At 46.1% G+C, this 141,150-nt stretch overlaps 4 protein-coding genes and 1 long non-coding RNA gene across 20 annotated transcripts; 3 read left to right on the top strand and 2 right to left on the bottom strand.

The window, feature by feature from the left end:
• Window positions 1-3,000: 3,000 nt before the first annotated feature.
• TOB2 (transducer of ERBB2, 2) lies at window positions 3,001-12,537 on the top strand. Of its 2 annotated transcripts, XM_041481471.1 has the most exons (3): window positions 3,001-4,002; window positions 8,076-8,246; window positions 8,343-12,537. In XM_041481471.1, exons 2-3 carry the CDS (start codon window positions 8,162-8,164, stop codon window positions 9,182-9,184), a joined length of 927 nt encoding a protein of 308 aa, XP_041337405.1. In that variant the 5' UTR covers window positions 3,001-4,002; window positions 8,076-8,161; the 3' UTR covers window positions 9,185-12,537. The 2 variants fall into 2 exon arrangements, with proteins under 2 accessions (XP_041337405.1, XP_041337404.1); XM_041481470.1 differs by having other exon boundaries at window positions 3,004-4,002; window positions 8,076-12,537.
• A 15,934-nt stretch (window positions 12,538-28,471) lies between these two features.
• Window positions 28,472-51,151, bottom strand: TEF (TEF transcription factor, PAR bZIP family member). Of its 3 annotated transcripts, none has more exons than XM_041481385.1 (5): window positions 50,846-51,151; window positions 40,099-40,425; window positions 38,402-38,622; window positions 37,550-37,761; window positions 28,472-35,614 (listed from the first exon to the last, which is right to left on the bottom strand). In XM_041481385.1, the coding sequence occupies exons 1-5, from the start codon at window positions 50,946-50,948 to the stop codon at window positions 35,593-35,595; spliced, it is 885 nt and encodes a 294-aa protein (XP_041337319.1). In that variant the 5' UTR covers window positions 50,949-51,151; the 3' UTR covers window positions 28,472-35,592. The 3 variants fall into 3 exon arrangements, with proteins under 3 accessions (XP_041337319.1, XP_041337317.1, XP_041337318.1); XM_041481383.1 differs by lacking the exon at window positions 50,846-51,151 and adding an exon at window positions 46,038-46,364; XM_041481384.1 differs by lacking the exons at window positions 28,472-35,614; window positions 50,846-51,151 and adding an exon at window positions 46,038-46,357 and having other exon boundaries at window positions 35,634-37,761.
• Window positions 51,152-59,271: 8,120 nt separating this feature from the next.
• On the bottom strand, window positions 59,272-106,349 carry ZC3H7B (zinc finger CCCH-type containing 7B). 10 transcript variants are annotated; one of them, XM_041481374.1, is made up of 24 exons: window positions 105,918-106,349; window positions 100,215-100,532; window positions 99,685-99,745; window positions 97,718-97,751; window positions 97,138-97,335; window positions 96,135-96,293; window positions 93,438-93,518; window positions 91,903-91,962; window positions 90,469-90,511; window positions 86,235-86,494; window positions 84,408-84,756; window positions 83,318-83,427; window positions 82,316-82,478; window positions 82,069-82,230; window positions 81,243-81,448; window positions 79,818-79,918; window positions 78,961-79,142; window positions 75,367-75,452; window positions 69,839-69,972; window positions 68,157-68,262; window positions 66,977-67,085; window positions 65,191-65,324; window positions 64,238-64,401; window positions 59,272-63,478 (listed from the first exon to the last, which is right to left on the bottom strand). In XM_041481374.1, the coding sequence occupies exons 3-24, from the start codon at window positions 99,735-99,737 to the stop codon at window positions 63,286-63,288; spliced, it is 3,087 nt and encodes a 1,028-aa protein (XP_041337308.1). In that variant the 5' UTR covers window positions 99,738-99,745; window positions 100,215-100,532; window positions 105,918-106,349; the 3' UTR covers window positions 59,272-63,285. The 10 variants fall into 10 exon arrangements, with proteins under 10 accessions (XP_041337308.1, XP_041337307.1, XP_041337312.1 ...); XM_041481373.1 differs by lacking the exon at window positions 105,918-106,349 and adding an exon at window positions 101,773-105,174; XM_041481378.1 differs by lacking the exon at window positions 100,215-100,532 and having other exon boundaries at window positions 83,369-83,427.
• LOC121361065 lies at window positions 106,329-108,966 on the top strand. The gene is made up of 4 exons (XR_005956295.1): window positions 106,329-106,457; window positions 107,194-107,365; window positions 108,237-108,305; window positions 108,801-108,966. It is a non-coding gene; the product is annotated as an uncharacterized LOC121361065 (long non-coding RNA).
• A 2,298-nt stretch (window positions 108,967-111,264) lies between these two features.
• Window positions 111,265-133,789, top strand: RANGAP1 (Ran GTPase activating protein 1). Of its 4 annotated transcripts, none has more exons than XM_041481560.1 (17): window positions 111,266-111,418; window positions 111,952-111,989; window positions 113,941-114,080; window positions 115,278-115,405; window positions 116,331-116,390; window positions 117,055-117,234; window positions 118,066-118,200; window positions 119,376-119,534; window positions 119,708-119,821; window positions 121,314-121,413; window positions 122,136-122,220; window positions 122,613-122,757; window positions 123,232-123,345; window positions 123,665-123,767; window positions 125,436-125,524; window positions 127,341-127,462; window positions 132,706-133,789. In XM_041481560.1, the coding sequence occupies exons 3-17, from the start codon at window positions 113,969-113,971 to the stop codon at window positions 132,773-132,775; spliced, it is 1,716 nt and encodes a 571-aa protein (XP_041337494.1). In that variant the 5' UTR covers window positions 111,266-111,418; window positions 111,952-111,989; window positions 113,941-113,968; the 3' UTR covers window positions 132,776-133,789. The 4 variants fall into 4 exon arrangements, with proteins under 4 accessions (XP_041337498.1, XP_041337494.1, XP_041337497.1 ...); XM_041481561.1 differs by lacking the exon at window positions 111,266-111,418 and adding an exon at window positions 111,622-111,748; XM_041481564.1 differs by lacking the exon at window positions 127,341-127,462 and having other exon boundaries at window positions 111,265-111,418.
• Window positions 133,790-141,150: the final 7,361 nt, after the last annotated feature.

Raw genomic sequence — 141,150 nt, 5'->3', positions numbered from 1 at the left:
TTATTTTTTGTCTCAGAACCAATACACCCTGGTGAGCTAATTTTAGAGCACCCCTTGTTCCTGATCATTTAGCGGCTCAGCCAGGCAGGGCTTGCTGTGGAGGTACGAGTGTCCCCATCCCTTCCCCCATCCCCAAAAACAGCTGAACATACTCACTTTCTTGGCACTCCCGATGCCCTCACGCTGACTGCTGGATATATTGGTCTGTATTCTGAGAGTTAAGCTGCCATTTCTAGTTGTTCTGAGTCACTGGGCAGGTGGAGAGAGGGAGGGACAGGCTTTTTCCCCTTTGCCTTGTTTGCTCAGACAGCTCTGGGGAGCATGCCAAATGCTGCTGGTGCTCGGATCAGTTCAGTGCCACTGCCTTTCTGGTACTTTCAGAGCATGGATGGGACATTGCCCTGAAGCTGCTAATTCAGACAAGGGTAATGGACACATTTGTGTAGCCCAGAAAAACATGACCTTGCTTGGTAATGATTTCTGTGCACCAGTAGAAGATACCTAGGCAGGGCCTCTAGAAAAGTGTATTATTTTTCACCTAAATAGATTTTAAAGTACTTGTCCAGGAGAAGGAGATCAGAACACATGCTAAAAGGGCGAGCTTCCCCGTAGGGAGAAAATGAGACAAGACACGTCCTGCTGCTGTGTGCAGGCCAGGCTTTGGAAGGGCTTCATCCATCCATGGAGTTTTATGCAGCCAGATTCAGGGGCTCCCTGGCTGCCAGCTGCCAGGGAGTGTGGCAACAGCAGGAAAGGGTGGGAGAGACAGGGACAGCTTTGTCAAGGTGGCAGCTGAAACCCCGTGGTGCTGTCTTCAAATCCTAATGCATGGAGCTAAATGTATCTTCCTGCCGTTACTTTTCTAGGTAGTGTCATTTTTTTTCTTTTTTTATTAAAATGTTGCATAAGAAGTGAAAAAAAGAAAACCCTCCTTCAATTTTAAATATTTACATTGAAGGAGAGAACGTAGGACCTCTTGGCCTGTTAAGAAATGAGGCTCTGTTGCCAGTACTAACAAGGCATTGCTGTGTTCTGAAATGTAGGTGTTCCCTGTTACACACCCCTTCAGACCAGCTGCCAGCCACAGCTACAGCTGAGCTCAGCAAATAGCTCTGTAACATAGATCCACTTCCTTGAGCCACCTAGACCTCCTCTTGACAAAGCCCTTGAGCCCCAAGCATTGCTTCTCTTTAAAAAGAGACAAAACAAAAAGAAAAGGTAGGCGGAGGTTTGGAATCTGCCTGCGAGCTTTTCCTGGGAGCTGCATGGACAAAATCTCACTTCTGAAACCTTATCTGCACAGAAGCTGTTATTTTCTCATTACAGACATCAGCTGGAGATGTTTGCCTCTTTCAATAGCAGGAAAGAATTTTTCATTTCCTTGGGGTTGTCATGTGAATTGAATGTACAGAGGATTCAGGGTATGGCGATATTAATTATGTCCAATTATAACCTGACTCCCCTTCCTTGGCATTAAATAACCCAACCAAACGAGCTCTGTCCCAGTGGCTTGGCAATGGCTCCCCTCCCCAGGCACACGTGACACGGGAGCTTTGCTTTGACTTAATAGCCAAATGGCTGAGAATGCAGGAGCAGATAGTGTGACAGAATTCCTCTGCCTGCATGTGTACAAGGACCACGCCGTAATTAAAGGAGCACGGTCAAGGCACAGGTATTTTAAAGAGCCCTAATACCTGACACCCTCTTACTAACACCTTATTAAAACAATAATAGAATTTTAGAAATGTAATTGCCTTTTTTTGCTTAATGATGCTAAAAATAGCTCAGTCATTTTAATTTCCTGATCTCTGGCTGACAGTATGATTTTGCTTCCAGCAAAGCAAGGGAATAATTGAAAAAAAAAAAAAAAAGATACAACAAGAAAAAAAAGGTGTTCTTTTGTAAGTAAATTCCTTTTAAAATAGGAGTGACAAAAATAAGGCTGCTCATAATAGCTCTCATAAATCTTCCTCTTCTCTTTCCCTGCAGAAAATAAAACAACTTCAAAAGTTATTGGTTGTTTTGTTTTTTTTTCCTGTAATCGGTGGGAAAATGAGCAAGGCTGGCTGCTGTGGTTGGGAAGGAACATTAATGGATTTCTTAACACATGGCGTTGGCTGGCCTCAAAAGAAATGCTCTTCTGTGGCAAAGGCAGTACTGAGGTAAAGTGTTCCTGAATGAGAGAGGAGGACAAACCAAACCCAGAAGAAGGCTGAGGGCTATTGTGGAAATAGGGCAAGAGATGAACTTTGTATTTTTGCACTTTAGAGATGGTTGCCAGGCCAGCTATCCCTGCTGCAACAGGGACTGTGGTAATGCCTGTGTCACCCTCTGCTTGTGTCAGCACTGAGGAAGATGCAGAACACGTGGCTGGGAGAGCCTGGAAACACCTTTCTGGGTGTCCCTGCCACTAGTTCGGGGTGTTGCTTGGGTCAAAAGTTGCTTTAAGTGTGGACAGCAAACAGCCTTTGCAAGTGGTGTGTGTGAAAGGTGGTGTGACCTTGGACTGTAGCACACGCGGCCTGGGGATGCCTATAGGCAATTTCATTTTCCTGGAACTAGTAATGGGTCTGCTTTGAAATAAAGGGTGCGGGTCCGTTTGTGCGCTGGCTGAGAGTGCCTTCAGCTTGCCGGTTGGTGGTGCAGCTCAGCCTTTGGCGGTGGAGGTGCCGCCATCGGCCCATGGCCCCGGGGATGGCTGTGACCGTGGTTGTCCTTCCCCAGGGCAGCCTGTGACCCCGAGCCCTGCCCGAACCCGCGAACGCCCCGCGGTGCGGGGGGAGCACCCGGCACGGGGGCAGGCCGCGGCCGCCCCGGTGACTACATCTCCCGGCAGCGCCCGCGGCGCACACCCCCTTCCGCTCACTGGCTGAGGCAGCGCTCCAATCCAAAGGCGCCGCCGGGGCTGGCCAGCCAATGGGAAGGCTGTTGCTAACACGCCGAAGTTATTTTTAGCACGGCCGGCGCTCGCGCACCTTGCGGGTCTCTCGTCTCCGCCGCGGCGGGGCTGGCCCTGCTCTGTTGGAGGCGGAGGGACACAGGCGTGCGGAGACAAAATAGTCCGGGAGGCGGGAGCGTGTGCCGGGGGCGGGGTCTCCGTCCCCGTCTCGGGGCCGCGGAGGTGGCCGTGCCGCTCCTGTTCTCCCCGTGGTGACACCAGCCCGCCCGGTTTGGCCTTGCCCCGTTGCTCCCCGGGGAGATGCGCTCGCAGTTCCCCGGGCTCCCCGCCCGTATCGGGGACCGGGGATCCCGAGGGGTTCGCCAAGATGGAGGGAGACGGGATTGCCCGTGGGCACGTCTCCCCGAGCTCCTCCACTGTAGCGGGGCGGGGGGCTCCACCACGGGGTCTTCGCAGACGTGCTTGGGGTGTGCAGAGAACTGTCCCTTGGGGAGTCCCGGGGCTGGCCTAGCCGCTGAGCCGGGGCTCCACCGTCCCCATGGTGCGCGGGGGCGGGGACCACGCCGGCCGGTCCCGTCTCTCCCCGCTCCGTTCGATTCCACTCCATCCCCCCGTCGCCTCAGGCTAAACCGCTTGGGGAAGTCCTCAGGTCAATCCCCGCTAAGGCCGCGGCCCCGTCCCTCCTTCCCTTGAGCTCGGATCCGGGATACTCCCAGTGTCCGGGCGGCAGCAGCGGAAGCTCCGCCGGACCGGCCCCCCCCCCCGTCCATCCCGGGGCGCTGCGGACGGCGACGGGAGGGGGAAGTAGTCCCGGCCCGCCCCCCGCGGCCGCATCACGCGGGGCGGGAGCGGATCCGTGCGCCGAGAGGTTGCTAAGGGTGAAAGTTTGCCGTGAGTTGGCTCACTCGGGGCCAGGGCGCGGGCGGCTCTGGGGGCGCAGCAGCGGCATCCGCACCACAGCACCGGGCCCGCCCCGCGCCGTCGGGGACAAGGGAGGGAGGGGACGGACGAGACGGGGCAAAGCAGAGACGAGACCTGCCGGCAGCGCCCTCGGCCCCCGCGACAGCCGCCAGTCAGCCGCCGGCCCTGGATCCGAGAACGAAGTAAGTAGGGCCGGGGTTGCTTTTCTCCCCCACACCCCCTTTTGGGCTGGGACCCCTCCCGCGCGCGTCCTCTTTGTGAGCTCGGTCTGAGGGGGCTCATCGTCCCCCTCCCCACCAGGGACAGCGATTTGCCCGTCCGTGGAGTCACTGTGCGGCTATAGTCCCCTGGGGGATTAATAGGGCTTCAAGGGAGAAGAATGGAGGTGAAAGTCACTAGGTCGGGGACGCTTTGCAGTGCCCCAGTTCACCATTTTGTTCTCTAGAGCCTAGTTTGAGAGGAGGGGGGGGGTGGGCGGGAGAGGGATGCGGCTCAGCCCCAGCCCTAGCAGCCCCAAAAAAGGCAGGCTGGGCCCAAGGGCGGTGGTGGGTGCCCTGGGCTCCCGGGAAAGGGGGATGTCGCCGGCGTGTTCCCTTTCGTGCACGACGAGGTCCGAGGGGGAGAAGCCCGGCGACAACAAAGGCGCTGTCGGGGCTGGGCTGGGCTCCCCCCCCCCATCGCCTCCCCCCATTTCTCCCGGACACCCCGATCTGCGATGCCCCGCTGGGTGTGCGGGGCCGGGAGCTCGCCCTTGTTGACATAGCCCCATCCATCCGACCCGCTCTTTTGGGAACCTTGTTTGCCGACCTCGCGTGCCCCAGTGGGGCGAAGGGGACAAGCATCGAGGGGCGGGGGAGAGGGACAGAAGGTTACTGGGCTTCGGGCCTCCCGGACTCCGTCCCGCAGCCGTAGGGGAGAAACAGCTGTGGGGTGGGGACGCGCCCGCCCATCCCTGCCAAGAGGGAGGGAGGGGAAGGGAAGGGGAGAAGGGGGCGGCTGCCCGGCGGTCCCGGGCCGCGGGGCGTGTTCCCGGCCGTGGGCAGCGCCGGGAAGGGCGGGCGGGCCCCAGCGCGCATGTGCGCTGGAAAATTTTGTGCCCTGCCCCGCCGGGGGCCGCGCCGGGCCGGGCGCGGGGCGCGCCGGGAGCCGCAGTCCGGGGAGAAGTAGGTCGCGGGGCGGGGAGGGGGGGCGAGGACTACAGCTCCCGGCGTGCCGGGCCGGCCGGCGCCGGGAATGGCCGCGCTACCGGGGATGGAGGAGCGGCGGGGCCCGTCCCCGCGGGGCCGTTCGGCTGGTGGGGGCGAACCTCTCCGCCGCCCTTGGCGGGGTGCGGGGAAGGGCGCTCTCGTTCCAGACGGGTGTGTCCGGCTGTGGGACCGCAGGCCGCCGTGAAGCCGTCTAAGTCCCGAGGCGGCGGCCGGCCTGGGCTGGGCCCGGCCTCGTTCAGGAGTCGAAGGGGGATACCCGCAAGGTCATCCACCGTGTTGGTGTAGCCGGGAGGAGAGGGAATCGTTCCCGTGTTCGCTCTTCTCTGTTGTAAGTGATGGTCTGGCCTCACCCCTTCAGCATAGCGATAAACGGGGAGTCTGAGGGGGCTCTTGCCTTCCCTCGCAGAGCAGAGAAACAGCTCTTTGTTCCCTGCCAGCACCTCGATGTACAGTAAGCCTTTAGTTTGAAAATGCTGGCCTTTATGGAGGACTGCCGAGAATATCTCTTAAAATTGATTTTCAGTAGTTTCTTCTCTCAGAGCCATGCTTCTTCAGTTGGATTTCAGTGGGTTTGGGGGTTCTTAAATTTTTTTAAAAATTATTTTATCACATTTCAGTGCAGTAGCTTGAGGGGATCCTACTGGAGCTCATCTTGCCATGTCAACAACCTGAGAAGCCAGTGACTTTTTTGTGCCTTCGGCAGGTATCAGTTGAATGTCTTTACCTTGGCAGCTGTTGGTGTTATTAGGCTAATTAACTTAGCTTTTTCATAACCAAGGTACAGAGTATTCTCTTTTTAGGAAAACTGGAGAAAAGAAAAAAGGAGATAATGTATAATTGTACCTCCTCACAGCTTTCTGCAAAAAATTGATGAGGAGCTCAATGTATATTATATATAGGATGTTAACTCATTTTGGCCACTGTTCCTTTCCCAGTCTTATCTGATCTCTTAATAGATTTTGGTTCTGGATTAGAATTTATCACAAGATAAAAGACTTACAAACTGGCTGTTCTCTTCCTGCTTAACTTGCTGGGATCCCAAGGTGTCCTCTCTTTTGAACATCTCAAAGCCAAAGAAGTTAGAGAGCTCCATATAATCTTCCCTTGAGGTAGTATAGTCTGTACAGGCTCTTGTTAGGGTTTAGGTGTGCTCTTTAGGGGTTTGCTTCATACTTAATTTTTGTTGAAAAGGCTCTGTCATTGTGCCAAGACTTTTGCCTTCTGGAAACAACTTCTTCTTAACTGTTCCTAGAAAAACTGTGGTTGCTTATTTCTTTGGTGTTCTTACTTGGATTTGGTCAGGTTGCAGTGATCTACCAAAGTTTGTTACATTACAGTAATTCCTTAAAGCTGGTTTTAAAGGAAAGACTTCTTTTCTAGTCCCTTGTTCCTGTGTGTTTTTATGTTGCTGAGTCAAACCCAAAGGGGATTCCTTCCAGAACCGACCTCCTTGTTGGTAGATCAGAGGTGGGGGATCTGCTTCTGGTTATCGTCTTCCTAAAGCTAAGCCTCTCTGAACGTGGAGTAGTACAGAAAAAGCATAGAATCTGCATCCCTTTTTTTGCAGTAAAGCTTTAAAATATTTGAGGGCTTCTTCAAAATTATTTGATCCTTCCTGTCCACTAAACTAGACCAAGCAAACAAGTCTGGTCAGTTTTTTAACTCCTGCTGACTCAGGCCAGCATGGATACCTGGTTGTGCTGCTGGGATTTTTCAGGGGAATGCTAACTATGTATGTTTGTACTTCATCCCCACCCCCAAATAATTGTCATCATAAACATTGGCTTGAGTGCTGTAAAAGAATATCCCTAAAGCCCATTTTAGGAAGACGGTTGAACACAGTGTGTCTCTTTGAGCAAGGTGAGGGCAGCTGAAGACAGAGCAGCCTCTGACTAAGCTGCCAATTAAAAACTGGATATTCTTCTTTCCCCTGGAGAGGTGTGGAGGCTACTGGAAGTGTGCTACCTCTTAAAATATCTGTGAGATTCATCTTCCTTCGATGAGTGACCGAGTGTATGCTGACATACCTGGTTTTGGGTTTTTTGTACCCAGACAAACATTGTTTGCAAATCTGTGTATAATGGGAGAGTTGAGTGTTGTGGTTTTGCATTGTGCTTTTGTGGGTTCTCTCCATTTTGGAGACTTCCTCACAAGGCAGAGAGAGAGAGGAGGGAGGATTACTTCAATCTTTGGCAAGCAATTTCAGTTTTTATTAAGTAGGTATCTGATCCTGGCAGAGCTCATCTTCTCTCTGTGCAGGGATAAACGATGTGAACTGTATTGGACAGGCTGTTGGCATCTTTGTATTTTGTGACCCTGTGCACATTTACTGCCTCACTGTCTCCACTCAGCAGACTTAAACTGAGATTTTATGCTTGTAGCTAGGCAGAGTCTCAACTTGGGTACACTTAATGAGATATGTGCCTGCTAGTCAAGGGGATAGTAAACATGGGCCGGCAGCTGGTGCCCCAGCACCCTCCCTCGCTCCTTCTCGTCCCTTGTGTGCTTGTGCCAGCAGGACGTGGCACCCGGCACAACCACCCAGCCTCCCGGAGGAGAGGCCGGCCCTGCTGTCCTGAGCACAAGCAGGTCTCTGCACAAAGCTGCTGAGCGAGTCACGAGGCTGTTCAGGTGCTGCTCTGGAGAGGCTGGTGCAGCTGAGCCGTGCTGGAAGCGGCTGAGTGCCAGGGCAGGAGAGGCGTGTTAGCTGTGCTGACAGAGCTCTGCCCGAGCAGACGGTGCCCTGCTGGGTTACAGCAGCCGCGCTTGGCAGTGAGGTGAGTGTGATGTACCTACTTGCGTGCGGGTAGTGGCTACACCCTTATTTTTTCTGAAAGAGGAGCAGGGAGAGTTCTTCTTATCAGCATCCCTCTGTTTTGAGGATCAGTAGATTTGTGATGACTCTCCTAGAGAGCATTACTTCTTGTTAGTATTTGTGCAAACTGCTCATTCTGCTTTGTTTATGAAAAGGCACAGTTATTTATCTCAACAGGGGGAGAGTTGTTGTGTTCTCTAGTCTTCATCCATCCTTTTCTCTCTTTCCCTAGGTCTCTTTGGAGTCAAAACTTGTCTATGTTTCTGTCATTTTGTCACTTTTAATATACTGCCCTGACTTGCTTGCTGGGAAGAGAGTATGCATCTGGAGATCAAAGTTGCTCTTAACTTCATCATCTCATACCTGTACAACAAGCTTCCTCGGAGGCGGGCAGACCTGTTTGGTGAGGAGCTAGAGCGCCTGCTGAAGAAGAAATATGAGGGTCACTGGTACCCAGAGAAACCTCTGAAGGGCTCTGGCTATCGCTGTGTTCATATAGGGGAGACGGTGGATCCCGTGGTGGAGCTGGCAGCCAAGCGGAGCGGGCTGGCTGTGGAGGATGTGCGTGCCAATGTGCCAGAAGAGCTGAGTGTCTGGATTGATCCTTTTGAGGTTTCCTACCAAATCGGTGAGAAGGGCTCTGTTAAGGTTCTCTACCTAGATGACAGTGAGGGCTGCAGTGCCACAGAGCTGGACAAAGAAATCAAGAGCAGCTTCAACCCTGATGCCCAGGTATTTGTCCCTATCGGGAGCCAGGACAACTCGCTGTCCAACTCTCCGTCCCCCTCCTTTGGCCAGTCACCCAGCCCCACCTTCATCCCTCGCTCTGCGCAGCCCATCACTTTCACCACTGCCACCTTTGCTGCCACCAAGTTCGGCTCGACCAAGATGAAGAAGGGTGGGGGAGCCGGAGGAGGGGGCAGTGGAGCAGGGGCTGTGCAGCAGCCCAGAATGGTCAGGTCTCCCACCACCAACCTGCTGAAGCACAAGGGCCTCTCCCTGTCGATGCACTCTCTGAACTTCGTCGGGAGCGCTGGGAGCCAAGCCCCGCAGTCACAGCTCTCCCCCAATGCCAAGGAGTTCGTTTACAGCGGCGCCTCGTCGGGAGCCAGCAGTCTCTTCTTCGATGGTGTTGCCAGTGAGAGCCAGGCCAGCAGCATCCCGCCAGCATCGCAGTTCAACGCCAGCACAGGTGGTACCTTTGATATGGCTCAGGTCTTCAGTGGCAGCACCAATAGCCTCTTTTTGGAGAAGTCTCCCTTTGTGGAAGGACTCAGCTACAACCTGAATGCCATGCAGTATCCTAGCCAGTCGTTCCAGCCCGTCGTCCTGGCCAACTGAATACAACGGAAGGAGAGTATTTTGGGGCAGGGAGGGAGGGGGGAAACAAGAACAAAACAAACAAACAAGAGGGAGAGAAAAGAAAAATAGAAATATACAGAAAATATTAAAACCTTACAAATATAGGTTCTTGGGAAAAGAGAGAGCTCAGTGTTGTTGCGCTGTGCTGGTAACGCTCCTGAAGCACTGAATTGTTTTTTAACTCAGTACCTGTGCTTTTTTCCTACTCACTTTTTTACTCCTTAAAATGAGTCTTGGGCTTATTTTTGGTTTGTGTGCCCCCTTCCCCCACCCCAGCCCAGGACTGGTGCAACTGTAGGTCACAATGCTCCTGATTCCCTGCACCACCCCCTGCCTCACACTGGACACAGGGTCCTTCTACCTGGGTGTAGGGATGTCATCTTCATACCACCGTGCTGGAGGAGGGACAAGAAGAGGATGAGTCAGTGTTGGTGGGGACACACACAGTCTTGTTGTGTGCTAGCCAGAATGGGTGGGTGAGCTTGCTTTTTCTGTGTATACAGAGAACATCGCCTGTGCCCACGGGCGCAGACCATTGTGCTGTTGTGGCTCTAGCCCAAGCTGGCATCAGCTGTTCTGTGTGCTGAAAAGCACTAACTCTTCTCCTTGACCGTCTCGCAGCACATCACAGTCAGGGCAGAGCATTACTGTGAAATGGCTTCTTCCTGCTCCCTTATTCGTCTGCACTTCCAGTTGTGGCTACAGGGGGACAGTGCTTAGAGCTTAGTGGCTCTGGTTATTGGACCTTTCTGTAGCTGAGCAAGAGGGCCTTTTTTGTGCTCTCTCAGGGCTGCCCAGTCAGTCTGGATAACAGCCCCTGTGGTGTAGAATCACCACCTGCCTCTCTCTGTGGTTTGGAGGAGGTGGCACTGAACCAGCTGGACCCCACTTGGATCCTTCCCCCACTTCCCAGATGTTCTCCCCAGCAGCAGGGGCCAGCATCCACTTGGGGTGGCCTCTGAGGTCCGAGTTCTCATTATCTGCTGTGAATTCATTGTCTTGTCTGAGAGAGGAAATTCCTTCCTTTTTAGTTAGCGAGGCAGCGTAACTTTTTAAGAAGATCAGGTGATGTTGTTGAAGCTGCTGTCTTGAGTGGTAGCATAAGGGTTTATGCTTTCAGCCAGGTATGCACTTGACTGAAGCCCTTCCCTTGCCTTTCTGGGGAAGCATGAGGAGGTGGTTGATGCAGTGAGAAAAGGCAGCACCTATCATAAATTCCTCATTCCAGCCTGATCACATCAGCATGGACAGCAGCAAGCTTAGCGCAGAGCTGGGATGGGCTCTCCAAAGGCAAGTGGTTGTCTCAGTCTCTGAATGTATGGTGCCTCTTCACAGCAGGGATGGGATATGGGACTCTGCACCTTTCTCCAGGATGATGTGTGGCAGTCAGGCAATAGTGACTGTTCAGCTTAATCCCTTCTGTGTCGAGGACTCCAAGACCCACCTTCACAGAAAGCCAAAGGAGGACTGCTTCATGCCCAGGAAGGATGGAGGCTTTTTTGGTGGGAAGGGAGGTTTCCTTGAAGGCTGCTGTGTGAGCATGGAAGTGTGCAAAGAGGAGAGAGGTGGAGATGATGAAACTGCAGTCTTTGAAGTTCTCAGTTGAAATGAAAAATAAGCTTTTGCTGCTTCCCAAACTTGAGGTTTGGTTTTCTTTTAATGATGCTTCTTGGGGCACAGTCTGAAATCCACTCCTCCTGCACTTGTGGAACCAATGTGCTCTTTCAAGAAATCTCTGTTTCAGGTGAGATGAGCTTGACCATGTGCTTTTCCTGCTTCCTTCCCTGAGATGGAGGCACTTCCAGCCCTTTTGTAGTTGTGTTGCCTCTGAACATTTGCAGAAGGTAATGGGCTGTCCCAGGGAGACTGTCTCTGCCCAGAGCTCTCCCAGGAGAGTTTCCAGTGTACCCTTCCCCTCGATGGGTGATGGGGTGCACGGTCCTGACCTTGTGCCCAGCATGGGTTCCCAAGCAGGCTGCTTGCTATTGAGCTATGACCAATGCAGCAGGTGGGTGAGGAGAGCAGAGCCCAGCCGGTTTCCCAAAGCTGGTGCCCACAACCTCAACCCTGCAGGTTTCCAGACTAGGACAAGTTGATGAGGAGTGGCCCAGCTGTTGTGTTCCCCTTTTTTCTTTCCTTTGAACCCACTGCTTTTAATGGATGCTACCACTGCCATGGAGTCCTTCTCCCCAACAGGGTGCTGCTGGGTGCCACCCCACATGTTGCACTGGACTCTGAGGGGTGTTCAGCCTCTGATGGCAGGACCCGGTCCAGTTGCCCCCGACTGTCCCCACATCTGGCAAAGCCACCTGCGAGCTGCTGCTGTGAGACAGTGTGCTCTCCTCCAGCACAAGGGAGGGAGGGAAGAAGTGGGGATGTCCCCTGTCCACTTGCTTATGTGTGTGTGAAACTTTGATGCTGCTTTGCCCTGCCACACGTATTATACCTGCTTTAAAAATAGTGGTGTGAGTGGAAGGAGGAAAAGAAGAGGGACCAACCTCTTTCTTTGCATCTTAAAAGGAAAAAAGTGTGCTTCAGAAATGTTCCTCCAGCATCAGGCAGCAATGGAAACTAATGGCCTTTTCAGGTCTTTTCTAGTCTTGGATGTAGGCGTTCAGCTTCAATTTTATTTTTTAAAAACCTGCACTAATTTACCTGGTTTCTTAGGAAGAGAAGAGAGAAGATTTTTTTTTAACTTTTATTTTTTATGGGTTTATGTTCTTTTTGTTGATGTCTGTTTGTATTGAATAATTTGCTACATTTGTAAAATGTAAGAGGTATATATAATATATGTATATTTCTAACGTAAAAAAATGTAATTTTTTTCTTTTCGAGATTTTTTCTTAAAAAAGAGGAGAGAAAAAAATATTTTTTCAGGAAAAAACTTTAAAAAAAAAAAGAAGTGGTGAAGATTCCTTTCTCCCCACTCAGCCTCCCTTTCCTCCTGCCCCTCTCCGAGGAGTGAATTGACAGTTGCCTTGTGGGAGAGGAGTGAAAGAGGACAGAAGTCTGTATGTCTCCGAGTGGAGGGTTTCTGCCTGTGCTCTGCTTGGGGTTTTTTTGGAGAAGGGGACTACTGAGATGGGGAACCAGGGGGTTGCTGTCTTTTTCTTTTTTTTTTTCCTTCTTTCTTTTTTTTTCTTTAGCGAAGGAGGAATACAATCAGAGTTTTGTATTCAGAATGTTGTGCAATATTTTGGAACGGGATATTGGTGTGTCTAGAGATTTAGTTAAAAACAAACAAAAAAAACCCACAAAAAGGTTGATCAAATCTGTACAGTTTCTATTGTTCCAGATTTTTTTAAGTTTGTATTAAAAGCATGATATAATAACTGTTTGTCGTGTGTTGTGTGCTAAGTGCAGAGAGAAGACCTCGGACATGCCTGATTTTGGGTAAGGAGGAATACAGCTGCCTTGGATGAAGTGGTGCTCAGTGTTAGCCTTGCAGGCAGGGTCCCGGTTTCACAGCATTAGGAATAGCTCAGTGGTGCCCAGGATTGTGCAACATGGCCAGGACAGCTGTCTCAGTGACCTCTCCTGCTGCCAAGAATAGCAGTACATAGGAAAAAGTGGCGATGTGCCTGGCCATCCCTGGTCCTGCCATGATTCAGCTCCCTGGAGTGGGGGGAGGAGCTGGCTCTCCTCTGCGGGAGAGGAGGGAGCCTTCAGTCAAGCGGCAGAGTTCCTAAAATACCCAAATTCTGTGTCAGCTGACTAGGACCATCACCTCTGAGGCTGGGTTAGGAGCCCTCTGCTGTCACTCATGGGGTAGATGAAGCTCCCCACGGCAGTGCTTCCTGCAGAGAGGTGCTGATTTTGGGTTGCTTTCTTTCCCCTCTGCACAAACCAGTTTGTGTTTATTCTGGGGTGGGTGGGGTACTTGATAAGCAAAGGGAGCATCAAGGTACATATGCAGGCTCTGTCCTCCCTGCTGTGAACGTTCATCCAAGGTAACTTCCCATAGTGGGGTGGGCTTGAGGCTGGATATGAGAGCACACAGTAATGATAGTGGTCTGATTTTGTTTTTCTTTATGAACTCACTGCTCAGTTTCAATCAGAATTTCTGTTCAAGAGAGCTTCTTTTTAGCAGAAGGAGATGAGATGGCTGAGGAAGGTGCTGAAATGCCTGTCATGCCCCATGTGTGCTGCTGGCTGTGTAACCCAGCTTCCCTAGCCCCACCACACTCCTGCTGCCTCCTGCTCGAGGGGTCCCTCAGATTCTCCATGCTGCCTCCTCAAAAAAGCTGTTGAAGGGAGCTGCTTTGAATGTCCTTGAGGAAACCAAACAAGGAACTGGAGCTGACTCCCACTAGCATCCCCCATGCCTCCTCAGCCCCTCTAGCCTAAATTTCTTCCTGGGAGAGCTCACTGTGCCCTTGGTTTTGCGAGCCCCAGGAGCTGGGCTGCTGCTCATGCCTACTGTGTGCCTCGTGACTGTCACATTGCACTAGGCAACAAAACTATTTTTTCCCCTTTGTGTCTCAAACCCCTTGTAATCATTTATCTAAAGCATGCACAACGCTTGCCCTTAGACATGTTTTTGGAAATGGAAAATCGAGAGCGACTATGTGCCTTCCTGATCCTTGCCCTGCATTTGCTCAGCTGTGACGCAGGGAGGCACGGAGCCTTTCCCTTTTTGGGCACAGGTAGGGCCTGGAGTTGGCTTACAGCTGATAGCTGCACAGCCTGAGCAGGGATTAGGGAAGAGGTTTAGTATGGGCTTGTTCCTCCCGAGATATTTGTCACTGTGCTGTCTCAGGGAGCAGGAGGAGTGTAGGGAGCTGAACCCCATGTAGTGCAGCGTGCAGGGAGAGGCTCTGCCTTCCATCAGCCTTCAGAGGGGAGCTGCTGGAGCACCGTGTTGGGCCAGTGTGGGGTAGTGCCTGGGTTTGGGAGTGTTTGCCGGATGTTTGGACAGTGACCGAGTCAGTCCCCGAGCAGCTTGCTCCAGCAAGGCATAGCAACAAGATGGGACTTGTCTCCTGAAACCTCCGAAGCAAGGGGCGTGGGGGTATTGTTTAGACACTCGTCACAGGGGACTCCGTTATTAAGAAGGAAACTTGAAACTTGAGTCACCGAGAAGGCGGGCTTCTGCCTGAAAGGAAGAGACAGCTCAGGTAGAAAATGCCACACTTCAGCCTGGGGCTTTTTGGTCTGTGACAGCAGCAGCAGCAGTGTCTGACTCGAACTCGGCTGTTTGGGGAGTAGGAAGGGGCTGGTGCCCAGAGGAAAGCCTTAGACAAGCGTGAAAAGCTTGGACTATGTTTAAAATACAGGTCCAGCAAAATAGCTTGAGTTTAGTTTAGCAGGAGAGGATCTCCTGCTACCCCAGAGCCTCCTGGAGTCTCGGGATTATTGGGATTGAATAACACATGGCATGGGCGCTGCCAATAGCCGGTGCCTCCCCGTGTCCCAGCGCTTGCTGACATGCCAGGACCGAGAGGTGGAAAAACACCACTAGTGGGGGGGCCAGGACCCGCTGAGTCCTTGGCATCCCCGAGGAGTTTTCCTGCCAATGCCACCTGCTCCATGCTCACATGGCTGCAGACGCAGCACTGCCCATGGCCCCAGCGGGTGCGAGGGGCAAGGTTGATGCCACGGTTGCAAAGGGCTAGACAGGTCTTTCCACCCCACATGTGTCCTCCACCAGAGCACAGGCACCAGCCCAGCTGCAGGCTGTGGCCAAGGTTAGCCACCTCCAAAACCTTGCGCTTTTTCCTTTAGTTTCTGTGGCAGGGCTCCAATTCAAACACAGCCGGGAGCATGTTCACTCCCAGCCTTGCAGAGCTGTTCTTCCAGTGTCCCCCCACTGCTGCCTGTGTTGTCACCTCCAGAAACATGATATTTTTATAAAGCTGATGAAGAATGAACCTTTCACCCTCCATCCCTAAGACACTTCAGGGAAGGATAAGCTCTATCTGGCACACATGGTGCTTTTGAGTTGTACAGGTTAGTGAAGTGACACATTTTGTGTGTGGCCATTGCCAGTGGCAAGTGACTCCAGCATGGTACATGCATATGTCAGGAAAGAATGTGCTCTTTTTTCTTCTCTAAGAAGCCCTCGGAAGGCACAGGAACGAGGTAAGAAAAGAGGGTCAGGACTGAATTTTGCCTCTTTGCCTTGATGAGAGGTAGGGAATAGTGCAGGTGAAAGTGTGTTCTCCCTCTTCACCGAATGCCAAGAAGGCAAGAGTAGTCCCATGTTATTCTGCAGCTGCTGAGTCCTAGCTGAGGAGGGGGCATTTGTGCTTATTTTTGTTGGCCTCACACTACTGGCACAGTTTGCATGCTGAAGGAAGCAGATCCTCAGGAGGGAGTGTGTCCCTCCCACTTGGCAGGGTGTTTCCACCAAGGACAAAGTTTTCCTTCAAGTGAATCAGCCAGAAACTGCTTGCAGAAGGTGCAGCTGGGGCTTTCATCAGACAAAAATGAACCTGAAATGACCCACACAAGGTGTAGGGAGGGCAATGGGCGATGTTGCTGCAGCAGGAAATGCTTCCTTCATGGGCCTTGGTTGCAGAGCTCAGCAAATTCACGCAAGGGCCAAGTCCGGCTTCCCTCAGCAACAGGCGTTCTTGCATTTCCTGATCTTCCTGTGGTTGGGTTCAGTGTCAACACTGCAGTGCTGCTGCAGGCTCCCTCAGAGGCATGAGTGGCGTCACAGCAGGCCTCGGGCACCTTTCCAAAATCTACCAAGGTCATCCTCTTCCCTACCTATGTCCAGCATTGCTGGGCTGCTGAGCTGCAGCTGGGAGGACACCCCGGATGTCCCCCACAACATCCAAAGTGGCAGCACTCGCACAATGCACTGGGCAAGTGAGGGGCACACAGAAAAACTGGGGGGAACCACAGAGACTTCATCTGCCAGGGGAGAACTGGGGTTGGCATCCTTGTGGGGACAGACTGGCAGCACAGTGGAGAACACAAGGAAAAGAGCAGCAGTGGTGTCTGGAAGACCACAAACGTGAGCCAAGGGAGGACTGAGGAGCAGAGGGAAGGAAGACAGCACCCCAGGGACATCTGAGGTGTTTACACACAGGTGCTGATGCCACAGAAAGGCAGGAACTCTCCCCATCACTACCTGGTGAAAAGGTGCATGTTCCCAGTGACCCAACATGGGCAGCAGCTGCATGAGCCTCCTTCTTTGAGAGCAAAGCCAAGCAGAGCTTCTTCATCCCCCACCTTCCTCCCTGCTTGTCAAACTCTCATACATGATCCTCCTCCAGCTCTCAGTCTGGGCTGGTCCTGGCACAGTGTTTCCCCTCTGGGGACCTGGCCAGATCTTACAGGGGAGCCATGAATCGCAGTGCTTTCGTTGCCTCCATCACAGATGTGGAGATGCCAAGGCTTGGGAGGAAGCCATGGCTGCACTGCACTCACAGGCAGTACGAGCACCGGGCTGACAACCATTGGTCTCTTCTGCTGCCTCACGTTGATCCTCCAGCGCTGGGAGCTGCTCTGAATGGGAAAGGAGGTGATGCAAAAGGATGGGAGGGAGACGTGCTGGGGAAGGGCAGCTTATGCCTTGCTGCCAGCTGCCACTGAGGAAGGGAAAGGGCTTGACAAATCCAGACAAAATAGGATCTAACAAAATAAGACCAGAAAGAGCACAGGTGGGCTGTGATGCTCCAAGGCAGAGCTGAAGGTGATCTGCACTGCTGAGGAGAGCAATGTAAGCTGTCACTGTTGGACAAGGCATTGGATGCTACAACCCACAGTCTAAGGGCTAACACATCAGCACAGGGAACCACAAATTGCTGGTTTTTAGAAACATAAACAAAAAAAATTTCTTATGGTCTGGATTATAAATCACACCACAGATCAACCATGCAAGAGAGACATCACTTGGTTCTTCAAATGAGAGACTTGACCATTAAGAATAACCACTCAAAGCCAGCTAAGAAAGATTATTTTAATTTGAAAAGGCTTTGTTTTTAATCTTGGAATTATTGTCTTCTCCAAAGGTACCGTGCTCTTTGAAAAATCCAATTTTCTTTCATGGAAATACTTGTTATGTAAATTTTTAGACCAGTCACAGAACTTAAGTAGAAACCATCCCAAAGTCAATGGTTATAGAGGCGACAGTGGGGGCTACAAGAGCTCCATCACCAGCAGAGAATAATACAGCATGTAACCAGCATGTACTCCATCAGTCCTATGAGGCAAATATTTATTGCAGGAGAAAGCCACATGACCACATCTTTATGTGAACACACAGACATCACAGCTGAAAAGATTTTGTTATCTTTTTAAAGAAATTACTCCAGGCTTCTCAGTGCACCTTAGAATGCTATGAAAGGACCCGAGTCCATCCAAACTTGACTCCAGTATTGTGGGGTGCCTTAGACTGGAGGCACTGTTGACTCCTCTGAGCACAAAGGGTGATTGCTAAGACCTGTGGGTTTTCCAGCAGCACCTGATTGATCTCCACCTGTGATGGAGCTTTCCTGGAAGGTGGAATGAACCGGTTGAATGAGGCCATCAGAGGGCCACAATAGCAGTCTTCAAAGCACGACTAGGAAGTGGAGGTCTCTGTTAGTAACTGTGTGCTGACCCTTACCTTGCCTGGCCAGTAGAGCTTCATAGTCCAGAACAGGTTTGAGCTGGATATCTTCCTTTAACATACCTGGAATGTGCTACAAAGTTGCACAAGTGTCTTCAGAGCTGCACTGCTCTCATAGGGCTGCAAGAGCTGTTGGGGGTGGGCCCCAAGAGGAAGCCACAAAAGCCAGACCACAGCAGTACACTGGAGGAGACCATGTCACCTCAGTGGTGTGACAAAGCTTCCCACAATTGGCTGGACGTGCCTTTTGGCTCCCACAGCTGGGAGGTAAAAGGGCAAAGGGAAGGGATTGTCACTGTGTTTGCCTGGATGACAAAACCCCAATGATTTTATCCAGTGACGCTTGTTAGCTTTGACAGAATTGGGTACAGGGCTGGCTCTGACCTCACGAAAACCCCCAACAAACCCTTCCCAAGTATTTTTCTGTGATACAAGTCTGTTGAGGAAGATACAATTAGCAACCCCCCCTCTCCCCCTCCCCTATTTATTTCACTGTCTTTAATGTTATCCTCTCTCCCTGCAAGGTCTGCAGACAGAAAGGGGTCTCCACTGCAGGCTGTGCTTCTCCCCTGCCAGCCAAATGCCCAGAGAGCTTTTCCTTTGCTCCCATGCCTAGTGAGACCACTCTCTTAACCTGCAGATATTGGTGGGGGAAGTGGTAGTTGTTCCTCCTAGGGTAATTGGCACTTGGCAGGATCTTACTCATCTTTGTGGTGACAGGGGCTGGCTTTCTAGGCTCTTCCACCACCAAAGCAGGCTGCAGGGCTGTGGCTCTCCACCCCGCAAATATTTAAAAGCCTCTAACCCAGGGGTGCAGCTGTCTTCACTCCTGCCTGGAGCCTGCCCTGCCAAAGGGTTCACTCTTGCTGGGTGAATGCTGGCCTCTTCACACCTTGCCAAGCAAAGCAGGTCTGACCTCAGAGAGCGAAACACTCAAACTGGCTCACAGATGAGTGTGTCTGCTCTGCTTTGTGGATCTGTTCAGCAGGCAGAGTAGAAAGGAAGGTGAACAGATGTGACTGCACCCCTGTAATGTTTGCTGTTACATGCACATGCTGCCAAAAGCTATAGGAAGATCCCAAGGGTACAGAAAGGCTTCCCAGCCCTCTAGATACGACACCAGCTAATGCCACTATGGGTGCTACATTCCCCAGGTAGGAGCTCATCCACCTGGGGAACTAGGGAAACATCCTTCTCCAAAGCCCTATCCTTCTCTTCTCCCTCACCTCTCTATCTTCCTTGCTCCAAGGGATTATTTTCCCTAAACGCTGGGGCCTGATCCTAGGAGCAAATAGCAGCCAGCAGTAGGGTGTAAGGGAGAGTTCTGCCACCAGTGAGCAGCTCTATCTCTCCCTTTGACTCCTGCTGTACCTATCCCTCTTGTGCCATTCACCTGTAAGCATCTGATTCCCCTTTTTCCCCCGTCTACAGCTCTTCCTGGTCTTCTCCACTTCCCACATATGCCTTGCCCGTCTGGCAAGAGCTGCCCTCCATGCAGCCAAAGAGCATTTCCAAAAGCATTGGCCTCAGCAGGCAGCTGTGGGAGCTGGGGCTGCGTTGCACAGTGGGAGCGCTGGCTGCACACTGGCCCATCCTGGAGCGGTTGGCTTGGCTGGCAGCCGCGTCCCTGCTCTGCTACCGCTGCTGCAATAGCCCAATTAGTAGCTCAGGTGTTGCCACAGTCTTTGGCTGCAGCCCAAGAGCTAATGATGGAGCAGGTGGCAGATGTGAGGATTGCAGAAGGTGGCTAGAGATGAGGGGAGCACATTTGGAGCGGCTTGTTAAGACCAGTCTTTGCGGACCAGCTGGGATGATGGGTTTTGCAAGGTGTGTTCTTGCTTTGCAGAAGTCCCCAAAACAACCTTCAATCTCTGAAGGACGCTGCAGCTGCATTTGGCTCTGCCACCCCTCCCAGGATGTCCAAAATTATTTTGGGATTACAGCAGTGACCATAGCTGTGGCCACTGGTTTACAGCAGGAGGAAAACTCATTAAACCCCAAAGGTGTTTAATCAGAAGCAAAGTGGCAACAGGGCATTTATATGTCACTCATGTTGATGCAACATGATGATAGAGGGGAATAAATGTCATTGTCTGATGAAAGAAGGTCTGTCTTACCAAATTCCTGCACTGTGTGTCTACCACAAATGGCCTGAGGCACTTGGGAATTACTGATCCCAAAGCAAAACTATAGAAGAAAGATGGGAGGAGAGGAGAGGAGAAGAGAGGAGAGGAGAGGAGAGGAGAGGAGAGGAGAGGAGAGGAACTGAAGAGTGGTGGTAGAAACTGTCTAGAAGTGTACAGTACAGCGAAGAACATGCCACTTGACACGCAGCAAGAGCTTGAGGAGCTTTCTCCAAGCAGGTTGAAGAACTGGTTAAAAAGAGGCTTACAGCTATGACCAAAGAAGCTGTTGATGCAGTTTGACTCCTGCTGTGCTTACAGAAGCAGGAGTTTGTACCTTCTTTGTAGGCAAACAGGATTATGTCAAACAACCTAATGCCGTCATTCAGTTCTCTTACTAATGGAAACATTGAGTATGGGCTAATTGCTCGAGCCAAAAAGGGAGGCAGGTTTTTATGATCACCATGCTGTGTTACCCTACAAGTACAAACTGCTCCTTTCAGGGCTCTGCACAAAACAGGAGTATAGATCCAGCTCTGCTTGCTTATGCTTGAGGAGTCAGGATACATGGGTCATCTGAATCTTTTCCATCCCAAGCTCCTGTCTTTGCTGTCCTTTCCCAGGGCCTGTTTCCACCTCTGCTGCACTCAGTATCAGAGCTGACTTCTGTGGGAGCATTATGACCCTTGGGTGGCAGGTCCTCGGTGGGCTGCAAAGAAAAGGAGTGAAAAAGTCTGCTCTTGGGTCTGCATCCGTGATACCGATGCTTCTTTCCCCCAATGGCTCCAAAAACACCCACTGCTGCTGAAACAGCCTCATCCTGAAAAGAGCTGTGTGACAGTGGATATCACGGCAGCCATTTTGTACTAATAACAATAATTTTGTACTAATACCATGTCTTGGTAGGGAAGGCAGAAATGACTAATTAAAATGTTGCAGAGATAGTCATGTCATGAGAGCATTACTCAAGTGCAATTTAGCTGGGAAGCTGCAATTCACAGCTCTGCTATTACAAAAATACCACAGGGCTTAATTGGACACATTGTTGTCAAGGTATCAGGGTAGCATCCTGCTGGAACGCAGCTCCAGGCTACCCACCATCCAGACTGGGCATGGGGTCAGAGCCTTCCACTGCTGGCTCCCAAGTGGTTGGTGCCAACTCCAACAACTATAGTTTTTTCTGGCCTAATACCAGGCAGGCCTAAGGTGTCTCAGCTTGCAAAAATACTCATAGTTCAGAGTGGCATGCTTAAGATTAGGGGAACAATATCATTAGTAGGAAGTATAGCCAAGCAAAGGAGATGGAGGGAGGGGAAAGCAAAGGGTAACACAAAGAGACAGAGCAGCCTTCCAACAGGCCAGAGAAGGGAAGCAGGAAGGACCTGGGTGTGAAGAGGACAACAGCTCCCATACCTGACACATTTCTCTCCTGCTGTTGCTGTCTTGGAAGAGATGAGCCTGGCTTCTTCTGAAAATGCCTAATGAGCAATTATCACAAATACCTTCCCTGATACATTCTGTGACACTGGGAATCTAAATTACGTATGTTGCTGGAGACAGTGATCTTGCATGGGCTCAATGAGGCACCTCACCCCTGTGAAAAGACCCTCTCTGAAAGGTTATTGTGGGTCCAGGCCTGCACAAGAGGCAGCAGAAGCAGCCAGCCTTTGGGAAAGGGCTGTTTTGATCCTGAGGGGCCTGGTCCAAAGGAAGAGAAAGATGCGGACACATCCTGGCATCTCAGTGCCCTGCAACCAGTGACAACAACTCTGAGCTTTTGCTGCCCCAGACTGGGAGATCAGAGGTGAAGTCTCTGCTCTGGGCCAGAGAAAATCACTTGTGTGAGGAAACATGGATGAGATCTTCCATCTAGCCGGCCTGCACATGGTGCCCCTGCAAAACTCTGCTCTGCTCTCTCAGCTCCTCATGCTGACTGCCAACACAGACGTCACACTCACCAGAGACACCTCCTTTTCCATATGTTATAAATGCCCAGTTTTGCCTCAGTTTGGCCAGCAGCAGCTCCTCAAACTTCCTGCCAAGGCTGACTGTTACTTACCACCTCTCTTCAGTGGGGCACAGTGGCAAGGCTTGGCCTAAGCACAGTGTGTGCCCAGGGTCTCAGTTGGTGCCAGTGGGATGGAGGGGGAGAACGAGCTTCCCCACGCCTCGACTCATTCACAGGCCAGCAGCCTTGCAGCGCGTCCCGCTGAATGATGCAGAGCCAGGGAGGACATACAGTAGGACTTACTCACTGCTCTGGGATGTCAGTCCTAATGGAAAACAGCAGTGAGGAGTCAGAATATGCCATAAATATTTACTAGCTAAGGCATCCATTTCCCCCACAGTTGTTAGAAGTCCTTAGATGCTTGAAATTTCAGGATTGGACTCCATCTTCTGCTCCAGCCTTAGGAGAACCCAAGCACCATCCCAGCACCATCCTAGCGACTCCAGGTCATGCCTCCTGTACAGCGGGTGACTGCATGGCTGCCAAACCAGCCCCAGATCTGCTGAGCCCCCAGGTAACACAGTCACCTCCTGTAAAGTATGATTGGTTTGTGGATGTGGAAATAGCCCGGTGTGGTTTGAGCCGCATTGTTGTCCCCGCTGACAGGGGGCTGCTGAGCAATGTCAAGGTTTCCCTTTGCTCTGGGAGAAGCTAGCCCAGTCTCAGCCTTTCTTTCAGCAGTTGGCCCTCCATGTGCAAACTCTGGGGTCCAGCAGCGTGTTCCTTCTCAGCCTGCACAGCACAGGCACGTGGCTGGCGCTAAGGAGACACACTTTAAATAACCACACTGCAGTGACTCATGCCTTACCCAAGGCAGTCTGGCTGCTGGCATATAAAGCATGAAAGCCAATGATCTTTGAAAGAAGAGAGGATCCTACAGTGAGCAGACATATGGCTCAGTTCCTGGCCAGAAGGTGGGAGGGGTGGAAGCACTTCTAAATGAGATAGGCTGGGAGGCCGAGGCTCTCAGGTGTAGAGCAGTGGCCTCCCCAGCACTGCCCAGCTCTGTCCTCCTGACCTGCTGCCACATGCGCAGCCCCTTGTCTCTGGAATTTCCCTGAGCTAGCAGTTTTCCAAGCTGAGGAGACTTGGAGAGTGGGGAAAAAACATGCAGGAGCAGCACCTGAGCCCAGCATGGCTGACACAGGGGGGACATCATATGCTCTTTTGCCCTTTGGAACATTTGTCCTGTAGCACCCAGGTGGCAGAAAAGGATAGGCAGTTCTGGTGGACCTTCACCTTTCCTTCTAGCACTTCAGTCATCCTTCATTTCCCCAACCCCACCCTGCCTCCTTCTCAAAACTCTCCCCATCCCCTCAGACCCCTTCTCACATCAGCTCCCCCCAGCACCATCCCATCCTTCATTGCCTGTCCCTTTCCTTCTCCCCAGACCTATCCTCCCACACTTCCTGTGCTTTTTTTCCAGCTCCCCTCCCTGGAAGGCCACTCTACAATCCCTGTTCTCTGCTCCTCTGTGACATCTCTGCACCCCTCCTTACTTGTTTGCTGCCTGGGGCCACATCTTCCCCTCTGGCAAACAGTCACCCCTCAGGACCTACTGTGGTGTTTCCCACAGACCTCCCCACAGCCACCCACCCCTTCCCACAGCTGTTTCCTCCAGAAGCACCACAGTGGCTTGGCAGGCTGGACCAGCTTTCTGCCAGCAGCCAATACGGAGGCCAGCCTTCATCTTGGGTTGCATCCCGCTCTCCCTGGCCTCCTCTCCAGGCTGTGGCTGTGGCTGGGTTGCCCTTGACAGCCACACGAGCTGCCTTCCCCAACCCACAGGCTGTTTTCAGGGCCTGGACACCCTGGAGCTGCTCATCGGCTTTGGCAGGGTAGCGTAAATGTCACGTCCCCGCCTGTTCCCAGCTTGATGCCTGTTCCCGGCCCGAAGCGATGCCCGCGTGTCTCCCATTATGTAAGGGGTAATGTGGATGGGAGCTGGGAGGCCTCGGGCTGGCTTGTGCGCCATGAATGACAGCTGCAAAAATGAGAGGGGAACTATTTTTAAACCTTCCCCTGCCCTCCTTCTCCAGCTCTTTTCCCCACAGCCTCAGCCAGGCTGTGTGGATGGCCAGCCCATGGGGGAACTGGTCCTGCTGGGTTCTGCTGAACAGGTCCTGAGCAATTCTTTGTACTGCCACAGAGGCACATGCAGCACCTCAGCACAGGGCTGGTGGTACCCAGAGGACGTGTCCTCTTCCAGTCCTCCTTGGCCATCAACAGTCTCCTGACATTCTCTCCTTTACCTCTCAGAGCCCTGCTTGTCGGCAGGACCAGCAGTGTTCCTTTCTTTCCCCCAGCCTCTCTCTGTAACTTTAGAAAGGTCATTCCCTCCTCCTTGAGCCACAGGGTTATCACAATTCCTTGGAGAAGAGCAGAAGGGATCTAGAGGGGGGAAAAACCTACCTTCCACTGCAGAAACATGATACCCCAGCACCACCCTGTCCCTCAGAGTGAGGGCAAGAGACAGATGGTCCGGATCAGGGGCCTGCATAATTGTCCCATCTCCCAGTGAGTGTTGTTGGCACAGGGAACACTAAGGAAGAGTCAAGGTGGGTGAGGAGCTGTCTAAGAAAGGGGCTCTGACAGTCACAGGGAGAGTTGTCAAAACCAGCAGTGTTTTGCCCCAGAATGCTGTAAACAAGACACCCCTCCATTCGAAGCACTGGAAGAAGCCATGCAGGGGGTGGACACTGCCCATGTGCTGCCAGTTTGGCTCTGAATAAAGACTCGGTTCAAGGATTTGCCCATCAAAGAATTGTCTGGGGAGACCAGCAAGTGCAAGGTACCTCTTCACCTGGCATTGCAGATGCTTCTTTAGACACCCCTCCTCAGGAAAGATGGAGCTGGCCTGTAGCAGGTACAGAGCAGGTTTGTGAGTGGCCATTTTGAGTGTGGAGCTTGTTTAATCTAAAACAGGAGATTTGAGAGGGGACAGCATCCATGTATCAAAAAGATATGCTAGGGCAAATGTCTAATTTGTTCTCTTAGAAGCTCATCTGGATCATAAATACATTTAGAATTAAAATTAGAAAGAAGTTCCTAGCCAGCCATGGTATAAACTTCTGTGACAGCCTGTCAGGCTGGAAGGTGGGCAGAAGAAGCCTAATTTGGTAAGAGACTCAGCAGGCTGGTAGTCACTGCATGGCAGAAGAGGAGGGAGCCCAGAATGAGCCATAGACAGGTCTGAAATGAAGCTTGCAATCATGTCCCCAAACTGGTCCCCAGAGGGATTGGTACACAGCTGAAACCACAGTGTATTGCATCCTCTGTAGGTTGGTTACATATCATTAATGTCATGCTTCAGGGTCCTCCCAGGTCTTTAAAGAGGCAAGAAAGAGGTCACCTCTTTTCCTTCTGGGTTTTTAGGAAATGAATTTCCTTCATTTCTGTAACCTCTCTGGCCATAGTAGCCACGGGGCTGGGGTGAGGCAGGGAGGAGAATAGGGACACTCCTGCTGCTCTTAGTCAGGCTCTGGGTGTGCTGGTTTGCCTTGCTCACAGGCTCAGGACAAAGCCAGCTCTAGGGCTAGGGAAGCATTTCCCTCGGGCTCGGTGTGCTGTGGCAACCTGGGGAGCTTGAGCTGTTGCTCACCATGGCAGGCAATGCCCTTCTGGGACTCCTTGGTTGACTTCCCCTGTTGCAGGTGCTTGAGGAACACTAGAGACGCTTTTGCTCTCTCCCACTCGCTCCTGCCGCCGTTCGCATCCTTAGGTTTCTGTGGACCTTGACCGCGGGAAAGGAGAGGGTGCCTTTAGTCAGTCGGGACGTTCCCTGGGTGCTCCCCAAGGGTCTTGACTCGGGCAGGCCCAAAAGAGTCCAAAGCCTCAGCCCTCTGTTTCAGCGCGGCACGGAGCCCGCACTGTCACGACGAGACCCTCAGCCTTTGCGACCTGCTATTTGTGCCTGCCCCTTGTCCCCTCAGCGCTGGGGCTGCAGGGCACACCTGCCCTGACGCGGGAACCTCCGTAAGGGCTGCGGGAGTCAACTCGGAGGACTGCGGAAAGCTGTCGGAGCCCGGCAGGTGCCGTAGCAGGATGCTGAGGCTGCTCCTTACGCTGCTGAGCTCGAACCGAGCGGTGCCGGCCCCGCCGTGCCGGGACCCCCGGCGGCCGCCGGGCCCTGGGGCGGGCGGGGCCCGGACGGGGCGGTGCGCGCTGCGGCAGCGCCACCTGGCGGCGCCGCGGCAGGGCGCGGCCCGGCCGCCATTTGCGGCGCCGCGGGGGCCGTGAGGGGACGGCGGGGGCTGCCCGCGCCCCCAGACCGCGTCACACCGCGGGGTGCGCCCTGCGGGACCACTGCCGTCCTAGGACTTGATGAATCCGGCCTTTCCTTCAGGATAAAGATTTGGAACCGCAGCTTATCCCTGGCTGCAAGCAGCGTGCAGGAGCAGGACACCGGAGCAACCATGGCTTGATGGACTGAGGCAGTATGCGAACTTAGGAGATGATGAAATTACTTCTGCTCAAATGATGTCTTTCCCATTTTACACCCTATAAGGCTTTAGGAACAAATTAGCAATCATCAGGACAAAATGAATGCGCCAGCAGACAACGAAGGCTGAAGCAGCAGCTGCTTGGGAGCCACCCGCGGCCTTCTCCAGCACAGGTGGGTTGAGCAGCACCAAGGCTGGGGCAGGGGCCCTGCTGCCGCCTCACTGCCGCCCTGGAACACACACATGATCCGGCTCACAGCCCTGCTGCTCCAGCCTTCAGCCGGCGGTGAGGTGGGCGCTGAGCCTGCTCTTGCAAGCTGGATGCATATTTTGGGAATAAAGCATACAAGAGCCAGTTTTGATCATAAAAATTGTGATCAGGCACAGAGGGATAAGGTACATGAACTCACCTCTTGCAACATCTGGAATACTGCCAGCAACTTTCCACTCCACCTCCCAAGCCAGCCTCTTTCACCTCCTTTCCTTATGGGAGGAAGGCTAGTCCCATAATTACTCTTTTGCAATTATTTCCCAGGGACACCCCACCCACTTAAGCACATGTCTATCATAGCTATACCATCAGCTTCTGGCTTTACTCTCTTATTGTCAGTCTGCTCTCCATTTCCTCAGCAGCCTGGGACACATTTTCTCAATGGTCATGTCCAGCCAGCAACCACAGCCAAGAGCAAGCAAAAAGCCACAAGGTGCTTGGCAGAGGCAGCTCTTGCACATTTCTCAACCATGGCATTCCATTGCCGCTATGGAGTGCTACAGACCCAACTGGAGACAGAGCCTTTCTGATCTTCTGTGGATCTGGTGTAGCCAGCAGGAGCAAAAATGAGTACCAATGTATCTAAAGTCCCAAGATCAGCAGATCTTCCCAAAACACAACAGGGAGAAGGCTGAGTAAGCAGTTGTCATATTTCAGATCACTAATAGCTGCAACATTTCCCAAAGGGAACTAGTAATATAATGTGCAGAGTTAGTACATTTATAAACTCACTCCCCACCCACCCAAGAGAACATACAAGCTCCCTGAAAAGAAGGCAGTGTAACAAACATTGGTGCTGCTGCCAGCTGATATCCCAACAGGGAAAAAATGCCAAATATCCTCCATTGTGTTAAGGCCATGTAACACCAGAAGGTGTTACATGTAACATGTAACGTCCAGCACAGCCTTGGATGCACTCAGTTTCTAAGGCAAATCCTTGGCTTGGTCATGTCAAGTCCTTGGCCTTTGGTATGTAGTATAGGTCAAGCCCCTCCCTCTAAAGAGGAAGGGTTTCTGCTTTCATAAACAAATTGCCTGGGTCACTGATCCTGCCATGGCTCCGGAAGACAGCCAGAGAAAAACACCTCACAGACAATTTGTTTGTTCCTTGCCACCACCCTCCATCACTAATCACCCAAGATACCTTTTACAGAAGTGAAGATCCAACAAAGATCCTTACTGCAGTTTATCTAGAGATTATAATGGAGCATCAGTGATCTTGTCTACCTTGAAAGCATGTGTGAGAGGAAGTGAATATATAGAAGACACAAATTTCTTACCAGGTTGAACTTCAATTACCAGCTGTTGGAAAAACAAAAAACCCCAACCACCAATGCAAAAAACAACGAACCAAGCAAAACCCTTAACAAATCAACCAACCAACCAAGGTTTAGTTAAAAAAATAAAATAGAAAGGTAGAAAAAGCTGTCCTCATGGAAAAAAAAAAAAAACTTAGTTATTCAGAACCTTACTTCTTCCCATGAAAAAAAAGTAAAATTCTGATTACTCTGTGGATGTTCTGAGCCCCACCATAACAAAGCATGGCCCGAATGTCTGTGGCTGACTTGTTCTCAGATTTTTCCCCCTACCTGAGAGTTCAACCAAGAGTCATTGCAGGACAAACACAAAACCTTGCAATGCTTTTGAAATCACTTAATCCAGAAAATAAAAGCAGGGAATTTATACCTGTTACCAGCACACTTAACACATGGAAAATGCACAGCAAGAACCTGCTTCCAAAAGGTGATCAGCTGCTTTAGTGTCTACCAACTTCACTGCAATTGCAGGTGTGATGATGGCAGTGGAGCTGTACACCACACAGTATGCTATCTAGAGAACAAAATTACTGGATCTCAGCATAGTGGAATATACATTTTATTTCTTAAAAAGGAAGGGTACTAACAGAATTTAATACAGTCAAAATTTTACATTTTAAACAAAAGCTTTTCTTTTTCTTAAAAACCAGTTACGAGCAGAGAGGTGAGAGGATTTAAACTACTCACAAAATCCAAGCTGAAGACTTTGAGAATTCAAATCTGTGGTTTATACATTTAAAAAAGTGTAATAAATGGAAATATAAAATAATACCAACTCTGTAATAGTGAAATGCCCTTTCCTCATTAGATTGCTGTTTAAGCACCTTTATTTTTCACCCATCAGCTGCCAGGAGTGTTTAGGCTTATGTACAAAATAAGCAGTTTGGGACAGAAGATTCATATATAAATTAAAACCATTTATGGCAATACAGTTTGACCCAGCTGCTTTACAAGCTTTATTATCACTTTCACTTCTATGGAATTTTTCAGTCAGGATGATCTCAAATGCTCTTGATGGACTGCTTCAAAAAGCAGCTACATATACAGGAATTATATAGACAACCTCAAGGAGGAGACATCCAAGAGATTAAACAACTTAACACACAGTAAAACTAAGATCAGATTTATATCTTATATAAATACTGTGCAGATTTATCATCCATCCCACTGAATGAATGGGACAGATCAGTGTCACATCTGAAGACAAAAAAATACTTTTATCCAAGAGGCAACAGAATTTCAGGCCAAATATAGCAGATAGGAGTTCCCTCAAATTATTCAGTTAAAAACTGTATGTGTCTGAAAAAGCTTAACAAGAACAGAGTTTTCAGAATAACTTGCACATTTGCTTAGCTGTTTCATAGCTATTTTACAGCCTAGAGACACTGAGAGAGGAGGAAAGAAAATAGAAGAAAATAAAGAGAGATGCCGTTGTCTCTGCCCACTATAAAAGATGTGGCTTTGTCATTTATGGAACACTGCAGACACAGCTGTTACTAGAGAGGAGACTGCTCCAGTACAGCATTAAAGACAAAGTTACATTATGGCTGGAGAAAGTGTCATCACAGGCTAATCTCTTTTCATGAAGGCTGATGGATTAATCTCACCTCCTCCTCAAAACCCAAGCGTTCAGATTTCCTAGCAGACTACTTATGATTCTTACTCCACTGTTTTCTATTTTTTTTTTCTTTTTAACACAAGATAGAAAAGGTCATGAAAGCTGATGAAAGGTCCAGCTGTGCAGCATCCAGTGAACATGTACTAAGTCATTAATCACTTTCTCTCTCTCTCTCTCCACACCACAACAGGGTTCCTGTGTAATCTACGTACATAATGGAACTAATAAAGATGTAGACTATCTAGGTCACAAATGAGCTTCAGTAACAGTCACTGCTGCACTGCAACTTGCTGCAGTCTGGCTGAAAGGTGGAGACAGATCTGTTTGAGCCAAAAGAGAGAACAGTTAAAAAAACCACACCCAACAAAAACCACCCAGCTTTAGTTTTCTTCAGTCACTAAAGTTTACAAATAATTTAATATTGCTACTTTCCAAATGCTACTCACAAACAAATCAACTGTCCAGCTAACGGGATGGGAAGAGTACTATTATGAATGTAATCAGTGACTACTGTTAAAGAAAGACTGGAAGAGAATCAGTTCCCTCAAAATCTTAGTTTCTCTGCTTAAGTAGCTCATTATTATTTTTAAAACATTTTTTGTTGATAAAAAGCATCACAACTAGACTAGAATTCCACAACATCAATCTTTGTTTTGATTTCTGTAGTTCTCTAGGAAAGAAATAATCCCAAATCAAGCTACATGAAGCATTAACAATATTCAGATATTACAATGGAAGCACTTATTTATTACTTCATAGAACAGATTAGTTTTAAAAGTGTATTTACATGTTCTAAGTTATACAAAATACAGTATTCCAATAATTATGTTTATCACCATATTTCAGACAACTTCACATCAAAGTGCGGAGGATGCATCCATCCCTGATCCTGGCCAGTAGCGAGCGCTCACCCCGGCGTGACAGGCGAGAGCTGCTATTGTGCCCCCTCGAGAAAACAAATCCCACCATCCCTTCTCACTGAAACATAGCTGCAGATCTAGGAAAACATTCAGGCAGGGACACGAGCAAGGTTTGTTGAGACCCACAGACCAAAATCACATGCCTTAATTTACTAGACGTATGTGAAGTACATTTTAAAGTTTTTTACAGATGTTGTACAGCGAAGGGCTTCTGCTCATGCCTTAGTTAGGAAAATGAAGTAACAAGGGTTTTGGCTATATAACAGGCACCCAGATTACACTTAATATCAACAGCCCTATAACTACAACTGGACAGTGTTCTAAGGACACAATTCTGCAGCTGACTGCCTGGGCAGAGCTTCACATTCAATAACAGATCCTGTGAAGTCCACATGGTTCTCTATAGATATAGGGCTCTTCCCATGCAGAAATGACAGCAGAATTGAGGCCTTAAAAGATTGGGGCCTCAGGTAGTAGTTTCCTCATGAGACAGCACTGACCAGGTCACATTAGCAGGTCAAGTCCCAGCGCAACAGCACACTTAGTTGAAGCAACAGCTATTTTTTCATGCCTTTCTGCAGTAACTCTTCTTCCTATCTGTATATTCCTTTCACTGCTTTCTGGACTGTGGAAGTAGGATCAAGACAAGGAGATTCCCAAGACCTAAACAATTACTTATCTTCAGTATGATGCTAAACTGAGGGGATCCAAATTGGCCTAAAATTGTAAACAGTGAGGTGTCAGTTTTAGCAATTTCACTCAGGTCAGACTCTTGCATTACTCTCCTCTTTCGTTCTTTGCTCTCCTTGCCAAGTATCTATGTCTATCTATCTATGTATGTATCTACTCCAAGGATTCCTTTTTCCCTGTAGGTGTCTGAACTTCCAGAAGTTTGCATTGCAAAAGTGACTCGAGAGGGATAGCGGACTATCAAACAAATTACATCTGTATATCAATCTGCATTATGATGAGTTAAATCACTGTAATTTCTCAATTAGCATTATCTTAGCATCTCCACAGATATTTAGTTAAGCTTATTCTGCCTTTCTCCCATGCTTCAACTGTGAGTTTATCTATCTTCACCATGTTACAGTGGCAGATATACAGACCAGAGTAATTATGTGAACATCTAGAAAGTCAGTCTGAGTCTTGTAGTGCTGCAAAGGCACAACGCTAGCACTAACAAATGATTTTGCTCTTTATGGATTTGGGTGTATGTTGCCAAAAATATGAGATTTATGCCCTAAGATAAATTTGCATTTCTCGTCTTGTGCTTAGCAGCTAAAACTAGAAGGGTGAACAAAAGCCTGTCTGCATTTTACAAAGGCCTGAGATACCTTCTCTCTCACTAAAAATGAAAGCACCTGATCACAAGGAACAAAGTCCTTTTATGCTCAGATGGCTTACAATACTGAAGCAGCAATATTCTCCTCTGTGCAGGTCTATTATTTTTGCTATCTACCAAAAAAAAAAATTCCGCATCATTGGTTTTATTACAGTATTCCCAAAGCTGCTGGGCTTCCGCTGCACCTCCCAACTTGAAATTGATTTGGTACAATTAGTAGCGGGCCTGCAGATAATGCTGAAAGTGATTTCTAGTTAAAATACCTTGGGCTTTCAAACAGCACAGCAAGGAAATGGAGAATTGTCAGAAAAGACATAAAATGTTACTGCAAAAAGACGCTTAGCAAAAAACCAAACAACCCAAAATCATTTCTTCTCCAACACAAGTTTATAGTACACTACTTTTTCACTCTGTCCATGAAGGACCAAAAAAAGCAGAGTTCAGATTATCTGAATATCAAAACTATCCGGACCAGTTTACCAACACTACACCTGCAGTCTGAGATGTATCCACCTGATCCCAGCACAGAATGCTTCAGAGTAAAGCAAAGACACCCAAGACTCCAGCACTTGCTAAAACTTTACAATAACCATGTAAGAGTAAAGACTTTTTCCTGTGGGAGTTAATGAGATCTTTGTTACTAGCTTCAGTAGGAACAGATCTTGGCAACAGGTGAAAGATTAAGCTTCTTGGAATTTTTAGACACAAACCCACTATACGCAGATTAGATCATCATGTATGAAAGCAATACTGTATTAAAAATTGCACATTATTTATTCATAGCTGCTGTCTTCTATAGAGTAAAACAACACTCACTGTCCACAAATTTCATCCACAGTTTATAGATTTTCTAAGTTAGTACTATGAAATGGCCATGTGGTGTCAATCTTCTTCCTAATGAAAGTACAGTTGTCACGAGCTGCTCTCCTTCCCGGCAATCCCTGCAGTGATGCTGAAAGATGCACATGCCCTTTATTCTCTCCCCTTGGAAATGGTCCCTTTGTGGAATGGGGTAGGCTGGCATCAGGCAAACTTATGGCCTCTACAGAGTATGTTCCAAGGCTAGAGAACTTCAAAGCCTAACAGTGTCAATTCAGCATCTTTTAATATTCAAACTGAGCTAAAAGAATATTTGTCTTCTTATGATCACTAAGAAAACATACCCAAATTGTCACTTACAGATAGGATTGTCACCCTAGTCAAAGGAACAAAATGATATAGCAAGTAATTCCAAGAGGAGCAGAAAGCTCTGGAGCAATAAATTTAACTTCCTGAGACTGCAAAAACTGAGAAAGAAATTCAGAATTGCACAGTGTTTTCTGTCTGGCTATATCTGCACTCCTTTAAATAGTTACTACCTTCTCATCTATGTTTAAAGATACTGCTTCTTAATAACAACACCACCAAATTCTCCAGCTACAAAAGTTGAGCTCCACTCACCCTAAAGTGCGATTTTCCAGTTTTGCAACCTGTAGACACATGAATCACAGATTGTGCAAATCTGCATTGTCCTACAGGGAAGCACAAATGTTTGCTAACAGTCTTCTCTGAAATAAAAGATCTAATGAACATTCACTGTTAGTTTCCACTGTGTAAGCTTTTAAGATAACAAAAATAAAACAATAGAATTGCACATGCTAATCTCAATGACTGAATATATTTTGCTGTTAAAATGTCATGACATACTGTAAAACCAAATCCTGTACACAATATGTAAGTTATTTAAAAGATATTCCTAAGCACATTAGGATCCAAATGAAGCAACTCTTTGCCCAGTTATTTAGCTTTTGGCTTTGTGATTTAAACAGGAAGCATGACGTTTAAGAACAGCCAGGGCTAACTGAAAATTTAGAAATTATAACTGAAAAAAGTTGCTACATTTACATGCTGTCATGGTTGTTTGTTTTGTTGCTGGTTTGCTTTTCTTAATTAATGGTTTAGGCCTTTATCACCAAAATAAAGCAAAAACCATAATATACCAGAAAATATCAGTCCAAATCAGCAATACAGGTAGAGATATATGCTGCCATATCAGCAACATGGAACTAAGATATTTGTCTATTTGATAAAAATATCCCAAGATTATCTCAGAGCTTTATAATCCCAAATTACAATAATACACTTATAGGTATACTTTGGTAACCAGCAAAAATTAAAAACACTTTCTTGACTTCAGTACATCATCCATTAAAAATGATAGGTCAAAAACTACATTTAATATATAAGCTCTGTACAAAGGTTATGCTGTTAAACACTGGTTATGAATCCTTGTTTTGTTTTTTTTTTTTTGTTTTTGTTTTTTTTTTAAATTAAGCTTACAATATTAGCTGCTGCTTCTCACATTTTTCTCTTTGTATTTCTGCTCTGAACTTAGGGGTAGAATCTCTTGGGTAAACACGGAGTCAAAATAATTTTTCAATATGGTAGCACTGAGCTATGCTGGTTACTAGTCATGCCTCATAATTTTGGCACTTGTGCTTCAGAAAGCTTTCAAGGTTTTTTTTTTTTTGAGGTGTATGCTATTCATCAATCTCCTGGCATGAACACACTCCTGTCTTATTACAAGCTCCATTTTGGCTACAAGCATGGCCCTGTACTCCTTTCCTAGAAAGTAACTACTCTTGTTCTCCCCACACAGATTTAGCTCTCAAGCTTCCTTAATATAAGAGCAAATTCTTGTTATGCTGATGAAATTCTTACGACAGAACTTCCACCTACTTCCTCCATCTTCTAAACACAATAAACATCTCCACAATCCATCCAAGCTTTCATCTACCCTCCCACACCAGCACAAGGGTCTTCACTCTTAAGCTGCCCATTGTAACTGTGGGATATCATTGGTGTTTCACCTTCAGCACCACAGTCGTCCTGCAGTCAAGAGACAGAAAATGGTAATATGGCAACTAATAGCCATTGTTTTCCTGGATCTAATACTCATTCGGTAGTTTCAGACTGCCAAAAGATTTGGAGATCAGCAGCTCAGAATAGCACCTTTTCCATGATTGCTAAGTTGTTAGCAGAAGAATAGATCCTTTTCCAGCAAGATACCATAAAAGAAAGTGAGCCTCATAAATTAAATAAAGGAAAAGGCAGGTTACAGCAGTGTAGCTGTGGAGCAGGAAAGCCACCGACGTGGTTTATTACATGGGTCATTTGATAGAGGTTTATTACTCTCTGTATGGCACACTGTGGTACTTTCTGGATTATTTCAGTACATCTGCTGTAATCTTCTGCACTGAAGTCTCTCACATTTTGGGCTGCTGTCTTCCCGTTGTCTTTAGCTCTGCACTCACAGTACTCCACAATACGCTACACTGTACCAGGAGTGAGCCGCAGTATTAAATAAAATTCATTATACTGCAGGGAAAAGAGTCTTAAAATATAGCAGTTCTTTATATATACAGACACTTTCATTTAAAACTCCCTCTCTTCTTCCACTCGAGTGCCAAAATGAAGTCACTATTCACACAGGCTGTCAACAGACTTTGAGACATGAACTTTGAGTGTCTTGACAAAACCCCAGTAGGTAAGCTTATTGTAGTTCATAGTTACAGTGAGAAAGACAGATAAGAAAGCCATATACAGAATTAAGGAGACTTTGCACTTTTCATCATGCCCAGCCCTGGGTAGTCAGATGGGGTACTTGCAGGCAAGGAGGCAGGCAGGGTCATCATCAGTTGTTTGTGTTGGGACACCTCATAGATTTCACTGCTCACTCTGAAGACTGGCGATTCATGTGTGCTTTTTACTTTCTTTGTTTTTAAAAGTCTTTAAAGTTGCATCACTCGGAATCAGATAAGTCACTTTAAACAAAGCAAAGTGTTAAGTGTGACAATTTATTTATAACATACTTCCCACCATCACCACCACAAACCACCCTGTGAAAGAAAAAACCCCTGCTGAAAGAGTGACAATTTTTAGTATGTTTGAAAGAAATTAGACCAACACCGCATCAAGAGCCACTCTAGTCAAATTAAGAGCACAACAGCGGGGGGTCGGGGGTGGGGAGAATAGTTCAAAGCATACATTAGGTGTTGTGGATTAGCCTGCTTCTCCACTTCCTTAAGAATTCAACATAAAATTCCTCTAAACTCATAATTTCCACATTATGTTTAAAAGACAAGCTAGTCTTTAGCATAGAAAAAAAACCCCTAATGCTTTTCTAATGTATTTTCAGATTTCAATAGAGGAACTGCAACTACCCGCAACATCACCATCCCACATTTACTCCTCAATATAAATATTATCCCAGGAAGTATAGCCTAAGAGTTCTGACACAGCCACTATCTTAAGACAGCTTCTCTTGTTAAGAGGACTTCTAGACATATACTTCTGGTAAAGCTTCTAGTTCTTGCAGTTGTAGGTCGTGTAGAAGGTCTCAACATCACACACAGCATATTTTTTCTTTTAACACCATAAATTGTTGAAGCAGTGTTTGGTGCTGAGAACAGATTACTTCCAAGAGGGTAAGTCTTGTGTGCTAATTCTCTATCAGGAAACATGCTGGAGATAGAACCAGCAAGCGTGGAGAGACCAGATATACTGTTACTCAGGAGATAGTGAGGTAAACTGTTCGCGTTTATAGTGGGTGCAGCTTATCCCATAGTGTGTTCACGAGGCAAAGGACCAAAACTCTTTCTCAACCTCTTGCACAACAGGTAAGGTGCAGTAAAATAACAGTGGCTTGTTTACTTCTTTAAAAAAGCCCCTTCTTTCAAAGCATAAGGTGCTGGCCATTTTTTAACAGCTGGGACTCAAGGTTCAGCCTAATGAGCCAGACCTCTTTTTCTAAATCTCCCTTACTTCTCAGTTAAGTGCAACATGCTGCTTTATCAGCAGTTCAAGAGGGAAGACCCTCTAAGGAAAAAAAGGAGGGGTGGTGGTAGAAATACAGTCTAGAACCCACATCAAATTATTTTGTCCACAAATGTAAAGCGAGTGATTCACTACTGCTCTCTCTCCTTGGTTTCTGCAAGTCATCCAGGATTAGAACCTATCAAGACATTTAGACAGCATTGTAATCTAAACTGCACTGACTCCATTCTGCATAACATTCATAGATTAACCTTGCAGTACTTCTGTTTTTACAAGAAATTGAATGTTTTCCTGTCTTCCTGTCCTAAAGGTTCTCCTATTCCTCTTCAACAGGAACAGAGTTCTATACAATGGATACTTTATAGTGCCTTTGAATGGGAGAGGAAACAAATCATGATGCTGCCCAGCAACATCTATTTATATCCTAAAATTATGTTTTACACTTTTAGTGGGAGGGGGAGGTGGAATGGAGAGGAGAAAAGAGCAAGAGTTTGAAAATTAAACAAAACAAAACAAAAAAAAAAGGAAGAGAGAGAGAGGAGAGTCTGCTAGGCTCTTTCTCCACTTAAAAATGAAGGTTAGAACAGATAGCAAAAGCTCTCTCCAGTCTGGAGGGATCCATGTTTATTTCTCCAGACAGGTGAATCTGTTCAATTGTATGACATCAGAAAATGTTCTATCAGTGTTGAAAACAGGGTTCTAAATATGGACACTAAGATTTTGGACAACAGAATGATCAGGAAAGGGCCTGAACGAGTTGTGCCAACAGAAACAGGGCTTGTTTGTGTTTTGTTGGTTTCTTTCTAGTGTAGATGCAAAATGGCAAAGCCTCCATAAACTTTATTTCTGGGAGTCTCTACAGAAGGCAGAGAAGTCTAAGAGGCTAAAACAAAGAGCCCTAACAAGGAAAAGGGTGTGCTTACAAGGGTCCGTATCTGGTCTCGTATTTAGAAACAATGTTCTTGCATCGTCCCACTTCCTTGCGCAGCTCTGCCACCTCCGTCCTCAGGGCTGTATTTTCTTTCTCAAGAAAGGCCGCCCGAATTGTGATCTGATTCTCCTTTAATCGCCGAGCATCACGGGAACGCTTTGCTGCCACATTGTTCTTCTTTCGCCTTGTCCAGTATTTTTCATCCTGTATTAAAAAAAAAGATGCCAAACTGACAAGTGTTTTGGAGACACCTCTTTACTGTATAATGATATTCACACTGACTGCTATATTGAGGAATCTCCTCCACAGGTTTGCAGGGCTCTGAAATCAAAATGGAGACCACGCAGTACTGTAAGATTTCATCTTTACACAAGTCTTCTTTTAGGATTAACCAAGTGCATTGCTAGAACTACAGAGATTTAGAGACTTGGGTATTAAGAAGCTGTCCAACTGAAATGCTTCCTTTACTTAGTTTCAATTCAGGAGTGAACTTTTACATAAAACCACCTGTTCTGTTGTCTGGGTTGCTTAAATCCAGATTAGACACAATACTGGGCAAATATAGACAATGGCCTTCGAAAGTGCAGGTGATGAGGATTTGACTTGATAGTTCTTCTAATTTCTGTGTATAGCATGATCAGTTGCTCCTTGACAGTAATTAGCTCATGATACCAAAACCTGCAAACCAGCAAGCACAGCAGTTGGCTTGCCAATTCTATTCTTGGCAGTGCTTCTGCCCAACCATGTAGGTAAACTGCATTAGCTCCGTATGTCAAAGTGTCTGAACAAAGAGTCAGAAACTTTTATCAAGGCCTAGAAGAGTTTGCAGCAATAAATCTGTTACCTTTTGCTCATCTGGGACAAAAACCTTCTTGGCTTTTTTAATCATAGGTTGTGGTTTCAGGTCCTCTTCAGTAAACTTGTGTTTGCGAGGATTGAAGAGCTCACCACCAGGCACACTGGACAGCACTAAATCAGCAGGATCGGGGTTAAAATTCACCTCAACTTCTACGCAGTCAGGATCAATGGGGCTGGGAGTATTTCTCTCATTTTGTGGTGGGGACTCTGGCAACAACAGGAGAAATTACAATACACTCAGCAGGATGAAGGGAATCACAAAGAAGCCAACTTTATTGTCCTGTGGTGAGAAATATCTAACAGAATTAGTTGGTGCTTCCCTGAGGCGTGGTGGGTGCTGTACTGCTGTTGGTACAGAGCAAGAGTTCAGTCCAGTCTGTAATATAACTCTAGGAGCATATGCCAGAATAAAGACATGAGTAGACAGATGCAGGACAGGAGTTAATACCTCCTTGGCAAAAATCACATGCTTTGCACACATAAAAAGCACCTTCAGCAGCAGTAAGAAGGGAGAAGCTTGTATCAGCCTGGTTTTCCACCACACAAATCCTCACAGAAACAAGCCTGCCCAAAGACCCCAGTCCCTGGGACCTTCGAAGGTCAGACAAGTAGACTTCCAAACAACTGACTAAATAAAGGAGGATTTGCTACAAATGCAACAGCATTCTTCTTCTTTGTCACATAGAAATAAATGCCCCAGCAGTGAAGTCTGACACTGGTAGTGTTGATATGAGCTTTATCATATTAATCTATTGTTTGCAAAACTTCATACACATGAGTTGCAAAACTGCATGTCACTGCAACGTGTAGTAGTGATCAATAAGTAAGTTTTGCATATACCACCTAGAAAAAAGCCACACCCTGTAACTTATGGAAGGGGCTCCATGCTATCTTTCCCACAGATTCACAAAAGAGGTCCAGAACAAAATACTTTCTGTAAAGCTTGCTCACAAAATAGTACTGTGATGGCTATCATGTTTAAACTCCAAACCTAGGGCAAACTGAGCGGCTGAATTCTTTAATAGAGAAGATCTCTGTACTACAAATGAAGTTTCCTACTACCATTTAAGCACAGTTTTGTTTGTCTGTTCCTCCATTCCCACTTCAAAGCACCACAGAACATCAAACTGCATCATTAAAACACCTTTTCCAAGTATCTGTTTTCACATTTCCCAGGCTACCACAAAAAAGATCGTTTCATTGTTTTTCTGTTTAACATTGTTATTTGAGATACATTAAGTTCACATAAGTTCACCCAACTAGACCAAGGTAGAAGAAATTACTTGTGACAAGTTATCAAATCTGTTGTAAAATAACCTGAGAAAGTACTTTCTCAGCTTGTCCAGCTTCTTACTATATTAGCAGTACCAAGAAAGCAAATACTTTATGTTGCTATTTCAGCTCTTATAATTTCAAAAGCAAAGCAGATGGAACACTGATAGACAAACAGACTGCACACTGATAGACACTCCTTCTTTATAGGACAGGAAGAGGTAAAGAAAAGCAGAGGCAGCATCTTGGTGAATTGACACATGAACTAAGGCTCTATATTGAGCATGTTTAAGTGTTTAACCTGCCACAGCAAACACTGACACGTTAGCATATCTCCTCTTTGATCTAAAGAGACACCTTTTAATATGAGAACAACGGAAGTCCCTCAGAGCCCCATATTATTCCATCTACCTGTGCTGGAGGCTGCTTCAGATTGCTGGTAAACTGCAGTGGAAGAGGATGATGCAGGAGAACCAGTGGAAGCACCAGCAGATTCCTTCCCTTCCAGCTCAGCCACAGGCAAGAGTGGATTCTGGTTCAAATCCAGGTGAGTAGGGCTGGAAGGAATTCCATTTTCCAGCAGGAACTCATCCAGATCCATGTACTCCAGGTGGAAAGACTCGCCATCATAAGGAATAGTTTTGTCCCAAATGGGTGGCATGAGGGAAGCTGAGACTGCCATAGTGCTGGCAGCTGCTGCCTCATCTTCTTCAAGCTTTATTTTCTCCTTCTCTTTATCTGAAAGATACAAGTAGGTCACTGTACAAGGCGAAACACAGGAGAGACTCAAGGTTTAAGAGTCCAACAAAATCCCCATGAAAGGAAATTCAGAAAGCTCATGGTTCTGCCTCATGACGTGATCTGGAAAACCAGATGTTGAAAATCAACATTTACATATGGAATGCTCTAACCCCCAGTGATGGCTGGGCCACAGGCAGCTGAGCAGCCTTGCAGAGCAGCATGTTTGCTGTGATAGCTTACCAAGGGGAGATGAAGTGCTGCATGGAGCTGATTAACCAGTCACTGCAAAACAGCCTGGTTTTCACATACCCATCTCAGAAGACAACAAAAGTGAGTGTCCCTAAGCAGGATTACATGGGGAACCATTAAGAAATTTCTGAGGAAGCAGAGTAGCTTATTCTATGCAAAAAGAAGGAAGGTGCAGAACAATAATTTAAATACAAACGGGAGAGGAATATGCGTTTTTAGATTACATTTGAGAATCAGTCAAAAGGTCCATAGGACACCAGAGACCTGGATGCCTATTGTTCAGCATTTTAGAAGCATTTCTCTCTGAAATGACTCAGCATGTCCACAGAAAGCATTTTAGCTCCAAGTGCTGCTCACTATAGATAGCTCAGAGTACCTACATACAATTTTCACTCTTTGGGGAGATGTCTAATAAGGCACACTCCCACATCACACCCCCAAGTCACAAGAGACTGATGAGTTTTTCTCCATTTACTGTGCTACAGTGCACATATTACAGAAAAATGGCTGTTTCTATGTTCCCCATAGCTACTGAATCTTAACAATTGTCTGGGACAGAATCCAAGCAAAAAACTCAAGTTATGGAATAATTACATAATTTAAGAGATAAAAATAAGCTGGCAGAAAAAAAAAATTAAAAATCCAAGTAATTTTTCTGATCCAGTTCTCCATGCAGTTCTATCAGCAGTGAAGGAGGCATTCCAGAAGCAGTGCTAGTACTGCCAGCACTGAGCCAGCACTGCTGTCAAAAGGAAGGGACAGTCACCAGTTGTACCCTAATCACTGCAAACTGGGCATTACCATGGAAGCCAACAAATACTCAGTTCAATAGAACAGGAACTCCAAGGACATACACTGGACCAGTTTGGATCTCCAGTATTAAGAGAGATTAGCCCAACAAAATGCACCAATCTTTGGCATTAGGGTTTTCCAGGCTGGATACAATATGCTAAAGGAGCATTTTTCTTTATCGGGGGTGGAAGTGGGGGTGAAACTCGGCTCTAAATCAGAAAAGCCTATTTATATAAAACCTATTCTGATAAAAGTGGCATTCCTTCCGCTGTTGCCTTAGCTGGTGTGGATCTGAGACTGAAAGAGCTTTTTATGGCTTAAAGAACAGTGCTGCCATACAAAGTAAATTATCTACCGTATTCTGAATATTTTATACAAAAAAAAGATACTGATTTTAAACCAAGCAGCTGAGAAAGTATTCAACAGCCACCAGCTTGGGATCAAGAGCAAGCACCTAAAGGACACATTAAATTCAGACCAGTGGCTCCTGGACCTAAGCTTTGGTAATATCACCTTGCAGCTTTTGGCCTTCTCCTTGCCACTTCACACTGCTCCCTCTGAACCGCCATCTTCCAGCTCCTATTCCTGCTATAAACTCCTTTTCATGGGGAGTTTGCAACTTTCCTACCCTTTGCTTGGGTAAAGCAAACATGCAGGTTAACAGTAATGATGTAAATAACCAGAATGTTTCTAAACAGCTCCTACTTGAAGCCAGTAAAGAAACAGCATCTACTCCGTATATAAGGAGGATTTCCCTTACTACTGGAGCACACCCTGCCAAATTGGAACCAACATTTCACCTGTGAGTAGAGATTGTGTACTCCCCAACATTTCATAGTGCCCAGCACAACCAAACCCAGATTTGCACTGGATGTTGTGGATGATATCCTAGTAAAGAGAGTACCAAAACAAACCCAAGCAACAGTAATGAATTATTTGTAGACAACTATTTTTAATTAGCATGATTAAAAAATTGTGAAATGTCAAGTCAAAATGTCAACTAAAAAGAAAAAAAAAATTATTAACTCTTGAAGACAGTACACCATTATAAGTTATGCCAGTTTTAATATAAACCAACAGTGCTTTTTTTTGCTTTTTTATTCGCTGTTTTGCAACAGCTAATACAACACCCTCCAAGACAGGACAAAAAAAAACCCAACTGATTGTTAGACTGAATGTAAGGCTTAAAAATATTTTTCAGAAGCCAGATGCTAAAAAGACTACACTACTGGCATATGTGGCTCTTGTCAGATCTTTTAATGCCTTCTGAATGTGCATGATCATCCTGCTGTCCTGCAGTAACCTGGAAACACTGTGGTTCCTCCAATTTCCTCTTGTGATTGTCCCTGGCTCACACCAGATTAGATCCTTCCACCACGTGAGAAAAGCATCTGAAATTTTTGTCCTTTTGCTACAAGCTGACAACTCAGCAAGCACTGGGCCCCCAGTACTGTCTTTGTTTAGCTATGCTGTCTCTCTCTCTCCTCCCTCACTTCTAACAGTATCTGAAATAAAATAGCAGAAATTAACACATATTAGGAGCTCATCTGTTTCAAAGATGATACATAACATGGTAAAACCTTTGTATGATCATTTTTGCATTGATGTTTCCCCACGGGCTTTCTTTCTATTCATTTAATCTTTATTTCTGCCACACAACATCCTGCTTGGGTGCACAACATCTAATGAAACACTAATTAACTTCTTGCATCTTGAGGGGGAAGTTTCTGCCTACCTCAGCACAGAGACCTGAAAGATTAATTCTCTTAAGATATTTATAGTGTAAACAGGTATTACCTGACAGTAGAGCTGCAGTATCCTAAGAGGCTCCATTTGCAGCGATTCAAGGTCACCCTGATAAATCTGGACTGTACTTCTGCAGATGATGGCTCATGTCTGATTTAGCCCCCTCATTCTGCTACTGTGACCTATTAACTGGGCTGTACATTTGCTGTTAACAGTGAGGACACCATTTGTGCACAGTGCCTTAAGTGGACCATTCCAGTTACTGAACTGTTGGAAATACTTCTGTTTCAACCAAAAGCAGCAGCATGAAAAGAGCTCTATTCCCTGTCCTGGTTTTTCCTCAAAACCAAAAAACCAACTAAACCAAAAACCAACCAAAAGATTTTGGGCAGCACGCTGTCAAGAACTAGCCCAACCACAAACAGAACAAATACTTATTTGACAAACTTCTTCTTGTTCACCAAAAAAATATTGTCAAATTATACTGAAATCACTATATATAATATATATATATATATATATATATATATATAGGTGGATTGCTCCATAAATCTTTAGTCCCACTTGTGAGGATGGAACAAGCAGGCTGCAGAGCTCCCTGTCCCTAATGCCCATTACTGTGATGTTTGCTGAGGCATTTCTCCTGCCACAGCAGCATGCAACTGGTGATTAAGGCATTCTTTGGAGTGTATGCAGCAGCTCCTTACTAATGGAAGAGACCTACACTCCTGCTCCAGAACAATAATTGCCTTCCCTTAACCCACAGGACTTTTCCTTTTTTTATAAAAATATCATTATTTTTATTTATTTAATCCTTACAACGTACACAACAGCAACTCCCAGCAAGGCTGTGCCTGGTCCATGGCAGGGCATTCAAGAGGATGGCATTCTGCTGGAACTGGATGACCTCCCTCCTGTGTTGCTCAGGAGGATTAGAAAGCTGCTTGCTTTGACTGGGTAGTCAAATTATTCACAGCAGTTGGAAAACCCACAGGTAGCTTGCAGAGACTACAAATGGACAGACACTGCAGCTAGCTGATATAATTCCTTACAGAATAAGAGAGAAAATTGTGGTTTTGTCAATAGGCATTCCAGACAAAAGTGCAGGGTCTTTTCTGAAAAGGTTTGCTGAAAATGCACCACTGGATTAAGTGAATGCATAATTTTTTTACATTTTGAGTGTATCACTGTTAAAAGAACAGAAAATAATCAAGGACCCTCTAAAGTCAGTTGAGTCTCAAGCCTACTGACAAGTCTTTTGTAAATCAGGAGTAATTACCTGCTGACAATGAAGGCATTCTTTCTTTTGTCTTAAATATGCAAACAAAAAAGGTATCAGAGACCAAAATAAACAGAGAGCAACAAGTTCCACAAAGGGTGAAGTGAAACAGAACAAGGTGAACTAAAGAAAACTATGGAGAAATTTTAAGAACAAGAACAACCTGAACTTTGTCACACCATGAATGGAGAGGGATAATCAAGATGAAATGGACTCTCTAGCAAGCTTCAGAGGCTCCAGCTGAACACCTTCACGAGCTGGAACGGGGTCATCTAGTAATCAATCTAGTATCAAATGTTTCTAATTTTAGAAAAATGCACTACCTCCCAATCACATTAATTTCAGAATTTTACATCTCCATAGGCCACATCACATGATTCTGAACACAAAAATCAGCCCCAAGACAAAGTCACTGAATCCCTATCAGCAATCATACATGAACTGAAATTGCCCCTGCTGGCACTAATGTCTTTAAAAAGGACTAGGTGCAGAAATATCTTAAGAAATCCTATTATTTTGTAGATTCAAGATTCTGTGTGCTGCAGCATCCTGCACCATAGCAACATAACTAAAACCTTTATCACAAGCTGACTTATTTTTCTTTTTTTTAGCAGAAAGGAGAAAAATATAGTCTCCAGAGTCACAAAATGGATTTGAAGGGTATTGTGCAATATTAGACATGCAAGGTAGGTAGGATCCTCACTGGCAACAATCTTGCCAACCTTGCTTATGCTGTGGTTTACCCTGGATGTTGTCTACTGTTTCAAAAAAAATATTTTGAACCTCAAAATTCGTAGGTGTAAGGACTTCTTTTATTATACACCAGTACACTGGGCATTACAGCAGTGCAGATAATGCTGAGCCTTCCTCGAAATGAAACTGATACTTAGAAAGGCAAAAATACTGCCAGATGAGAAGGAGGGAAAAAAAAAAAAAAAAAAAGGAAAAAAAAAGCCAAGAAAAAAAGAAAGTGCTTCATCAGCACCGAAGACTATAAGCACTGATATTTACACAGCTGCTGGCCACATCAGCAGCGGCAGAGAGGCAGCTCCAGCCCATGCAGGGCTGCATGTGCAGGCAGTCACTCATACCCTTATGGATTATCACCGAACCTAATCTGCGGGGATCCGCTGTTTACTCGTGTGCCATCGGGCAACTTCCCAGCAATTAAGGTCAAGCAAGACTGGAAACCTTCTCACTGCTGCTCCCAGCTACGCGTCTACAGGCGGGGGAGGCTGCAGAGAGCCGGGGGACTAAAACCAGCGTGTCACGTCTCGGCTCCTGCCAACCGCTCGCTCCCGCAGCGCTGGGTTCTGCCCAGCGCAGGCACCTACACGCCCCGGAGAGGGCGATCCCTGGGAGGCGGGGAGCGATCCCGTGCAGCCGGCTCTTGGCTCGGCCGGCCAGGGGGGCGGAGGGAGGGAGGGACGGGGCGGAGGGAGGGGGCCGGGTCCGAGCCACGGGGCGGGAAGGGGGCGGTGGGGGTGGATAACCGGGGGGCGCCGCGCGCTCCCGCTGCCCCCGCGCGCGCCCCCGCGCTCACCCAGGCGCGCCTCCCGCGGCGGGTTCTCCATCAGCTTCTTCAGCACCAGCGGGAACGCGCCCGCCAGGCCCCGCCGCTCCTGCTGCGCGGCGGCCCCCGCGCTCCCCCCGGCTGCAGTGGGCTCTGGTCCTCCCGCCGCCGCCGCCGCCTCCTGGTGCGCGGCGCGGCCGGGCATACTCCCCGCGGGCGGGCGGGCTGTCAGCGGTCACCGGCGGCGCGGGGCTGCGGCGGCTCCCCGGGACCCGGCGGCGGCAGCAGCAGCGGCGAAACGCGGAGCGAACGGCGCAGGCGCAGCCGGCTGACGCCCGGCGCGTGCTTCAGTATTCATGAGCTCCGGGGCCCCGCCCCGGCCCGGCCTCTCCGCGCCCCGGGATTGGCCCGTGCCCCCCCGAGGGGGGTGGCCCCGCGCGGACAGGCCCCGCCTTCCCCGCCCTGCCCTCCCCGCCGCCTGCGCGGGCACGCGCCCCCCGCCCGTCAGGGCACGTGCAGGGGCGGGGCCCCAACGGAGCTCATTAGCATTCGGAGCCCCGCCCCCTCCCGCTCCTCCCGCGGGCGCTGCGTCACCGTCAGGAGGGCGGAGGAGGCGGGGGGCGGCCGCGCGCGTGGGCGGTGGAGGCCGCGCGCCTCCTGCCCCTCGGCGGTTGCCGCCGCCCGGCGCTGCGTGAGGGGCCGCGACCCGCCGGGCGCCCGTGAGGGCCGTCCCGGCAGCGCGACGCCTGCGGGCCCCCTCCCCGCCCTGTCCCGGCGCCAGCGCTCCCGCCCGCCCTTGCATATCCTCATTTAGGATCCCGAAATCACCTTTCGCGCGTGCCTGGATTAATCTCCCTCCGTCCCACACGATGCCCGCAGCGGCGTGCCCTACATAACACGGGCAGCGAGAGGGACTTCACTGCAGTGCCGGCATGGGGGAAGGGAGGAGAGGCCGCCTTTCCAAATTGTCATGATCACAAGAAATTCTTGTGTTTCTCCAAGCGGCTCCCTTGCTCTAGCAGCAAGGATGCCGTGCTGGGATTTAAGCTGCTGAACACACGAAGGGAGCAAATATTGCCAAGTTCGGTCCCGAGAGCACAGGTGGATACTGAGGAGCCTCTCCCACAAATGAATAAATTCGCAGAAGTGTCATGCTGCAGCCACAGGCTTCTCCTGTCAGCAGTGGCTGCTCTCCCCTCGGCAGGAGGGGCTGCAGCGAACCTTCCGTACAGGGATGCGAGCCGGGAAAGGGAGGGATGTGCTCCGCTGGGATCGGCCCGTCTGCATCCAACTGAGCCCGAGAGCAGAGGCATTCCCATACGTGCCAGCAGAAAAAAAAAGACATCTTCCTCTCAGGTAGGCACTTGGGCATCTGCTTGGTTGAACTTCCCTGCCACAAACCTCAGACATTTCATTTAACTGGCAAGGCATGATGTTACCCGATCCCTTACTAATAAACCCTGACGGTCTTTGTGACAAAAAAAAAAAAAAAAAAAAAAAAAAACAACCCAAACCCCCCAAAAAAAAAAAAAACCAAACCAAACCCCCCAAAACAACAACAACAACAAAAAACCCTTAAAATCAGATCTAAACCCTTCTCCACATGCCCCAGGAAAAGGAATGGATTTGAAGTCACACAGGGAAGGTGTTTTTCTCCATTGTCTTACTGCAGTGAGGACCAGGGGACATCTCCACCCAACCTGGGCAGATGTGGAGCTGCCCTACCCAGCAGCTACTTCTCTTGCGTGGGCTGGGAGGCCCAATCTGCTCCCTCCTTCACAGGGAATGACTCCCGATGCAACTCCTGCACACATGCTGCCCAACGGGAAGCTTGGAAAAGGACACCCGGTTAGTATAGGCTGCAACGGCGCAGGTTAATGCATCATTTATCAAGGCTGATAAATCCAGTTGCAAGAAGCAGGCAGAGCAGGTCATGCTCCGCTGCCCAGTGTGCTCCAGGGCTGCTACGTGCCCCTCCATGGCCTCCCTCCGCCTTGCCAAGCTCAGCTGGCAGGAAGAAAAGGCACATGTGTGAAAGGGAGATGCCACTTCACAGAGGGTAATGAGACACAGATGTCAGACCACACACGACAGAGGCAGCACACACAGCTCGGCAAGGGGCAGCAAGCCCGCGGTGGTGCTTTTGTCTAGGAAACAGCTACTGATAGGTGGTAGATAAAGAACACAACCAAGTGAGGTCACAAAGGAGCAGCTTCTAGGCAAGTAGACGCAGCCAAAGTGGGGCAGGCTGCAGGCTTCCCATTCAGTTGTGGCTCTCATGGTCACTTTGTTCCATTGTTGTCAGTGCTGGTGGCCCCCAAGGATGATGCTGTGCCTCAGTACTGTGCAACACTCCTTCAAGGAACAGGGTCTGCGCACACCCCCCCTGCAGAGCTCAATGGCAGCTGCTTTGCTGGGTACTGTCTGTATGAGGGGAGCTTGTTAAAACCACTCAGCAGCTTTTACTCCAGGGCTTTTCCCTTTAGGTTGACCATGTTCTTCCTCCAGCACATTTCCACCCATACTCCACTGTACTAAGTTTTGTTCTGCACCACCGTGAGTTGTGACTTTCCTTGGAGAGAGTCTAGACTACACAGCGTTAGCTGCTCTTCCCAAAGGCCAGGAGGGAGGGAGTTCCTGAGGAACATTCCTGTGGGTTGCTTCTCACATCACCCTGCTCCAGCATTAACACTGCCCTGCCATCTAGGAGGGAGGCTGCCCTGAGAGCTTTTCCTCACTGCCTCTGGGGATTAGGTACTCAAAGCAATTGCCAACAGAAAGCAGGCACTGTACCACAAGCTTTACTTCTTGGTTAAGCTGGGATCTGCCTGGGATTTTTACATTTGCTTTCACTCTGCAGCGGAGAAGGAAGAGTGGAGGACAATGAGACGTGAGGAGAGGAACGCAGCGGCCTTGGCTGTTACTGCTGGGAGTCTTGTCAGGGCCAGATGATACAGAACAACCCAGTTCTGGGGTGCAGCAGGGAGGGAGGCAAGTGATAAGCAGCTCACTGCTGGGCACAGGGTGTCAGCAAGCCCCACCGGGAGGTTTGAATAGCAGAATAGAGAATTTCAGAAAGAGGCCTAAGAACTAGCAAATCCAGATGAGTACTGTCCAAGTATGGAGACCCAGAAGGAGAGAACTGAGCTCTGTGGGAAGAGGGCCATGATGGGAATGCTGGTCTGGAGAGGAAGGCGGAATAATAAAGACAGTTCTGAGGACTACGGGAAGTGATGCAGAAAGGCAGGGTGGTCCTGGAGCTGGGGAAGAAAGCTGCCACAAAACAGCACTCTCAGCTGCCAAATAAGTCACATTGAGTTAAGACTAAATTATTCTCTCTTCAAATCATTGATCTCTCCTCTACCCCCTACTCTAAACAGATAGGTCTTGCCAGCACTCCTCCCTTGGATTAATTGAATCCACTTGGCTGTGGTGAGCAGAGATCCCAGAAAAGCAGCCAAACTCAGCTTAGCCACAGCAAGGCTCTGCACCATATGAGCTGCCCTTGGCTGTTATTGCCTCCTCCCAGACAGTTCCACTTTCTACCTGGGTACTGTCAGCTGGGAAAACATGCCCTGGTCCACACAAACAGTGGGACTTCATACAGTGCGGTATGTAAACACACCTGTTAGTGGGCAGTCTCAGCAAAGAAGAGAGAGAGCTCACAGGAGGCAGCAGCAATGTGACAAGATGAGCCCCTTAGGGGTGGGGCAGTTCCCCTTGCCCTATTTCCCTTTTCCACAGGGAGCTGTGCATGTGCCATAGAGCTCACTGTATTACAGCAGGTGTAGGCAGGTGCCTTTCCCTGCATGAATGCTTTACTGGCACAGGAGCAGCCTTTTCTCCCACTGACCCTGGAGCAAGAGCAGGGTCCCTCTCCACACTGTGTGTTTGGCTTTTCTGCTCCTGGGTTCTGCTGCCCCTCAACACTGCAGAGCTGCCTGGATGTCCTGGTAGCAACTTCCTAGAGAAGAGCAAGGTCTGTGCTTGTTTGTTTCTGTGAGCTCAACTCACTCATGCCAGACAGGCTTGTTGAGCTGAGGTGTTCCCACACACTTCCCAGCACTGAGCAGCAAATGTTAAAACACAACAACCAAAAAGCAGCTTGTCAAGGCTGTGTAGCATCCTATCCAAAACCAGAGAGTACTCAAGCTGTGTGATGGGTGCTTGGAGCAGACCCAGCATTAGCAAAGCCATCAGTGCAGCATGAGCAAAGTGTTCAGCACAGCAAAAACCCAGACTAAATAACCTCCTGGGTCCTTTCCATTTGTTTTCTAGGATGCTGCACAGAGAGCGAGAAAGCCTAGGAGTACAGAAGTGCTCTTGCAAAGAAAATGCAGCATTTGCTGTGTTCTCTGTCCCAGCTTTTCACTGATAAACAATTAAACAAAGTTTGCACAGTCAGCCTGCCCCATGCAGGCTGCGCTCTCTGAACAGTCTGAGTCTGGGAAAAGGCAGTGTCTGGAGACTTAGTGGTTATTAACCATAGGACAACAATCAGTGCTAATCCTGGAAGTCACTTCTATGTGAGCTTGAACATTTGTGCCCAAGCCTTTTCTGTGCATGAATCTTTGAGGGTTTCAAAGAAGTAGCTGAGCACAGAGATTAAAAGGATCAGGAGCTCAGCATGATTTTATAATCAATCCACTGCTGCCGTTTTCCTCCTAGCTGCACAACATGCACAGTGCCAGGACTCCCTGTCTGACTTGGACACTTTGGGGAAATGCACCCTGGAAGGGCTTGCTGCAAACAAGATCTGCCCCTTTCTCACCTTGCAACTGAAGGAGGGGATGAAGAAATCAAAACAGAACCCCCAGTACATATTTCCTCAATCCTACCTGTCATCTTGTTGGTCCAGGGCAAGGAATACTCCAGTAGGGACTTCAGGACTTCCGGAAAGTCCAGGGCAGTGGGGCCCCCAGGGTTGTTGCAGCTTGACATGTCCTGTCCTGGGACTGTGCCAGCAGAGCTAAGGGAGGGCCAGGTGCCTGGCCACCAACGTGACACCCCACTGTCCTGGGCGTTGCGAGATGGGCTCGGAGACACCCGGAGCGGGTTTGCCGAACTGCTCTGGCTGAGAAAAAACAAGGAGAATGGGAAGCAGCCTGGCAGAGATGCAGCCTGCCCGGCTGTCTTCACCTCCCCCTCTCCCACTCTGAAGTGGCCAATTGTGGAAATAGCTTGCAGCCTTGCAGGGCTGGGCTGGGCGCCTGGCCAGCGTGGTTTTACAGGGCTTCTCCCAGCCAATCCGGCAGCAAAGAACTGGGCCAGTTATCTAACTTTGCAAAGGCAGCACCCTTTTCCTTCCCAAGGTGTTATAACAAATACATGTGTCTGAAGGGGAAAAAAAGCAAGTGTGTGCTGTTAGGAGTGCACGTTGGCTGCAAACACAACAGGAGAGGGATCCTCTGATGCGTTCTTGGGAGGCTCTGAGGAGCTCCAAGCTGTGCAGGCTGTTACAGGGAGATCCACATGCTGTCTGCATCTGCCTGCTAACTTCTTAGCTGAGATGAAGATAGTGGCATTATTTGTATGCGATGCAACAATTACTGCGTGTCCCTCCTAAGTTAATATTGATAATAGCACAAGATTTCTTTCTTATAAAGTGTGCATCGTCCACAAAATATAGGAATTTTCTTCTGAAGTGCCACAGAATTTTATCAGGAAGCAAACAGCCTCCTCTTAGAGCAGTGATGTACGGGAAGAGAGTTCATGAACCCTGCAAATACCCTGGCAACAGCTGGTTAAGTAAGATCTTGAGCACACAAAGCCCCTCTTCTCCTGTCAGTGAAATTTTTAGCATGGAGAAAAGGACTGGATACAGGAGGATAAAGGTCTGATCCTCTTTTTCAGAACCTGGTGTGGGAAGTAGCATCTTACATCTGCTGTGCTCTTTTCTTTTGGTGAGTGTGGTATTTCAACAGAAGTGCCTTCATTTCTCAGTTTGTTCCTGTCCGTTTTGCCAGGCTCAGCCTTAGAGTGCCAGTGTGGGTTGGTAGAAACCAGGTATTCCTGCACTGGTCTGTGAGCCACAGCAATTTGACACAGCCCAGCAAAATCAGGCATGGTGTTTGGTTCCATAAGGAAATGCATTTGGTTTAACCCAGTAGAAACCAAAAAGAAGGAATTACCTAGCCAGGTTGGGTAGTTGAGAATTTGAGTTTAGCTGGAGAAGACTCGTGATCTAGATCCCAATCTAATCAGGCTCAGAAATCACACAATAGTTAGTTTAGTAGAATTTGTAATTATGATACAAGCTCTTCAGAGTTTGAGCCAGTCATAACCATCAGTGGTGAAGCCATTCAGGGAGAACCTGGGCTGTTACAGTGTTCTCCACCACCCAAAGCTGGAACCAGCAGAGTCTGCAGATGGTCAGTGCATTCTGGCTCCTGTAAGCAAGAGACACGATCACATCTCTCCTTCCTGGAGCACAGCCTGCCAGCCAGGAGATCCATGTCCTCACCTGAAATCTTCCAGTCCATCCAGTCATGCCAGGCATCATGGATGTTTGGGATAGCTACTGTCATATATGCCTAGTTTTGCTTCTTATCACAGCTGGCAGGGGAAAGTCACTGGGAACATGGTAGCTGTCCAGGGCCAGGTGCAGCTGGACCCCCTGATTTTGTCCCAGGCTCAAACTTGTTATGAAAGCTGAACATCTGACCACATGTCTGGAGGGACCCAAGAACTTCACAGCCACTGCTGCAGCAACTGACTGACATTTATGACTTCAGAAAATGAAGGCATTAATTCAAAGAAAATTCATAGAATCATGAAATGGTTTGGGTTGGAAAGTACCTTAAAGATAATCTAAATTGTCTCTTAGCAGTTTGAATTATTAGCCTGCAATGGACATCTCTAATTTTTTATCTAGAGGTCTGAGAGCAATGAGATGTACATCTCATCTAGTGTTTGCCATGTCCACAGTCTCCTACCAATACTGTATGTCCCTCTTGATTCAGAATCCCAGAACAATGAGCTCCTGCCCACCAGAAGAGCTTGGGTAACATCACTAGCTGGAAGCATCAACACCACCCTGTCTTCAAGCCCCAGGGAGTCAGAAAATATACTATGGATTAGAGTCATAGCAGTAGGGAATGTCCATGTCCCTGCCAAGGAGAGCAGAGCATTTGAGCTGCTTTAGTGAATGAAGTTGAAATGTTGTCTCTGGAAAGATGCAGGCATGGCCACAGATTGCATCACTTGTGCTGGCTGCACTGTTGTCAGATCAGGTATGTTTTTATTGTTTTTGTGATCCCATTTTAGTGGAGGTGCTGGCAGCTCTGCTCCAGCCATCACTCAGATGCCCAGTCAGCCCTTAACAGCACATTTTCTCACAGACTCAGCCAGACATAGTCAATTTATACTGGCCCTAAGTGGATGGCACACAAAAGGAGGCATCTGATGTGATGGCAAAGGCCAGACTCCAGGAACACCAATTTAACTGGCAGAGACCAGGGCTAACTTCACTGTATTTTCTGCAGGTCTCTTGGGCAGCTGCCCACACCACCCAGCTGTGCTGGCTGAATCTCTTGGCACATTTGCCCAAGGAGTGTGTTCAGCAGTCCTGAGGGGAGGATAGTGGGTTCTTCAGCATTTGCCTTGGTCCATATTCTCTCTCCTTTTACATTTTTATTCGAAAGAATTGTTCTTTTTTTTAAGTAACCAATCCTTGTACCTTCCTTCCACTGACCTCTTTGCCTTCCTGCAGTGTTCAGGTGCTTCTGCTGGCACCAAAGCATGTAAATGTCTCTTCTAAAACCTCTGATTCTACTTCTGTCTCTAATGGGATCTCTCTAGAGAGGTGTGCCATCGGGCCCAAAGTGAACTGTAGAGCAACACTGCTGAGGTGTTACTCATAGGTACAGCCTTGCTGGCAGTTTGAGACCCTGAAGAATCTTTTCAGACATTCAGACCTCTGATACAACCCTGCTCATTAAGAAGCTGGGTAAAGGGGCTCTCTGTGCATGGGTCCAAGTTGCCATCTTTCCTTCACCCCCAAGGAGTATTCCCTCAACTCCTCCACAGGGCCACTTTCACAGTGCTTCTGGAGCAGCCCTTCCCCTGTTTCCACTCCTGCCAGTGTCTCACAACCTCCCTCAGACCCAAAACAAGAGCCAGTGCCCCACCTGTGTGCCTCCTCAGTCAGAAACTCCTGCAGATTATTGCTGTGGGTCTTGTCCTTGGTGGTGGCACCTGGCTGCTCATCGATTTATGAGGCCACCACTACAAAAGGGAATTTAATTGTTCCTCAGGTGTGTCTGAAAGCACAGCTGATGGTAACCCAGCAGCAGCAATGATATTTGACCAAAAAAGGCATTAGTGGTTATTATTACTAATTGCTTTCATCTCAGCTTCCACCAATAAGGTGAAAGTTTGGCTTGGTAAATTAACGGAATGTGTCCTCTTAGAAAATAAAAACTTTTAATCTTATTTTCTAAGGACACAAACCTTATGCAATAGTATTATCCGTCCATCCATCCATCCATCCATCCATCCATCCATCCATCCATCCATCCCCAGAGCATGCTACCCACCTTGGCAAAGGGATAAATACATTTAAATATCTTATACTGTTTAAAAGATAAGCAAGCTAGGAAGAGGAGAGTCAAATCAATGCCTCCCGAGAGATAAAACCTGCTGTTGTGTGTTCTGTATGATCTGGGGCCTGGTGTAATGTGTTCTGTATGATCATTGGCAGTGACAAGGGACAGGCAGGAGCCAGCAGTACTGAAGTGACTTTGTGATGGCATACAAGATGACATTCCCCTGAAGTGAATCTGGAAAAAAGGATAAAAACATTTAGAAGATTTGCAAATTCTGCTGTTCTTGAAGTAAGACTATTTTCCTTTTTTTTCTCCATTTCTTTCAGTCACCCAAGACCATTCACATTGGCAGTGCAGCCATTACTTGGAAATTTCTGTACCTCACATGAGACATCTTCTGCTGCGCATCCCACAAATCAAGCCTACTCCTCAAAGTCCGTGTGGAGGCTCCAGGCCCACCCACAGGGTTTGATTCTTGCACCAAACCCAGCTTGGTAAGTGGTTTCCTCTTTCTTTTATCCAAGCAAACACTTTGCCAGGGGTCAACCACTGCTTCTTTACAGACATCTGTACAATTTTTTGTTCTTGTACTAGTTCCTAGGACAATTGTACATTCCTCTTACAGCTTCCAGGCTTAATATTTATTTGTGTGGTACATTGGGCTTGGTAAGGAATTTTTCTCACCTTGGCAGAGGCCTGCAGGCTTTCACCATGGCCATTCTGAAAGGACACTTGCACCACATCCCAGAAACTTGTCTTCTTCTGGGTTGAGATGCTGCTAGTGCCAACAAACATCCATGGAGCTGCAGGAATACCCAGAGCAGCAGCAGCAGGGAAGGCTGTGGCCAGACCACAGGGGTGTCAGCATCCACAGCAGCTTACTTTGAGGAAAAGGAGGTGAGAGAAGGAGTAATGAAGCCAGCATGAGAGGGTGTGGGAAAAGTGGGACTAGGGCTCTGTTTTGGCTAAAGACCCTGCCTGGCGTCTGCAACATGAGCATGCAACACTTTGGGTACTTTTGATGGTAGCAACATGTGACACAGATGCCTCACTCCTCAGAGCTCCCTTCCTACCTCTGAAAGGGCTTCCTTCCCCAGCAGGGTATGGCATGCATACATGTTCCTATGTATGTGTACAAATGTGCCTGCCTGTTTACCTGTGTGGAGGAGCAGTGCTGGCATCTCCCAGCCAAGCAGTGAACTTCACTGGAAGGAAGTGCCTGCACCTCCTGCCCGAGGCAAAAGAATTTCTAAAAACTAATTCCCCAAAACGAGTGCCAAAAAGTTAATGAGCTTTGCTTCCCCACCACCCCTGCCAAGACATCTCCCCCTTCTTGAGGTGCTTACATGGCAGCTGGGCTCACCACAGCTCTGCTTCTCTGCACGTGGCTTTCCTTGTGAGGTGCCATTTGCCAGAAAACTAGGTGCTAGGCAGGGAGAAAACGTGAGAAAGGGCCTTGGGATCACCAGAAGTTGTACTGTCCTGAGCAGGAAGGACACCTAGAGCTGCCTTTTTGCATTTCCCTGCTCTGAAAACACTCTGGCAGCCTGGACAGAGACAGCTTTGGGAGCTCTTGGAACAAGGCTTGGCAGGAGGCAGAGTCCAGGAGGTGCCAAGAGCAGCAATAAACCGAGGGGCTGAAATCAGGATGGGGGAAATCCAAGGCCTGTGATGTTGGGCCATGGGAGATCATTGGGTGGGACAGCAAGAGACACATTCCTGTGGCTGCTTCTCTCTCAAAACCAAGGCTGTCTGTAAGGACCTAGGCTGTCTGTCAGCCATCTCTTCCTCCTCACATCTGCTAAGGACAACATGGTCCCCAGCAAGAGCAGGGATCCTGCAGCATTGTAGCACAAGGTGTCTGAGCTTGACAGAAAGATACAGGAGTCAGCTGAGCCTGGGGAAGGCATGTGGGCTGAAAGAAAACAAATGACCCTTAAAAAGGCTTTGACAGTTTGGCTGCCACTGATACCCCAAAACCAAGACATGAATGGTCTCAAACAGGAGAATCTCCAGGCTGCCTAGAGCTTCTTTTGGAACGCTGCTGCTGTATTGAATCCCCACCACAACTCCCAGGGGCAATGCCCAGCTGTGTTGCAGTTATTCTCAAGCAATTTTGCTGAGGAAAACTGAGGCCATCTCACTCCCATGAAAGCAGGACTTTCACTCTCTGTCTCAGAGCTTTGCTGGGGTACAGACAGGGTCACGTGCCTTGGGATTCAATTAGCAAAAGTATGCAGCTCTTCATCCTTCCCAACCATCTGCCTGGAGGGCTGCAGCACTATTGAAGCCCACAGCTAAGGCAGACATAGGAAATCCACTGAGAACAAAGGAAATATGCCAAAGAGAACCTCCAGAGCCCAGTGTTTTTCCAATTTAAAGCAAGCCAAATCTACTCCAGCATCTAGCTTTAGAGACTTCTATCCCACCCCTAGGTAAATGTAATTTTTTTGGAGGATTAATTCAGATGGTTATGAATGACCCTATTTACGGGGTCTCTGCTATGTTTGTGCCTCCTAAGGCTCTCTGGAACAAGTAGTAGTTTTCTGGGGCACTGCCATCCACAAGATAAACTGCAGATATGAGCATTCCTGAAAGGGGCAATCTTGGGAGCTGCCAGGGACAGGACTGTTGTGGTGGGAAATGAGTCAGCTGGAGCTGTCATCTGGTCTGGTCCCTGTTCTTGTCTTTGCTGCACCTGGAGCTGTTTTCAGGAAACACCACTCCTGTCCCAGTGGCACCAGGACACACTGCTCTTGCCTGGAGCAGGAACCACACAGAAACAAGAGGTGATAATCAATCTGGGATGGGAGAGAAGTTATGTGGAATGGACAGGTCCTGTCCTGTCCACTCCCATCCTGGGAAGAAAAAGGTGAGGCTGAATGAGACATGGCTCAGCTCCTAACCAGAGCCTGGAGCTTTCCAGGAAGCCCCAACAGCTGTGTGTCCACAGGACCTCTGCCCATGGCCATCCCACAGCATCCAACCCAGTCTGTTCAGTGCCTTCCTCCACCACATATCAAACAGCTGTGTGCTTCAGCCGGTGTGCCCACAGCCTTTCCTCCTCCACTTCCCTCCAACTAGTCACTCCCACCCAGGCCTCTTTTACTATTTAGCTTGTTGCTTTCAGGCCCATGTTTTTCCCCCCAGCTGCCCTACATAGTTACATCCTCTGTGCCCAGGCAGTGACCAACACACCTCTCCAGCTCACACATGTCAGGAACTCTCTGCTGCTCACTGTGCACAGGACACTACACAACATGACCCTGTTCCTGGTTGCAATGGCAGCAGCAAACACAATGAAGAGGATGACAGCATTTGCATCATCTGCTCTCACTGCCCAGAAATGTTTCTCTATAGTGTGGTAGGCAGACTCCATTACAGGATTGCTTGGGATTCTCATCTGCAGCAAACTCCCTCTGACAGGCTGCTGTGTGATGGCATTAACCATCTTCAGTACGAAGCCCTCCTCCCACCTCTCAGGGGTTTCTACCCTGCTCCTCTCAATCTTCCACAGAACCTGGATTTTTCCTGGCTGACCTGGGTCTCTGCCTTGTCTTTGTATCTGCTGAAGTTCCTAGGAAGATCTGATAACTGAAATCAGCACTCCTTTTCTTCCTCTCCAAAATACAAGTTTATTTCAGTGAAGAAACACCAGTTTACAGCTGAGGCTCAAACCCGCAAGGAGAACAGGTGTTTTTCTCCTGGTGCTTTGTCTGTCTCACAATTTGACAATTTTGGTTTCAACTGTACTGGAAAAGCTACCCTCAACTCTTGCCAGCATGGCATCAACAATCTTTGGAATGTAACATTGTATTTACTCAATTGATGCACCTTGGAAGTGCACAGGGCTCCACATTCCCCCTGCACTACAAGAATGTGTTCAGGCCTCTTCTTTCACCAGAAGGACATGAGTTCTTATGTCTGTATGAAGGCACATCAAGGAAATGTGTGACAAATCTTGTCTCTTCAGGCCTTCCTGGATATGACCTTCTGGTCACTACCAGTTTATAGAGCAGTAACAGGGCATATCCATGGGACCCCCGTGACTTCATCTCCAGTTTTGATTTTATCAAGAATTCTAGATTAATCTGCATCATGATGGGATTCAAAAAATAAAGAAGCTGGGTTTATTAATGAACGTTTTCACACAGGCCCCTTCCCCCAGTGCAGTTTCCTCACACAGCATCCTTTCTAGGAGGAAAGTAAGTGCACAGATGCTTCCCATGGCCCAAGCTGTGTGCGACTCGGTGAGTAGGGCTAAGGACATGTTCACATGTTCCCTAGCAGGGTGCACACTGCCAGGCAAAAGAACTGGCCAACCCAGTTGGACAGAGCAGCCTACACAGAAGAATCTCTAGATGAATGTGTTTACCTGATTACTGGAGGTTTCAAAACACAGGTTACCCAAACACCTGAAACTATGTGTTAATGCAGAGCACATGGATTCTTGGCACTAGGGGGAAGGAAAAACATCTTAAATACACCTAAAGTTCACTAGAACTGTGTGTCTGATGAAGAACTGCATCAACTGTTAATATGCACAAAGGCAATTTTCCACTCAGCAAGAAGAGTAGCAGATTATACTTAAAGATGGGAGAAAGCCCCCATGGTCCAATGCTTGACGTGCTCCCCTCTTCCCTCCTCATTAGCTTGCAAAAGCAAGCTAAAATCCTTTGCAGGCTGTTTGAAAAACACAAACACACTCTGGATCCAGAGAGGGTTTAAAGTGCACACTTTTATTTTCTATTACAAAGGCTAAAAGAAGCAAGTTTGGTTTTTCTTTCTTTATTTAAGAACAAAAACAAAAATGTTGTTAAAACATCTACATATTTATCCTGATACTAGACCTTATGAAAGATACTAAGTTCTTTTTAATAGTAAAGCGTGGTATTCTTAAATTATATTAATATGAAGACATATTAAAGGACTCAAAATCATTACTACCCAGCTCAGAACTGCAGCATCCCCTTGCTATCTTTTCCTTTCACTTGCTAAAACCCATCAATTTTTGACATACAGTTTCATACAAGCTAAGTAGGGTATTTTTTGTTGGTTGTTGTTTTGTTGGGTTTTTTTTTAACTTCTCCCTGTAAAGGCCTGGTTAACTCCAATGCCAGTGTCACCTAAATCCCTACCCCTACCAAAGAATTTGGGAAAAGATTTTCACTAAGTACTTCAGCATTTAGTAAGTTTCTGCTCTGTGTGAATGTCTGTGGTTATTTTACAGGATACGAGATTTTCTTCTAATGTTATAAAATTAAAACATCACTTTCTTTGTTAAAAACCCTCGAATTTGGTTCTGTGCTGCAGAATTTTCTTCTTCTTCTCTCACACAAATAAAGAAGAGAGAGTTATCACAGGGTCTTTTGAACACACCACTAAAGCAGCCTCTACAATTTGTGGTTTATCTGCTGTAGAGTTGTGAGCACTGAGCATTTCTGCTGAGAGCACATAATGTGCTGAAGAAAACCCTCTTGGCCTGATAAAGCAAGCCTGGGAAGTCAAGTGTGAAACTTCCTGCCTTTCACAATGTCCCTTTAAATAATATAAGCAAAGCCTTATATTAAAACTTTACTCACTAGTTAGCAGTATAATACTCTCTAACTGAGATGGGACTGCAAGGACATCCTAAAGGGTTTCAAAAATGTGAACAGGGAAACCTGTCCCATCTCAAAGTTTATACCTATCTATATAAAACCCTCCCCTCTTTTCTTATTTCCCTTTCCCTATCCCAAATACAAGGCTTCATAATTAAACTGGAGATGCTGCGTTTCCTGGCCTGAGTCCTTTTCCTTTACCCTCATTTAAAAGATTCCTTCGATACCACACACATATAATATTATATAGAGCGATATATTTAATACCTGTGTATATATGCTTCATGGGAAGGGTCACATATATACACACTAAAACAAGTCTGGTGACGAAGTACTGCAACACCACAGACCAGGTTATCATATCAGGGAAAACAAAGAGACACTTGATGCAACCCCCATGACTGTGGCCTCCCTCACCTCACATCACCCTCTCCCCATCTCGGCCCCAGCCCGAACCTCTGAAGCCCCACTGAGCAGCTCAGCTCTCATTGCAGAGACGGGGAGAAGGGACAGTGACCCACTCTGTAGCTTGTTTAGGTTACATGAGAAATCACGGCTCAGCGAACGCTAGAGTCACACTAGAGATGCAGGTTTGTTTTAAAAATAAAAAACACATTCCAGTGTCCCCCAATCCAGATTTCCTTCCTTGGCATCTCTGCCCAAGAAGAGCAGAAGAAGATAACCCAGGAGCTGATGCCTGTCTCCTCCCATCTCTAAAGCTGGACCACTTGAGCACAAGGATGACCAGGAGAAGGTACCATAGCTACCACAAAGAACAGAGGAGAAAATACAGCACCTGACCACTCAAAAACTGCCATGTCTGATATTGCTCATACCAAACCAGAGACTACCATCCATATTTTAAGGGAGAGGAAAAAAAGCTTAGCAGAAAAGTGGTTAAGTTGCCCAGGAAAGAGGCCGAGTCCCCATCCCCAGAGGTATTTAAAAATACATGTAGATGTGGCACTTTGGGACACAGTTTAGTCTGGGACTTGGCAGTGCCAGGTTAACAACTGGACTTGATGATATTTGAGGTCTTTTTCAACTTAATGATTCTAAGTGCAGAAGTGCATTCAGTTTACTTAGAGCACACTGCGTCTCTGGAAAGATTCCAGCACTCTGCTCCATAACTGGACCCTAACTGTCCCAGTGGAGCTGAAGCACCCTCCTGAAGGCTGGTTTAGAAAGGTGACAGCTGCCCCACACCATCTCCACATCTCCCGATTTCCACATCCCATCTCTTCTGAAGCTCTGAACCCCAAGGATATGGGAGCAGAGAGGATGGGAGGATGCAGCAATGCTAAGACACCAAGCAGTTCATGGCCAGATTGTATTTACCATGGATACAGCCCTACCAGCCCCAAGGGCTCCTAGACTGCTGTCCCAGGAGAACCTGTATGAAAAAGGCATCCCTGACAAAGGCTGGGAGGGAGATGTGTTTGTGTTTGATTGGATGGTGCCATCCATGCATGCAAAACTGCAGAGCACAGCTGGACTGCAGAAGAGAGAAGGAGAGGGAAGCTCAGAACAGGGAACATGTTTACTGCTTACAGGATGAGACTGACAGAAAGGACAAGGCTGGCATGCGGAGCAGCACCGCTTCTCACTGCTGCCCCTTCTAAAAGCAAAACTTCTGTCCCAGAGTTCAGCATTACTGGTTACTCATCAAAGCACACATCAGGCAGCACAAGAGCAGGCCGTTGCTGGGTCCTGCTGTGCCACTCCTTCTCCACCACTGCCCCTGCTCTGGGTTGCATCCTGGTTGCATTGTGCATCCGCAAGCTCCCTGCTCTGGCTCTGAGGAGGAGGGGGCTGGACCTCTGGTACTGGTAAGCGCTTCCAGCTGGATTCCCATTAGCTCAACGTTTCCTGTGCTGCGCAATGGTGTCCTTTTAAATGGGTCCCCACCCAGTTCTTCTGGCAGTGCAGGGAAAAATGCAGCTCTAAGTAACCAGAAACACATGCCATTTAAAGAGTAAGAAAGAACATTATTACCTCCCTCCCTCCCTCCCTCTCTTCAGGACACAAGGCAACACAGAAACACAGGCTCCTTTTGGTGACCACCTCCCTCCTGACTGATAATGCTGTGTGGACTCAGTGACACACGGTGCGTCACAGATTCCACTACACCTCCTAGATGGGTTCTGTTTTACTTGCACCAGTCACACCAGCCGAAAAAACAAACCCAAGCTATCTGCCCTGAACACCCGCCACACACTAAAAAAGACATCTAATGAGAAGTCACCAACTTGCTTTCTGATTACAGTCACCTACAACCTGGTTCCTGCTGCTGCAAGCAGTTTCATTACTTTGCTCCTTTTACCTTGTGCTCCTTATACCACACAGCTGTTATCCTCCTCAGCACCAGCTGATGCCTCAGGGCAATACAGACAGCTAGAGCATAAGCCTAGATCTCTTAAGCCAAATCTAGTGGTTTTCCTTCTTTGCACCACAACTCCTTCTGATACTAAACTCCCAGAAGAGCAAGAGGGCTGCAGCAGAGTAAGTGGCGCTTAGTCTGCAGCACTGAGAAAAGGAACATACGAAATTCATGGTCACCTTTTCACCAGATTTCATAAAATCATAGAACAGTCTGGGCTGGAAGGGACCATAAAATCATTCAGTTTCAATCCCCCTGTCATTTAGAAGGACACCTTCCACTAGACCACATTGCTAAGAGCTCTATCCAACCTGGTCTTGACCAGTACCAGGGATGGGGCATCCACAACTTTTCTGTCCCTCTCTCTCGGCTTTGTCCTCCAGACCTCTGCAGTCATACTCTGAATTGAAAGACAGAAGAATGACAGAAGGAGAAATTCTCTGATTTGCAGCCCAATACAGACTGAATTAATTCCTTTGAATGAAGGACAGTGAAAACAAAAAGATGAAGTGGAAGGAGAATTTGGGAGAAAGAAGAGAGAGAAGATGGATCACAAACTCAGTGAGCATGGCGTCGCTGGCCAACGAGAATCAAATTCACAAATTCATTCACTAATAAATCATTGTCTCATAATCTTAAAACAAAAGAAAAGAAAAAGTTCTCTGTGAGACAGAGATCTCGCTCTCCCTGCTACTGCCATTCAGAAAACCCACCCCGTGTTTCTGCAGCTCACAGACTCCCCCCAGCTCACACTATACGTCATCGCGCAATAGGAAGTTGTATTTCCCGAAGTCGTCATCCCTGGGGCAGAGCAGCATGTCCTTGCGAGCTTTGGCCAGTTTCTGTTTCAGCACTTCCCTCCGGTCTAGCCACTCCGTCAGCTCGTCCTGCCCATGGGCATAGCGACACTCCTCTCCCTCAGGACAGGTCTTGTTCTTCTGGAACCTGCCAGCACAAGGAGCGCAGTCAGGAGGGCACCCCCAGTACACGGCTTTGAGCTCTCTGTCTGGGATACTTGATCAGGACCCACTGAAACATGCTGTGAACTCTCCTTTTAAAGGGTGAGCTGATTGTCCTGCAAACCCATGTGCAGGTGGGAAAGAGATCAAGGCTGGGAAAAAAACAGAGCAGCAAAACCAGAAGTGGCTACAAGGGGATTTAGTCAAGAGCACAAAAAAATGTGAGCTGGAACTGGACCAGCAGGGATGAGGAAAAAATAATGCACAAGAGAGGAAATGCCAGGTAACCAGCATGAAAGACAAGAACCTTCTTGCTAACCAAAGTGGCATTTTTAACCCTCACAAGCTTTCTGAAGGCACCTTAAGGTGCTGATTCAGAGGGCGTGAGACATTGAAACCATTTAATAAGGCACTGGGGATTCTCCCAAGCAGTGGGCCAAGGAGGCTGCTCAGCAGCCTGAGAGCTGAGAGCATCCTGGCTATGAAGAGCGCAGGTGCAGACAGAAAGCTCTCCTTTTCTAAAGACACATGCTCAGGAATGTGTTTTTATCCCTCAGTATTGTGGCTGAGCACCTCTGTGATCCAACAGCAGCCTCACTGTCACCCAAACCTGTCATCTCATCCCACTCCTCCATGCAGAAGTCTCCAAGAACTCTGTGAGAGGATGAGGAGGGATGACAGAGGCCCTGGGCCTGTTCCCCTGTCCCTGCAGCAGTGGCACAGGAGGGAGGTGAGACAATGGTACCTCTCGCAGAGCCGGAATTCGCCCATGGGGAAGCGGTAGCTCCAGCAGCTGGAGTCACTGTCTGAGGTGAAGACCTTCTCCTTGTGCTTCTCCGACTGGATGTGCTGCTGCCATTGCTTCTTGCTGTTGCTGTTTTTCCCACAGAGCCAACAGTGGTAGCCCATCTAAGTGGTGCAGACAGGGAAAAGGATCAGTCAGTGCAATAACATTCACATCCACTGGCCTACCCTATGCTGGCACTGCCTCTCCCCCTCTCCTTCCAGAGCATCCTGGAAGGTCCACTCAGTCTACGACTACCCACACTTTTCTGCCATATAATCTTTAGGGAGCTGTGCTGACACTAAAGGGGAACAGAGGAGATGCTCTGTCAGAGTTTATCTATGGCTCAAACAGGCTCAGGGGACAGGGCAGCTCAGTTCATTGACATGGTGCCCCTGTCCCTGCTGATGGCCCCAGTGGGGTCTCACTGCAAGGCCCCAGGTTCACAGGCAATGCAGGACTCTTCAGCAGCACAGACCCTTACATCAGTATCACCCATGGCATAAGGAAACATCTGCATCTAGTTTTCCAAGGCTTCTGTGCCAGCTCTTCTCCAAGCTTCTCCCTCTTCTGACCTGCAATGGTTTTGCCAGCTTGCCCAGGAGCAGGCAGGAACCCTGGAGAGAGGCTGAGCCCATGCAAAAGGGAACCTAAGGCAGACTCCTAATGACTTGGGGATTAACAGAAAAGCCATTGTAGAGCCTTGCTGACCCCAGGTCGATCTCTTCCCACTTTAGCTCTGCTGCCCCTCCTGTGCTGCTCCAAGCTGTCCCTTAAATCTACGTTAATACAGGCTCTGTTCTACTAGAGCAATGAAGTCCCTGCTAGCACACCTGGAGCACAGGAGAGAGGCAAGCTGGCAGCACTGGGGAGGAGGAGGAGGAGCAATGAAGGACAAGAGATCAGCTTATTACCATGATGTCTGCATAGTCAGTGGGCATCTGGATCTGTTTCTCCCCTTCTCGCGAGGTGAGTGGTGTTCCCTCTCCAGGCTTCCCAGGATTGTGTTTCTTTAGCCACATGTCATAGGTCTGCTGCATATCTAGTACTGTACAAAGATGACACATGAAGCCACTCCAAAAACCTCCCACCCTGTCCACAAACTATGAGAAAAGGACAAATGCTGGGGCAGCCCTTCCCTCCCCTCGACTGTGCAGCAGCACCAGACTGAGGGCCTGTGCCCCATGTCACCTCCTCAGATAAGACCCCAGCGGAGAGGAGCCAAATTCACAGCACACCACCTGGCACAGGGGGTATCTTCTATCAGTCCAGGGCCAACTGTGACAACAGCCACACAAACTTTTCAGAAAGGTGGCAAAGTGCTGCAAGATCTCATTGGAATTCACCCCACAAGATGATTCTGCAAGAAGCCTGATTCTACTTGACCTCAGGAGACATCTTATCCAGGAAGCTAAGGCAGGGCTGGTTTCAGATCCTTCTCTTCCCTCTAAGCTCAAGCTTAGAGGCAAGCTGGCCACAGGAAGCACTGCAGAGTGGAGGAAGACCTAATGATAGCTTGCTCTGAGTTCAAAACCTGCCCAGAGAACTGCAGTCAATATATTTCATGGCTTTTGATTTAAAAGCCACTCAACATACTTGTGGGAAAGGGAAATTTGAGGTGAAAGCTTTAACTAGACATCTGCCTTTGCAAGATCAGCTCCTGAGAGAGGCTATGGAAACATAAATGTTTGCAGATATCGATATGATGCTCTAAGTGTGATGCATTAGTGATTTACTCCTTTCTAAATGAGTAATTGAGGAACTTGAGGTAACTGGGGATAATGAATGCAAACTCCCCCAAACTGAGACAACGCCGTTGTTTGAAGATTCACCTTTGTGCTTGAGTAAACACATCCAGACTGGTCTGATGTGCTTTAAAGGCCCAGCAATGACATGCTTTGAACTGCAACAAGCAACAGTTTGGCACAGCAGAGAGAAGGACCCTCCACAGAACCAAAAAAACTCAGGGCAGGCCTGAAATCCTTCAGGCTTTCCAGCAGCTCCAACAGAGGCAGGTGAGCACCTGGACAGCAGCCCCTTTCCCCCAGCCTCGTGTTGATCTGAATAAACAAGGATTTCTGCCACAGAGCAGGCTGTCCAGGATATGGGCAATCCCCAACTATCACCCAAAAGGTAAGCCTGCAGAATTAAATACAGACAAGTTCCTCCACAAAGGCACCACCCTGCAATGTCCTCATTCAGGATCTCAACTCCACCCCTTGGAACACAACGCCATGAGCAGGGAGTGCCACAGCCCAAGATCAAGGAATATGAGCAGAAATAGGTAAGACAGCCAAGGCAGATAGAAGACAGACAAGAAAGATAGAGGAGCAGCTACAGGCCAGGACTGGTGCTTTGGCAGAGCTCCATATAAGGCCAGGCCTGGGACGTTACAGGCAACTGGAGGGACAGTACAGGGTGGATTCTAAAGTGACGCAGAAAGAGAGGGCAGCAGTGAAGCAAAGTAAGACATAAAACTATTGTGGACTAGTCCCACAGCAAGGGACTCAAGAGATACATGCCCATTTGTGAAAAGAGCAGCTGTAGACAGACCTGACCCATAATCCCACATAAACTCATGGCAGCATCCTTGTCCAGCTCCATCTCTGTTGTCAAGAATATGTCTTAACAGACCCTCCAGATGTCCAAATGTCCTCTTCCCTCTCCCCAAACTCTCTGGCCCACATTTCCCCCACTCACTTTTATTTTCCTTCATGAAGGTCCACATGTCCCTCTCCTCAGGGCTGTGGGCAAAGGAGCAGTTGCCCACATACTGGCATTTCCTGCCATTCTGTGCATGGATACACAACTGTTAAAAGACAGAGAGAAAAATTTAGCATCTGCACAATCAGTCCTTGCTAGAGGGGAAAGTGGGTTTGATAACCAGCTGGGGCATTAAATTGCACAGGAGAGGTTGCAAACAGGACACTTTATATATCATTAACTCATGATTCTTTTCCTCAGTCTCTTGATGACACAAACACACAGGCAGTTCAGCACCTGCTGCCATTTCCATAGGTGACCAGGTGCAGATACAGGGCAACAGCAGGGAGCATCCTGGATTGACCCAATAGTGTTTCCTGCTGATGAAGCTGCTGGTCCCCAAAGGTGACTCATTCTCCAGCCATCTCTGAGTGGGTGAAGAGTGGCCTTACAGATTGCTTAGACCACACTGGTGCACACACAGCTACTACCAACAGCATCATTGCCAGAGAAAATGTGAAACTTTCTAAACATCATATTTACTGATCATCTCTTCTCCCCCTGTCCTGGCACAAAAGGAGGACCTACCATAGGGTAGGGGGAAGCAGTTCTCTCCTTTCAGGGAAAAAAGAGAGGAGAGGGAGAAAGAAACTCTCTATAACGACATTTGGGGCTGGGGTTGGAGGCTGGATATCTGTAATTTTCCTCACAGCACATGGCTTTTTAGCTGAGTTCTTAGTTTTGCTTTCAAAACCCATTGTGAGCAAGTTTCACAATCTATAGTGCACAGTCACAGCAAAGGCAGGGATAGGCTTCTCCCAAGCGTCTTGCCTCTCACCCACATTGAGAAACCCTGACCTAAGGGGAGTCTTAAATTTCATTCCCAAACCCTGTGCCAGCCAGAGATGCATTAACAGCTCTTGTTATGCATTAGCAACAACACTGGAAACTCTCATTTGTGCACAGAGTGGTTTAAATGGGCGCTGGTCCTTCTTCTGCTCCATCCTTTTGCTGGATGTATTTTGCTGCCATTAGTCTGTTCTTACCTCCCATCTCAACCATCATATGCTTGCCTCCCTGACAAGTCTTCAAGGGAGCAGCCCTTAAAACACTGCACCGTGGTGGAAGGGAAAGGGAAAGGGATGGGGCAGCTGGCCATGCTGGGCGTGGGGCTTACATCATATTGCTGTGGGAAGTTACGGATGGAAGGCAGCGGTCGGACTGACACCCACTTCTTCTTAGCTTTGGACATCACCAGCAGGACACGGCGTTCCTTCGTCCAGCTGAAGAAGAGAGAATAAATCAAGAGAGACATAAGAAAGAGCAGAACAAGGGTTCTTTACCTCAGAGACCCTTAAACACTGAGAGATGAGCAGATCCTCCTGTCCAGCTTGTCCCTGCCCTATCTGGTGGTTCCTAGACATGCACATCTGTGATGGAGAAGCCACAAGAAGGCTATTTTAGGAGGACTTCTCCCTGTAATATTTATTTCCTGGGGTACCTCTTCTCATAAAGCCACAAAAATCTTCCCCAAATCTCACATGGCATCACCACAGATTATTAAACAGCTGCATTCCATCCTTTGACACAGCCAATTCTTGTGCAATCAGATCCATGAAGAACACTTGGGAATATTTTCAGCTTGAAAGGTGCAATAGAAATGCAAGTCATTACAAGCACTACTTTATGAACAGTGCCAGGAAGTATTTATTCTCCTGTAGCTCCAGCAAGGGATCACCAGGAGATACCCTGAGCAAAAACCCCAGCTCTATTCAGCAGCTGCATAAAGAGGTGCTATTTTTCCTATCCCAGGAAGCAATCCTCACCTGCTTACTTTCTCCAGAAACTGCTGCTTCTGTCTCTTCTTCAACAAAAGTCTTACATTTACAATATTAAGCTGGACTGTGCCTTTGTGGCTTGTGTTATGGGAAGACAAGTTCTATAAACTCTTCCATCCTATCCCTGCAGGCTGCCTGGGTGAGACAGGCCAGAGTTTCCATGACCAAACAGTGACTTCCCAGCCAATATTTCTCTCCTAGGGGGATTACAAGACAGATGGCGACAAATTTTTTTAGTGGGGCCTATAGTGTTTTGATAAGGGGTACTGTCTTGAAACTAAAAAAGGGTAGATTCAGACAAGATATAAGGAAGGAATTTTTTATGATGAGGGTGTTGAAACACTGGCACAACCCAGAGAGGTGGTGGATGCCTCATCCCTGGAAACATTCAAGGTCGGGCTGAGAAACCTGATCTAGTTGAAGATGTGCCTGCTCATTGCAGGATGGCTGCATTAGAAGACCTTTAAAGGTCTCTCCCAATCCAAACTGTTCTAGGATTCAATGCTTCTATAACACCAAACATTCTCATGGGCCCCAAGGAGTCAAGAGGTACAAACAGACATGGCATGCATCACAGAGGAGCAACCAAAGCAATGAAAGAGCCATGGGAAACTAATTTAAAAGGAAGCAGAGTATCTTGAATAATTTCTAATTGTGACCTGACAGACATCTGCAAACAGGTAAGTGTATAAACACGTGCAGAGGAGAACTCTGTTAGTGGCCTTTGTAAGAAGAAATTATAGGAAGTGGGAGAAAAGGGAATTGTGGGAGCTGGACTGCCTGTGCCAGGATTAACAGTCTGCACGATGCTGGCAGCAAATACCCACAGTAAAGAGAGAAGGAAGCTGGAAAACAGCTATCTGCACTGCCTGCTACAGTGACAAACACCCCGAGCAGTGAGAGACTTCTAGGAAACCTTACAGACTCTTCCAAAGATGCCAAATGAAGCCCTGGAGAAGATAGGATGAAAAATTCCTGCCCTTGAAGAGGGGTAGAGGAAAGAGAAGGTTGAATTGCTCACCAGTGGGGGGCTTTGGCACTACAGTACTTGAGGTCTTTATCTGGCTCCACCAGCTGCCCGTTCCTCCAGCACTGGCCACACACAAATTTCATCTGGAGGTCAAAGGTGCTTGACGTGGGATTCCGGGGAGAAGCCTGGGGAAAAGAACCACAGCCTCAGGCGAACAGAGGCAAAATGCACCCCCCAAAACCTGCCCCAAAGATTCTGGCAGCTCCCTGCACGCCTGTGTGCCAGCGACAAGCCAGATTCAATCAGCTCTCCTTCGCCAGTGTTAGCCGGTGGCCCACTGAGATACCAGACAGGAGCAAAACCACTGCTTGCTTCAGCATGATTTCCTGGGCTTTGACATCTGGCCAAAAGCACAGACAGCCTGGCAGCTTCCAGCACTGACCAGGCCTGGCTGTGAAACCCCTGCAGTGTACCTTCGTGCACAGACAAGCTCTGTGAGACTTACCCCAGAGCTTAATCCCCACTTCCCTGCAGAGAGGGCAATCCATGTCCCACTCTGCCTGTGGAGAGTGCTTGGTCACAAAGCCGAGAGAGGCCCCTTGGGAGGAAGCTGGACCATATCACAATGCAGGACACAAAACTCCTGCTTTTGGACCAAGAACCTTGTGTCACACCCAACATTTGACAATAAAGTCAGAGCTGGATTCTCTTGTTGATATCCTTCCAAGCCTTTTCTGGACAGGTTTCTATCTCTCACAGTTCCTCTGCACAGAGTTTCACAAGCAGTGAAATCACAGTCTCTGGACAGAGGTACAATGCACATATTTCATATCTTCTCAGCCATTGCATTTGTTGCCCCCACCCCACCTGAAAAGGCTAGTTTGGGATTATGACTAACAGACTGTGGAGAAGGAAAAGAAAAGGAGGCAATCTCATATCACTGGTGCCTCATGTTTTCTGAGCAAATCTCTGGAAAACTGTTTGCATTCTGTATCACCACTGGAAGAACACGAGGCTGGTGTCTCCAGTTCATTTCCAAACCAAAAAACAAACCCGACTGGATGCCAGTGGCCCTTGGCACAGGAGTATGTGAGAGTACAAGAGAACACCCTGGTCATCGAGCTGGCCATGAAGCACAAAGGTCATGCACCAGCAAAACAATTCTCTGACTGTCAGCCACATCAGCAGCCCATCCCACCTGCCATGCCTTGACTTTAACCCTGAGCATCTAACAATAACCAGACATGCAAGCTGAGTCCCTGAAGAGCAGGTTTCTGCCAGCAATTGATTAGCAGCAGAATGGAGCCTGGCTGCATCCCTAGGTTAAGGGGAAACAGCAAGCACAGGCAGCACGGAATCAAAGCATTTCCCAGGAGACGCCACATCAGCTATCAACTACCACTGCATCCTCCAGACATAGTCTTCTGGAGAACCAGAGCTGACATGTAAAGGGTCCTCTGTCACTGTGAAAGCTGACTGGGGAGCTGACCTCACCTGTGCTGCATACGTGAGGCCATCAGCTCTCTGATGTCCCAGCAAAAGGACCCTCCCAGAGAACCAGCATCTCTTTTGAAAGAGATAATCTCTTTTGAAAGAGGGTAGTCTCTCGTCTGGGAGAATGACCTTTCTGGTGGCTCTCAGCACATGACTTGTTCATCACTTGCTGTCAGCTGTCACCTGTGCTGGTGACCACCAAGAACACATAAAGCAGCTGGCTGTGAGATGAGCAGAGTTGGGATTTGGGCTACCATGAAAGGCAATAAGGTGCCTCCCTCTCAGATATGTGGCCTTTGAACAGTAGCTTTAATCTCCACTTGGTCTTCAAAGGAATTCCACTACCACTCACTACTGACCCATCAAACCTATAGGCCTATGGTAACAAAATGGCACTGCTAGCATATTCCCTTTTATCAATCCCATGCTATCCTCCTGGTGACATACCTCTCAGCACAGCCAGGAAGCTTTGCTCAAACCTACTGACCCAGCAAAACTAAACACTGAGTGTCTGCAGAAGAGACAAGAGATCAGAGAGAAAGAAAATATCTCTCAGGTAGTTCTGGTAATCTGGGCTGCTTTTTCCACAAATTCTTAACCAAAAGAAGTCCTGTGCATTTCTTCATCTGAGTCATGCAAACTGCTGGTCAATCCAGTGGGCATGTGTGCTTCCAGGGGATTAGGAGCCAAGCAAAAATTCAAAGCGGCTCCTGTTAATGCTACATGACTGTATTTGTAAAGGCAAGACACATACCTGGCAGGCTGCTGATAACCAACAGTGTGGAAATTATATCACATGAGGCTCTAGCAGACTAAGCCAGGCAAAAGTGCCTTGAGCTATGGCACCACCCCTTGCTATGAAGCCAGAGAATATAGTGTTAGCTAAGCACCATGGCAACCAAATAAATACAAGTCTCTGGCACAATTGCTCTCCACTTCAGGCTCTGCAGAAAGCAACAGACCCTGCACAGCCATTCATGTCTCCCAGCTTCAGGAACTCCTCTCAGCAATACTGAAATGTTCTCTGGCAGAGCTACATACCTCAGGGGACTATATGAGGAGCCCAGGTTACTCAGCCACCTAACTGAGTGAGCAGTACTTAGGTGCAAGGACTCCTTAATGGAGACTTTTTTTCCCTCTCCATGCTTAAATTGGTAATTCTGGGGTGAGCTTTCATGGGGGTTCTGGTGCTGGCTAGGGTAATAAAAATAAAACAGCTCTTGAAAACCAGAAAAAAATGAGCGATACAACCCCTCAATTTGCTGGGATGTGATGAGAGGACACCCAGCTCCCTACAACAGCCCCTCCTGCTGACTGGCTCTTCAATCTGTGGCCACTGGGTTTACTCCTACAGCAGCTGCTGTGAGGCCAAATTTGTGGGGCCAAGTGCAAGATTCCGGGCAGGTGCTTGGCAAACAGTGTATCTTCATTTTTTATTTTTTGCTAAGCCTCCTGACCTTCACTGTCACAGCTACTGGGCCCCTGCATGCTGCCTGCCTCTTTTCTCCACAACTGGACAACCCTGGGTGCTGAGTCCAGCTGGCAGCTGTGACAAAACTGCAGCAAAATCTCCCACAGCGACTTTGCTTCCACTGACCAGAGGGAACTGGAGTGAGAGTGGATCACACGGGATGGTGGGAAGGAGGGGTCTGTTTTTACAGCACTCCTGGGAAGTTGTCTTTGCCAGGCAGCCAACTTTGAAAGCTGGAAGGACGATGAGAAAACTCTGAGTCACGTTAGCCTGCTTGGACAGGAGAAAACAATGGCAAAAGTAAACATCTCTCAACAGATAGCTAGTCCCGCCCGCAGGGCCTTCGGCAGCAAGCCCGAGTCTCATCCCAAAGCACAGCCCTCTGGCTGAGGACGTGCTGTTGCCAAAGCCATGGTGTGCTACTGCAAACACACACATCTGACTGACTTGACTGCCTCCCTGCACAGTGCCAGTGCCAGGCTGCCAATCCTAAGAGACGGCTGGTGGTGCTGCTGGTAGGCACTTTCTCACTGCACCAACACGGCTGCTGCTTTGCCTCTGCACCCTGCAAGGGTTGTGGGTGCAGTCCAACTCTGTCACAGGCATTTATGGGCCACAGTCAGACTTTGCCACTGGTCATTAGCCCTAGCACTGCCCACAGGGCCCAGAAACTGTAGCTTTCTACCTATCTCTTGATCTAGCAGGCTCTGGCATTTCCTTTCCTGATCCTCTGCCCCTTGCAAGCCCCAGCATCCAGAAATGGAACCCTCACTTAGCATCCAGATCCCATGTGCTTCAGAGGACATGCTCTGACCATACCTGCTGTAAGCTTATTCTTCTAGCAGCAGCACCTCCAGACAAAGGTGAATTTGAAGCTGCAAGGCTTACAGGAAAACAGCTGTCCATTTATCTTTTTTTTAATCCCCTCATTATGCACAGAGAATGGCAAGACAGAGCTTTCAGGAAAATGCAGATAAATTCACAGCAGGCAGGACAGAACCAATCTCTGGACTGTGCTCTCATGGCAAGGCACATATGGAGCAGGGATTGCTGATATAAATCCAACTGCTGTCACAAACTGCTGCAAATTCACTTTTAGTTTCCTTCCATGTGGAGATGCAGGCCACTGCCTCTGTCCCCGCACCACGCAGAAAGAGATCACAGCCAGCTCTGGTTGCAGGGACAATTCAGATCATCCACTTCTCATATAATACAGGATGTAGATAGAAACTTGTCCTGCTCAGCTTCCTGAGAGTTTAGAAAATATTCCTTAAGCAAGTCAGACAGTTCTGGGAACTACAGACCTTGGTTTTTCTTGGTTATTCTGGACTGCTGCTTCCCATTCCTCTCCTCCAACCATTTCAGACCATAACAGCTGCACAGGTTTATTGCTGAGCATCCCCTTGAAGATGAATCCAACTCATGCAGCATAACCAGTGCACAGGGGCACACAGAGCCCACTGCAAGTGTCAGTGCAATGACCTGCATCTTTTCTGTTAGGCTAAGCTATGCCCACCAGACCTTCCCACAAATGCTTCCCCAGCATCAGTGCCCTACAGCCTTCAGAACACTTCTGATGGCACACAACCAAGACAAAAAACAGCAGCTAAACATCACATGAGTGACTCAGATTCCTCTCCTGTAAAAGACCTACTCCACAGGGTGCTCACAGACTGCACTTGGCACTGGTCTCTGCAGAGGAACTCCTGGGTGACAGATCCCACACAAAGGTGAAACACTCTTGCTCAGACAGTAAGGCACAGGCCAAGGGATGGCAAGCTCAGGTTTGCCAAGGTTAAAGAAAGCTGTCAAATGGGAACAAAAAGGATTTACACACTTTCCCCACCATTGTCCTGTTCTAATGGCAAAAACTGCTTTAGTTCAACTTCAAGACTGGGCTGTGAATTGTCCTCACTGGGTGGGCTCTGCTCCTACAGTACAGAAATTCCCTCTGGGATAAAAAAAATGATAAGACAGCACTGCCCACAGCCAACAAGAAAGAAGAAAGTAAACAAAGAAAAGCCCTTTGCTTCTAACGCCTCTCACACTACCCTGGTACACTCTTGGCAGTGCTGGAGGGTTCAGCCCTCCACACTGAGAGACTGGTGGCAAAAATAAGTCAAAGCTCCCAGCCGCCTCCTGGTGAAGCACCACTAAGATCTCTGTCAGCACCTGGGCTGCCAGTTCCACCCACTCCTGCATTTAGATCAGTCCTATACATCATGAGTCATTCCTTAGAAGTCCTTCAAATGCTCTACTGCCCTTTGGCCACTAAAGGGCAGCAGGACACATTTGGTCCCCAGTGTGTGACCACTGCCCCAAAATCTCCCAGTTTCACCAGGAAGGGTGTCACAGGAAACAACATTCTCATGTGTGCTGCCCTCAGTGACCTGGAGGCTTCACCCTAGCAGGGAGCAGATAATAACACTGTAAAGCAAGGCACAAAGCTCAACACTAGCACTGCAACCAGGAAAGCTCTCAGCTCTCCTCCACCTCAATGGCCAGCCTGGTCTGCCTGGGACCTGTCAGGCACAACAGTGGGAGGAAAAGAGAGAAAGGGCTGGAACCGTTGGGAGCAAAATCTGTCTCCAAGCCCTCGGTGGACCTTACTTACCACGCTGTTGGCTGGTTTGCTGGCATGTGCCTCCATCTGCTGCCAGTACTTCTTGGACTCCTGCACGATATCTTCATGGGTCATTCCTGGGAACAAAAAGGAGACAGAGCTGAGCTACACTCCTTTGGCTAAGAGAAGAAAAGGAGGTGTTGCAGGACTTTTTATTTTGGGCTTAGTAATCCCTGAGTAGCTGTCAGCTCCCAACAATATCCCTGGTAATGTCAGGACTGAGTTGTGGCAGAATCCACCACAGAATATGTCTAATCTCTTACAGAGGAAGCTCCTCTCTACACAAGCCAAACAAAAGAAGAGTTCGGTCTCCTGGACTTGTTCAGACTTGGCTTTCTACTCAGGCAGTCTGCAAAGGACCCAGGTGCTGCTTCTAAAGCAAATAATTCTTCACAAGGTTCAAGAGGTTGACCAAGGCTGTCCCTGACCCCCATATCAGCAGATTCTACCAAGGTCCTAAAGGCAATGCTTTGTTACTATTGATCTACTGTACATGGAGTTTTTGCTTCTAGCTTGGAAGAGACCCACTGAGACATCTAGCATTTCCAAGACCCCAGAAGTCTCACCTATTACCTGCTGGGATTAATTAGCCTGTTACACCTTCAAGTTGAGAGGGCTCCCCATAGGCAAAGAGGAAAATTGAAATTCAACACAAATAGACACCAAGCACAACCAAGGCAGCAAGGAAAGACCAGCAGTGCAAAACTAACCAAGGAACAGCTGCTAGTAAATAACCAGCAAGGAAAGATCTGCAAGGTCTCAGATATCAGAAATGCAACATCAGACAACAAGAAAAAGGATTGGTCAGACCTTATCTAAGGAATTAGCTCCTGACCAGCTCAAGTGGTGAGGGAACAGCCTCTGTTAGCAACAGCCAGCTAGATGGGCATTCAAGTTATTAAGTGCTCTAAAGACCCAAGACAGCTGCCAAAAGAAACTGAAGCAAATATCTTGCACAGGCAGCTGATTGCAAGGGGGGTGCTGAGGATGGCCTTGATGCTGCATCCCCAGGACACAGACATTGCAAATTTGATTGCTTTGCTGATGCCTATAGCTTTTATTACTGAAGTGAGCTGTTCCCCAGGAGTATTACATAAACACAATCATTGATCTGGGAGACAGCACATTCCAGAACTTAAGGGCCACCAAACAAAGTTTTCATCTCAGCTTAGGCTGTGTGTAGCTTGGGTAAGTCACAGCATTCCTGACCTCAGCTTTTCTGTCTGTGATTTTGGCTGTTCATGTCCCCATCAGGCACCACTACTACCATTTGCACAGGGCTTGAACAGGATGAAAAGCACTCAGAAGACTCATTTTTCAAGAACATTTGCTCAGGTCTTTAAAATGGCAGCTACTGCATAACTGGTATTGCTCACAGATCAGAGCTGTTGGTGAATATTCTACCTCTTAACCATTAATCCCAGAAGAAATGGCGTAGAGTTAGAAAAATTGCAACTCTCTCTTCCATGCCTAAGTATTCCAGGCTAAGACACAATGATGATTTGTATTTTGGAGACAAAAACTCTAAAGCTGGGGAAAGTTAACACGCTGCACCGGACCTGGCAGGAACAGGGCTGAAGCAGCTCCTACCTTCTCCTTTCTGCACACCTGTGATCCTTGGGGTGCAGAACCAAAGGGAGAAGCATATACAGGTCTTGTCAGAAGACTGAATTTCAAATGTAGTTCTTGTGACTGCCTTTTTCCAGTTCTAGAATTCTCAACTCTTTCAACAGTCTAGAAATGTGGTGGTTGGGAAAGAAAAACCCTCACAAATGTGAAAGGATGGTTTCCAATCTACCAGCTTTTCAAAGCATGAACCATCCCAAAGAAAAAGGCCCATGTGTTGATTACTTATAATATTTCTGCATCTTTTGCAATATCATTAGTGAAGACAAAGAGTCTGTTATTACCACTGGTGGAAGAAGATAGCAAGAGATGCCTGTGAAAAGCCACAGTGAACAAGAAAACAGTCCTGCCTGTCCAGTTTTCAGATCTTGGGAACCTTTACTCCACTAATACAATCCTTTATCCCCATGAACAAAGCCAAAAGCTCTGTAAATGCTCAAGTGGCTGTAAAGTGTTTCAAATGTAAGCTGCCCTCTTCCTATTCTTGCCAAGTAAATAGTGCCCAAATGAAACTTCCTGTTCCAAAGCTAAATCATTCCCAGAGAATGGCAACAACTACCTTTAATCTCGGTTTCCATAATGAAGGCTACATTTGAGAGAGGCAAACTAACAAGGAAAGCAGGCTCATATATACAGCCCTGCAGAAAAAAAGCCCACAAGATAATGTCTCCCCTATCGTTGGAAAAGGTGGATCATTAAGCACAAGGCTTAATGATCAACTCTGCAGCTTAACTCATGGCTTGTTTCATCTCCTCAACTTTCTCTTTGAAATAATTTCTTCAAATAAAGAAGGAAAGAAGAAAAAAAAAAAATCAGTTTATTTCTTCTGCAGGATGAAGAGGAAGGAACACAGAAGGAAGGAAGAAAGGTTTTCAAGTAACAAAACCTGACCAAAACAACTAAAATAAACCAACCTTGGGATGGGGATAAAAGCAAGGTACTTGAGTATTAGAGTGCCCAGAGTACAATGAGCAGTATCACAAGCATGTAGGGCAGCAATGGTGGCCCATGACTCACAGGCAATGTGCTATCTTAGAAAGTCCAGAGCTGTAATTTTTTAATCTCCTGAGGCCACAAGAAAATGAGGGCAAACAGAAAGATTAAAGATGGCATTTGCCACAGTGTGCTATTTGTTCATCACTGTCCCTCATGAGCTGAAGCCATGGTCAAGGACTGCACTGAACATCAATTATGACATCAAAGAATGGTGAGAAACATCCATAATGTGTTTCAGCTCTGAAGTACCCCCATTACCAGGCTGGGTGTTGCACTAAATGAGACCCTGTGGTGAAAAAACATGTAGGTAGCACTGTGTGTGGACTAATACCTACACAGCCAACAGGACAGCAGCCAGAGAAAACCTCCAATGTATCAGACAGAGAAAAAAAGACAGGACTCAAAGTGCCATATGTGGCAGTGTCACTATGTGATTTCCCTGAGTATAATCTCTGTAAAACCTTCTCCTGAGGCATGTCATCAAAAGCTTTTTAGGAAACACCAAGTATCTTGCAATTTCCTGCTGTTGGTGAATTTGTTTTGAGAAACTGGAGATTCACAGCCTTCTGTATATAACCAACCGCTTTGTCACTTGTGCTGCCATTCTCACTGCAAGACATGTTCACTCAGGGGTCCAGCTGCTATTTGCACAAGATCTAAGCACCAAACAGCTCTTGGGATTCAGCTCTATCTACCTAATTATAATTTTAATTTATTCAGCTGGTCCCAAGGGAAAGGCTTTCTGGTCTGCAAATCATATTAGCCCTGTTCCTGTAAATGGACAAGGGCCAAATCACCTCACAGTCATCTCTTTTGTGTCCCTGAGGAGGCAGAGTAAGCAATATGCAGGAGCGAGTGACACGTTCTCAGCAGTCCCAAATCACCTTCTTTCCCTCTCAACTCGCCCTGGGTACACACTGGAAGAAACTCAGGTGAACACAACACCAGCCAAGTCACACTCACCTGAATATTGCTGCAGCAGCCAGACCTTGAGCTCAATGAAACTGTGAGCAAAGTGGCAGCTGTCCTCACGCAGGCAGCCGTAACGCACCTCATGTCGGCACACGTCGAACTGGAAGTGCTCCTGGAACTGACGGATCTTGGAATATTTCAGGGAGGTGGAACGCACAATGTGGACCAGACACCTGCAGAAAAATACAAAGGACCAGGGGATCAAACCCTCGCCACCTCCTACTTACATATGGCATCCAGACATTTGACTGGGCAGGCAAAGGACACAAGAAAATTGACACCGGGAGAGACAGATTCCCTCTGGGAAAAGCAAACCCCTGCCCTCCCACCTGATCAAGCCTGGGTAGTTATTTTCACCCTGAGCACATGGGTGATGCTCTGCCTAAGTTCAGAGATCAGACAAGTTTCAAAATACACAGCAAAGATACCAACTCCTCTGGTTCAGCATCTTCCCATGTCTCAGGTTGCCAAGAATCTGAAGGAATTGTATGACTGTGTACTTGACATGTTTGTTATACTTGTTTTCCTAAACATTCATTACCAGACAGAGGCAGGATCCTGAGCTAGAGGATCTTTGTTTTGACTTTTTCATAAAGGCCAAACTGAAAGGCAAATTAAGTCAATGGAAAACTTAACAGAGTGATGCCAAAGGGCTTTGCTGATGCCTGAAATCCCTCAGCACCAGAAGCAAACATGCAGGGTGAAATGCTATTTATCATCATTTGAGCTGTCCTATGATTGGAACCCATAGGGAGGAAAGAAAGAAAGAGACCAGAGCCCTGGAGTTAAACTGGCTGGACTTGTGAGAGAGACATGGTTCCCATCAGTAGAAGGTATTGTTCACTCACTTGTTGTCATGGAAAATGTGTTTTGCAGAAAGGTTGGAGCAGACAGATGGTGTGTCCTTGGTCCCTTTGCTGATAATCCGGGGTTTGCTGTCAAAGCAAATCTGAGAAGAGAAGAATTAGCATACTGGGAAAATCTTAGAGAGCAATGAACCAGAGCAACTTCACTTAGAGGAGAAAGAAGAACCAGAGCCAGCCTATTCTAATGTTCAAAGTAGTTCAAAGAAGTGTGGTGAAAACTTTGTGGTAGGGCTTTAAAATAAAGCAAGTCAGTCTCTGGAAAAGCTTCCGGACAACATTTTTTGGCTTATTCTCCACAGTATTTTCCATTGTGGTTGGAAAAATTTTGGTCAGAGCCGCATATTCTTCTTTCCCTGTTAGCCAACAGAACAAGAACAAGGGAGAAAAAAGAACAGCCACTTCACAGCAAAGAACATGTCCCTTTACATGCACTGCCAACATGGGAAACTCTGTGCTGCAGAGCATTAAAATGGTATGAGGCAATTCTCAACTGACCAATCAGTAGCTCTGCACAGACACCAAGTGGAAATTTGTTGCATTATGGAATTCCAATTTCTGAAGTAACTGGGGCTAAATTACAACTCAAAGCAATATGTCAAGATTGGGGAAGAGACAGGTGATCCCATGAGGCTGTGAGCACCTGGTTCAGCTGCAGGGCTAAGGAAAGAAACTACTCCTTTCTCCTGCACTCCTCTGTACAATGCTCACTGTCCTTCTGGGAGCACGGCACTGGCTGGGACACACAGAGTTACAGGTGGCTTGCTCCAGCACCTTTAAGATTTCCTTCTTGAAACATGTCCAACTTTCCTGGACTCTTTTTCCCTTCAGGACTGCCTCCCAAGGTACTCTGCCAACCAGGCTCCTAAAGAGGCTAAAGTCTGCCCTTCAGAAGGTGAAGTGGCAAGGCGCCAGTCTGCTGACCCCTCTCCTTATTGCTCCAAGAACTGAAACCTCTACCCCTGCATGACCGCCGTGCCCAAGGTGGCTTCCACTGTATCACCCACCAGTCCTTCTCTGTCCACAAACAGAGAAGCATGCCTTCCCTAGCTGTCACCCTCACCAGCTGTATCAGGAGTTCTCTTCCACACACTCTAGGAACCTCCTGGACTGTTTCTTCTCTGCTGCGCTGTACTTACAGCAGACACCTGGTAAGTTGAAGTTCCCCACAAGAAAAAGGGCCAACAATTATGAGACTTAGCCCATCTCCCTATAGAATATTTTGTCTGCCTCTTCACCCTGGTTGGGTGTAACACTCCCACCTTATTGGCCTTCCCAGAGTTTCCATTGCAAGCACTCCAGTATGAGTCATCTCACTGTATTTTTGTGGTGGCAACTATCAACATATCAATGGTCCAGATACATACTGAAGAGATGATGGATGCCTGTCCCTTCCCACCAGTTCTGTACCTCACAGAGGAAGGTGAAGATGCCCTGATGTTCCTTGAGGAGCTTGGCAATTGTGAGGCTGCTCTGCTTGATCCCACCTAGCGGGTCAAAGAGGAGGTCACGGTTGAGGGTCCCCTTCCTCTCCTCCGTCCACACGTCGATCTCTTCCTGGTGGTACGCGAAGGTGCAGTTATCCCCGTACTTACAGTCCTGCTTGTTAAGCATATCTACAAAGCAACAAACAGCACACACCACCACACAGGCAAGGTGGCCCAGTCAGAAACTAAACTCTCTCTCATCTTCTCCCACTGCCCACACCTCACATGGAACTGAAAGCAAGAAAACAGAGAGCTAAAAGAAAAAGGAAAAGACATCTCCTCCTAAGTGCACCTATATCAAGACATTCAGGGGTTAATGCAAACTACTGAATGGTGACAATCTCAAGTAATGCTGCTATTGGGGAAATCATCTCAGAACAAGAGATTTAATTCAGCGCCTGGCCAGGGATAAATCATGACTTAACTAACACCTTTTTGAAGTACAGATTAAGTTCTCCCATAGGCCCAGCAGTAAGGGGCCATTTTAGCTTGGTTCTTGCAATCTCCCCACCTCATTGGGTACTTTGTAATGACACTGCCTTGGGATACCAGTCTGGTAACACTGCCTGCATGTATTGTGGGATGGGCTGGAGCAAAGGAGCAGGCAGAGAATACTTCCCTAGGCAGAACCACAGCCCTGCTTCTGATGGAATAGGACACCCTAGAGCCAGCAGGCAATATCAAACAGAATTTCCCTCCCAGTCTCCCCTGGTACAGCCCCTTCCCAGCAACCAACTGCCACAGATCACCTTTGCACAGATAATAGGATCCTACAAAGTTGGTTTTGGTTGGGCGAGGACGGATTCTCTTCCAGGTCTTGTCTTCTGAGCTCTTCAGCCTGCCCAGGAGGATGTCCCGCTTGCACTTGTGCTCCAAGCCTTCCCGATAGGTGTAATCGCCAGCCTTGGGCCCTGCCAGAGAGAACAACCCCATCAGCCTGGGGAAAGCCAATTCCTAGTCTGTGCTAGTGCTCTGGTGGCAGAGCAAATGCATCACCTGTTTTGGGGTAGCAGATATGACAGGCCTGTTTGAAAACATGAGTAGATGCCAGGGGGTTCTTCACCAGCAGAGCCGTGTTGGGCATTACTGGTTCTGGCTGGGACAGCAGGTGCTCGGTGGCCTTGGGCACAGCTGGGTGACTCACTCCACCAAGGCTGACCTGAGTGAAAACACACACACCTCTCTGTTCAGCTCTGCAACCACATGGGCAAGAGACCTCTCCACCCCCCTGCCCCGCTCCAGTTTCTCATTTTCTCTCTCATCAAAATGTTCACACCTGAAATGACATTTCCAGAAGAGATGACCACAACTTTTTCAAAGAGAATGAACACTGTGGTGTGTTCACTTCAAAGACAGGCCTCTTTCCTACTGGTAAGAGACCTCAGTTTTCTATCATGAGCCACAGAACAAAATGCCTTCCTCACTCCTTCCCATTCCTTCCATCACAATCTACTCTGCAATGAAAGACTTTTAAATCAACTTTATCCCAAGCTAACAAAAAATACAAACTGCTTATCAGTCAATCTTCAGGATATTCACATTGATGCTAACAGGGCCAGCAGGGGACAGGAACTCAAGAATAACTTTTGTTCCAAGCTTACTAATCCTGCCCTTTTTCTCCAAAACTGGAGACATATGACAGGAGCAGAACATCTGGAGAAGCCTCCTGATAGGGGCAGAGAGCAACAAATAACTTCAGTAGCCTGAAGTCAAAGTTGGCTTACTCTGCCCTGTCCTTGAACATTATGTGGCTGCCAGATACAGTGGGACCTCAGCTTCCACGATCCCCTGCTGACCTTACAGCCTTGGTCACGCCATGTTTACCTTGGCAATATGGAGTTAAGGATAAAAACAAAGATGGAACAAATGTCTTCCTACTGACTCAGTGGGAATCTTTACCTGCCTTCCCACAACATGGGAGGCAACACTCACGAGGGCAGGGTAAGAGGAGGGACCCAAATTACCTACATCACCCACTACTATCATCACCACTACTACCTTGGCTCCAGAGCAACCTGGGACGTCGGCACGGGGCAGTAGCTCACTCACCACTGGGGCTGGTTTTTGGCTGCCGGGTGGGTGTCGCAGTTCCTGAGAGCTAGTTTCTTCTGGGCAAAAGAAGGGGAAAAAAGCCCCACAAAACAAAACCAATCATTTCACTCTCAGAGGCAGTTCTACTCACAAAAGGACAAACAACAGCTTATTATATTAATTTGCTTTATTTATTTAATGTTTTAATACTTTCTTCCCAAAGCACCTGTCTAGACTCAGAAAAACTCCAGGAAATGCCTTCTTGTCCCAGAAATCCTACTGGACCCGATTCTATGCTGCTGAGAACTGGCATTACTAAGATGGCAACCCAAAGCTGAGGTGAATGTGAGTGTTCAACTGCTGGCCAAAGTGGCCAATTTCTGCTGTTCTCAAAATACTTTTGCTGCCAATATACTGCAATACTGGGAACAAATTAACCAAGAAGAAGCCCACTTCCCTCCTGAACAGGAGGTGACTTAGTCTTTGCCCACCATCCTCCACAGCTTTTCTCCTTATGACATGGGAGTTCAGAGCCCCATTTGAGAGTACACTCATTGCCCTGAATCCAAAGATGGGAAAGACCTACCTTGGCCTCTACCATTCTGACCAGAACAACAAGGTGCTGTATCATCTAAAGCAGTCATTACCATTCTGCACACTTTGTGCAAAATGTCAAAGAGTCATTGAGGAGGAAGGTGGAGGAATCATGCTATAGTCCAGCAAATTGTGCCAAGGGAGGTGCTCTGGACACCAAGCCAAGTTTAAATCTCATCACTCATCATTATATACCTTTGCTCCTTTCTCCTCTTTAGATTTCACTCCATGCAGGTACTGGTTATCTGGGATTACATACCAACAGATTTTTCTCATTACTTTTGAGCTAAGCACTATCAGTTACTCTGTCCAAGACAATTCACTGCTCTCTTCTACATTTATATTCCCGTTCTGTCACACCAGCAGAGAAAGCTACAAGACATATGTCCTCAGCATTGAAGGAAATAATTTTGGCATGCATTCACAGCTAAGGCAACACAAAACCACATCACCCTGCACCTACCAATGGCAAAGGAATCCAAGGTATCCAGCGACCCCCTGCTTGTCCCAAAGGAATCCAGGGCATCAAGCCGTGTATCTGTGTATGGAAGCAGATCCAGGGAATCCAGCGAATCTAAAGTGGAGCCGCCACTTCCTCCTGGTGGGGCCTCAAAGGCATCCAGAACAGAGGAGGAGGAGAGCTGCTTGGTGGGATCCATCACCAGGCCAAAGGAGGCAGGTGGCAGAGGGGTAGAGACAGGGATGCTGGCTGTCACAACTGGAGGCAGCAGTGGAGTTCCCCCCGGGAACACAGGAATCAACTGGGGCATCTCTGTTGGCAGGTTGGTAGGAATGGTGCCCTGGACCAAAGACTTCAGGGGAGCAGGAAGGAGGATAAATAGTAAATTAGTATTGAGCAGCAAAGACTGAAAAGAGATGTCTTGGTTTTGCCCAGCACAGAGTTAATTTTCTTCTTAGTAGCTGGTACAGCACTGTGTTTTGGATTTAGCATGAGAATAATGTTGATAGCACACTAATGTTTTGGTTATTGCTAAGTCATGCTTACTCTAAGTCAAGGACTTTTCAGTTTCCCATGCTCTGCCAAGTGAGCAGGTGCACAAGAACATGGGGGAGAGCACAGCCAGGACAGCTGATCTGAACAAACTAAGGGGATATTCCATACCACAGAACATCATGCCCAGGATATAAACTGAGGGAAGTTGGTCAGGGTCACTGACTGCTGCTTAAGGAAGGCTGGGCATTGGTCAGCAAGTGGTGAGCAATTGTACTGTGCAACACTTGTTTCTCTTGGGTTTTAATCCTCCCTCTCTCTCCTTCTCTATTATTATTGTTGTTGATAATATTGTATTTTATTTTGTTTCAATTATTTAACTGTTCTTATCTTAAGCCACAAGTTTGGGTTTTTTCAGTTATCCTCCTCACTGGGGAAGGGGAAGGAAGAAAGTGAGTGAGCAGCTGTCTGGTACTTAGTTGCTGACTGGGGTCATACCATGACAACAGAGAGCAACAGGCTCCCAGTGAAGGGTGTGTTGTACTAGCTGGAGCAAAAGGATACCTGGCAGCTCAATCCACCTGCAGACTTCCCACAGACCTCCCAATCTTTTTATACTGCAAACAGTCTGGACCAGGATCCCTGAGGAGATGTTGGGATACCTGAGTTCATCAGTCAGCAAGGCAGTGCCCTGCACTGGGCACTTGAACCAGCTCAGGTTGAGAAACAAGGCAGCTGAGTACACACAGTGCAAAGGTCAGGGTAATGATCACAACCCATGACACCTCTCATCAGGGCTTTTCCAACATGAAAATCACTATATTCCTTCCAGACCCAAGGTGGCTCACATAAGCAACACTGGCAACTAAAATCTAACATAAGTATGAATACAGATTGTTTATGCAGCTCCCAGACCTCTTCAACAAGCTTAGGCTGACTGCAATCTGCACAAAATACAAGTAGATTAGAGCATGCCCACTGTATAAAATACATCCATCATTCCTGCTTCACCACACTCCTTTTACTATTCTCACACTTGCTTCAACTTCACGGACATGAGAGGCCAGGTGGAAGGAGATGTCAGGGGAGGGCTACCCTGGGTATATTTTGAGAGACAGCTCCCTGAAGCTGCACACAGCAAAGCACGCTTGGAGGACTCTACATACTCACAGTAGCAGAAATAAAGGAAAGAATGAATGAGTTTTCCCAGAGGAAGAGGTAGGAGAAAAGAATTACAGAAAGAGAATGAGAGGCAGCATGCACATCTCATGCTCCAAGGACTTCCAAGGACCTATTTAGAACAAAGAAGCAGCAGACCCATGCAGCACCCGCTCTTACTAGAGGGTATGGTGACCCTTCAGCAAGGGAATCCAGGAGGGAGTCTAGTTCTTCCCCAATGATATCCCCATCTGTGAAGTCCTCTGTGTTCTCAGGCACTGGCAAGGGTACACAGTCTGGAGATGGGAGCAAGCCGGCAGCAGGAAGCGAGGTGGGCAAGCCCTTTGCATCTGAGTCAGAAGGCAAAGGGGCCAGCCCCTCATTCACAGGGATGGAGGTGGCCACAGGAGCTGGGAGGCGCTGCAGGTCCATAGAGCAGTCTGTGATGAGAGAGAAACAGAGCCAGTCACCAGGAGAGCCTCTTGCAGGAGACAAACAGAGCACAACATGGCAAAACCAATACTGTACAACTCCATCAAATCACAAAAACCAAGTATGCCAATTTTATGAGAGAAGAGGCTCTACTCTGAAGAGTACTTGCCCTTTCATTTTTGTTCCCACTTTCCAAAGGCTCACCAATAGCTAAAATACATTCTAAGGGCCGGTGCCCAGTCTGACTGTCAGGATTTGGCAAGCACATACAGCAACCAGGAACAACACAAAACCTGTGGCTGAGCAGTTACCAAATTCATTATGGCCAGGACTAAAGGCCAGAGGCAAGTAATACAATTTCTCTATGACCCACCACCTGGTGTTTACTTTAATGTTCCTCACTAATGCATTTGGCAGAGATCACTGCCTTCTCTACTCCTTGGAGCTTTGATATCCCAGCTGAAAGCTTGCTTACTTGCACACCCTCTCTAAAAACCCAGGCATCCTAAATGGAAGAAGACAAAAAACACAAGGCCCTGTTGAGAGGAGAGTCAGAGCTTGAGTGGTTGGATCAGGTTGTGCTAACAATGTGTCCCAAAAATTCCCATCAGACTCACTCAGCTGTCTTTACCCAAGTAAATTCCCTGCTCTTGAGTCCTTCCTGATGTCCAAAAGTGGGAGGTTGCTACTCATTTCCCCCCTCAATATCTGATCAGCAAACATGCCCTTGGGATGCTCATGTGAGGCAGGGTTGAGGCAGGAAAGAGGCAGAGGCAGTTTCCCTAAGGTTTCTTCCCCTCTCCAGTACATTACTGAAGTAATAAGATGTTTCCATCATGCAATACAAACCTCTGTTAAGTGAAGTTAAGGTTGCAAGCACATGTTCTTCACAGAAGAGCATTTTATTCTCAAAAAAATTAAAGGTTAAAAAAAAGTTCAAATGTTAGAAATTTGGAAAATGCAGCATTACATTTGCACTTCTCAAACCAAGCACCCAAACTACCTTAATTCTGCCCCTGTGCAGATGTCCTGGAATAAAAGAAAAGAAATAAGACAAAGATGCTGCTTTCTTCATCGACATCCCATTGGCTGCACTGTAACTGCAACAGAGTAAGGCTATAAAAGCAAGGCAAAGTTTGGAAGGAGAGACAATAGCTTTTATCAGAAAGACTGATAAAACTGGGAAAGAAACTAGACAAGCTTCAGAGACGCAAAACTTGATCCAGCAAGAAATGCTGTATCCTGTCTGTACCAGGTCTTTTCACTCAGCCCCCAAGAGAACTTGGCCATTCCTCTGCATCAGGGACCAGGACAGTGAGCCCTGTTACTGGCTGCAAACTGAGAGCTTCTTCTCAGAGAGCTCAGCAAATCAGCAATTCCAGCAAACCCCCAAGTCCTGAACAAAACAACAGCAGAGATGACAAACACAGGCATGCCTCCTTATCTCTCACCCCACCCAGAGCACAGCACTAACCCCTGCAACCTTTCCTCCAGTATTTTTTGTGAATGGCCCACATGGATGGACTGCAGCAAAGGTCACTGTGCAAGGCACTGGAGGCTGAGCCATGAAAAAAGACAGGGAAGCAGGAGAAGTGGCAAGGAACAGACAGAGGTCCCTCTCCACATCCTCAAGCATGCCACTGAAGGCAAACACATGTTGTACCTTATGGGATCCAACACAGGATTTCGGTGTGCAGCTGAATGCATTTCCCACAGGCTGTGCATGTCCTTAGTTTTGCAGCTGCCCCACCAATCAGGCTCTGCTCCAACCCCATGCCCCCTTTGCAATGACTTATCTCATCTCATCCTTTGGTGCAGAACCCCCAGCCACCAGGGAGCCAGCTATCCAGCTTTTCTCATGGCTGGAAGCTTGGCCAGATTCCCTGCAGTACAAAGGGATGGCTTGTGCTTTCCAATTTTTCAGATGTTTAAATCTGGAGTAGTGTCAAGATCCCTACAGAGGCCAACAAGAAGTTCAGAACATGCCAGAAGGGATGGGGACACGTGCAGCGGGGAGCAAAAGGCTGCACAATGACAGGGCATCCAAAAGGATCCAGTAGTTCAGACCTTCTCTGAGGACCAAATGAGGCCCTGCATTTTCCACTCAGACTGGGAAGCAAAGAAAAGAGGCCCTCACACACTCTAAGAGGCCAAACCCAGAAATGGTGAATGCATGACCAAAAGGCAGACAACAACATGAGACCCCCACAGCTCAGTGCATGTGAAGGGCAAGGAAAAGAGCAGGGACCAACAGGTTCCACTACTTGCAAGTGGAAGAGGGAAGATGTCCACTCCCCTCTCCCTGACCACTCAAACACTGTTATTCCTTCAGCCACTTCCTTCCACTCTACTCTGTCCAGTCTTTTTCCGTCTTTCTCCTTTCCCATTCCTGCTTTCCTCAGGACACCAGATCTGCTGATCTCACTCACCAGCTGTTATACCCACATCTCATGTACTCTCCTTACAGAATGCTCAGGCATCCTCTGCATTCCCCTAACGTTTGCTCCATCTTAAAGGAATAAAACAGCTTTCTTTGATGAGCAGCTCACAGGCACACCCACACCTGCTGATTTCTGCCCCTGCCATCACACTCAGCCCCACGTATTATTATAAGGTCAACAAGGGGCTTGTCCATACATGCTCATGAACCAAGTCTCTCATACCAAGCCCCCCCAGCTGGTAGCTTCTCTGGCCGTACACCTGCCTGTCTCCAAGGGACAAGCTTTTAAAAGCACTGTTTCTAGCTCTGCTCTCCAAAACAGCAGTGGTTTCCTGGTGTATTAGCTGGCCAATGGCCATACTGAGCCAGATCTGAGCCATCATCTCTCTGCAGGACTGGGCTGAGTTAATCAGATAACTTCAAGCAAATCATGGAGGAAAGGCTTCAAGAGTCTGCACTTTAAAACAAAACAAAACAACAACCACAAAAACCCTTGCTAAAAAAACTCTTCAAATCTGAAACTCTCAGGGTACCCAGCACCCACAGTTGTCCTGGTGGCACACCATGCTCAGGGCAATTGGATAACAATTCCAGTGCTTTGGCAAAGATTTCCTAGCAGTAAAGGCTCTGTCTGCCTGATCTGCAGTAAAGGTGGCATGCTGCTCTTACACCAAATCCAGATTAGATAAAGAGCTTACTGGATGCAGTCATTCGTTAGTCTGTAGTAGGAGTCCAGTTAATTTTAGCACAGCAAGATAACCTGAAAAACTCTCCTCAATTCACAGAACTGGGTCTCATGATCTCATGTAGCAAGCAGATACTAAACTGGCATTCAACAGAGAACTAACATGCTTTCCAAAGCACCCTAATCATGAAATTAGTTTCTTTCTACAAAAAAAAAACAATTGCCACTTGCAGTAGTTAGTCCTCACACTTACCTTCACACACACAGAGCGACCTTACAAAGGAACAAAGACTGATGTGCTCAGAGGCAGAAGTTCAGTGCTCCAGCACACAAGGTAGCAAGCCTTTCTACCGGGGCAGAGTTAAGGTCACTTGTTTCCCAGCATGAGAAAAGCAACACTGCTTATCTTCCTTCTTCTCCTGGGTGCCTAACTCTGAACTCAGCTCTCCCTGCGTCCCTCCCAATTCCTTTGTTTTCAATTCCTCCACCTCAATGTCTTGGAGGACCATATGCACTCAGAGCAAAACAACCTTAACTTCACTTTATCTGGATTGTTTTACCTTGGAGCAGAATTTCAGAAGCTTTGCCAAGAGCAGCTTCAAGAAAACACAATTGGAGAGAGCTGTATACTTCAGCAGACCCTTTTAACTCCCAGACACATCTCTCACTGTGCCTGGACAAAATCTGGTTTTTCAAGAAAAAAACTCCTGCTTTGCACCACTTTTTCCTTCTCCCAGTTACCAAAGTTAGGAGTGTGCAGAAGAGACACAAATGCAGGTGATGAACCTCTCGAGCCTGCCAGCCTGGTCACACACCATACTGAAGCCACAAAAGTCTGAGGAGAGCAATATCTTTACCTGTTTCAATGTCATCTATTGAGCCCAATCCATTGGAAGTAGTCTGCAAAGAGGATGTAGGGAAAGGGAGAGGACAAATATTGTAAGAAGTTATTAAATAGACATCCACACTTCACATATGTGACTCTTCACTACTCCTAAATGTATATGACCCTTTCTTTTCCTTTATGGCCTTTTTCTGTGCTGGAACAGTAAAACCAATGGACTTTAGGAGGCCATTGATCCAAGGAAACTATTCATGTTTACCTTCAGCAGCCAACAAATCCTTTTGCTGCAAAGGAAAACCATGTCTGCACAATGTCCAACCATGTGAGCAACTCCATGCATAGAATAGGGTATTTCATGTGTGGATGAGAACACTGTGTCCCAAGTCCCAGGACACATCAATTGGTCAGCCCACCGCATGGGAGATCTGATTAGCCTGATCTTACACAACGTTCCTTTTCTTAGTTCACATATTTTGCAATCTAACAACCACAAACTTCTACAGCAAATTCAAAACAGGAAAATGTTTCTGCCAAGACAACTGCTGACTTGGAGCTCAAGGCAAGGAATAAATTGAGTCCATATTTTACAGAAACATAAATAGAGGTAAGTACGTGTGCCTTCAGATTAAGCTTAAAAAGGCACAAGTAAAGCATTTGTCTTGTAATATTGCATCTACTACAGTGGGTTTTGCACTGTTTTCAATTCTTATAAAAGGAAAAGATTTTGAAATTAAAAACTAGGCACAACTATTAAAGAAAGTTGACTGGCCTTGCTAGAAGGATGTGAAGCCACATCACAGAACAGTGAGAGGTAAACTAGTTCTTTAGTAGTTTGTTGTACAAAATTACAATGTTTATAGTTTTATTGTTTATTTGATTTAAGGAGCATTGTGAAATACCAAACAGCCTGTAAAAATAGCAAGTGCTTGTTTGTTGGGACTTTTTTTTGCCCAGTGGTAGACCAAGGAAACCAATAATTTCTTATATTTTACCTTAGTATTTGTACACTGCCCTGCCCATCTGGGTCTCCCAGGACAATACAAACAATACACAAACTGTGTATGTACCTTACTCAGTACACCATAGAATTTAATTTTATGTTTCTTCAGCAGTTGCACTTTCTGACTTTTCTTAGCATCGTTGTTAGACATTCAAAACATTCATTTTTGAAAACAAAAATTTATTTAAAATGCAAGAGATAGCAAACATTCACAATAACTAAGTAAAATAACCATCTTTGGTGATCTAATTACCAACATAAAAAATTATGTCAGGAGAAATGTTTTCAAAGAAATTAATTTCTTGGCAATATCCCTTAAGAGCAGAAAACACTAATTAAAACAGTTCAAACCTAAAAGTCCGTTATAAATTTGCATGTAAATAAAACCTTAAAGCATTCTAGTAGCACAATCCATAAATAGTAACAACCACAGGATGCAAACTCTACCTGGTTTGATGAATTGATTGACGTGCCATTACTGAGTAGTGAGAATGTTTCCAATTCCTGCTGCAAGGAAGAGAGAGGTCTTAGAGCAGAATTCAGCCCATGAATGCTCATAAACTAGGTAAAGCAGGGTTACAATATGGGTTCCTTCCAAGCACTGCCCAAATATAAAAGCCACCCAAAAGGTTACCTTACCCCACTGTGACAAAAGAGTGCACGTTTGTCAACACTGAAAAGGGACATTTACTTGTTCCATACATCTGAGAACATCCGACCCACAACCAGGAGAAAAAAAAACTTCCTTGAGAAACAGATGGGTTTGCTTTTTATTAAGAAATTATCACTTTGGGAAGGCATTACCACACTGGAGTGAAAGCTGGAACGCTACACAAAAGATGGCAAAGTTTTAACAAAATACCAATCACAGAATTTCAAACAATAAAAAGCATTGTGGAGTGTTTAATTTTTATACTTCTAACATAGAGGTGGTTTAAGCCCATCTCAGCTCTGTAACATGACAGTGGCAAAAAAGGTGGCAAGGCCAACACAGTGAACAGCTACAAAAAGTATTTCCACATAGAATTCCCTTTCTTTGAGACAGAAACACTTCAGAGTGTGGAAAGCTGCTATGAGATCAAGGAGTTTTCTTAGGTTAGGCAAATCACACACGACATTTGTTGGGGAGAGGATTAACATGTTACAGCCAGATTTACCCTAAAAGCTCTCTGCAAACCAGATGCCCACCAATCATGCCACCTCATGCTACAGAGGGGCCCCTCTGCAGATGGAACACACTGTTCGTTTAACAGCCCCATGCTTGGGGCCGAGGATGCAAACACAAACGTCAGACTCCGCTACTTGCTCGTGTTCTCTGCTCCTGAGAACAAAATCTGTGACCAAGGCAGCTTATGGGAGAGCAGCTTTATGGCTAGCAGTGGCCTAACGCCCTCTAGCTCCATCCCAGGGTACACGTGTAAACATCTACAGCACCTCCGTGTAGAGCCAAGTTACAGATCCAGCCACTGGGGTCAATCAGCTTCTGACCAGGTGTGCACCCACTGTTCTCCCACAGCCAAGCCTTTCCCCCACCACAAAGAAGTGTATGCCTAGGAATGGGGCAGAAACCCTTCATGATCCACTGCACTATAAAACCAGCCATGTCTCCACTGCAGCAGAGGATCCCATCCTTCTCATCGCATAACAGGGAGAGGATTATGATGCAAAACCTGCTTTGGGATCAGGCCCTGTGTTCCTCTCCTGCAAACCACACAGTAGGCATCTACTGCGTTGGAAGTTTCTCCTGCAGCACCAGCTGGGTCACAGAAAACATCCTGGCAGTAGACACAGAGCAGCTATGGGGCTAGAAATGGATCAAGGCAAAGTGAGTCAGAGGGTCAGGACAAGGAGGGTTGCCAGCGGCCTGCTAGAGTTGGCAGGGTTGTGTACACATGTCTGTAACTGCAGAAAAGCAACTACCACTTCTGCTAAAGTAAATTTGTACAAGCAAAGGACAGCCTTTAAGACAAAAGAAGTCATACCTGAGGTCTTTTGTATGCTTTTCGAACCCTCAGTCCCAGCTTCTGGGCAAGCTCCTGCCCCAGTTGTGTGACACTTTCATCCTGGGGACAAAACAATTGATGGGACACTTTCAGTTTTGCCTTTGTGGCACACAGGATGAAATAAAGAGGAATGCAGTTATGCACATTGGTCTGCACCAAGCCTTAACTTCAGACAGCAGCAGGATAGATAATTTCCAGAAGAGCCCCAGGAGAGTCCAGAGTTCAGCATTCTTGTCATTTAGTCCTGCCAAGGTGCTGCAGTTGCACCAGGAGTTTTGCCCTATACTCATTCAATGCTGCAGAAAATCAGAATCAAGTATCTGCTTCCAACAAAGCACCCGCTCTGCAAAAACAGGGTTCAGGAGTCCTGCAGGCAAGTTGGCTGAAGGAGCTGCCAAGGCTGGCTGCTGATACAGCTTCCACAAGGTCTCCGTGCCTGGGAAGGAGCCTGCATGTCTTCCCTCTCTGCCAGCTGCAGAGTTAATCATCAGTTTTGATATGCAGACAGTACCCACTAGCCTGTTCTGCTTGTTACTTTTTAAAGCTGAAACCAAGCCCCAGTTTTACTTGCTAGCTAGAAGGCATTTTGACTGTCTCCAGCTCCAGCTAAACTGCCTCAGCCTAGTCAAGCAGATCTTCAGCTTTCCCCATTGTGTGTCATTTTACCATCCTCCCTGCCCAGTGTCCATGCCCACTCACACACTACCATGGGCTTCCTGCCCAGACTAACAACCTGCCACAGTCTTCTACACTTACATATCACTAGCAACTGTTTCCTTCTGTTTTCCTCTCTCTCCCTGCTTGCAAAAATATCAGAGTACTTCAACAGTTTTTCCAAAGAGGAAAAAAAAGTATCTATCTGCCCAACCTGTTGTGATAGCCCGCCTTAATCTTCCAACATTTCCCCCCTCATGTCCAACCTTGAAGCCTGCCCTCTTCTCTCTACTTGCCATGCTGGTCTTTCTAATCTCCTTCTCCCTGCACGTTGAGTCCTTTCCCTTTCAACAGCTGAGAAGCCTCTGGTTCTTCCAGCCCACCATATCAGTAACTTTTCCCTTCAATCTGGAGTGACATTTTTTGATTGTGCTCCCCCACACCCTCAACATTAGTCTTGGCACCATCTTCACTGAACTCAGTGAAAACAAAATCTAGCTTGTCCATTTCTTCTTCTAAAACATCCCATGCCATACCAAACACAAGTGTACCACAGAGAAGTATTAACTTCACCATACTGAGAATTGCAAACTTGCAGCACTGACTATCTGCACCCAGAAATAAGGGAACTCTGACAGACAGTGAGCCAAATGAGTGGCACATCCTTTATCATCAAAAGTTTTAAGACAGATTTTGTTTTGACCACAACAAAGTTCTCAGAAATTACAGCAATGTGAAGATGGATGTACCATGTGCTCCAGAGGGTAATGGAAACAGGAGTGAAATGATGGATAGCATGACTTGCCTTTGATGCAGAGAAGGCTTATGATTTCTGTTAGGCAGGTAATAAGACAATGGGGTATGTTAATTTACAAGGCTGAATTGTTTAGACTAGGAAACACAGATCACTCAATATGGAGATTTTTAGGCTGAACTTTCCTGTTACAAAGTTTGATAAAATAATTATAATAATGGCAGCTATATAAACATAACTATATAGTTAAAATAACGATTAAATTAAGTGGCTAAACTGCAATGTAAAATATAGCCACATATAGCTTAACAAGAACAGCTACCTTAGATGTTTTTGTTAATCAAAGGGTTTGTTTATAAAACAGTTCCTTGGGACTCCCCAAAAATTATATCTTTAATATATTTTGGTAACCCTGTACTGCCAAGTCAAAGAAGCTAGAATTTACAAGCTGTACAAAAGGAATAACTAACTGCTAACAAGGCTTTCAAAGATTGCTTCTATAACACTAATAATAAAGGAATGTTAACTTCTCCTGCTGAGGTGGATGCATTTTTCTTGTAATAACATTACTGTGATGAATCAGAACCAACATCAGCAAAGTGTTCACTTGAATCCATGTAATCACAGTTTGCTTTCCAGATCAATATTTGGCCTAAAGGATGCTCAAAAGCACTATGAGGAATATTTAGTAACTAGTATATGCAGATAGTCCTCTCCACATGCAAAAATTCACACACCCCTGAACACAAAAATAACTATGCCATGTGATGTCAAGGACACTTTTGCATCTTCCTCAAGAAATAAAAAGCTTGATTACTTTGCCTTAGCAATCAGGAAGTGAAATGTGAGACACTTGTATCCAATACAGGAAAACCAGCCATGTTTTCCTTTCAGAGCTCCAGTTCTCATTTATCCCATGCTCCTAGTAGTCACTTCCATTAGAGATAATAAAGCAGCCAATTAAAGCCTTCTCATGGCTTTACCTTTTGTTAGAGTAGGGGTTTGTTCTTCACAAACAGACCACGAACCTGCTGTCACTAACTGGTGTCCCTGGCTGGCACTATCTGTAAGAGGTGACTTGTCCTGAAGAAACATGTGAGGACAAACATCTTTGAGTCAGAGAAGCAGATTTTTTGGGCATAAGCATGTTCTTGGGAACAGACAAAACTTCTCTTCCACTATTCTCTGGCCTCACACTAAGCATGTTGAGCAGGAGAGGAAGGTTGTGAGCCACAAAAACCAAGATGAGTTGTGTGTCAAAAACTTACATGTGGGAGGGACAGCAAGCATCGGCTGTTGCACTCATACGCTTCCTTGTGTCTTCCCAGTTCATTTAAGGAACGGGCTTTCCGGAATAGCGCTCGGATGTTCTCCTTGTCGAGACTCAAAGCCTTCTCGCTGTCTTCCAGCGCCTTCTCATACAACCCCTGCATGGAACAGACCACCTGGAGTCAGCTGAGGCACAGCAGGCTAACTTGTCCTTCTCTGTGAATGCAAGTGTTCTATCTCTCAGCAGAAAACAGGAATACAAGCAGCAGGTGGAAGTACATATGTTACCTCATGCACAGACCAGCGTGAAAATACACCTACACTAACAGAACATTTTGTTAAATCTTGCAAAACTCAAAACACTTCAAAGTCAAGGAATGACAGAACTAAGGCTGCTTGAGCAACCATATCTTGTTTCCCCCTCTACCCTGAGCATGTTACACTTGAAAGTCTTTAATTATGTGACTGCTTGCTAATTTTCAGGGCACTCAGTGTCCTTACAAACAGGATGGGCCTGCTCTGGGGTTGTGCCATAAAGGAAAGCTGTTACATGCCTTAGTAAAATGGAAGCATGCAGCCTTTCAAAGCCTGGGTATTTCAGAATCCTTTTCCATGTGTATGCTGCAAGTTCCTTCAAGACCCAAAGCCTCCCTACTGTCTTCCAGTGTCTCAATGGAGGAGGCCAGAGCCTCCAGAGCAATAAACAGTATTCCAGAAAAATACTTGCTCAGCACTGGAAGACACTGGATGGGTCTAACTCCTCACCACTGAAGAGCAGAACTGCATTGTCAGTACCTTAGGCCTGGCCCCCTCTCTTCACATTCCTCCTCTGGTCTTGCAAGACACACTTGTGAGGAGACTGCAGATTTTTCTGTGTGTTGCTGTCTCCTGCAGTGTTTGAACAGGGAGTGGACAAAACCAGGTGAAATGCCTCATGGCATCTTTTCCAACTGCACAGCACTGCAACCCTGGCTCCTGGGGATGACTTGGGAAAGCACTCACCATGGCAAAGTAGCAGGCAGCTCGGTTGACATGGAGCTTGCAGAGGAGTTCCTTTGGGATGGTCACCTCATCAGAGGCTGCATAGTCTGCCACATTCAGCCCTTCTACATACTGGACCAGGGAAAGCTTGAAATCCTTCTCTCGGAACAAATCATTGCCCTCTGCAAACAAGTTTCTCACCAGCTTCTGCAAAAAGGCCTGGGCAGCAGGGAGAGAACAAATAGACTCACGTGGATATTCAGAAACAGGAGAGGCTTCCCAATTTCCCATTCATTTCCATATCTTTTAGCAAACTGCTTGCCCACTAAGATATTAGTGCATCCCTACTCTCCTGTAAAACATCAGGTTTTTTGGTAGAGGAAAATAATCCAGTCAAATTCCCATTCTTCTTGAATACTAAAGTGTCTTCTCCTTTCCCTGAAAGTTCTCATCATCAGAACATTAAAACTTTAAGTCACAGGCAAATTGTGACAGATCATCCCACATTCTTCACTTTTGGCATGTAAAGTAATGCCTGTGCAACAGAACAAATCTTGCTAACCAGAGGGCTCCCAGCTTCAACAAACAAAATCTCCATTACCTCATAATCTTCTTGGCTTAGGGGTAATGTGGACCTGAAGACAAAGAAGAGAAAATATTCATGAAACAGGCAAACGCAACAAACAATGCAAACAAGGGCTTTTGTCTGATGAAGAGATCCTTTTTCTGGTCTTGTGCTGGTGATCTCAATAAGTTACTGAACATTTTATCACTGCAAAGGCAGCTGAGGCAAAGAGAACACAGTTAGGGAGCACTATGCCCAGTGACAGTCACAGCAGTGTCAAGAGATGATCACATCTAAGAGGGACTTGAGACCAGAGGAGTCTTATTCTCATTTATTTTCTGTGCATACACGATCCTCTGTAATGTGCCTTCTGACAGTCACCTGAAAACCCATCTTTTATAAAGTCCCATGAGAGACTGCCATGAAGAATACAAGTGTATTTTATGTGCATCTGGCTCTAATGAGAGACACCAGAGTGGCACTCCAAGACCTCTTCAAATTCTTTGTGAGACTAGAGACAAACAGAGATAAATGCAATAACTTTTCTCTGTCTTAACTTAGCCACATGCCTTTAGGCCTACCCCACAAAAGGAAGGGAGAAAACAGTGCAGATTCAAGAGCTCAGCTCATTTAACTCCAACTTTCTTGGGCAAGGCTGAACCACAAACACTGGCAGCGCTTGTGAGGATAACATCTACCCTACAACAGCACTGAGACTCAAGAGAAAGGTCCGGTTCTTCAAATTGGACCACCCAATTCATCCAGGCTTGGTCCACATATATTTACTGTTTCTCTTCAAGGACAAATCAATAGGCTCCAGAGGAATCCTCAGCACCTTTCATAGATTTTCTCACCTACAGTGCATACATGATGTTATTAGTTACAGAATAAACGTTTTTTAGATTTCATCTAATCACTCCTTCAAACTAACTACAGGAAATGTCATGGCTTTGTAAGAAATATTCATGCTGCTTACATATTTGTACTCCCTCTTTTGTATCAAAACAAGCCAACATATGGCACTGCTCCTGGTTCAGAGTGCAAGATACACCCCAGATGCATGAACTACACCTCATATTTCTAAATTATTTTCTTCCCCAGAATTCTTGTGCATTTTTGTAAGTGCTACCAATATAAATCTCACAATTACCTCTCCAAAACTGGGCTATCAGCCCTATTTAGTCTCAGACTGGAATGAAAATATCATGGCCATATTACAGGATACAAATATGTAACATGGAAGATCTAGGGGGTTTCCTACTGTAGAGGCACGGATTTCAGGCATAGTAATTGCAGGACACAAAACAGACCTTAAGAAACCCCAAACCAATCTGATTACAATCTTACTACTTCCTTACTCATCATGGAACCTAGACCTGAGTCTGAGGCCTCTGCTAAGTCAAACACTGGAGGGAGGAATGCTACTGTATCTTATAAGGAAGTACTAGGATTTGTAGCTACTACATAAGCAATCACTTCAAGCTGTACAAGGCCACATGATATTCATAGAAGAGTGATCTGAGACATCCACATTACAGGCTGGCAACTGTAAAAGAACCCAGGTTATATATTTTTCCTATAGGCACCATATGGGGTGCCTAACAAGTTATGTGCCTTGTTTCCCCACCTACAGAACTGAAACACTGTCTCCCTTCCTAACAAAGGTGGGATAACCTTGTTCAGAGAGCACTTTGAGATCATCATGCTGAAGATGATGTAGAAGGTCCAAGTGCCATTAGCATTATGCTGACTGTAAAGATAATCCTGGAACTGCAGTGGAGGGCAAAACCAAAGGAAATTAAAATTACAGAATTTTAAGTTTAGGGAGCTCTAACAGGACAAGAAACACCCTGAAAAAAATCACAGTCAAAATCCTCAGGACAGTATCTCTTTCCCATGCAGCAAATCCAAAGCAGTAAATAGGAAAAACTCAGTTCCTGCAATCCTCAACAGAAAGATGACTGCTTCCAAATCCACAGGGAACACTGAGGTTGTCCACTTACTGAATGAACTGAAGTCCTTTCTCTATTTCTTGTTTTCTCTTCTGCCTCTCCATTATGGTTGCTGTGGAGGAAGAAGAAAAAGAAACAACACAAAGTGAGTCATTTTAGGTCTTGTTGGCAATTAAACAGCAAAGTATTTTGTTTGTGCCTGAATTTACTACTAACAAAATGTTCCAGACCAAATGCCCTGAACAGCAAAGCCCATGATTTATCCACACTGCAGATACAGCATGGCAAGCAGCTCACTACCAAGAATCTGCTTTTTCTCACATGCCACTGACAGGATACAGGGGCAAAGAGGAATTACTTCAATTTGAGCTCTCTGCTTAGGCTGCCAGTAAATAAAGCAATGGGAACCAACTGTTATCATGACTGCCTTCTAGGAAAGGGAAGAAACCCAACACCATCTTTGCCTGCACTGGCAGTCATTTCAGGAATTTGCACCTAGACCCTCCCATGATATGCAATTCTGACCACTATTTATCTGGGACAGATTTAAACTGGTTTACTGCGCATCATATGAAACATACCTTATCTACATAAGGTTTATGGAGATACAGCACAAAGGGAGATGTAAAGGAAGGAGATGAAATTGCTTGCTGTGGTCCACATAAAAGGACAGCACTGAACCCATGCAATGGGGATTTCACGCAGAAATTCAGCAGACAAGAGCAGCACAGACTGGGGAACACTTCTTTGGAGAGGGAACAGAGCCCTGTCCTGCAGTGCTTTAAACCGGGGTGGGCAGCACCTTATGAAGGCTCAAAAGCTATCTTCACTTCATCTTCTGCAGTTTGGGAGAAAATCTTGGAATGGCTCCCAGTGACCTTTCTCCAAGGTACACAGGTCTGTCACACAAGAAAAGAATAAGAAGGCGAGAAAGGATGGCACTTTGTGGCAAAACTGAGCTGCTGATGACAGCAAATTTCACATCAACCAGCTGTGACCACAAAAAATGCTCAGCATTTGAAGAATAGGAACTTGGGAACAAAGGCAGCAAGTAGAGAAACACTGAAAGGAGATGGAGATTAAGAGCCTGTACATTCCCAACCCAGGATTGCCTCTGAGAAGATACTAAAGTAATTTGTCCACCTCTACACTACAACAACTTGGAGGGCATTATCATCCAGCTCCCTTTTACATTAAGACCATCCCTATCATTCTAAGATATCTTGCAGTATCAATGACACACTCAGTCTGAACAGGTTGAAGGGGCCTTTAAGGTACATAAAAATCAATCCTGACAACTCAGCAAGCCCTTATTGATTATGCTCTGTGCCACACAAAATGTAGAATTGAACCTGCCCTTTACCAACAAGAAGAGTTGGGGGAAGCAGGAAAGACTGGAGTGAGAGGAAGTGGCAGCAGAAGGAAGCAAGAGCTTGAAAGTGACACTGTGCAGTTTCTAAGTCATCAGACAGTAAATTTGGGAGCAATCTGGTTCAAGCAGCAGGTAGGAGGCTTTAAGCAGCTGAACTTGGAACAGGATGGGCAGTGCAGCAAGAAAGCCAATAGACAAGGTGAGGGATGATCAACATCTCTACAAAGGCTTTTAAACAGAAGTGATGGAGAAGAGCTGATATACTTCAGTACAACATCAACAGAAGGCCTGCATTGATTCATAAATAGCCTGGATAATGAGCAATCAGGAAGAAAGAAGGAAATTTAACAAGGAGATTGTGAGGTTAACATGATCACTAAGGATACAGGCAGACAGGCTTGAGAGGTAGACAAGGAGAGAGAGGTAATTAATTTTTTTTTTCTCCCTGTGTGAAATTCTGCAAAGACAGAGGAAGTAAGAGAGAACAGAGAAGCAGAAGAGAAGCAATAGGAACCATTTCCACAAAGGCAGCAGTGAAAGACATGAAAGGACAGAGCCACCCCAGATCACTGTAAGAAACTGTGAGGGCCATCAGATATAAGAGTGAGGAAAGGGCCTCCATAGGAAATGACAAGAGAGAAACCATGGGGGAGAAGAAGAGGCGAAAGAATCAAGTGGACCATCCCAAAGGCTCTTGGGAAAAGCACAGGGAAAAGAATTTCTAGCTGAACACACTAAAAGTCTTGAAGCACTCCAAATAGCCTCACCTTGGACCCCCACCTCTGTCCTCTGTCCATTGTCTAGGAGCTCCGTTTCAGCGGAGGTCCAGCTCCTGCCTTGTCTGAGCTATACTGTAGGTGAACTTGTTCTCAGTTCTATTTCTGGGACAAACCTTAGACCTCCACTGCAGGCAGCTTGTTCCCAGTCCTGTCTCTGGCACCATCTCCTACCTCTGGACTCGCTGGGTGGACCTGCACCAGATTCACCACATCATCTTCTTTGGGACTGCTGATGGAGCACTCCTATTGGCATCTAGTTCTGCCTACACTGTTCACGTGTGGTGGGACTGTACCCTGTGAGTGAGGGCATTGCTGGTGACTGCCATCACCTTCAGCTACTTGCTTGTCCTGCCTGGAGGTGCAGCCCTGCTCTTGCTGCTCCCTGAGTCATGCTGGAGGGAACAAAAGTCAGGGAAGTGCAGCAGAAGCCCAAGGATCTGATGAAAAGGGAGATCATTGGCGACTGTGGGGAGGGCAGTGTCCAACTGGTCACCACCAAGTCAACGGCCGCATTCCAAAAATGCTGTGGCACACCTTTACAATTGTGTATATCCACAAAACACATCACCACCTTAAAAAGCTTTCAATACACATGGTCTACTTCTGTTTCTGAGCTCAGCCTTTAAAACACTACAAGGAGTGAAGAAGAGATCAGTACCTGTTCTCACAGCTACCTGACCCCGCTGCTAAAACATCCTACACAGCAGGATGTGAGCCTGTGCTACAGAGAGAACTGATTACTGCTGCTTGCCCAGAGAGAAGGGCATGCAAACGTTACTGACCCAAACCTGGAGTGCAGCCAAAGGACTACTGGGAATGGCTACAGAATGTCTCTTTTCTAGAGTTACCCAACTCTTCTTGCATCCTGAAGCTCCCCTTCTGTTTTTTCCTCTCCTCATCACTACTGCCACTGCATGCAGCATGAATATCCCCCCCCACCCTTGCTTCATCTGGATGGCTGACCAGCCTATAGCATCTCTGTAAGTCCCACAATACACAGCTACAGTTTGATCCTTGCTACAAAACCCTGGTAAAAGACAACCTTCTGTGCCCTGAATGCTGTTTATGCTCTGCAGTTCTACCCTTATCTTCCAGAGTAAACGTTCTTCAACCCAAAACCCTCCATTGCCTTCTTTAAACATAAAACATAGGCCTGATCTCCCCTCTAGACTGCTGCTCCCTGGTACTGCCCCACACTCCTCCCTCCCTGCAAGTGGGTGACCAGCTTTCTCTGCTAAAGGTCTGTCACACCTCCAGGTTTATGTCATGACTTTGCACATAAGACTCATCCCCTCACGGCAACACCTTCAAAGCACTCACCATGTGCTGCTACCCAACAACTTCTTGCACATCTCTCACAACAACTACCTTTCTTTCTCCTGCAATGTGACTCCACACCAGCAATCTCCTTCATGTGTGGCAGACCCTTCACCTGTCCTGCCTGCCCCAACCACTGCAGGAGGCTGCCAATCAGACTCCTCTTTTGGCTCCTCACACCTCCTCCTCCACCACCTCACCAGCAAACTCAGTCACTTCTGCGTCCCCTCATCGTTCCAGCCTCTTCACCGTGTTGCATTTAACATTCAGACCAAGCCATGCACTTGTTACACCAGCAAACCCAACACACAGTGAGCCACCCACATGAGCAACACTTCAGTTCTGCTACACACTATACCACAGCTACTGCATAATTAATTTTAAGTGCAAAGCTTGTTTAGCTTTTGTTTTCTTGGGCTTTCAAATATTTTTAGAAACACAGTAGAAAATATTTTATGAAGCACTGTGTCTAAGTGCCCCTTTTCTCTCCCCCACCAAATCTCTCTGTCCAGACTTGTCCACTCAAATCACCAACAAAATTCAAATACTGAGTATTTATATCTCCACTACAAAACTCTTATCCTTTTAGTCCAGAGACATTTATCCTCCCTGGTCTAGCATCTAGAGAGAACTTTATTCACAGTTTGTCAACAAATTACAAACCATTTGCCAGACAGGAATAAAATGCTACAGACAAGCAAAATGGTTTTCTTGCCTTTAGAAGGAAGCATGAGACAGCGAACTGGGTGACTGAATCACAAACTGGGTGGATATCCTCTAGATGGGTAGATAATAGGAAAATGAGATGAACAGAAAAGACTTGAGTTTATCTTATCAAGGACACAGCTCTTATTGATAACCCTGCCAGAGCTGAATTTGGACAAAGTTTTTCATACTGTATTTCTGAGATGGCAATGAACTGACACTTGACTGACTTCCAGGCATTGACTGTAACATTTCAGCTACAAATAAGTACCCTCAGATGCAAGTGGCAGGTTGTAGAGCTGAGACTGGAGCTCCCCAGGAAAAAGGTTCCAGGATGCACTGGTCTGAAACATGGGAGTCTTCCTCTGCCTGCAGTTTGACCACCTTACTGGTGCAGCAGAATAGCTAACGGGGCATACATCAAGTAAAGGACAAACTACAGAACTCACTACAAACCTGGGCTCTTGCTCGCTCCTGCAGCTGCTTTCTGCCATGCCCCACTCCCTGGGTTTCACTGCTTCTCAGAGCCAAGCGCTCTTGGATTCCCCCCCACTGTGTTGTGCCCGGCGGGGCTGACTCCTCTGTCCCTCCCTGCACCAGCCGCCCCAAGGAACTTCCATGGCCACCATCTCACATCCCAGCACCCCACTGGTGCCACTCCTGCCTTGCAGCATCACTGGGGTCATTGGGGTGCCACCAGCTGCACCCAGCAATATTCACTGCACCCAGTGAATGCAGAGCAAGGCAGCAACAACCAGCTCACCCCCCAGTGAAAATAAAAGCAGTGAAACTCTTAAGTTTCCCTGAGAGGGAGATGGTGGTGGGGGCTAAAGCCTCAACTGACCACATCAGCCCCCATTACCTCGTTTTCCACCCGCTTCAGCCTTGTGTTCCACACAGAACACCTTCATGTACCACAGGCCACCCTTCCTCCTGCCCCCACTGCAGCGCAGCCAAGGAGCCAGGAGAGAGCTGGGGGGTAACGCTGCCTATGCCTAAACCACTTCTTCCTGGGTTTCTGCCCACCCAGCTCGCATTCCCGTGTCTCATTTGAAAAACTAAATCCGGGGGCTGGCTCCCACACGCAGGGCGCGGGAACCCTCGCTCGCTTCCTCCCCCCGCTGCCAGCACTAGGCCGCCGATCCCCGGCCTTGCGTAGAGGCCGCTGCCGGGAGAGGCGCCACCTCGGCCGCTGGAGCGGAGAGGGGCCGGCGGCGCCTCCCGCACCCCCGCCACTCTGCCGAACGCCGGCACCCCGGCACTCCCAACACCGCGGCCCTGCTGGGAGGGGTCTCCCACGGCAGGAGACATCCAGGCTTCCCCGGGAAAAGGAAAACAAACCAAAACATACTCTCCCTCCTTCCCCATCCCCCACCCGCTTAAATAAAAACCACGCATCTCCAAGAGTCTGGGAGACGGCTTTAAGAGGAAAAAAAAAGAAAAAAAAAAAAAAACAAGCCCCAACACATAACGTCCCCTGCCACCCGGAAACTGTCTAAAACATTAAAGAATTTAAACCAAAACAAACAAAACAAAACCCAAAAAAGCCAAAACACAGTCTTCTTTTTTGATAAACTTTAGAAGACCCTACGGAAGGTCCATCTGAAAAGCAATTCCAAAGGGCTTCTCTGCCGTTTCATGGGGTTTGCAACAAACAAGAGGGGGAAACTGCAGCCTAAATACAGACCAGAACACACATCCCGAACGTACAAAACACAAACAGGCACGAACGCGATTAATACTAAGTTTTCCACGTAAACCCAGGGTCTTTCCCCCTAGCTATGCAATTTTAGACTACCACATTTTTTTCCAGGGGGTGGGATTAGGATCTTTGACAATATTTTTTTTTTTTTTTTTGCAAACCCCACATTTTTGGCGGAAGAGGGATTAGCTTCAAAATCTCACCCGTACTATTTTCACCGCATTTTTTTTTAAATTTCCAATTACACAACCTTTCATCTATGCAGTTACTATCTGAAACCTTTACTTTCTAACGAAGCAACATCCAGAATTTCTTGTTTCTCAAGTCCACCCCTTTCTACATACACAAACACACACGGAATTGATCTAAAACAAAAATAATCCCCCCAAAATAATAATAAAGAACTCACCTCTCCTCGGGTTTTCCCCCCACACTATGCATAAACTTTCCTTGATAAATGGTATTGTATTACTAGAGATATTATTAATGTATTATTACTAGAAGTAATAATAATAGTAAGTGCTATTTAATTATAGAAGGCAGCATTCTGCTTCTGGATCGGCTGCCCCTGCAGCTCCCTCCATGTGCCTCCTGATCTCTTTACTTTCATTTCCAGGTCTCGCTCTCTCTCGCTCGCTCTCAGCTGCACCAGCAAGAGAAAATGCCTCCCTGCATATCCTCTGGGCCCTAGAGGCTACCGCTTTCCATTACAAAAATCCACAAATCTTTCCCTTGAGGCTGGTTTTGAGATTCTTTAAGGTGAATTAGGTTTTAAAAACAACAAAAAAAAATTTAAAAAATAAAGCGCTTCAGCAGTCGACTCTCCGTTCTAATTTTAATGAAACATTTTTTTTCTTCCTGGTTATCTTTGCTGATATAAAAAAAATATACCCCAAGAGAAAGCAAAGCTGCCTCTGCAGAGGGAATGCATGCATACGAACGCGGCGAGGTTAAATCTCAATTAATATTATATTTTATATGTCTGAGTATTATACAATCTGCATATATTTTATATATATACACACACGTGTATATATGTTATATATATGTAGATGCATATATGCAGCATTAATAAACCATATTAATATTAAATTTTATATTATTGGGTAATATACAATCGACATATATATTATATGTATATAGATGATATATATATTTATATTTATGCATACACATGTGAGTTTAGGCACTTTTTGGAATCAGATTTTTGGCTGGTTTTCATCCCAAATCCCTCAATATTTCCAGCAAGTGGACTGAATCTCCAAGCAGTCCCTGCCCCGGGAAGAGACCTGCTGGTTCAGGAGGCTGAGTGGGACGTGTTCTACCATGGGCAGGGGTTGTGGAGGTGCAGACACACAGACCATCTTAGCCGGGGGCTCACCCATCCCCACCCACCTGCACTAACTTCAAATAACCTCTGCAAGGAGTTCTATGCTTGTACAGCCTCCCTGGTAGAATAGTTTTCCTCTCCCTAAAGGATTCTGTCTACCATTAGATTAATAATTTCCAGACTGACACTGGCTTAAATTACCAGCTTTTTCCCAATCTAATCAGTGACCTGTTTACTCCTGAGTGTCTCACTTCTCTGTTTACAGTGACCCACAAGAATGTCAGCTTGTGCTCTTACCCCAAGAGAAAGCAAAGCTGCCTCTGCAGAGGGAATGCATGCATACGAACGCGGCGAGGAAGTGAATTGTGAGACCCCCCCTGGGATTCTCACATTGGTGAAGCAGTGACCCTTGTGCCCACCCATTTGTGCTCGCTGGACGGGGGCCAGAGCCATCGCTGATGGCCGAGCAATTATCTGCTCCAGCCAGACCTCACTCACTCCACCCCGCACTGCTGAGGGGGTTCCCTGTAAGTAAGATTATCTGAAAACATAAATCTTTGGGTGGAAAGGAATATACATTAACAAACAAACAAAAATAAAAAAGCCAAACAAACAAAAAAAAAAAACAAACCAAAACAACAACAGAACCAAATGAAATACAAAAATAAAAGAAAAAATTGTTTAAATCTCAATTAATATTATATTAAAAGCCAAACAAACAAAAAAAAAAAACAAACCAAAACAACAACAGAACCAAATGAAATACAAAAATAAAAAATTGTTTAAATCTCAATTAATATTATATTTTATATGTCTGAGTATTATACAATCTGCATATATTTTATATATATGTAGATGCATATATGCAGCATTAATAAACCATATTAATATTAAATTTTATATTATTGGGTAATATACAATCGACATATATATTATATGTATATAGATGATATATATATTTATATTTATGCATACACATGTGAGTTTAGGCACTTTTTGGAATCAGATTTTTGGCTGGTTTTCATCCCAAATCCCTCAATATTTCCAGCAAGTGGACTGAATCTCCAAGCAGTCCCTGCCCCGGGAAGAGACCTGCTGGTTCAGGAGGCTGAGTGGGACGTGTTCTGCCATGGGCAGGGGTTGTGGAGGTGCAGACACACAGACCATCTTAGCCGGGGGCTCACCCATCCCCACCCACCTGCACTAACTTCAAATAACCTCTGCAAGGAGTTCTATGCTTGTACAGCCTCCCTGGTAGAATAGTTTTCCTCTCCCTAAAGGATTCTGTCTACCATTAGATTAATAATTTCCAGACTGACACTGGCTTAAATTACCAGCTTTTTCCCAATCTAATCAGTGACCTGTTTACTCCTGAGTGTCTCACTTCTCTGTTTACAGTGACCCACAAGAATGTCAGCTTGTGCTCTGCAGCTGTGTACTCTGCCAAGATTCAAAGGCAGATGGAAGGTAACACCTGAAGTGTACCAAACTTGCTTGATATTTAAAATGCATTGATCAGAAAAGGAAGGACTTTATTACACTGAGTAGGATTGGCTTCTGACAGCATTGCCAACACAATATGTTATAAATAAAAAGTTATCTATTTTTTTTAAGGTTGCAGAGTTAAAACCGGTTGGACCAGTTGCTGTTAAGTTAGCTTCATTGTTAAGAGTTCTTCTTCAATTGCCTGTTAATGGCTGGTGATTTAGCCATTGTCCCCCTGGTGCTTACCAGGGAGCGACACTGGGACCCTGCAGCAGCAGGGCATGGGAGCGGCATCAGAGCTAGTATGCAGATGAGAAATGCATTGCACTAAATCTTACAGTTCTCCAGGAAAACCCCTAAAAACAATGAGCCAACATAGAATTAGGGGGATCTAGGTGATGTCTAAGGATGGGCGCGCAGTCCAGCGCCTGCTTGGATCCTTTTTGCTTCTCACCCTCACCTAAAGATGTTAACTAGGGAGAGGACCCGAAGTGTTGGACTGAAAAGGCGGAATCTGCTAATCTCTTGTGAGGACGCAGTCCCCAGCTGTGCCTGCAGACCAGCGGACAAAGCTGCATCATCATCCTCCTCCTCCTTCGTGCCACTCCTGGGAGCAGCGGCGGCGTGGGCGTGACCCGTCGATTTCTCCCCACCTAAGCTGATTCTCTTTAATAAAGGCATTAAAAAAGGAGAAAGATCTCCTGCCCATTTATTTCACAATAAACTGGTAATTTATGAAATACAGGCTTGTGTACTTGTATAGAGTACTTTATGATACTGGAGAACATTAATGCTCTTCACAATATTTTATTACAATGCACATTTTTAGGTAATGGTTTTGATCCAAAGATCGCTCCTATCCATGGATAAGACAATGTTTATTTTTATTAACTCTTCAGAAAATTTGTTATTTCTTAATTTAAGGTGGTGACACTGATAATGACTAGAACCTAAACTAAGCTTGGCCTCTGGTACTGGGTAAAATGTACATTAAATGACAAACCCTGTTGATGGAATGGTTTTGGGCAGAAGAAAGGTGGAGCAGGTCTGGAGGCAGAAAGCAAACACAGGGAGAGCAGATATGCCAGCTCACAGTGGGAGGACAGCCCTGCAGAGCCATCACCAAATGAGTCACAGAGCCCAGGACACCTCCAACCCTGCAGCACCTGTGAAAGGGAAGGACATCTCCGCTGGATGAGAAGAAAGGTTAAGAGGTGATGAGGAAAAAGAGGAACACAACCAAAATTACACACAATCAAGAGTTATGCTGGAACAAACACTAGTTTTTAATTTAAGAGCATTCATTGACAGGACTGCCTTTCTCCATTTAAAGTCATGTTGTGCTTTCCTCCATCCCAATTTCCTTTGTCTGTAAGACTGAGAGGTGTCCTGCGAGGTCATGGGTTGGCATGTACCGCTCCTCTCATGAAGTAAAATCTTTCCTTAGCAGCTAACATGAAGATTTTCACAGTTTGCAAGTGCAGTTATTGAGGTCTCAGTCTCATGTGCAGGTAGTCAGCAAGAGTCAAACACTGCAAACCCCTGCTACAAACCAGATACAGTGTCATAGAAGTTGCTTTAATTTGTAAAGCTATTTTTTAGGAAGAATGAATGTATGGATCTATTCAACATTGGTATGGTACACCTACATTCCAATATAGCTGCACCTATAGTCAATGCCTTTATTCTTGCCCCTCTGGCAAAACCAGAATTTGGAAGAATGACAGGGAAGGGAATCTGATGTATTTGATAAGATCCTGTTTATTACTAAAAATTGTGAGGAACTAATATCCCATGCCAAATTTCTTGCTTATATTTTCCAGGTTCAAGCTCCTTCTTGAGATCACACTAATCTAGTTCCTCATCAGCTCTATGTATTCTGGCAGCTTTATGCTTCTCACATACAGCCAGTCTAGCGTTTAAGAGGTTCTTAATTTTCTTCAGTTGCAAAAGAAACTTGTCTTACTATTTATGAGGCTGGTCACCCAGCACCATCAACTACTGACATTCTTTTCTTGGCTCCATGTAAGCATTTGCTGCTGCTTATTAAAACCACAGGTGGGAAATTTGTGAGAGACTGGAAAATGCCTCTTACAATGTTCCGGGACTAAACAGCAGAACAAATCCTACCTATGGCCCTCCTCAGCAGCGATCCCTCCAGGTATGCCACCTGAAATGGAACCTACATTGGTGCCTGTAGGGTGCAGAGAAGGGACAGAGGCGCTGTGCAAACCCATGCAGCAGCAGGCAGCTCTGTGCCCAGACTCATCCCATGTACTTTTGTTTCCATACTCAGGAAGAAAACGTCACGCAAATGTGCACACAAACCAAGGCTTTTTTCCATCCTGGAGCAGGAATGACTTTGCGCTCCAGGGTGAAAGCGACAGATGACAGTCGTATGCTGTGCCAGAGGAGGTTTAGGGTGGCCATTAGGAAGAACTGAGTCACAGAAAGGGTGATGGGGTATTGGGACGGGCTGCCCAGGGAGGTGGTGTTGTCACCGTCCCTGGAGGTGTTTGAGACTGGATGTGGCACTTAGTGCCATGTTCTCGTTGATAAGGTATTGTTCGTTCATAGGTTGGATTCGATTATCCCAGAGATCTTTTCCAAGCTAACTGATTTTGTGATTCTGTGAAATGCCCTCCTTAGCAGAACGGTCTGCGAGTACAAACTGGAGACTCCATGGACATTATCTAGGCGAGGCTTCACATCAGAAGGTGCTCGTGTCCCACCTGCGGGCCTGCGGCAGCTTCCCCAGCGACACTTCACGGACGGGGGATGTGAGCACGGCCCCGCTCAGGCCGCCGGAGCACCCGGAGCCCAGGGCAGGAACAGGACTACAGCTCCCGGCGTGCCCCGCGGCCGCCGCCGCGCAAGCCCCCGCAGCCCCGCCCACGCCCGGCGTGGCAACACCGGCTGCGGCGCGGCGATGGAGCGCGTCCCTTGACGTCACGACGCAGCAGCCAATCCCGGAGCGGGGAGCAGAACTGCCGGCGTTCAAATCCTCCGCCTCCCCCGCCCGCCCCTCACCCAGCGGCCCCGGCGCGGCGGCGTGAGGCTCCCGCGCCTTCCCCGGCGGCGGCATCCCCGAGCAGGTGAGGGGGGAGGCGGCAGCCGCTGCCGTTAGCGGCCGGCGGCGGGGCCGTGCGTGAGCGGCGGCGATCCCGCGGGCTGACGCGCTCCTCGGCCCCGCCTGCGGGGGGCGCTCCCAGGCGCGGCGGGGTCCCCGCTCGGGCCGCGTCACGCGTGTCCCGCCGCGGGTCCCTGTCCGCGGCTTCGGCCCCGTTGCGTGGGGCGGGGGAAGAGAGGAGCCCTGGGTCACCCCTGGAGCCAGCGGCGCTCGGAGGCTGGCGGGGGCCGGCGGGGCGGGGGCCTCGGGCTGGCGCCCCGCTCCGGCAGGCGCCCCGTTGCTGGGCGAGCAGCAGGTAGCCGGTGTGTTGGCTGTTGGGGTCGGCGCAGTGTGGTAATTAAAGTATTCGTCTGAACTAACTTCTGTGATCCTCAGGGAGCGTCAAGTTTCATACAGCCCTTAAGTGAAAAGGAAACTTGTCGTTAGGCATTTTCAGAGCTTTGTTGTGTTTGCCAAACAGACTGACTCTTCCTTTTTTTTTTTTCCCCCCCTCCAAAGCTTTCTCTGCGGAAGGATTGGCAGTGAGGAGACCCCTGGTAGGTTGACATTTGGGTGTGGCTGACATGTGCTACAAAATGTGCTTCAGGATGTGATGCTGGATTTGTATGTTGAGGTTAGGAGGTAGTCTGTGTGTAAAGTGAAGAATGACAAAGGTGATTCAAGGGAAAGAGAAGCCAGGAGGATGTGAACATCTGTAAGGAAGATGATCATAGTAAAATGGAACTGATTTTTAAGAGTAAAGTTGTTAATTGAACTAGGTGGACAGACTAACTTCTGCAGATTTTAACTTCTGTTCCTGTCTGGTAAAGCCTTCATGGTTTGGAGGATGTCCTCTTTTTCTTCCTTCTCAGTGCTGGATTGGCAGAGGCTGGAAATATCCATGAGTTTGGTATCTGGGTGGTCTGGTAGGAATGGAGTAAGTTATATGGGTTTGATGCCTTAAGTTTTAGCTTTCATATTTTTCAAGTTCTGTACTGCTGCCTTAGTGTGTAACTCTGAACTTCGTATAAAGTGTTAGCAAGTTCTCTTCCCAGGGCAGTTAGACAAAGCAATCCTTTTCCAGCCTGGGAACCAAGGACACTGTTGCAGCTTCAGGCCCAAAAAGTGTAAACAGCAAACTGAGGAGAGCAATCTGGGAGGATGGGACTTCATAACCTGAAGCTGTAATTGGAAAATTAACCCCAATATATAAATGGACCAAAACTTATAAAAGTGTGAAAACTTGTGACAGGGTGTCCATCTTGGGTGGAGCCACGGCCGGGCTCTTGTACTGCCCAAGGAGTATCCTTTGAAGGCCTTTTAATAAATACCTACTTTATTCCTTGAACTCTGTCTAGCCTCTGCTCCAGGTAGCCTCAGTAGGCATCAGGTTTCTTTCTACTGACAGCACCTACTTGAGAGGATAGTTATCCTAGAAAAGTTACGTTCTTCAGCCTTGGAGATCGTCACCCCTTGTTTCCAAAAGAAATATTAAAATTAAAGACCTCTGTAGAGAAGTCATACTCTGAGGAAGCTGGAGGCTTTACAGATGGGTATCAGGAGGAAAATATGGAGCTTTTGTATAGGGAGTATTTTAAAACCAGCACTGTTGACGTCAAGCAGCTACAAGAGTGTGGGCTCACTTCTAATCAGACAGGAGTGGAAGGGAACCAGTTTTCTGTTGTAGGAATGGAACTTCATTCCTTCTGACATCTGAAGTCTAAGTGTGTGGTTTCTAAGCATTGGTTGTGTGTAGCCTTTTATCCCAGCAGAGGCAGTGGGATAAGAAATGTACTCTGTTTATCCTGCTCAGTGGATGGAGGCCAGTTCCTTCAGACAGTGATTAATATTCATTGAATAATGCTATGCAGATGCTACCAGGCATGGTTAGCTTCAAACTTAGGCCTCAAGGGTAGATTCAGTAATTTATTGTAGGTGTAAGATCATCCTGTTTATTTGTGTGGAGCATCTGAAAGGAGCGAGCACCCAGGAAGCTGGGAGAGTTTTGTATGCAGCACACACAATGTTTTCAGCAACTCAGTGCTTCTGGAACTGTGCTGACAAGGGCACTTCTGGGAATATAACCGAAAAGGAAAAGCAACTGTGTTCATTCTAGCTTGCTTTGGCGAGCAGGGGAAGCGTGCAGCACATTTAATTAAAGGATGGATGTTGAAATGAGAGGAATATTGCGTTGTAATTGTTAATCCTGCACAAAGAGTAATGTCTTAATGTGGCCTTAATCCATAGTTTTACCTACTGTTTATTTATGAAGTATATTGTCAGTGTTGGAAGAATCAGCACCATCTGACTGACTGGCTGGCTTTGGAATATTAATCTAGTTTAGCTGTCTTAATTGAGCTCTGGGGAAAAGTAGTAATGACATTGAAAACTCAATTAGGTATCTGAGTAACAAAAACCACATTAGTGTTCAAATAAGTATGGTTATTTGTATAGATTATGTATTGTAGCTAGAGAGTTTTTATGATGACTGTTTCTTTTAATTGACAGTTCTTAACTTTTGGAAAAAAACGGGAAAATGGCATCAGAAGACATCACGAAGCTTGCAGAGTCACTTGCCAAAACCAAAGTGGGTGGTGGACAGTTGAGCTTCAAAGGCCAGAGCCTTAAACTCAACACAGCTGAAGATGGTAAGAGAAAATACCCTTGTGCTTTGAAAGCATCTCCCTGAAGTTGTCAGATCTTGTGGTAAACTTTCTGCTAATCCTGCAGAACGATGTGCCAAATTGTCATAACATACCTGTGATGGCAGGGGTCTGTCAGCTACGGCTGCTTCTGGCAGGGATGTTTCCTGCCCTTCTGGTACCCTGCTTTGACCTGGTGCCCTGGCAGTGCTGCAGCTGCTCTAACTGGGGTTTGGGTGCCTGGTTTGCAGTGGTTGTATTCTTGGTGTTCTCTCTAAGTGCTTTTGACAGTTACTGGGCATTAGAAGTCAGTGCTCCTTTTAAAAACAGCGGTATCACAGCTCTTGGAACAAGACCTGCACAGAGCAGTGGGTGATATGTTAGCCTGCTGCAATAGTTCACTTTCTTTCTGTCTTGTTGCTGTATGTGTGTTTCACAATAAGTCTTACAGTGGCTGCTCATGTAAATACCTGGAGAAAATGTATGTATTAGATCAACATTTCTGCAAGGAAAACAGCATGACTTTCAGAGAGGCTATTTGCTATAGTATATAGCAAATAATAAATATAGCATATATACTATATGTATACTATATAGCTTGTTCTTTTTGCTGATGCTGAAGGTGGAGCTTTTTTACAGATGGATTTAGTCGTTCAAAGGCACTGAACTATGGGAAGGGCCTTGGAGCATGGGAACAATATCAAGTGCCCATTGGCAGGAGAGACTGCAGCTTTCCCCTTTGCCTTGCATAGGATTACTGTAGAGCTAAATTGTTCCACCCTGATGTGTTTGCTGAACCAACATTACTTCTGCCAGTCAGTGGGAGCTTTTTCCTGTTGATGTGACATTAATGCCCATCAACTTTTAACTTCATCTTTCACCTCTCCAGGGACATATACTGTAGCTTTTAAAGCATGTGCTGAATGGCAGAAGAATTTTATTTGGGAAGTAAAGAAACTTACTTTTGCAAATAGGAGGATGACTATCAGAATAGAACAAGAAAAAAAAACTGAGAAGGCAAGGTAGGGAATGGAGAGTGCTCTTTCTGGTGACCTGACACTTCAGCTCTGTTCCCATTGCTGTTTCAGGTGTTGTTCTAACTGTTTTTGCTAGAGGTTGAACAAGTTTTACTGGATCTCAGGGGGTTACTGTGTTAACCAAGACAATGGTTAAAAGACCAACTAGATTATCTGCTTCTTGCAGCTGAAGAAGTGATCAAACAAATTGAGGAATTTGATGGCCTGGAAGCCTTGCGCCTGGAAGGCAACACAGTGGGAGTGGAGGCAGCAAAGGTTATTGCCAAAGCCTTGGAGAAGAAAAGTGAGCTCAAGGTGAGATTCTTAAGTGGGGGGTAGTCAAGGTGAAGAAATAATGTGGAAGTACTGAAGGCCTGTCTAGGCTCTTCCTGCAGAAACCTGCCTTGAGTTACCCCTGAAGCTTGGTTGGTGGCTCTTCCAGGAGGGAGGAGCAATCTTATGAAAATGCAGCATAACTCGGAGACTTTGGGATAATGGGAATACCTTTGGCATCCCTAACTTCCTGTGTAGAAGGCTTCCAATCTTAAAGCTGGGAAGCTGTGAGAGGAAGAGCCTCTGTTGAAGGCAGCATCTGTAAACAAAGCCATGGCAACAAAATACTAAGTTCAAATGAACTTCTCTGAAAAACTGAGTCAAATCTTCTGGAGAGTGCATCTTCAGAGAATGTCTGAGTAGGGAGGAAATAATGGAGGAAATGCAACAGGAGATTCATCTTTGCTCAAGCTATGTTTTCCTACTATTGCTCTAGCCTAATGTTAAAGGGATGCTGTGCTACTGGAGGCACTACACTGTCCCTTGAAGGAGAGTGGTATGAGACATTGATATACATTAATCACCCAAGTGTGGCTTTTCCAGTAAGTTCAGATTGTTGTGCTTCATACCTTAGTAAAATCTGCATTGCTAATGTATTCTTCTTTTCCTGTTGTTTTTTTTTTTTAATAGCAATTTTCTCAGCAAAAAGTAATTCCAGCTTGAACACAAACAAGAATTCTTGTATAATGTTTATAGTGTGAATTTCAGTTACTTTGTCCATTCAAGTGAAGTGATTGTAACACTGGTTCTTGCAGCTCTTTAGTACAATCAAATGACAACCCAAGGGAAGGGAGACAGCATTAAGCTGCCTCCAGTGATATAAAGCATCTTGTATGTGTAAATGTTTGTTACAGCTGAGTTGACCTAAATATTTTAGTGGGTTTTATTTGTATGCTTCTTATTTTAGAGGTGTCATTGGAGTGACATGTTCACAGGAAGGCTAAGGTCTGAGATCCCTCCTGCTTTGGTAAGTAAAAACTAGATCTGAGACTTCTGACTAATATAACCTCTTTTCTCACCTGTCATGCTTTTTGTGGGAAGTCTGTGTTTTGTTCAGAGCTGATCCTTCTCTGTGCTGTTAGCACTAAATGTCTCAGAATAGGTGAGTGGTTCTCTTTTGCTCTTCTTGTATGAGATGGAGAGGAGTTGATTAAAGGTTAAGTGTGAGTCCATGCTGGTGAAGGTGCTCTTCACTGGGAAAAACCATCTTCATGACCCAGCAGATAAAGTGAGAGCTAAGCTTTCTAAAGAAATTGTATGGCTGTGTCTTCTAAGGCATTACAGAGCTCCTCATCTCCTCGAGTCCTGTGAAGCCAGAACACAAGCTCAGCATTGATGGAAACAGTATTTCCTTCAGCAGTGTAGAGCAGGAAATTCACTTTGAAAAGTATTTAACCTAAAGGGATGGGATAATGTCTTGGTAACTGCTTTGTGGTTATCTTTAGCTTAATTTGTGCAACTTCCTCTCTGGATTTAGCGGTGAAGTTTTATTTCCTCATGCAGCTTTGCAGAATGTCTTCAAAGTGGAATTTTTTTTTTGCAGCATCACTGTCATACCTAGCCACTGCAGTGATGCTGTCACTGAAAGTTAATCCATTCCCTCCCTCCCACTGCCATCTGTTTCCTTACAGATCTCTTTGGGGGATGCACTGATTGCTGCTGGAGCCCAGCTGGTGGAGTTGGACCTGAGTGACAATGCCTTTGGGCCAGACGGTGTTCGTGGCTTTGAGGCTCTGCTGAAGAGCCCTGCATGCTACACTCTGCAGGAACTCAAGCTCAATAACTGTGGCATGGGCATTGGTGGTGGCAAGGTAAGCGTTATCTCCTCTTTGGGAATGAAGTTGGAAGCAAACTTTGATTGCCAGCTCCCCTGCTTAAGGCAACTACAAGTATGCCGGGTTCTTCAAGCTTGGTCTTGTCAGGTTTTGAGTATGGACACTTCACAAGCTCTATGAATAGCCTATCTCTCACAGTAAAAAAAAAAAGGGAGTTTGTATAAAAATGGTGTTTTCTCTGCACTTTGGGTGCAGTTGTGTCTGACTCTGTCTTCTTTATACCACCTTCTCTCCTTATCTTGTTTTTCTGGCTATTTTTACACATGGATAATATGTCCCCCAGAGGCTTTTCTTCTCCAGCCTTAATAATCTCAGGGGTCAGTATTATCCTAGTGAGTAAAATTCTCCAGTTCTTCAGTTGTCCTCGGTACACTTTGCTGGACTTGCCCCAGTAAATCCATGTAGGAGCCTGGATACTGTGCTTTTCACAGGATGAATTTCACAGGGCTAAGTAGAGAACGATCTGACCTTCTGTGAGTGCTTTTTCCCAGGGCAGCTCAGTAGAATTCCTTTGCTTCAAGTGAGTATGGGTAGCTCATGGTCAACTTCTTGCCCATATAAGCTTGCCTGATTAGAAGCAAAATGTACTTGATGGCTCAGTGTGTTTTGGTGTTGCAAAATTATCAATTCTTGCCTGAGACCAGTGTGCAAGTGTTGCAGGTAGAGTTTTATTGTATACCCTCTTGTAGAAGCAGGTAAGTGTCAGTGATGCCCAAAGTATTTCTCAAGAGGTGGATCTACAAAGCACAGTAGGATTCCTGTAGAGTGATATGCTGGGGGAGTATAAACTGCTTGTTTTATCTTTAGATATTGGCAGCTGCTCTGAAAGAGTGTCACAGGAAGTCAAGTGCCCAGGGCAAGCCTCTTGCTTTAAAAATATTTGTGGCTGGCAGAAATCGTCTGGAGAATGATGGTGCCACTGCCCTGGCTGAAGCCTTTGGGGTGAGTATCAAACCAGAGCTGCTTTGACAGCAAATTGGAGTAAGGTATGACTCAGTGCACAGAGAGTTTGCCTCAGCTAGAAGGCAGGAGCTGGTGGTCTCTTCACTAAAGTCACAATGTTTCTTGCTGCTAAAACTGGAGTCTTCAACAAGAGGAATTAGAGTTGCTGACTGAGTGTTTTTATGACCTAAATTTCCAAACACATAGCTAGTTGCTGTGTAAAGTAGTTACCTGAGGGAGAAATAGTCATCTCCTGAGTAATTTAATAGTCCTGTTCCTTTTCCTCTCTCTATGCTAATGGTTGTTGACTGGCACTGGGGTGGGTATCCCAGCTTGTTCTCATGAGTGCTGCTTGCTCAGTCATCTGGCAAAAGCAGCCTGGTGTTTTTGCTAGGATCATCTGGTCTGAGCTAGAAATGTTGCCTGGCTTTCTCTAGCTGTCACTGGCCCACTTGCACTTTTGTGGGAGGAAGACAGTTCACTGTGATTGGGGCCACCTAATTCCCTTTTCAGACCTCAACTGTTGCTAGAAGTGACTTCTGAATTACAGTGCATATTGTCAGGTATATTGGCAATGATATTGCAGGTTACAGGTTGACTTTTTTCGTAAAGAACTGCCTAGATGTGATTTTGATTAATCAGTAATCATGACAAAATAAAGATTTTTTTTTTTTAAATATTTGAGTTGTATAACAATGTGATTCATGGAGAATCAAGATGGCACTACCAAAAGGGAGTTAATTACTGCGTTGTGACATGCTGTTTAGTCCATCAACAGTATTTGTACTAGGTTTCTTACATGTTTGCTTCTCAGGTCAGGGCAAAATGTAGATTTTAATTAGAAAATTAAAGTGATGTTGTGTGGTCTATTTCAGTGTTCTTGAACCACAGGAAAAGAACTGTTAAGTTATTTAGAGTAAGCATATAGGACAATACTTGTGTCTCTGAATCAGGGCTTTGTATTTATCTGACACTTGCCATGCATCTGCGATTGCACTTAGTTTTGTTATAGAATTGCTGGTCAATAATTCATTGTAGAAGAACAGTGGAGTTTTGAAACTCAAAACAATTTTATGTAAATCCTAAGAGTGGAGCAGCATATTCTTGAGCTGAAGTTCAATTGAAGCTGAATGCTTTCTAAAAGCTTTTTTTTTTTTGTCTCCGTCCTTTCCCAGATCATTGGGACTCTAGAAGAGGTTCATATGCCACAGAATGGAATCAACCATCCTGGCATAACAGCACTGGCACAGGCCTTTGCTATCAACCCACTGCTTAAGGTTATAAACTTGAATGACAACACCTTCACAGAGAAAGGAGCTGTGGCCATGGCAGACGTGAGTTGTTTTAAGCAGTTGTTTTGGGTTTTCTCTCAAGTCTAGTTGGCATTAGCACCTTTGGGTTGGTGGAACCATGTCATGTTGCAATAGGAAGGATGACATTCCAGAAGTAATAGGATGCTCACTTACTTGCATGATCACTTTCAAATCTGTGCTGTCTTGCTCTGCAGACTCTGAAGGCACTTCGTCAGATTGAAGTGATCAATTTTGGGGACTGCCTGGTGCGTTCCAAGGGTGCTGTTGCTATTGCTGATGCTGTTAAAGAAGGGCTTCATAAATTAAAGGTATGTCTGCTTGCTGTTCAGCTCTTTGGAAAAATGCCACGTTTTCCATTTCATGTTTTCCTGTTTGTTCTCCTACTGCTACTGATTACTTTAAGATAGAATTCAGTCCCATGCAGGCTCTGTGCTCACAACTGAATCCAACAAGCTGTGCTATAGGTCAGTGGCATCCCACCATCCAGTGAGGGCTGTGCTCTGTGGAGGTGTACCAGTGACCTGTTTAGTCTTTGCTTGATGTTTTTGCAGCTGTTGGCTTAACTCAGCAAGTGCTACTCAAGAAATCTGATAATGGAAGTACCTGCAGTTAGAACTTTCCAGAGCTTCAAGAGTGGGGGCTGACATGAAGGGGACTTCATGAGCAGCTTGTCTTTTCAGCATTTCATAGCTCATACAGTTAATGCTTTTTCTCTGTTAGAACATCAGTCAAGGGTCTGAGTATTTTTAGTTTTTTGGCAATACCATAGCCTCCTACATCAGTGTTTGCACAGGACTTGAATCTGACGACATTCTGGATAGGCTGAAGTCAAATTGATGACATAAGCAAGCTAGGATCTTTAGAAACACCTGCCATGAGTCATAACTACCCTGAGACAGATGCTGAATGTGTGATTCCTAATCTTGCAGTCAGAGACAAAAATTAACCTAATACCTATTTGTGTGTATGAACCTGGTATAGAAAGGAGTAGGTTCTTTGTGGTGTGTGATCCCTTGCTTGGGCTTCTGCTGATTCTGCTGGAACTTGTCTGAATCTCCCAAGCAAACTTAAGCTATGGGATATTGAGATGAACAGACAGAAGTTGTAATTTTTTTCCAGAGCAGAAATGGTTAAGGGAAGGTAGCATGAAGCAATTGCTGCTGATTCATTCTGTTCAAGGACTGCTTCCCTTCTCCTGTTAATATTCAATCCCTTCTCAGGAAGGGTTTGATTGAGCACAGTGTGGAATATGGTGGGGGATGGTGTCTGGCTGTTGAATTACTTTACTCTTACTAGTCCACATGGTTTCTCTGCTGGCTGGGTCTGTCAGAAGTAATACCACTCATGGCTGCTTTTTTTTTGAAGGCCTTAACTTGCAACTGAGGTGCCAAAGGAAATGTGCAATCTGTTTAGTACAGTAGCTGCCCTTCTTCTGTTAGACTTACCAGAGTGGGAGTTTTGGAGTGCTCTTGAGCCCCTTGATAAGTGAAGATCTCCAGTCAGCTGACTGCTAAGGACTGAAATGTCTGCTACCTTTTAGGTGAGCAGTGATTTGTAGGTATTTTAAAATTGCCATCTTTAATAGTGCTGCCCTTAACCACCAGTATGTTTCAAAATTCCCCTTTCAAGTATATGAGGTAGAAGTATATCAGGCTTTATTTTCAATTAATAACACTTTTTTTTTGCTAGGAGCCTCTTCAAATGGAAGTCTTTCCAGGACACTTGTGAGGACATGAAATTTATGGATATGATAGATCTTAATAGGAATTCTGCAGACAAAATGTTCTTCTGCATTTTTAGGAACTGAATTTGTCTTTCTGTGAGATCAAGCGAGATGCTGCTCTGACTGTTGCTGAAGCTATTGAAGATAAGGCAGAGTTGGAGAAGTTGGATCTCAATGGTATGTAGGTTTGCTAGATCAAAGTATGTATAGTTTGATTCCAATGAGAAACACTAGGAAGAATGTGGACAGATCCATATGTTCTGTTCTTGCAATTGTCAGCATATGAAAAACAGTACTCAGTAGCTGAACTTGCGTGACCTTGGGACAGGAAATGGTTAGATCCTGAAAGTTTTCTTGAACCATGAACTGAGTTAATTGGGAAGCATTTTTGGTACACCTGATAAGGTGCAGAGGTTAAGCTGATACCTATACCTGTTTTCAGTAAAACTCTTAATTATTCAGTTCTATCTCAGATATTTCATACAGATAAACAAAAACCTTTTTGTGTAGCTCTGCAGAAGAGTGTGAGAACTTTGACTTTGTTGGCTTTTTCTGTTCATACCTTGGGTCACTGCATTTCACTGCTGCTGTGCTGTGTGTCCTTGTTTTAGAATCACTAAGAACAAGAGCTATTTCGAGAAGTAAGAGCAAGTCTCTCAAACTCTGAAGCATTAGGGGATTTTCATCTCCAACCATTGTGTAATGCTGCTGAAATTCATTTAACAACTGTTTGATTCTGTCTGATAAGTGCAGTTTGTGTTGCTGCCTCTAAGGTGTTGTGCAAAAATGGCATGTGTTTGATTTCAGAAACAAGAGATAGACAAGAAAGTACAGCTAAGTCCTCAAGAACAAACTTGTGTGCATCTGTCAAGTCCACTCTGTTTCCTCTGTCAACCTAGGTAACTGTCTGGGAGAAGAGGTGTGTGAGCAGCTCCATGAGATCCTCGAAGGCTTCAATATGGCATCAGTGCTAGGATCTTTGAGGTAGGCATGGTACCAGAGTTTAAATCAGATGTTTTCTGGCAATTTATTCTACACTTTCATTGACCTATCTCATCTTAAAATAAGAACTCTCTCATTGGTGGTGGATGTTGTTCTGAGTGTGGAGCACAGCCAAGGATGTGACTTAAACTTGTCTTGTTTTCCTTGATGGACTTACCTCAGCATAAGTAACTGATTGTATTTGTTGATCTTTTCTTGCTGTTCTCAGCTGGGTGACTGATGTCTGAGTGTCCTCTTAGTATGTTGTAGGTGGGATGTGCTTCTTGCAGTAGGACTTTGAGGAGAGGCTGCTCTTTTGCTCTTGAAAAATTGAGTTCCAATGTACGGGAGTTCCAGGTGTGTAATTAATGGAATGTGTAACATTCTAACCTTAGTGATGATGAAGGGGAGGAGGATGACGATGAGGAGGAGGAAGATGAAGATGAGGAGGAGGAAGAGGAGGAGGAACAGCAACAGCTGAAGGAGAGAGGAGCGGAAGAACAGGAATCACTGACTCCTAAGAAGATAATTGATTCACAGGTAAGCTTTCTGCCAGATGGATTTTGGTTTCATCAGCTAGAGAAGAGTAAAGGAGGAAATGAGATTGTGGAATCTGAACTTGAAGTGCTGACAGGCAGTCACATTCCTGCATGGGCTGGCACTTTTGTACCACCATTCAGGAGATCAAATGGATTGGTTGAAAAATGTGTTTGGTTAAAGTGGGCATGTTGTACACGTGTGTGGAGGGAAAGGCTGAGTAGTGGTTGTAGCAGCACATGGGTAGCAAAAGTCTTCCATGTTCAGAAGTGGTGGGTTCCTTGTATGTGCAGTGCCGTGCCCTCGTGCTGGCTGATCCTGGCCACTTCAGCCTGGGCTTGGCTCAGCCTCAGGCTGTTTTCAGACAGAACAGGTTCTGGCCTGGTATAGCTGTGCCCTGAGCTGTCCCATCTGCTTTTGCTGAACCAATTGACTTACTTCCAAGAATAAAGTTGAGATGGATTCCACCTGTTTCAGGCTTCGACTCCAGTGCCATCTCCTCCTGTGGATGTTGCCACATTCCTTGCTTTCCCATCACCAGAGAAGCTGCTGCGACTAGGACCCAAGTGCTCTGTGCTGATAGCTCAGCAGGTAGGTGAGCTGGTTCTTGTCTGGGCTTGATTTTTCTCTCAAAATTAATTGGCAGAGGTGATAACTTGTCCTAAATTTGCATCTTTTCTCCAGTGATCCCAAAGAACCTTATGGAAGCAGATGATGCAGCTAATGCTTAAACTGGCATCAGAGCTTCTACATAAAATAACTGTGTTTGTGCTGCTTGTGCCTTGTGATATGGCCAAGGCAAAGCTGATGTCAGTCAGCTGAAGACTAATTCTTTGCACAGCCCTAGCAGAGACCCATGTGGTGTAGCTGTCTAGCAGTTAACTGATCTCTCTTTTTTTTTCTCTTTCAGACAGATACATCTGATGTAGAGAAAGTAGTTGCAACCCTCCTAAGGATATCCTCAGTCTTCAAAGACGAGGCCCCAGTGAAAACAGCAGTGCATGAAACAACAGGTGATTGGGCCTTTCTTCACTTTGTGTTCAGTGCCATAGACACCACTGCAAGGGGGACAAGGCCCCTGTGAGCCAGTTCACTGGGCCTTTTTGTCCCTGGCAGATAAGAGTGCCAAGCTGTGCTCTGCTGTTGTGTAGAGTGGAAGATTAATTTTGAACCAGGCCAAAGCCTGTCTCTGTTGTAGTGGCCCAAAGCTGCCTTTACTGCTGCATCTCCTTGATGCTGGGCTGTCCATAGCCAGTAGTTCTGTGTTCTAAGGCCAGCTACCTTTCCACTTTCCAAGGCTGTTTATTTAAAAAGTGGTTTGCAGGAAGTAGCCTCCCTAGTGTAGTGTTATGAGGTTGTAAAGAGAGACCTCCTAGTTGATGTCTCTTATCTTTAATTTCTTCAGGAAGCAGAGATTTCCAGCATGGGGCAAGACAGAAACCAATGTTCAAAGAAGGGACCATTTCTCACACTATATTGGAGTAGTAGTTTAAGTTAGCTCTGATTAGTGTGTGGACTACTAGTATATCCCTTCATGGTTTTGCTTGGAAATAGGTATTTCCAAACAATCCTGGGCATCTGACCACTGTCTTTCATATTTTTTGAATCCCCCAGCAGTTCAGTTCTCCCACACATGAGCTACCCATCATTATTGTGTAAAAGAATTGGATCAATTATTTTGAAGACCACTTAAAGTGGTGTACTGTGCTTTTCCCTAGTTTGGACTTTATAGATGTGGTGAAACTGTTGTTTTACAAACTGTAACACAGTAGCTCTTGCAGTTGGTTATGGGTTGAATCAGTGAAAAAGTCATTTGGCACCTCACTGAGCTAGTGCACCTTGGCTCATGCCTGTTATGAGTTGTCTCCAGTAAAAAATGGAACAAAGGATATTACTGTTGTCCCGAGTGTGTTTGTTAACATGTTTGTCTTTATTCCTGCTTCTTCAGGAAAGGTAGAACCTGGCAGTTACTTTCCTTCCATAAAAGCAGCCATCAGCTGACAGTGAGGGCCCTGGTTAATGTCTGGCACTGTTCTACAGCCACTCTAGTGAATTCTGCCCGTTCTAAGAAAACAGAATTGTCAGAGGTCAAAAATGTGTTGCCTTGCCACCTTGTGTACATGAGAGGTTAAAGCATTGGTTTGCCCATTGTTTGTGGCATAGTATTGGTCCTGAGGGAGCCCAGAAAACAGCTGACAAACTTTCTCATTGTGTTCTCTCATTCGTTGTGGTTTCTTTTAAAAGGTGAATTGTTGCTGGCCTTTAAGAAGTCAAGCTCTGCCTCTTGATGAGCTCTAGCTCATCTGCTCGTTTGTATGCATGTTTATATGCATGTATACTCATAGCATGCATGCTGAAATGCCCTGAGCAGAGCATCTGGCTGGTGGTTCATAGGACTGGGGTGTATTGCATCTGAAGCTTGGCAGTGTGGGAATTCTCACGTGGGCTTTGTGTGTTTTGCTGGATGTTTTAAATTTTGGTTTTTTCTCCTTTATACTTAAGGGGTTTTACCTGTCTTAATATTTCAGAGCTTATAGCTACAAAGACAAATGAAATCTTAACAGATACTGTATCACAAAACTCATTTAACAGCTGAGTTTCTGTATGATCCATTTTAATCTTTCAATCCATAAATGTCCTTTTTCTGTGTTCATTACACTAATGTGATTATCTCTTTTTAGATGCCTTGATGAAAAAAGCCTTCAGTTCTGCCACATTTAATTCAGATGCATTCATCTCAAACCTCTTGGTCCACATGGGACTACTTAAGGTGAGGAAGCAGGAAAGAGTTAAGTCATGTTCTGTTTAGGCTGTTGAAGGCCAGACTGGCAGGATTTTGGGTAATTATGTTGCCATGGAAGCAGCTGGGTGCCTGTGCATGCCTGATGCCCAGGGACAATGGAAGTCTGCAGGTCCAGCAGAAACTGCAAGTTACAAGGTTGCATTAGGATGAAGGATGTGTCGCCTTTTTGTGCATCTCCTGCTCAATGTGCTCTGTATTCTCAGTCATTCCCTGAAGGTAGGGAGGCTCAGCCAGGGCAGTAATGCTCCTGCTGGGCTATGGTGCCTATAAAAGCCATGTCAATGTTATTAGTTATTGGGGTCCTTTAGGGCATTTCTTGAGAGCATGTCTCAAAAATATGTATCATCTACTCGTGCCAGATCAATGGCATTCCACTTCATGCTTTGAAGACTCTTTGCCAAATGCTAGTGTTAAGTGATTAGTTGCAAGGAATAGACTTACTGTGAGAAGATGGAGGGTCAGTAGGAAGCCGGTGATTTTCATAGAATTAGTAGCTTTATTTTCAGTGAGGTGACTGAAAATAAAGCTACTGATGGTGACTGTGGAATGATTCTCTGCAAAGCCTTTAACACCTTTGCCTGCTTGTGCTACAAGGGTTAGTTTCTCACTGCCTCAAGACCTGGAAGCTGAGAATATAAACTTGGACTAAGACAATTCCAAACTACAGAAATGCCATAATCTGTTATAGCAGCCTGCAATTAAACAGGTTTAAGTCTTCTGGTAGTATTCAACTTGGCATTCAGACCCTTGTCGACATGCATGGATATGACTTAATTTCCTAAAAATCAGTTTTGCCTCTCCCTGTATTCTTTGTATACTGGACCAGCACTGAGCACTTCCCAGAAAGGTCAATGGAGCCCAAGGTGACATTTGGTTCTGCAGAATGCCTGTTTTGAGGACTGCCACCTACCTCTTGCCCATATGGAAAACAGCAAAATGCATGAGGCACAAAGCACAAACCTGGGCTTTTGAAGAATTCTTTCAAGCCAGGAAGTGGCACTGGTGATAAAGCCCAGGAAGATCAGCTTGCTGATTCACATCTGTGATGTGCCTAATTCATCCCCAGTCCCCTGCATGTGGAGAAGGTGCATACTCCATTTTCAGTCCTGTGTAGCTGGAAGCATCCAAGCAACAGATATTCTTAATACTTGGAACTCCCAGGTCATACAGCAGGAACACAGGTCTGGGTCCTGACTGCAGAATGAGAGTTTTGTTGAAATGCCAGTAGAGAAATAAATGAAAATAATGTAAGAACACGTGGGGTATCATTACATTAGGAGTAAGAATAACTTATGCATCATGTAAGCAAGGGGGTGACTGTTTGCCTTATCTTGTACATAGCTGTGGGACCAGGTCTGGGAACCCTGCATCAGGTGCTGGAGGGAGCCTGTCAAAGAGCTGCAGGTAGTATAAAAATGAGCTACAGAATAATACAATTAAAATTAAGGCAGCTGAATTTTTTGCAGACTGAGGTCTGGTAAAATTCCTCAGGAGAACACTGACACAGCCTCTGGGAAGATTTGGCTGTTTCACTTGCAGATTCACTACTTCCCTTTCCCTATTAGTACTACTGTCACTTGATAAGTACTAGAATGTTCTTGATACATTTCAGGTGCTGGGAGGCTATGGAATTGGCTACCTTTGTCTTGTACTTGATCTGACCAGCTTTGTCCTGCAGTGTGTTGGGAGCACTTCATTCAGCAGAGGATTCTTTGTCTGGGAATTACAGTGGGTTAAATCAAATCCCAGTTGCCTGATGTGTGATTTCTTGTCCATTTCTCAGAGTGAAGAGAAGATCAAAACTGTACCAAGCCTCTATGGTATTCTTATGACCTTGAACCATATGGTCCAGCAGGATTATTTCCCTAAATCCCTGGCCCCAGTTCTCTCAGCTTTTGTTACAAAGTGAGTATTGTATTTGCCATGCAGTCTTCTCTGTGGGAGCTTGTGCAACTGTTTGAGGGTTAATAGCTACGTGTAAGCTGCTGTGAAGGGCCCCTAAATGTCTGTTCTGAAACATTAATAGCTTAATGGGCCTCTATTTTATCTTATTTACTGCAGTATGTGAGGTTCAGAGTTAAAAATCCTAAAGAGTGAAAAGTGGGAAGTTGGCTCTGCAAGGAAGTGGCTCTGAAGGAGAGACTGCTAATGCCTCTCACAGAAGAGCTGTTTTGAGCTTAAGGAAACCTGCTGGGTTTCTGGCCACTGCATGAGTGAGCTGTGGATACACTGGATCTAACTATGCCCTCCAAGTCCTCCTTGAGAGTTAAGAGGGTCAGCAGAGCTCTGCCAGAGTTCTCATGCTGTGTGACACTGAACACCAGCAGATGAAAACTGCAAAACACAAAGACTGAATTTGTTTTCAATGGTGGAACTTCTTACTGTGACAGCAACAAAGTTAGTGATTTCTCTGAGAACTGAATGGGGAGCATAAGTACTGAAGAAGCTGCTTTTACTGACTGCCTGTACTGAATGCTGTGACTTCCACAACAGGTATAGAGCCAACCCCTGTCCCCACCAGCTTTCGCTTTTTAATGCCTTAAATGGCTATGGAAACCATATCTCTCCTGAATTAAATCAGTGTCAACTTTAGCATAGATGAGATTTGGGGGAAAAACACCCACCAAATAGATTTGCAATAGGATTGCATACTGCAGTTCAACAGTCTGAGGGGAAGCAGTCCAAACTTGTCACTCCAGGTGAAACAGCAGAGGCCTGAAATCTCTTTGGAGCTTGGTGGCTGCCTCAGCATGGATCATGTGCTGTGCAGGGTGAGAGCAGCTTTTTAGCAGGTTCCAGAATGAGGCTTAAGCCTTCCTGAATTTCATGATATATGGATTGGCAGCAGCTGCTTAGGATGCCTTGCTGGTGAAAGGTGGAGGCATCAGATAATTGTGGTCAATATGAAATGTAGACAGTAGGAATGCAGTCAAATACTGCTTGTCTGTCTTGGTTCTACTGGGCTTGGATGCTGGCCAGTTCTGATGGGGGAAAAGAATTTTTCCAAGCATTGGTGTGGCTGAAGCTGTCAAAACTGATATGGACACAAACCACTGCTGCATAAACACCAACCATGCTAATGTCAGTTTTGGGAAATAAAGCATCTTGTTTACACATGTGCAAATGCTAGCTGGAGGCCCTTCTTGTGGAACACTTTTCCTGCTGCCTCCTCTCTTTGTGTTGATCAGGTTAAGGCACTTACAAGCCAGTGACCGTGTGCTTTACCAACTGAACAAATATACCTCCAACTCAATCATTATAGGTTTAAGCAAGAAAATCACTGAATTTCTGCTGTTTCCTGCACTGCTACCTTACTCTTGCTTATTGATCAAGCCCCAGACCTCAAAATGGAATTTAAATTGCTGGAAGCTGAGAAGAGAGGAGAAAGACTTTGGTTCAGGGCATTTGACTGTCCTAATTGTTTATGTCAGGTGGCAATGCCCAGAGTAGCCTCTTAATTCTAAGTGTCCTAACAAATTTTGCTCAGAAAAGGCACTTGTCTCCCCTCTTCCTGTACATGTGCATGTAGGCTTTTCCTAATAAATGCTTTTAAGCTGTAGCTGATGCTGTATATGACCAAATAAAGAGTAAAATTTTGGTCTTTGTGAATTCATCATCAACAACCCTATTGAAGCCAGAGCCAGCATTTCACTACAAGAACAAGAAGGGAGAGTCTCTTGGTGGAAGTATGAGGCTGTTCATAGGCTCTGTAGAAGCTGGGAGCCTCTCTTAGTGGAAGGTGGATCTTCCTGCCTTCCTGTACTGTATGCCAGTGTTAATCCAAGCCTCCACTGGCCCTGGTGCTATGAAATGCTTGGAGCTGAAGTTTTCTGCTTTACAGACTTGTTGCAAGCTGTGCTTTTAGAGGGAAGCTTTTGTCCTGTGCTGCATAATGAAGTCCACACTAGAGACAAGCAATCTGTCTCTTATGTGAACATAGGCCTTTCTTGCAATGCTTTCCCTTTAGGGAACAAGGACAACAGCTCTTAACTCTGTGTCTGGGTAAATGTAAGCAGTTCAAGAACCCCACAGCCCAGTGTGGTTTCACCCAGCTGCCACCAAAGCCCTCACAGCCATTTACTCTCACCCCAGTGGGATGGGGAAGAGCAGGGGAAGACTGAAAGTGAGCAAACTTGGGGATTGACATGAAGCTGGGTTAATAGGTAAAGCAAAAGCTGTATCTGCAAGTAAAGCAAAATGAAGAATTAATTTATCACTTCCATCATCTGCAGGAAAGCTCCATCATAGCTAGCTTCTTCCTTCTGCTTTACCTGATAAGCATGATGCCATGTGCTATGGACTATCCCTTTGGACAGCTGGGGTCAGCTGTCCTGGCTGTGTCCCCTCTGGATTCTTGTGCCCCCCTCCCCAGGCCTACTTGCTGCTGGGGTGGGGTGAGAAACAAAGTGCCTTGATGCTCCTTGAGCCCTGCTCAGCAGTAACTGAAACATCCCTGTGTTAGCAGCACTGCTTCCAGCACAAATCCAAAACACAGCCCCTCCTGTGAAGAAAATTATCCCAGCCAAAACCAACACACAGCTTCTCAATTAACCTCTATCCCTTATCTCTTCTTGGAATTAAGTCAGAGTATAATTGCAAACCTGAAGTTAAACCTCTACCTGGTTAACCTAGTAATATTCAGAACTTCATCTGGCCTCTGTTTCTGCAACAAATCTAATCCCATTCTGTCAAACTATGATTCCTTGATTCCTTCATTTGCAGAAAACTAATATGCATTTTTGTGGTATTTTTATGGTTTTTTTTTCCTTTTGGTTTGCAGTTAGCTCTTCTGGGCTTTTAGAGCTGTAAAATTCTTGTAGCTGCCTAGGCCAGAGCTCTGCTGTCTTTCACTGCAAGGAGGCTTCTGGAACAGGCATTTACCTCCTTCCTTTTGTGACTTTGTTGTTGTAGGCAGTGTTCTCTAGTCACTAATAATTACAGAATTTTGGATACAGACTGTAAACAGCATCCATCTTAACTCTGCTTGCTGTCAAGCCTTATTTGGGTTTTTTGGACGCAAGAGGGTGCTGTGAATCCACATGTGCTTTCCCATCATTTTTTAGGTGGAAATACTGAAAGTATGTGGATGTCTGCCTGCCCACTTGTGACTTGCTGGAGGTGGTGGGATTTGTCTTTGCTTGGTTTTTTTTGGTTTTGTTTTTTATATTGCTCTTTGCTGTTGAATTGCATCACATACTGGTCTCTTCCAACAATCTGTAGCAGAGAGGGCCAGGCAGGTAACTCCACAGCAAATAAGGGGATTTTATTGCTAGAGGAGGCTTAGTGTCAGGAGAGGGGGCTGAGGGATCTGTGATCAACATCAGTGGTCCAGGTTCTCTATTTCCAAAAATGGGCAGCTGCCTGGATGGAAGCAGCTCCCTCATGGCAAACAGGACTGGGTCTTCCAAAGATGAAATGTGTCTCCCAGCCACTGTGAAGATCAACTGCAAGCTGTAATTCTGTGACACTGTGTTCAATATGGGGCACTGAATGGCTCTTGGGGGGATGAAATGGTTGAGTCTTCTCCAGGATGTGTTTCTGTTAAATGGCAGCAGCCATGGAGTGAGGCACCAAACAACCTCTGCAGCTACTGGTCGTGTGCTCTACACCTGGAGGTGAACTCCTTGCTCCTCCCTAGATACTCCACTCTTTATATCAGCTCACCTTTTCCCCTAGATTGAGTAGGCTTCACAGCTGTTCATTGTTAAAGGTTATTGTGCTGCAGTGACGGGGGGAGAGGTAAAATTTTAATGATTACTATTCTCAGAACAGTGGAAAGCATCGGATTAAAATACTTTGGAGGAAGTTCCCTAATGGATGGATTGAGACCGGTAAAAGTTTCAGTGATGCTGAGCCAGCAATTAGCCTGCAGAAACAGAAATATACATTACTGGGACACAATGGAAATGTTACAGAAATTTAGGCTCGTGTTAACCCTGCTGTGAGTGTATTTCCATGGTTTAATTTCAGGGAGCAGATTATTCTGTGTAAATCTGATTTCGCTATTGCAGCCTCTGTCTTGGGCCCTTCCAGGTGACGTTCTGCATGTTCTGTGGGCTGTTTGTAAGGCACCCTGAAAGGTGGCCCTGTTGCTTTTTTCCCAACCTGGAAATGAAACTCGAGATAATTTTAGTAAGGAGGTAATACAAAAGGTGATCTTTATTTGAAGACCTGCAGAAGCAGTTATGGAAAGATGTCCCCAGAAGTCCACCCCCATCAGGGGTGAGTACATTTTATAGGTTTTAGGAAATTAGCATAATTGATAAGAAGCACCAATTAGAAGAACAAATGGTGATGCAATTCCCCACCAGGTCAAGCCCCTTCTCTGGAGCCCCCTCCTTTAGCACTAGTTGTGCTTTTTCCATGAAATGTATCTTGAAGAGTTGTTCTCAGCCTTGGTAAGAACCAGTAAGAACCAAGACAGCATGGAGGCTTGGAGCTCTGGAATTTTTTTGTCTTTCTGCTTAAGGAAAGGCCATGCAAAAGTACTGGGAAAACTGGTCGTTCATACAATAGACCACAGAGCTGCAAATACATGTGTGAAGAATACAGAAAATATAGAAAAAAAAGGCAAAACATAAACAGCATCAGCCCAGCAAAGCCTGTCAGGTGTTACTTGACCTCAGGGAAGTGTAACAGGAGGTTATGCTGCCTCTTTTAAAGACTTTAAAAATCCTGAGACCAAAGTCACCATCTGATTATAGCTAGCAGATGACTTGGTGAAAAAAGATTAGAGTGCTCACAGGATCATCTCCTGTGTTTTGGGGCTCTAAACAGTGAAACTTTATGGGAAAAACCCATTGCCAGAAGAGAGGGAAGGGTGTTTCCACATCCATCACGCTACCCAAAATGAGACACTGGGCTGCAGAGATAAAAGTCAGTAGCAGATTGTTTATAGTTAGGGAAATAAATGTTCTGATTCTTGGCCACTGTCTTCCTGACTTGGACTATCAGGAGAGAGAGTTTTCTACAGCAGGCTCTGAATGGGAAGCAGTGACCTGGGCAGCAGTGATGGAATGGTATTGGAAAAGATAACAGGGCATACACACCTAATGCATTGGAAACAGTGTTTATTTGCTTAGTCAAAGCAGACACAAAGCCATTCTTAAATTCAGTGTTTTAAATCTCTCTCTCCCTTCTTTCCACAGACCCAACCGTGCCCTTGACTCCTGTTCGTTTGCTCGCCACATGCTCTTACAGACCCTCCACCAGCTGTAGGAGACAAGAGATGAGCCCTTCCTTCCCCACAGGACTGTCAGCAGCAGAGAACTCGGAGCTGCATTCTGGGAGAGGATCCCAGAGCCCATACAGACATGCTGTCCTTTTTTTTCCCCTGTAGGAAATCTGTCCTTCCTTCTGCTTTCATAAACTCGAACAAATCCTGCTGAACTGTCTTCCTATTCCTCTTGAAGTGATTCCCTGGTCTGTAGGGCAGGTGCTTACGCTAAAATAAGTCTGTACTGCTGTGAGCTCAGCATGAATTGAAGAGTTCTCCATTTTGGTTGCATTGGCAAGGGTGCCAAGACTAACACAGGGCCCAGAAGAGTCCTCATCTGGATCAACCCAGTTTGGCATTTACTTTTATTGGACTTTGACTCCTGCCTTATAGCATTTAGCACTGTGCCAGAGGGAGCTGTGCTGCTGCTGCTGCCCTTCTCTTGGGCCAGGGGGGTGAGGTGTGATCCCCTTTGGTTCTTCTTTCAAGTCTGTTGTCAAAGGCAGTGTGTGGCTGATTTTTATTTTAATGTACTTTTCCCCTTCTGCTGTGGCTTGGAATATTTGTGTAGTGTGGCTGATCCTGGTGGCCATTGCTTAGGGGAGTGAACATATTTTATTGTAAATTTTTTTTGCCATTGCCTGTGTCATTTATTCTTCCTGCCCTTTTCCTTCTCACCCTAATTAAATAGGCTTGGTTTGGAAATTAATACAATCCATGAAATTCCTGTGGAATGTGTCCTTTTCTCTTCCCTTTGACAAAACACTGGACCTGTGTGCACTGTTCACATGTTTGAAAGCCAAGCACATGTAAAAATATGTAGAGAGAAGGTGCTTTTCTCTTGCACTGAACAAGTAGCAGCAGATGCCACTAAATCTGTCTGGAGGATTGTCCATGTGCCCATACATGCCTTTGAACCACCATGACATTCCTCCACACAACTTAAAAATGTTTATGTCGATTGCCTGAAATGTTATGTAAATAAAAAATTAACTCCACATCATTTATAAAACCTACACTGGGATTTGGAAGCCTGTTTTGCAGCTTTATGTGATTGCAGAGTTTGCAGTGGAACACAAAATGGGACTGGAATGGAGCCTGGTTTGTGTGAGGAGAGAGGCACCAGTGAAGTGACCAGCCAAGCTCTTGAGTCACAAACCTTGTTTCTGCAGCGCCCCATCTCTGCTTGGTGGTCTCCTGCTCCTGTCCAAACAGGAAAGTGGCAGAGGAGCACGTTTCCCTCCAGGCATCTTTGAATTCCTAGCACAGTCTAAATAGGAAAAGCAGTGCCAACACTTATTAGCAGTAGGCTGTTACTCAGCTGTAAGTAGTGTGAGGCAAACATTGAACTTGTTACTGTCCCACATTCCCAGGATGAGGTAAATTTAAGCACTTCATCTCACTGGGTAAAAAACTAGGCAGGCATTCACAGGAATATTCACAGGAACCTGTAAATATTAAGAATGATTGGACTAAAAACTTCATCACAAGTCTTTCTGGTGTGACTTCGTGGACAGCCAAGATTTGGCCAGCCCACACCTTGCTGGATTTCCCTCTGGAAAGCTGTGACTTGGTGCTCTGACCATTTAAATGCTGATTTTTTTCCCTGCCTCTTATCAAACTGCATGGAGTAGTTATTGAATTCTGCAGTGGTTGTGAGAAAATAAATGTTCTCAAAGGGCCAGATCTGTTAGGCAGAGCTCGGTGGACTTGCTAAGGTTGTACTACCCCTGCATTCATAAAGGTCAGAGGGTTACAGACTCATGACAGCAACATGACATTTAGGGCTTTGGCCAGATTCCAAATTGGTGTGGTCAGTCTTGCTTTTCTTCAGGATTTGGGGCTTTTTAGCTTATATCTACTAGCCCTTTGTAAATATGCAAAATAATGTCTTTAAATGTGGCCTGCTTAGCAAACCAGAACACTCATCTTGCCAAAATGTGTCTGTGCTTGCTCTCAGAGCACAGTGGCTTTGTGTGGAGTCCTCCCTCCGAGATTTTGCACATCTACAACTTTTATAGTGTGCTGGGTTGTGGGTGCAAAGCTCACAAGCAGGTGAGGAAAATGGAAGCTCCAGCTCAGATTGTCAGCCACAGTTCTGAGACTGCAGGTGAGGATTTGCTCCAGACAAATAGGAGTTAGGATGTTGTGATGTATTCTATTGGACAGCAACACCTCTCTTATGGCCTCATTTTCTTGAAGATGAGAACAAAATAATTTTAGATTAATTTTGGCTTGTTAGAACTGTCAGAGTCCCTCACTCTTCTACAATTTCATTCACCTTCCTGAGGAAAGAAGCCCTTGGATCCAGCAGCTGACAGGAAATGATGCTGACATCATTTGAAATGCTGACATCATTTGAAGTGCTGACATCAAAAGAAATTAGCTGACAGCTAATGATGATTATTTGTATAATCTAAAGGTACTTTCTCTTCCTTTCATTTGGGAACACTTGCACTCTCTCTGTGTCCCTGAGTTCAGCTGAACAGCAGCCAAACTGCATCACTCAGTTATTTCATTAGTTTTTAGGAAGGGCAAGACAAGCAGGAAAGCAAGGCTGGAGTAAGAAGGGCTTCTCTGTGATAGAGCTGGAAAACCTGAATTGCAAATTAATCTAAGAAACACAAGAAAAAAAGATTTAATGTTCCTGACTGTAGGATGAGCAGGAGCAAAAGAAGAAAAAAATGATGGGTAGAATTCTTTAAGCTCATTAATACCTTTGGAAGAAAGTTTGCTGCAAAACATCACCTCTGACTTCTTGCAAGCCTGTGAAACTAACAGAGGTTCTGGGTCCTAAAATACAACAAATGCTGAAGAAAAAGCATAAATGGGAGATCCAATATCATCAAACTTTCCAAAATCATGCTATCAGTTAATTATTTGGTCTTTTCATTAAATCACAGAATCCCAGAATGGTTTGGGTGGAAGGGACATTAAAGCTCATCTCATTCCTCTTATGGGCAGGGACACTTCCGTTATCCCAAGCTGCTCCAAGCCCCATCCAGGCTGGCCTTGGACACTTCCAGGGATCCAGGGGCAGCCACAGCTTCTCTAGGCAATCTTTGCCAGGGCCTCACCACCCTCACAGGGAAGAATTTTCTTCAAGAAAAATTACCCAGCTGATCAAAGTGTTTCACAATTTCCCTTTTTAAAGCAACAGGAAAAAGTTCACTTAGGAAATTAAAAATTCTTCTTAAAAATGTATCAATTTACTCTTCCTGACTGAATGTAGGATCTGTGACAATGCCACACTTCTTTTCATGAGGGACTGTTTATTTTCAGGGAATGATTCATATTTATGTGATCCCCTCTAAAAGAAATAGACAATTAGATAACAAAAATGTGCAGTTATAAATCAGTTAGGGTTATTCTACCTAAAATTTATATCCACGAGCTATGAAATAATAAGCTTGAACATCATCTTGTACTCATCTACACCCAAAAAAGTTATTTTTTGATGGCTACTACCATTAGTAGCCATTGAATCCCATTTGAGAGCGCTGCTGTGAGGGATGCCCAATCTTCAGAGGTCTGCTGCAATCCAGAACTGTCCACATGGTGTGACTCAGCTTTTAAAGGTAATAACAACCTGGTTTTGTCTGTCTTCAAAGAAAATATCTTTTTTGGGGAGATCTGGTGTTGGTAGTATTTGGGTTTTTCTGAAGGGTGGTGGTGACAGATTTTTTATATTGATTGTGGATGCTGATTCTTATTTTTTCTGAAGAAAACTCCCCATATTCTAGATCTCCCATTTAGATCTCAAAGCGCTGAACAAAGGTGGATTCCACTGGTTTAGACCTGTCTTTGCCTCTTACTTTCAGGGAACACAAAATGTTTCTGGTTTTAGGTTTTACTAACTTCTTCCAGAGCTGATTTATGTGAATGACTTTTATCTCTCCTTCCCTGGCCTTGCTGGCTGCCTCTGTTCTGCTGCTGGTTTTAATTCAGATTAATTTGGCTCTTCAATTCGAGAGCCTGTTTGCTTGAGGGTCAGTAGAGCTCCCAGTGAGCACAATCATGCTTAAACTTGGCCTCTTGGCACTGCTGTAATCTGGGGATAAAGGGGCGTAAAGTTCTAATTTGGGACCTTGGATTCTTTAAATTGCTGATACATACTCCTGAAATTGCAGATACAATATCCTGAAAGGCTGGGTTTATGAGCATGAGTTCTCTTTGCTCCTTGAATTTTTTAGGATTGAAATTTGTTCCTTGCATTTGTCAGGCCTTTGAAAAGGCTGGATAAACTCCTAAAGTGAGCTCTGTGGAATTGTTAAAATCAGCTCCTCTGATCTCAAACAGAGGAGAGTTGTGGTTTTTCCAAGGTCAGCTAAACCTGTTCAATAACTGCTGCCACAAGCTGCTACTCCAGTGGGCTCTGGGAATGCAGGGATTGCTCACAACTTCTGGTGGGTCAGCAAAGGCCAAAAATGACAGTGGTTCCATCCCCTGAGGCATATTGCGTGTCCAAAGGACAGCAACGAGGCTGGTGAGGGGCTTGGAGCACAAGCTGTACGATGAACAACTGAGGGAGCTGGGGTTGTTTAGCCTGGAGAAAAGGAGACTCAGAGGTGACCTTATCACTCTCTTCAACTTCCTGAAGGGTGGCTGTGGTGAGCTGGGAATTGGTCTCTTTCTCCGGACAACAACCGATAGAACAAGAGGACACAGTCTCAAGCTGCGCTGCGCCAAGGGAGTACAGGCTAGACTTAAGGAGGAAGTTTTTCACAGAAAGAGTGGTCAAATACTGGAATCATCTGCCCAGGGAGGTGGTGGAATCACCATCCCTGGATGTGTTTAAAAAAAGACTGGATGTGGCACTTAGTTGAGGTGTTAGAACATGGGTTGGACTCGATGATCTTAAAGGTCTCTTCCAACCTAGAAATTCTGTGATTCTGTGATTCTGTGATATTCAAGTCTAGATCCCTCTGACACCCATGGTGTAACTCCTCTGCTTATATAAAATGTCTGTGAACGTTAACACACTTTTGCCCATTATGAAATTTATCCTGCATTTTTCCAAAATGTAATTATTTACCAAAGTGGGCTGTCCTGACATTGTATTTTTTGAGCCTCTGTGCCTTAAGTCCTGAAATATTTGGAGTTTATTTTGTTGCAAAGAATACTTACGGTGTATAGTGAAAGCATTTGGCTTCTGACTGCCAGCTCTCATTCCACCAGTTCAATCGGGAGGTGGCTAAGGGTTATTTATAGCTCCTAGACATTCTTTAGGGATGAACTCATCCACTGAAAAAACAAGCAGCCGTGGTGCTCGTGGGTAATTTACAGCAATTTTTAAGTTAGGAGAAAACTGTGATGGAAATTGGTTGGGACACTGACATACTCTGAGCAAACAGAGATCCACAGCATGCAGGTGTGAAAACTGAGCTGGGAAAGGCTCAGTTACCTGTCCTAAGGAATTATGTAACTTTTTCTTCTCTCATCCTCTAATAGCACAGACACAAACTGAGTCAAAAAGATTTTTTTTTTTTTTAGTACACTCCACTAGTTCTTGAATTTAATTAAAATAATTAATTCCACCAGAGTTGGAATACATCATTTTACAGGAGGCAGAAACTCAGGGTCTACTTTCAGCAATATGTTTCTAAATTTTAAATTATAGATTTAAATGAGAAGGTTTTTTTATGCATACCACACTTCATTGCCTTTAATTTACGTGCATATTTACATCACTCTGGGTGCACAGTGAAATCCAGCCTGGGTGTGATGTCACTACAAGACAGAGAACCCATCACCTCTCCTGTGAAGTTTTGACTGCTGAGATGTTCCCTGGCCTCAGGATCTGTGCTGGGTTCAGTGCACGTCTACTAATTTTAAATAGATCTTTTCTCACATAAAACTGAGTCCTGCCACTGTGGGTTATAGAGAATGGCAGTGCATGTCTGTGAGCAGCCTGTCTGGCTCAAAATATGTATTGCTGTGCCATGAAAGAACCATAGATTTTCAGGGGAGGCAAAGGAAATGCTTTTATGGACCTCATGGAAATACCTTTATGACCTCATGTTATCCGTTTATACTCTGAGTCATTAAAATGGTTGCTTCTTATAAAAGTTATCTTTGCTAGCAGAGGAATATGTGGGCAAATGCTCCCTCTGACAATCAGTGTGCTTTGGATCAGACTCAAAATACACATATCATTCCAACTTAACTTTCCTTGACTCCTACTGAATGCTTTGCCCCCAAAAGAAAACATCTGACTCTCCATAAAACTGCAGGCGATGGCGAAATTCCTGTCAAGCACTGGAGGTCCAGTGTGCTCCTCAGGATAATTGTAAATTACTCTGGAACCCGCTATGCAAAAATGAGATTTTGTTCCACCTGTGGCCCACCAGCGGATTTGGAACAAGAATCTAGTGTCAGTAGATCAGATTTATTGCACAGTGTCCTTTCCATCAATGGGAAAAGGTAGGGGATCTATAAATCAAAAAAAGATTTGACAACCCTCCACTGTGCCCAAACATTCAACATCTAAACAAGTTGGCTTTCTGTTCACCAGCTGTAGTTATAGAGTAACTTAGAGTTGGCTGTAAGGTATTTTCTGTATGTGTTAAGGGAGTTACTGAAGGAAAATGAAGAGCAATGGAAGGGCAGAATGAAGGACAGATGAATTTCATAAAGCTGTGGTTCAGCTCATGCACACATTTAGGTTTTCTTCCAAAGGAAATGAAGTTACAGGAGGGGATGATTCAGAGCAGATCTCACTCTGATGTGGCAGTAAGGACTGAAGTCCCTGATCAAGGAAGTAGGAATTGCTCTTAGGTCCTGCAGTTTAAATTACAATAAAATGTATCTTGCTGTAGCAGTTAAGACAGCAAACTCCACCAGTTCATCCAGTTAAATCCACTTTTGCTCAAGCACTCTGGAGGCTAATGCAATTCAGACCGTGTCTCATTCTATTTCTCAATCATTTTATATCACTTAGCCACGTTTTGCTAGTCAGCGTTTGTTTTTGCAACCATAGTGATGAAATGTATTTATTGGCTACATAAGCAGGTGCCTGGCTTGGTCAAATTTCAATAATTCAGAACATCTCTTGTCCATAATACTAATAATCGAAATTTAAACAAGTTTTGTCCTGGTATCAAACCACAAATCTCTAAATTTGGGATTGGCTAAGAAGATATGAGACTATTTATCCACAGTTTAATATTTCTGCCAGTATCTTGCTAATAATTTCGTCTGATTTTTTAGATTATTGTCATTTGGTAACTATAGTTCATATTTCCATTGAGTTTGCATCTTCTGCTGTAGAACAATATAAGTTTATTCTGTTTTTATGTTGTTTTGACAGTGACACCACATACTTATTGCACTGACAATTGATATTTAGAATATATTTCTTGGCTAATCTTTAAGCTGGCATTCGCCTTCAGTGCTGTTGGAAATATCCTTATAACCAAAGAACTCTGGTACTAAAGCCCATAGTCAATTGGGAAACATCCCCTTTTCCCAACCACACAGAGTGGAATAATGAATAACATGGACACAGCTACTAGTGATGCCAATTGTTGTCACTGCATTGAAGTTAATTACGAAACAATTATTCAAATTTATTATCTAAACTCTTGTTCCTCTCCATTTCCCATAAGTAGATGTATTAAAAATCTCAGTACAGGACATGGAATTTAAAACAGGAATGACATGTGCCCATGAAGTTGACTGAAGCATATTGAAGGAACTCCATTTGTTATTAAAATTTAATTGGAAGGATAAGATGCCAGCAAAATGACAGGAAAAATGTAATTTTCTTTCTCCCCAGAAATATTATTAAATACTAACAGCATAACAGTCCATGTGCCAGTATCATTTCCTTTCTCTGCCTCCCTATAGCTCATTCCATTCTAAGTACTGCATGTATCTTTTATTTCTTTTCCTTTTATACCATAAAACTCCCCTCTGTTGGAAATATCCTTATAACCAAAGAATTCTCAGGTACAGAGCAAGTTTCTTTCATTACAAAATCCAATGACCACGTATCTTTTATTGTAGGAGACATCAAATCTTATTTGGCTTTTATCTCTGGGTTTAATTTTTTTTTTAACATTCTTTAATTACATTTTTTAATTCCCTTCTTTTTTTTACAAACAATCCCAGACTCACGAAAACTCACTAAATTTTACACTCATCTCAGCTATTTCAGTGTTGCAAAATGCTGTATAAAATATAGTCTTAAAAATACTGATAAGGAACTTTAATATTTTTAAACTGTGTTGCAGATGACAGAGCGTTTTATCCTCTGTTTTTCATGCAACTTAATCACCTTTTAATCCATACCCAATTACAGACAATTACAAATGTCTTCAATTACTCAAGGGAAAATGTCCATAAGATCAAAATTCAGGATATTTAAAATCAGTAG

The sequence above is a fragment of the Pyrgilauda ruficollis genome, unplaced genomic scaffold (genome assembly GCF_017590135.1).
Source record: "Pyrgilauda ruficollis isolate IOZ18807 unplaced genomic scaffold, ASM1759013v1 scaffold56, whole genome shotgun sequence".
Taxonomy (NCBI): Eukaryota; Metazoa; Chordata; class Aves; order Passeriformes; family Passeridae; genus Pyrgilauda; species Pyrgilauda ruficollis.
The sequence above is the reverse complement of the archived record's forward strand: the minus strand, read 5'-3'. Positions and strand labels throughout refer to the sequence as shown.

What these genes read in the sequence shown, in the direction of transcription:
- TOB2 (XM_041481470.1), top strand. Translation starts at nt 8,162, where the DNA reads ATGCATCTGGAGATCAAAGTTGCTCTTAACTTCATCATCTCATACCTG.
- TEF (XM_041481383.1), bottom strand. Translation starts at nt 46,212, where the DNA reads ATGCCCGGCCGCGCCGCGCACCAGGAGGCGGCGGCGGCGGCGGGAGGA. An exon ending in TGAAGCAGCCTCCAGCACAG is followed by an intron (nt 38,623 to 40,098) that starts GTAGATGGAATA and finishes TGTTGTTGCCAG; the next exon opens with AGTCCCCACCACAAAATGAG. An exon ending in TTGTCCCAGATGAGCAAAAG is followed by an intron (nt 37,762 to 38,401) that starts GTAACAGATTTA and finishes TTTTTAATACAG; the next exon opens with GATGAAAAATACTGGACAAG.
- ZC3H7B (XM_041481374.1), bottom strand. Translation starts at nt 99,737, where the DNA reads ATGGAGAGGCAGAAGAGAAAACAAGAAATAGAGAAAGGACTTCAGTTC. An exon ending in AATAGATGACATTGAAACAG is followed by an intron (nt 86,495 to 90,468) that starts GTAAAGATATTG and finishes CTCTCATCACAG; the next exon opens with ACTGCTCTATGGACCTGCAG. An exon ending in CTTGGATTCCTTTGCCATTG is followed by an intron (nt 83,428 to 84,407) that starts GTAGGTGCAGGG and finishes TCTTTTGCCCAG; the next exon opens with AAGAAACTAGCTCTCAGGAA.
- RANGAP1 (XM_041481560.1), top strand. Translation starts at nt 113,969, where the DNA reads ATGGCATCAGAAGACATCACGAAGCTTGCAGAGTCACTTGCCAAAACC. An exon ending in CTGAGATCCCTCCTGCTTTG is followed by an intron (nt 116,391 to 117,054) that starts GTAAGTAAAAAC and finishes GTTTCCTTACAG; the next exon opens with ATCTCTTTGGGGGATGCACT. An exon ending in TGGGCATTGGTGGTGGCAAG is followed by an intron (nt 117,235 to 118,065) that starts GTAAGCGTTATC and finishes TTTTATCTTTAG; the next exon opens with ATATTGGCAGCTGCTCTGAA.